This window comes from Rattus rattus, chromosome 2 (assembly GCF_011064425.1).
Source record: "Rattus rattus isolate New Zealand chromosome 2, Rrattus_CSIRO_v1, whole genome shotgun sequence".
In the NCBI taxonomy this organism is placed as follows: domain Eukaryota; kingdom Metazoa; phylum Chordata; class Mammalia; order Rodentia; family Muridae; genus Rattus; species Rattus rattus.
The window spans coordinates 225,938,308-226,082,486 of NC_046155.1; the positions used below are offsets into that span (position 1 = coordinate 225,938,308).

The 144,179-nt window shown below is 40.3% G+C and overlaps 3 protein-coding genes across 3 annotated transcripts in view; 1 reads left to right on the forward strand and 2 right to left on the reverse strand.

The window, feature by feature from the left end:
- Fbxo30 (F-box protein 30) overlaps positions 1-3,413 on the reverse strand; it is an 11,002-nt gene extending 7,589 nt beyond the window's left edge. The window contains exon 1 of the mRNA XM_032894980.1: positions 370-3,413. Within this exon, the coding sequence (XP_032750871.1) occupies positions 370-2,394 (2,025 nt within the window). The 5' untranslated portion in view covers positions 2,395-3,413. The remainder of the gene's footprint in view (positions 1-369) is intronic.
- A 51,539-nt stretch (positions 3,414-54,952) lies between these two features.
- On the reverse strand, positions 54,953-120,663 carry Shprh (SNF2 histone linker PHD RING helicase). Its single transcript, XM_032894981.1, has 29 exons — positions 119,923-120,663; positions 116,770-116,899; positions 114,562-114,780; positions 112,331-112,409; positions 111,238-111,388; positions 109,798-109,906; positions 108,412-108,665; positions 106,430-107,107; positions 104,735-104,986; positions 103,706-103,784; positions 101,363-101,526; positions 101,004-101,260; positions 99,453-99,574; positions 92,825-92,913; positions 90,011-90,103; positions 87,777-87,884; positions 86,344-86,486; positions 85,474-85,647; positions 85,152-85,214; positions 83,972-84,197; positions 83,093-83,236; positions 81,965-82,066; positions 80,510-80,581; positions 78,343-78,531; positions 64,315-64,407; positions 63,594-63,680; positions 62,800-62,978; positions 57,811-57,891; positions 54,953-56,759 (listed from the first exon to the last, which is right to left on the reverse strand). Exons 1-29 carry the CDS (start codon positions 120,535-120,537, stop codon positions 56,663-56,665), a joined length of 5,049 nt encoding a protein of 1,682 aa, XP_032750872.1. The 5' UTR covers positions 120,538-120,663; the 3' UTR covers positions 54,953-56,662.
- Positions 120,664-124,012: 3,349 nt separating this feature from the next.
- LOC116894707 (dynactin subunit 3-like) lies at positions 124,013-124,819 on the forward strand. The gene has a single exon (XM_032896402.1). The coding sequence runs from the start codon at positions 124,027-124,029 to the stop codon at positions 124,528-124,530; it is 504 nt and encodes a 167-aa protein (XP_032752293.1). The 5' UTR covers positions 124,013-124,026; the 3' UTR covers positions 124,531-124,819.
- The last annotated feature ends 19,360 nt before the right edge of the window (positions 124,820-144,179 follow it).

A 144,179-nucleotide genomic window follows, 5' to 3' on the forward strand; every position in this document is an offset into this window, starting at 1 on the left:
AGAATGGAAAACAGGGTTGGGGATTTAGCTCAGTAGTAGAGCGCTTGCCTAGCAAGCGCAAGTACCCTGGGTTCGGTACCCAACTCCAAAAAGAAGAAGAAAAAAAAAAAAAAAAAAAAAAAAGAATGGAAAACTGCTCACAAATATTTCAACAGAATTTAGATTCAAGAAATCTATGAAACGCCAGCGACTGCTAAGAATCCTAATGACCTCAGTCTTTTATTAACACTTTTAAAGTACGTCATCATAATGACTTAGTACATTGTAGGATAAGGTCATTGTCAAAGCTTATTAGATACAATGTATCATAGCATTAGTTAAGTGTATACTTTATGTTAAGAAAGGCTGATAAGTCAAAATTAAACTGACCTTTTCTTTTATCTGCCAGGATGAATTTCCTTCTGGATACTTCTTTTTCCCCCACTGCAATATTACCATTCCACGAGACTGAAGTAAACTGCCACAAATGTCCCTCATTAGCCTGGATACACATGCAAGCTGGCATAAACTGAAGCCATCAAGGAAGCCTGCAATATGTTGGAGTACCTCAAAAGGGAGACTACTTAGATGGTCACTACGTAATCCCAACACACAGTTTCTAGAAGGCTCTTCTAATGCTGTAGATATACATGGCTGAACTCCAAATGACCTTAAATGGCGGTCATGTATGATCTTTGCTCCTTGTGTTGAAGGGCAAAATCTACGCTGAGAATACGTACAACCATAATAAGCTAAAGGACACCTCTGCTCCATCCATCCATTGAGTCCAGCGTGAATGTCACCATGCACGTTCTTAAAATGGGAAGAAAATTCTTTTCTTCTAAATAACTGTCCGCATACAAAGGTAAACATTGAACGCTGCTTAGGCTGGTACCTAGCAACACATTCCAAAACTAAGTCCAGCCCAAGTGTCTGAAAAGGGCTTGGATTTGAAAGCTGTGGATTGGCATGATCACAAGCTGAAGCTGAAGCTATTTCTCCAACCATTGTATTTGTAGCTAATATTGCAGATGGAAGTGAAAAAGTCTGTGTCCCAAAGTCAACGTGATAAACATCAACCATGCGGCTATCAGATATGCCCCTCCCACCTGGAGAATCTCCCAGACAAAACAGTAATGCTGCTGTAATCAGATCTATTCCTTGGAGGCCCATGGGATCTTCTGCAACCTCTAAATCTGAAGTATCGACTGCTTTGTCTTCCTTTGGTATATACCATGAATTAGAAAGAAACTTGAATGAAGTCGCGCTACTCAAAGGTGAACCATTAACATCTTTCGAGTCCCCTAAGTCTTTTTTCCAGCACAAGTCCTCCTCCTCATCTTCGTCCGGCATGAGGATATGTTGATAGGTACTATCTGGCAAAGCACTTACTTCCCTAAGTTGTTCTGCTACTAAAAGTGAACTGGGAGGTTCTGAAGTACCATCAGCTTCCACACAGTCTCCATTTGTTATGTTACTTTCTGTGGAATCACCATGAAAATTTTGATCCTGGTCTTTGACCTGTGTACACATCTTTTCCAAAGGAAAGCCATTACAAAGAGCAGAAGTATCGTAAGAACTTGTATTTAAGTTGCATAATAAATCACTTGAGCCATTTTGTTCAGCCTGAGCATTCTGACTTGTACCAGTATAATCAATTCCACCTACTGCCCCTATCTCACCCTCATCAAGGTGATCCTGGTCTTTCACGTTTCTGTCCTGGGAGCTTTCTCTGTTACTCTCCTCATCCATTTCATTTGTGGTACCATGGAGACTTGTATTTAACATGCCAATATCTCTTGTGGCAGAGTTTAGGATATCTAAAGCAGCAGCCAAGCTTCTGGTTGTTTCTACAGTCGCTTGATAAAGTGCACCATATGACTCTTCGTCAGCGGACACCAATCCATTAGCACGTGGTACTTCCTGAACACTTGAGTTCACTGAGATCTGTTCTCTAGGTTCAGATATTTTACCAGTTGCTTTTGACATCATGGTGGCTACTTTGAGAGATTCCAAAAGCATTCTTTGATCTTGAAGGGCCAAAGCCATGTCTAACTGTGACACTTCATCAGCATCTCTGCTTAGACTTTCATATGACTTGCGGTCTGAATAACTAACGGGCCATCGGTTCCATTCCATAGTACAGCAAACCACACTTGCAGGACACATTTCGAGATGTTCAGCAACTTTATTTCGTGCCAGGGTAAATGGACATCCAAAGTTACTATTTAAGCAGGGTACTCGTTCAAAAGGACACAAGAGTCGATGCTCATCAGCTTTACAAGAATGGAAGACTGCTCCACAAACCAATGGACAACCAATCAAGTCACAGGAAACGCCAGGCTCTGGTCTGGTCATACACCTTCTACTGACACAGTTCACACAGTGTGAGTGCTGCTGTACCTCTTCCTCCATAATGGCCAGTCCAACTCTAGTTTTTGAAATAGAAAAAGGTAAAGTACATTAGACAAATAAACAAAATCAAAACTGCATAGTAAATCACACCACTGATATGCTTATTATTGAGAATGAAATACATAAAGTGTATAAAACATTTTGACATGATTAATACATCTTAAAGGAACTTAAGCACTTAGAATACTCAAAATATAGTAAGTACTGTATATTAAATAAATAAATTCTAACAACAGTGTTATTGTTAGCACCTGACTTTTAGAGAATACTAGACTTTAGCTTTTCAATTTCAATGAGCCTGACTTTGGTATGCCTCACTGCGGGTCCCTCATCATGTTGCTGAGAATAGTCTGCATTTCATTATGACATTTAGCCAAGATTTTATTAGTGTCTTTCCTCCCTTTAAACACATGAATTCACGTTTATCTACTTTATCTACTGACCTCTTCTATTTGGTCATAATAAACTCTACAAATTATCAAAGGTTTAACTAAAATATACAGCAACTTTATCAGGAAAATACTGGATCATGTCATATTATGGGACCAATACAATAGAAGGAAAATGGTAAGAGAGAAAACAGTTCACATAGAAAAGGGCTAGGCCAGGTAAATTGGTAAAGAGGAGAAAGAGAAATTCATTTCTAAAGTAACAGCATATGAGTTGATAAAACATGTTCAAAATTCCTAATATTAATAGACTGTGATGAAATGCTATAAAGTTCTGAGAGTGAGCCAATCATGAGTGGTATGTGTTCGTCAATGGAATTCAGTCTTTTAGTAAGTTTAGGAAGTAAACATCACTGATAATTTAAGGGTAGAGAAACAGTATCCATCAAATAGATCTTAAAACTGATCATTTCAACATTTCATCAAAGTTTATACCAAAAGAGAAAGTATAACCAAAATATGCCAATTTAATTGTAACTGCGCTTATTAAATGCATGCTTTCCCTAAATCTTTAACTGCTCTTTTTGTTTCTATTGGCGGTGAGAAGTTAACTAATTCCTATCTTTCGCAGGCATCACCTAAATGGCTGCTTTATTCTTTCCTCCTCCAGCTCATCGCCTTTGCCGTGTCCTTAGAATTACTGACTCCTGTCGTGGACTGTTAATCCTTTCCCTACTTCCATGCTGTCACACTTACGCAATTTCCCTTCTACCTTTCTTTATAGTCTTTTCTTTAAATAGTACTTTTCTTCAGGATTTCCTGTCAGTTCTTGTTCACACTATGCATTCTTTCTGGCTGTGTTAGGTTTTTCCAACTTTCATTTACCCTCTATAGGATGAAAACTCATCTATACATCCTGCCTAAAAACCTTCCAAACTCCAGACCTCTAGAGCTATTTCCAGACACAGAACACTCTTGAGTTTCAAAATAAATAGCCTCTTCCACTGTAGACTGAAGAGGCTATTCAACTCAGCGTTTTGCAATCTTAATTATCCTGTAGTGTATAATATTCTAAATTTAAAAATTGTAGCCTATTTTCTTCACTGAGTGCATATGGCTGCTACATCTCTGGCATGCATTTAGATAAATTCTAGCTTGGTTTCAAGTAGGTAATAATTCCACAAACTGTTACAACTTTTTGTCTGGTTGAAGACTAACATTCCTCAAACAGAAATAATAAAAGCTAAACTGTTACTAAAGAGCTCTTCTTTATTAGTAGAAAAGTCTTGAGTTGATAATGTGATTTTTATTCAATGATGCCATGTAAAACAGTACACATTCAACACCAAATTATGTTTAATTGTGCTTATAAATAGCAAAGAGTTTCTCATGAAGTCCATAGGCAAGTGTTTACTCTAAATTTAAACTGGTTGTACTAAAAGAACCACAAGAGAGGAAATGATAGATTAATTAAAGGAAAGATTTATAGCTGAAGCAATGAAAAGGTTTAATGAGAATTAAACCTCACTGAGGCGGGGTACGTGTAGAAACAGCTGGAGCTTTCTCATTTTACAACAAGGCTGAGTTTATCTCACATGCTAGAGGATGGACTTGCCTGTTACCAAGAGAGAAATCTAAAAACAAGCAGTGTTTGGAACATGGTGTGGTGGAACACTTTATGTTATTATCCACACCACCACACAAGCACACCAGGCAAGCACAGCTTGGTAATATCACTTAGTTGAAAGGTGTTTAAGATAATACCCACTGCGGTCCGCCTCACCTGCAAGGACAGTAACAACTTGCAAAGGTAAATGCAAAAGGATCTCCAGTTCAAAATTAAGTAGCCTCTTCCGCATTACCCCTCTCTCAATAAAAACGTTATGAAAATGTAGCCATAGCAACATGTTTATAGTATTTTATTGCTTTTTGAAGCAGACTTAGAAAAAAATTAATATAAAATGTACACTCCTTTTATCCTTAACAAATACAAAATCCATTTCTTACAACTCAGAGAAAAATTGTGTTCAATAGTAGTAAGTGGCTGCTCAAGGTCATCTATCTAGTTAAGAGCAGAGGTGGGGACTTGAATGCACATCTTATCACTATTCATGGGACTAGCAGACATGTTTACTTATAAAACTTTAAGAACATGAGGTAGCTCTTCAAAACCTGGTGATTCAATTTTAAGATGTTCTCTGATGAATGAAGATTACACAATTTTGCTTGTAGTTTAGTCTTAACACTTAATCACCTTGTGATTAGAGCTAGTTAGTAAAGCACATTACATTGTTTTGACCATCTGTTTTAAATATGAACATATAAATTTAACCATTCTCGACATGTCTATACAAAATAGGAATCTAGATCAAGTCCATTTTATAAATATGCAAAGAAATAAAGTTCAGTAATAGCCTTTCTGGGGACAGAGACTAGCTTTTAAACTTTAAAGCTCTTCCAAATTTATCCTGTTTCGAATCAAGGTCACTATTATAAAATTTAAAATGCCTTCACACGGTATTTGAAATTGTTCATGAATCCTGTGTAACGGGTTTTTAAAGTTGAATCCTTAATTTATCAGTTAAACAGTGACACACCAGACCTGGTAAAAAACACTGTGTTAAAATTATGGCTTCAATAGGGTTGGGGATTTAGCTCAGTGGTAGAATGCTTGCCTAGGAAGCGCAAGGCCCTGGGTTCGGTCCCCAGCTCCAGAAAAAAAAAAAGAAAATTATGGCTTCAACTTTGAAATGAGCTTCATTGATTAAACTCGATGGCCTTTTTAAACATACCCAAATCAATTTCTATTATGATACACTTAAAAAAAGTTACTAAAAGTTTCATTAGACAAAAAAATTATTTGAATATGATGGAATTTTTACAATAAATTCAGTTTTCTCTAAGAGAAGTTGGTTGCCAACTCATACCCTGTGGCTGACTAGCAATCCTTAGACATGGCATCTCCCATACAATAAAACAAGAGCTTCTCATTTAAGGAACAAAGACAGACAGTGCCTTCTACTATTTCTCAAAATTCACTAAAATAAGGTGATGATATAATCATATACTAGCACAAATTTAAAATATGCTAAGAAAAAAAGGTACTTAATACAACTGAGGCTGTTTCTAATGCTTACCTGTCTCTAACAGATGCACACGAGACACACACTTCTCCCTCACTACTATATGCCATGTGTGCCAACTCTAGTTTCAGCTTGTGACCTTCCCCTAGAGCCCAAAGCAAGGCATGGACCCCTTACAAAACACAAGCTACTGTGGGCTGCACTTTCTATGGCAGTGCTAAGACAACTGAAAAATAAAGCTTTCTTTAAAAAAAAAAAAATCTCTACAGGTAAATGATAATCTCCAAGAACCAAATGCCTGCCCATACACTCTTTATGTTCCCTGAGTTCACAACTATGCTTCCATTTCATATGCACTTGGGTAATTAATTATATGAATGAAAGAAGAAATCCAAGAAAATAAAATTCCCAGGCATTCTTGATTTCATGGAAAATATACCAATGACATGATTAAAAAAAAAAAAGTACAAATCTAGCATTAGAAAATAAGTTTAAAACAAAACACTTCAATACATAGTTAATGGTGCTCAAACACTAATATGTCCCAGGCATATGGAGATAAAACCTAACGGTCATCAAACAGTAACTTCAATTTTGACCTTAAAAAAAAAAGTAGAAAACTGAATATACAGAAAAACTCCAGGTTTACAAAGGAATGTATGGGTTGTTACCTGTACATGTATGTACAATGCCTGAGCAGAGCATGAAGGGAAATAACTTCAAAATCTGAAGTGGCATCAGCAGAGCCTACTGCTTAGCATTACATTTATGTTATTAGAGGAAACAATTCTACTAAACATGTTCTAATGAGGCTGGTGTGTGTGTGAGTCTTGTCTAATTATAAGGGAGCTTATTACCAGAAATTAACAATTTATTAGTTATGTGTCTCAGGAAAATTTTATCTTCTGTATAGTCAGAGGTACTAGTATGTAAAAAACAGAATACTTGCTGATCCACTAATCAAACAGATGCATTTAGTTTTGAAGTTAACAAATCTATACCTCGGTCAGTTTATCTGCTTTTAAAGGGGTGGTGTGGTGGTGTTGGTGGTGGTGGTGTGGTGGTGGTGGTGTGGTGGTGGGTGTGGTGGTGTGGTGGTGGTGTGGTAGGGTGGTGGTGGTGGTGTGGTGGAGTGGTGGTGTGGTGTGGTGGTGTTGGTGGTGGTGTGGTGGTGGTGGTGGTGCTGGAGGTAGTGGTGTGGTGGTATGGTGGTGGAGGTGTGGTGGTATGGTGGTGGAGGTGTGGTGGTGGTGGTGGTGGAGGTGGTGGTGGTGGTGGTGGTGGTGGTGGTGGAGGTGTGGTGGTGGGTGGTGGTGGTGTGGTGGAGGGGTGGGGAGGGTGTGGTGGTGGTGGAGGTGTGGTGGAGGTGGTGGTGGTGGGTGGTGGTGGTGGTGGTGGTGGGTGTGGTGTGGTGGGGTGGTGGTGGGGGTGTAGTTTGGTGTGGTGGTGGTTGTGGTATGGTATGGTGTGGTGGTGATGGTGTGGTGGTGGTTTGGTGGTGGTGGTGGGGAGGTGTGGTGGTGGTGGTGTGGTGGTGGTGGAGGTGTGGTGGTGGTGGTGTGGTGGTGGTGGTGGTGGGTGGTGGTGTGGTGGCCAGATAGGGAGCTCAGCAGTAGAGCGTTTGCCTACCAGATGCAAGGGCTTGGATTCTGTTTTGAGCACAGTAAAAACAAATCACAACCAACAACATCAAGCAGTCAAAGCTGTGGTGGTGATGGCTCCACATAATGAAAATTAGATTCCCGTGAAATTTCCAACTCAACCCACTGATTTTCTAGCTTCATTATACCTGCTGAGGTAACACATAAAACACCTGGACCAAAAGCAACTACAGGGAGGAAAAGGTTTGTTTCAGCTAACGCGTTCATTCCAGGTCACAGTTCATCCAGGGAAGTCAGGGTAGGAACTCAAGCAGAAGCCATGATGGAATGCTGCTTTTTTGCTTGCTCACTGTCTGATGCTCAGCTAGCTTTCGTGTGTGTGTGTGTGTGTGTGTGTGTGTGTGTGTGTGTGTGCACGCGCGCGCGTGTGTGCGTGTGGTACTGCTCACAGAGGGCTAGGTCCAGCCCTGACATCCTCACAGAGTGACCTAGGTAATTCTTCAATTCTTCAATTAAGGCTTCTTCTCTCAGACTCAAGGTTTTGTCAAGTTGACAACTGAAACTAACCAGGCAATGGCTAAATGAGTTATACTCTAATTATTTTATTAAACTTTGCTTCTGGTTTTATAGAAGAATGAGCTAATGATATGGAAACTTATTTTCATGTTCTTATCCCCCCTGGATGTAACATAATCAAAACATTTCAAAACTGGTCATGGTTAAAATTTTGAAGCTAAAGTTCTAACTACTCACAATTTTCTCCCCTAAATACACAAATGGAAAAATCATAGCCTTGGATCAGAAATTAAATTTAATATTCAGTTGAGAACCTATTTAAACAAATGGGTAAAACCAGGTCTACTCAAGTGACAGGAAAGACTCAGTCTAAGAAGGCAGGAAGATGAGCTTCTAGGAAGCCTCAGCTTTTGACCTTGAGGCAATTGTTGTCCTTTAAAAGCAATCCCGACTTCTGAAAAGTTGGCTACAGTTATGTCTGTGTCCACTAGTACACAAATATAGTAGCTCTGCTTTACACAATAGTCAGATTTACACAACTACTTTTAAATGTTACTTAATGTATAGTTTACTAAATGCAGTAACCATTATATAAGGCACCATTCTACCCAGTGCTAACATTAACTAGTCTGTAAAAAAGAAAAAAAGCAAAAAAAAAAGAAAAAAGAAAAAAGACATCTTTTTGTTTAAAACAAAAACCAACCAGGTTTTAACTGAAGTACATTCCGATGTAATACTTTCCTACTAGTATGCACATATACAAACAACTACTTCAGTTGAATCGCACCTATCTCATCATAATTAATATGAAGTGTAATATTTTCTCAGTCCTTTTAATTTAAAACTTTTATCCTTGAATATAATGCATAAATGCAATGATACTCTCCAAGAAAATGCCTAGCAAGAATAATTCCTTCTATTAAATAAACAGTAGTCTTAAAAACTTATTTAGAAGACTATCCAAGTTACATTTTAGAAACATGCTATATAGTAAACACATTAACTAAAGCCTGTTTGTCTGACCTTAATGCACCTCTCCAACCATATGGGAAGTGTTAGCAATTATTTTATGCAATATTATTTTTAAAAGTATATTTTATTTAAATATTTCATATTTTAAAACGATATACAAAAAAAACCTTAAATCTAAATCTAAACATTCAGAACATTAGGTTGAAATTAAACACATGGAATCCATAGGTTTCAGTTTCTTATATTATTCATCAAACACCTACTATTTCTAGAATCACACACACACACAAAAGCTTATGTCCCTCTGTTAAGTATTGGGTACAAACTGGTGATCTAACAAGTTAGCAAAACATCATGTTGTCCCCAACTAAACTCCCACAGCAAGAAACAGTGACTAAGCATAAAGGAGAGTGATTCAACGAAACTGCATGCTTTAGAAAAGGCAAACAGGGAGACTTTATGGTATCCTTTGTCTCACTGCCAGTCAACATGGGATTGGTTGGGAAAACTAACAGAAAAACGTGCAAAACATGTTAATGTAACTGACTGTGCCTGAAATTTAGCAGGGAGCAAATAGAAAAACCTCAAACTTTTTGAGATTTCGTTTTAAAAACGTTAACCCTCTCTGATACCAGAATGCCCACAAATAACTTCCATCTTGGATCACAGTCAACAAAGCAATCATGAAAGAAAAGGTCAATTCCTTCCCAAGCATCTTTTCATCCGGGATTTACCACGGGGCTCAAAGAAGGGAGAGGGGAGCTAGGAGAAGCGTGGTAAACACAGGCCTCGGTCGAGGTTAAAATGTATTCCCGAGTGACTTTGAATCCGCCGTGCGTTCCTTGTCCTGCTTCCGATGTGGGACTCCACGAGCTGGACCCAGTAATTTGGGGGTGATCCTAAGTCTCCCTTTAACAAGGGCCACCCGAAGCCTCCGCGCCTCTCACTTCCATGAATGGACAAGTTACCAACTTCGCTTATCCGGCGGGGACTCTTGGAGATGCCTCGCGGTCCCTTAACCCGTTTGCGCCCAAACCACCCAAGTCCCTACAAGCCAGAGGGTGCGAACCACGCTTTCCGGGGTCCCCCGGGACTCCTCCGCGCTCATTGTGTGTGTGTGTTGTGGGGGGGGGGTCTCACCCGGGTCGGCGTCCCCCGGGGTCGGGGCGCCATTTGCCGGGAGCCTCAAGGGCGGGCCACACAGGCGGCCGGGCGCGATTCGCGGCCCGGGCGAGCTGGACGGGAGCCTCCGAGCTGCGCCGACTCCACCGGCCCCGCCGCCCCCTGGGCCCGCGCCGTCCCGGCCGCTGACCGCCCGCGTCCCCGCGCCAGCCTCCCGCGGCCTCGCCACACTCACCGGCCCACGCGGGCCGAAGCGCTGCTCAAGCCCTGGCAGCTCTGTCCGTCGCGTCCGGCCGCTCTGCAGCCTCCCCGCACCGGACCGGACCGGACCAGACCACGTACGGAGCCGGTCCCGTCCCAATCCTCAGCGTCTCTGCCCGGGCCGGACCGCCGCCTTTTCTCCTCGGCCTCCAACCGCCACCGCCCTCCTCGCGCGCCCCGCCCCGCTGCGCCCCGCCCCCCGGCCCGGCAGCGAGCGCGCGGGCACGCGCACGCACGGCCGACGAGGACGCGCACGCTGCCCTCTGCCAGTGAGGCCGGACGCCGAGAACTCGTGGAGCGTCCCTGTTGGCGCGTCCCCGTGGTGCTCCCGCAAGGCTCCCACGGTGCTCCCAGCCCGGCTCAGCTTTTGAACCTTTGTTTTTTGTTTCTATTTGTTTATTTAATGGAAGGACTCCCAGAACCCGTGTGGCACTGTAGAGAACGCAGGCCCCAGAAGCGCGACGCGTCCTCCTAGCTCGCACCCGCAGGAAATAGGCCAGCTCCGGTTGTCTGTGGTAACTGCCACCACCTCACGTGCCCGAGCCCTGTGACTCGGTGACCGCTCTGCTCTGTGACCCGTTTCCCCTTGTAAGGGCCCTGCTGCCCGTCAGCCCGCCGGAGGGTGGATTCCTTGGAGCGCCCCACGCGGCCTCCAGAGGGCGCGGTGCGGCTTCTGGGAAATATCTTAGGGCCGGAGCTTTCCCCGCAGCCACCCAGGCCTACACACACCGCGTGTAGGCGTCCCTGTTACTACCGCCAGGCCCAAGTGTGAGACTGAGGGGCGCTGACGTCACCGACGCCCGTCTCAGAGCCACGTTGAAGGAGTCGTGGCCCTGACTGGCGGAGGGGCAGAGGTGAGAAAACCCCCTTGGGTGGCCATTCCTGGTGACTGCAATTTTTACCCCCAGCTGTTGGAAACGGTGGCTCACGTGATTCACGGTCCAGGGACCGAGTCTCAAGACTTTTTCACCTTAAAGACCAGCACATTCAGACAACAGCTGCACAAAACCCTGAGGAACTTAAAGACTGAGCACACTGTAAAGGTCTGGGTTTTTAATACTAGGTCGTCTGCCACCTCAAGCTGAGTGGGAGTCAGTACAAATCAGAAACCTCTGCCCTTCCGTAAGTGGCAACCAGACACTACCAGGAATCAAATATGTCCTCTGAAGTATACGTGGACTTTGGTCTAGACTTGTGAAACAAAGCTACCATTTATGTGGCTTAGACACTCAGAAAAGCAACAGGCACTTTGGCAATTTAAAACAAACAAATAAGCAGTAGCAGGTTTGACCTGTCTACTCTCTTTAAAGAGAGAAGCATCCCCCGTTCTTAAACTACTCTTGCATAGACTTAGGAAAAATACATATTCTATTTTTTCAATTTCATGGTGGAATACAATAAAAACTATAGGACGGGGAAGGTAAGTCAGTTGGTAAAGTTTTTGCTGAGCAAGCAGGTTCACCACCAAATGTGGTAGTGTGAGTATTTAATCCCAGGGCTGGGGAGGCAGCCCCATGTAGCCCCAGTAAGAGGCCCTTTCTCAAAAAGTAGGTGTTGCAGTAAAATTGAAATAACGCTTCTTTTATCCCGCACTAGAGCCGGAACCGTGGTGCCTCATGGCATCTGTTGGATATTTTCATCTCAGTCAGCAAAGCACCTCACCCTCTTTGTTCCATTCCATATCACACTGCTGATGGCTACTCTCTGAGCCTGGTGACAGTCTCTCTACCCAAGAATCTCTCTAGTTCCCAAAGCAGGTTGCCACCATGCCAGCCATACACATCCCAATTCCATGGTGGCCCAGTGTCCTGCCACCATGCACTCTCCTGAACTCAATTAAATCGCCACATGAAAGAACACACAACACAATAACCTCTGATCCAATTGAAAAGATATAATTTGCAATCTAGACATACAAAATCCTGTACACATCCATCCCTTAAGAATATTCATAACAACCTGTAAATGTGCAGAGAGGAATCTTAACATCCGCCTTCGTGTTCTCTTGGCTGCTACCTCTCTTGCTCTCTCTCTCTCCAGTCTCCTCCTTCTCTAAAATTTTTCTCCCGCCCATCCTTCCTTCTCAATGACAGGCCTTCTTCTATCTTGTACCTTCACCTGCATAATGACATCATCCTACAAGTAGGGTAGATGGTTCCTGAGGAATGGCACCTAGGGTTGGCTCCACATACATACACAAAAACTAGCCAAAATAAGACCACAATCATAAAGCCTGCAGGCAAGGCTGGATTATAAGAGATGGGAGTTTTCAAAGATAATTGACTAAACAAATCCTGACCAATTGTTCTTATATTTGTTCAGTGTCAAGGCTAATAGCACCCTTAATTTAAACAGGCTTTCTTGACCAGTTGAATCACCAGCCTGTATTTGGATAGCCTAAGACCAAAGCAATCAAAAAATCAAGACTAAAATTTAAGTCATGTGCTAATTAAGGAAAGCATCATTGGCCAGAGACAAGTGTGAGTGGGTAAAGACAGATTTACAGCTGAAGCGATGGGACAATCAGAATTTCTAACTGGGATAGTAATACTAATCAGGATTAGTATTAGATAACTGATAGCTGATATCTAGTATTTACCAGCTATAATTGTTTCTAATACACATTCATTTGAAGTATGAATAGTAGGAGAGCATCAAATGCAATTTAGAAGAAACCTCCCAAGGACAAACTTTATAGCTCCAAGTCAACCTTGTAGTTTTAAATAAGTAATCAAAGGAATTTGAATCCTTTGGAAAATGATGAAGATCCAGGTTTTGTCCATATGTACCACAGACTTGTTAAACCATATTGTAAAAAAGAATGTGTATATCAATGTTCCATATTTCAAGTTAATAAGATTAAACTTATCCATACAGTGTTTAGCATACAGAATATGTATATACTCAATAAATGAATGATTCTGCCCTGCCCCCACTCCCAAGTTAAGGCTGCAGGTGTTTCAATTCAGGTGACATTCGGTGGTACTTGTGTCTAGGGGATGAGGATATAAACAGGTAGACCCAGGTGGAAATGATAGTCATTCTTTCTCTCATCTGTCTAAAACTATGTAACTTTATACTGACTGTGCTTGGTAGGAAGGTAGTAAATTTTTCATTCAGAAACAAATGTACATTAAACAGGAGAAACCAATTTTAACAGCCCATAAATGAACTCAATTGCATTTTCATCTTTACTGTACTCTGCTGGAGTGGTAGCAAAGAAAATGCCATACTGTAGCAAGTAGACTGGGAGGGAGCTACTGGCAGCAGAAGAGCACACTATGTTGTTCTAGTCAGCCTCTGCAGCACATGGCAGAAGAGGAAATAGTAGCCCCATACTTTCTGGGTTTTTTTTTCTTACTATTAAAGCTTCTGAAAAGCCAGCTAATTACATGAACACCATATGATGTTTTTTGAATTTTCAGAAAACCCATGTGTGCGTGGCTGGGTCTAGGCGTGAATAAAGCACCACAACAAAGCTACATCTTTTTAGTGAGTCATGCAAAAGATAATAAAATAGAAGTCTGTACTTATTTCTAGGAATAGCCTGGTTCTTAAACTATCGGGGTGTTGCTTTCCTGTAAATGGATTTCCTAAGCTGAACGGCTGGCTTATTCATTATCCCTCAGGTACTTGGGAAATTTCCTTCAGTATGACAGACTCTAAGACTGCTGTGACCTGCCTCCTAGTACACATAAGTAGTCACTTTAAGGATGAAATATGTAATCGACATTCTTCTAGAGGAATACTATAAACAGCTCATAGCCCCATTTCTTCTCCTCCTTGATGAGGTCATACATTTTTTTTCCTTTGAAAAATAAAGCATGCTGAGGCCTCTGCACTAGAAGTTCAGCTTCTCTCCAAGTACCAACAGAGAGAAAGTCCTAGGCATTGCCTTGGGGCTCTGAAGCATGAGCAGGGCTGGGAGTATCTGCAAGACCTGTCCAGCCTTAGCCTCCTGCCTCCTGCCTTAGGAATCACAGGCACACTGAGCCAGGAAAGCTGCATTTGGACCATTGCTGTCTACCATCTGAGCCTTTGAGTTTTGGTATGGGCATTGTTCTTTTCCTTTGCTGTTTTCATGAGAAAGCAAGTTCTTTCCTAAAAGGGTCATATGAACTCATCTGGATAAGTACAGTTAGATAGCTCAGATATTTAGAGTGTCTTAGGGTTTTACTGCTGTGAACAGATACCATGACCAAGGCAACTCTTAAAAAGGGCAACATTTAATTGAGGCTGGCTTACAGACTCAGAAGTACAGTCCATTATCATCAAGGCAGGATGAACCACACATGGTGCTGGAGGAGCTGGGAGTTCTGAGGGCAAACAAAGGATTGCTTCCAGGCAGCTAGGAGGAGGTTCTCAAAGCCAACTCCCACAGTCATGTACTTCCTCCAGTAAGACAACACCTACTCCAACAAGGCCACACCTACATGGTGCCACTCCCTGGGCCAAAGATATTCAAATCACCACAAAGGGGAGCCCTGAGAAGGAGTCAGACAGAAAGGAGGACACACACACACACACACACACACACACACACACACACACACACACACAGGCAAGCACACACTAGGATTCAAGCCCAGGCCTATGTACATGCTGGAAAAATACCATTGAACTAAACCTATACCAAGAAACAATTTTAAGTTTTAAATAATATATTTACAATAATTTTAAAGTTTATAAGTATTTGATCCAGAACCCATATACTGGCGTATAGGATTTGTGGACCATGGACAAGGAATTCTGTTGAATGGGAGAGACACCAGTGATGTCAGTTGGGACAAATAGATCCTACATGAGGAAACAAAACAAGACACTTTCTTCACAGTGGTGCTGATTGGTGGAATAGGAAGACAGCTTTTAATGTTATTGATAGTTACCTCTGAAAGTCATCTATTGGTCCAGAGAGATGGTTCAGCTGTTAAGAGCCCTTCCTGCGCTTAGGAAGACCTGAGTTCATTTCTCAGTACCCACAAGGGGCAGCTCTTAACCCCAATTCTAGGAGATGTAAGGTGTTCTAGCTTCCTTTGGCATTTCATTCACGTGCACAACCCCAGCCCTACCACACAGATACATACCTATACACATAATTACAATCTTAAAAATTATCTGTATTCTGATAGCGTTTTGCTGTATTTGTGATTTAGGGGATATTGACCTTATATTGTGCCATCTTATACACAAATTCATTTAAAACCATGCTGTAGTAGTGTTCTACCTAAACCTCTTAACAAAGAAATTATTTCCCACCACAGGAAGTCCTTGAGAATATTTTTGAAAATCATTTAAGATTTACAGTTTTTCTTCTTATAAAAGCTAATCAGTACATATTTACTAATAAAATAACCCAATTTCCTCTAAAGACTATTCATTAGCGCTTTATTAATATTAAATATTAGGTGCCTACTGATGAGGTGAAAAGCTATGGATTTTACTGTAATTCAGAATCACTGGGGAATGAAAATTCAGCACAGTCAGGGTCAGCCACTGGAATACAAACAGTTTGAGAATATACTGTCACAAGGGTTGATACAGTTTTGTGTTGCCTGGAGAGGCCACACATTGCTCTGACCTCCCCCAACCTGTTTGCCTCTGGCTGTGTGATCCATGTTCTTGGCACAGCTTCCTTTGGCATGGCTACTGCTGGCCTCTTGCACTGGTCTGAGCTGCCCTGTTCTACTTCATTAGTTGTGACCTTCTGTCCAACAGCTCTGTTCTTACTCAGCCTCTTATTCTTCCTGACTATTGTCACTGAAGAAGAGAGGCACGTTGAAAGACTGCATATGGTGGCTTATGCTCATAATTCTAACATTCCAAAAGCAGGAGTACTGTTGGGTCATTAAAGCAAGTCTGCATTGCAAAATGAGTTCCAGTATGTCTCTAGCACACCTAATATTAATATTAAAAAATACTGCGATGTGGAAACGTCAACTGAAAGTCACATTTCAGATATACATGAGAAAATAATGCCATGCCTGTAACCAGCTTCTAAACAATATCAGTGGGGAATGAGGCCTGAATGTCTAGAATCCATGGTTAAAAATTAGTTAGTTAGTTAGTTAGTTAGTTAGTTAGTTAGTTAGTAAAAATAAAGAGCCAGGTTTGGGTTAGAGGCTTTGTAATCATAGTGATAGGGAGGCAGAGGCATTCAGATTTAATATTAATATTTAAACTAATAGCTAAAGAAACACATTTGGAGAATTAAAAAAGTTAATTGGAACATAAAATTAAGTCCTCTAATGAAAAGATCTTGCATACCTATAGACTAGTTTCCTCTTTGAATACAAATGTATTTTCAAAAATTTGAACCAAGAATGTATGAAATAAAATTCATATACTAGAAGCTAGAGAGATGGATCAGGAGTTAAGAATACTTACTCCTTTCCTGCAGGACAACTATAATTCCAATTCCAGGGCATCCTATACCCTTTTTTGACCTTCACAGGCACCAGGCACATCCATTGTGCAAATCCAGAAACTCAGACAAAATACACATGAAATAGTTAATGAAAAATTACTAGATATTACCAAATATAAGGGGAAAGAAAAGAAACAGGAGATCTTGTTTATACCAACCATTTTTAGGGTTGGCATTGGATTCTTTAGTTAACTTCAGTTAGTAATGGTTCAGTTTCTCAGAATCCCATGCTACCAGGCTAGAAGCAGCTTAGTGGTCAAGTGTGTTGATGGATTCCCAACCAAGCTGCCCACAAATGGATTCAGCTCCTTATGTGCTATGAATATCCACATTCGCCTTGTCTACTTTGGCATAGATATTTTTCTTTGTATTTTTAAAAAAATTTTATAGAGTGAATGAAGGAAGTCCATTTTTAGAACATACAAATGTGCATGTGCCTCTGTGTGTGCCTGTGTGATGTGTGCGTGTGTGCATGTGTGCATGTGTGCATGTGTGCATGTGTTTGTTTATGAGAGGCCAGATGTCAACTCTGTGTTCTTCAGGTGCTGACCATTGCCCACCCCATTTTCTGAGACAAAGTCTCTCATTGGCCTGGAACTTGCCATGCGGGCTAAGCTGGCTGGCCCCTGAGCCACAGGGATCTGCATGCCTCTGCCTCCCTATCACTATGATTACAAAGCCTCTAACCCAAACCTGGCTCTTTATTTTTATTAACTAACTAACTAACTAACTAACTAACTAACTAACTAACCAACTAACTATTTTTTTAACCATGGACTGTAGACATTAAACTCAGGCCTTCATTCCCCACTGATATTGTTTAGAAGCTGGTTACAGGCATGGCATTATTTTCTCATGTATATCTGAAATGTGACTTTCAGTTGATGTTTCCATATCAGTATTTTTTTTATAATAATAGACCATAAAAAGCATTAGGTCAGTATTTATATATTCCCAATTTTTATGTAAGATTCACCATTTTGAAAAATCAGAAACAAAATTAAATCCCTATGTTGTAAGTAATTGATTTGTGCCCCAATTTATTTAATGTGGAACTATAATTTTCATAGCACTACACCTACCATTTAAACATCTAAGTTTCAAGCAAGACATGTTTTTGCCATTGGCATCACAATCAAGACACCCCTAATGCTTTTCTTGCACCCTTTGTTGTTAGTTCTCCCCATCCTCAGACTCTGGCAACACTAAACTCGTTACCACTAGAGTTTTGCTTTTTTCCTGTCAAGCCAATAGAGCCACACCACAGAGTTCCTTTGTATATGGTAAGTATATGTTCAACATTAGCAGAAGTAGCTAACTATAAAGTGTCATTCTACAGTGTACTATTTTGGATTCTCACAGAAACATGAGAGTATCAGTAGTTTTCCACTACCAGGATATTTTCATATTGTCAATATCAGATATTGTCAGATGTTTCCTCTTTTAATGGTAAACATTGAAATAGGTAGGTAAAGCTATCTCAATTTTAATTTAAATTATTTTAGTAAGTAATGATGAATTATTTCATAAATAGAATAATTTGAAAAGGTTATAATTGGCGAAATGACATTGTTCTTAAATGTACAAGTTTACGGCACAGAACAATGGTAACATAAACATTTAGGTATCACTACCTATGATAAATGCTCTGTTATTTTGTTTTATAGATACTGTATAACATTTTATGAAATACTCATTTATTTAGCTTACCTCTCTATCTTACCATCACCATTTCATGAGACTTAGAATGGCACAAAATTGAATATATTTTCCATCCTTTGAAGTACATTCCCTGACACATATATAACCACTACTTAACATCGAGAAAAATCTTAGATATTATTAAATATATTTATTGCTAGAATGACTACAAGTCTTCTGTATGTTTATTTCAAAGAACAGAATTTAACTATCTTCTTACCTAGTCATAGTATATCAACGTCCCAGAAATCAGAGAAGAATGAAAATATATTTGATAAGTAGCAGAAATGTGGAACGGTGTCAGAGCACATACACATTTTTTTCCTACAGAGGAAACAATTAAAAGTAGTTAAAGCCTATTTTCTCTTGCTTTATAAATAGTACTTCTAAATGTAGCTTCTAATATTTTAACCAACCACAGGTGAGCCTAGACATTGATAACAGAATTGAAACATGACAGACACCAAAGCAAGGGAGAAGTAACTGCCTAAGAGTCTGCTGGAAGAGGAAACAGTTGGATATTTCCAACAGAAATTCTGAAAACTACATCTATCAGGTGTTTGTACAACTTTGCTTTTCCTGATAGAAGTGCTATCTTGAGTGTTTATAGCACTGGAGATGGAAGAGAAGGTTTATATGACTAGTACAGTCTGTTAAGTTATATAAGAAGCATGAACACTTAATGAAAATTTATTCAAAACCAGTGAAATTATTCGGTGTTTAAAAAACACTGTCTCATGAGCCTAACAACTTGAGTTAGACACTGGAATCCACATCAAGGTAGGAGAGAATAAACTCCCTAAACTTGTCTCTGACCATGGCATGTACACAAACACATACCATACACCCATATTAATAAATAAAGTGAAATAAAACTTTGGATGGGTTAGACAATTCAGTGGATAAGAGCACTCATTGCTCTACAGGGGACCTGAGTTCAATTCTCAGCACTAATGTTGGGGCAGCTTCTAACTTCCTGTCATTCCAGCTTTAGGCACTTTTCTAGTCTCCTTGGGTGCCCAATACAAATAGTGCCAGTGTATGCAGAAACATACACACATAAACATAATCTTTAAAAAAAACAGGGAGTAGAAGGGACAATTGTCTCAATTAAAAGAACAAAACGACATTTTACAATATTTAATTTTCAGAGATTTTGGTATTTCATTGGAAATGTACAATGAATCAACAATAATTCTCAGAGTCCCAATTAATCCATTTCTATTGACATAGATCTCTATGAACTCTCAATTCTAATTAGTGATCACCTTTACTGACTTATGATTTCTCCTACAAGGGTACAGAATATGGAGTATCTATTTACAGGCAGGTAACCCTCCACTGTCCTACTGAGAAGTCCATTCAAGAAATGTTAACTCAGGTTCTACTATTATAATCCAGACAATGGCCTGATCCTTTTGTAAGGAATAGGCTCATCCTCACTCCTAGATTATTTTGATATTGTCTCTCATACATCTCAACAGATAAGATGGTAAAAACATTAAGAATATTTACATAGTTGCTAATTTCTTGCCATCTTTGATTTAATAAGGATATATTGCCCAAGGCAAATTATCTTAATATAAATAATAGACTTCCCATGTGAATTGAGACACTTTAGTCTTAAAACTACCAGCAGACATAGTAATGTATTAGAAATAGTAAACTATTTTCCATTCTTAAGTGGAATCAGTAAATTATTAGTAAAAACGTATACTAGTTATACTATTTTATATGCATTGTTGCCTTGACATAGCACTCAGTAAGGAAAGCATCTTTACATAGAATAGTTTGAATTATTGACTTATGAATAAACTAATATTAATATTCCTTGACTTATTATTAATCCTCAAATTCAAACTCATTTTGATGTACAATCAATACTATAGAGTTTTAGTTTGATGAATGAATTATTCAAAAATAAAAACATAGGCTCTAGGCATTTCTTTTGGGACTTACTGGCCATTGGTCCACTGGACATAGGCTTCTCAAAAGTGAGCTATGATAAATGAAGATGAGCTCATGTAGGGAGAGCTAGACCTTCAGAGGGGCAGACATGCCTTGGAAGCCAGAGGAGACTACTCTCTACCCACATTTCTGACTCTAGAGGAAAATGCCTAGCACCATCTGGGCCCCCTGTGCACAGGGTCCCAAGAGAAGGCGGGACAGGCCCTTCTGGTTGCTGCCCTCACAGAGAGTTGAAAGCCAGCTACGAGGAGTGACTTCAGGCCCAAGACCACAGGTAAGACCAACTTTTCTGCTCCAAGGACCTGCCTGGTGGACTCAGGACACACGCTCACAGGAACAGTGGAAGACCAGTAGACAGGAAAGACTACACGCCTGAAAGCAGAACACTCTGTTCCCATAACTGGGTGAAAGAAAACAGAAAAACAGGTCTACAACACTCCTGACACACAGGCCCATAGGAGGGTCTAACCACTGTCAGAAATAGCAGAACAAGGTAACACCAGAGACAACCTGATGTCGAGAGGCAAGCACAGGAACCCAAGCAACAAAACTAAGACTACATGGCATCAATGGAGCCCAATTCTCCCACCAAAGCAAACAATGAATATCCAAACACACAAGAAAAGCAAGATCTAGATTTAAAATCACATTTGATCATGATGCTGGAGGACTTCAAGAAAGACATAAAGAACTCCCTTAGAGAAACACAGGAAAACATAAATAAACAAGTAGAAGCCTACAGAGAGGAATCACAAAAATCCCTGAAAGAATTCCAGGAAAACACAATCAAACAGTTGAAGGAATTAAAAATGGAGGGGTTGGGGATTTAGCTCAGTGGTAGAGCGCTTGCCTAGCAAGCGCAAGGCCCTGGGTTCGGTCCCCAGCTCCGAAAAAAAGAAAAAGAAAAAAAAATGGAAATAGAAGCAATCAAGAAAGAACACATGGAAACAACCCTGGATATAGAAAACCAAAGGAAGAGACAAGGAGCCCTAGATACAAGCATTACCAACAGAATACAAGAGATAGAAGACAGAATCTCAGGAGCAGAAGATTCCATAGAAATCATCAACACAACGGTCAAAGATAATGAAAAACAGAAAAAGCTACTGACCCAAAATATACATGAAATCCAGGACTCAATGGGAAGATCACACCTAAGGATAATAGGTATAGAAGAGAGTGAAGGCACCCAACTCAAAGGACCAGTAAATATCTTCAACAAAATCATAGAAGAAAACTTCCCTAACCTAAAGAAAGAGATGCCCATAAACATACAAGAAGCCTACAGAACTCCAAATAGATTGGACCAGAAAAGAAATTCCTCCTGTCACATAATAGTCAAAACACCAAATGCACAAAACAAAGAAAGAATATTAAAAGCAGCTAAGGGAAAAAGGTCAAGTAACATATAAAGGCAAACCTATCATCACACCAGACTTCTCACCAGAGACTATGAAAGCCAGAAGATCCTGGACAGATGTCATACAGACCCTAAGAGAACACAAATGCCAGCCCAGGTTATTGTATCCAGCAAAATTCTCAATTAACATAGATGGAGAAACCAACATATTCCATGACAAAAACAAATTTACACAATATCTTTCTACAAATCAAGCCCTATAAAGGATAATAAATGGTAAAGCCCAACCCAAGGAGGCAAGCTGCATCCTAGAAAAAGCAAGAACCTAATCGTTTTGCAACAAAACAAAGAGAAGACAAGCACAAACATAATCTCACATCCAAACATGAATATAACAGGAAGCAACAATCACTATTCCTTAATATCTCTCAATATCAATGGACTCAATTCCCCAATAAAAAGACACAGATTAACAAACTGGATATGCAATGAGGACCCAACATTTTGCTGCCTACAGGAAACACACCTCAGAGACAAAGACAGACACTACCTCAGAGTAAAAGACTGGAAAACAACTTTCCAAGGAAATGGTCGGAAGAAGCAAGCTGGAGTAGCCATTCTAATATTGAATAAAGTCAATTTTCAACTGAAAGTCATCAAAAAAGATAAGGAAGGACACTTCATATACATCAAAGGAAAAATCCACCAAGATGAACTCTCAAACCTAAATATCTATGCTCCAAATACAAGGGCACCTACATACATAAAAGAAACCTTACTAAAGCTCAAAACACACATTGCACCTCACACAATAATAGTAGGAGATTTCAACACCCCACTCTCATCAATGGACAGATCATGAAAACAAAGATTAAACAGAAACATAGACTAAGAGAAGTCATGAACCAAATGGACTTAACAGATATTTACAGAACATTCTATCCTAAAACAAAAGGATTCTTCTCAGCATCTCATGATACTTTCTCCAAAATTGACCATATAATCAGTCATAAAACAGGTCACAACAGATACAGAAAGATAGAAATAATTCCATGCGTCCTATCAGACCACCACGGGATAAAGCTGGTCTTCAATAACAATAAGGAAAGAACACCCACATATACATGGAAGTTGAACAGTGCTCTACTCAATGATAACCTGGTCAAGGAAGAAATAAAGAAATTAAAGACTTCTTAGAATGTAGTGAAAATGAAGGTACAACATACCCAAACTTATGGGACACAATGAAAGCTGCGCTAAGAGGAAAACTCATAGCTCTGAGTGCCTGCAGAAAGAAACAGGAGAAAGCATATATCAGCAGCTTGACAGCCCACCTAAAAGCTCTAGAACAAAAGGAAGCAAATACACCCAGGAGGAGTAGAAGGCAGGAAATAATCAAACTCAGAGCTGAAATCAACTGAGTAGAAACAAAAAGAACAATACAAAGAATCAAGAGAACCAAAAGCTGGTTCTTTGAGAAAATCAATAAGATAGATAAACCCTTAACCAGACAAACCAGAGGACACAGAGAGTATGTCCAAATTAAAAAAAAAAAATCAGAAATGAAACGGGAGACATTAACAGAATCAGAGGAAATTCAAAAAAATCATCTGATCCTACTGCAAAAGCTTATATTCAACAAAACTTGAAAATCTGGACGAAATGGACAATTTCCTAGACAGATACCAGGTACTGAAGTTAGGAACAGATAAATTTAAACAATCCCATAACTCCTAAAAAAAAAAATAGAAATAGTCATTAAAAGTCTCCCAATCAAAAAGAGCTCAGGTCCAGATGGATTAAGTACAGAATTCTATCAGACCTTCATAGAAAACCTCATACCAATACTATGCAAACTATTCCACGAAATTGAAACAGATGGAGTGCTACTGAATTCCTTCTGTGAAGCCACAATTACTCTTATACCCAAACCACACAAAGACCCAACAAAGAAAAAGAACTTCAGACCAATTTCTCTTATGAATATCAATGCAAAAATACTCAATAAAATTCTTGCAAACCAAATCCAAGAGCACATCAAAAGAATCATCCATCATGATCAAGTAGGCTTCATCCCAGCATGCAGGGATGGTTTAATATATGGAAAACCATCAACGTAATTCACTATATAAACTGAATGATAAAAACCACATGATCATTTCATTAGATGCTGTGAAAGCATGTGACAAGTTTCAACACCCCTTCATGATAAAAGTCCTGGAAAGAACAGGAATTCAAGGCTCATACCTAAACATAGTAAAAGCCATATACAGCAAACAAGTAGCTAATATTAAACTAAATGGAGAGAAACTTGAAGCAATCCCACTAAAATCAGGGACTAGACAAGGCTGCCCACTCTCTCCCTATTTATTCAATATAGTTCTCGAAGTCCTAGCCAGAGCTACCAGACAACCAAAGGAGATCAAAGGGATACAGATTAGAAAGGAAGAAGTCAAAATATCACTATTTGCAGATGATATGATAGTATATTTAAGTGATCCCAAAAGTTCCACCAGAGAACTACTAAACCTGATAAACACCTTCAACAAAGTGGCCGGGTATAAAATTAACTCAAATCAGTAGCCTTCCTCTACACAAAAGAGAAACAAGCAGAGAAAGGAATTAGGAAAATGACACCCTTCATAATAGTCCCAAATAATATAAAATACCTTGGTGTGACTTTAACCAAGCAAGTGAAAGATCTGTATGATAAGAATTTCAAGCCTCTGAAGAAAGAAATTGAAGACCTCAGAAAGATCTCCCATGCTCATGGATTGTCAGGATAATATAGTAAAAATGGCCATTTTATCAAAAGCTGTCCAAAGATTCAATGAAATCCCCATCAAAATACCAATCCAATTCTTCAGAGAGTTAGACAGAACAATTTGCAAATTCACCTGGAATAACAAAAAACCCAGGATAGCTAAAACTATCCTCAACAATAAAAGGACTTCCGGGGGAATCACTATCCCTGAACTCAAGCAGTATTACAGAGCAATAGTGATAAAAACTGTATTGTATTGGTACAGAGACAGACAGGTAGGTCAGTGGAATAGATTTGAAGATCCAGAAATGAACCCACACACCTATGGTCATTTGATTTTTGACAAAGAAGCCAAAGGCATCCAATGGAAAAAAGATAGCATTTTCAGTAAATGGTGCTGGTTCAACTGGAGGTCAGCATGTAGAAGAATGCAGATCGATCCATGCTTATCACCCTGTACAAAAGCTTAAGTCCAAGTGGATCAAGGACCTCCACATCAAACCAGATACCTCAAACTAATAGAAGAAAAGTGGGGAAGCATCTCTCAAACACATGGGCACTGGAAAAAATTTCCTGAACAAAACACCAATGGCTTATGCTCTAAGATCAAGAATCGACAAATGGGATCTCAAAACTGCAAAGCTTCTGTAAGGCAAAGGATACTGTTGTTAAAACAAAACGGCAACCAACAGATTGGGAAAAGATCTTTACCAATCCTACAACTGATAGAGGACTCATATTCAAAATATACAAAGAACTCATGAAGTTAGACTGCAGGGAGACAAATAACCCTATTAAAAATGGGTTCAGAGCTAAACAAAAAGAATTCACAGCTGAGGAATGCCGAATGGCTGAGAAACACCTAAAGAAATGTTCAACATCTTTAGTCATAAGGGAAATGCAAATCAAAACAACCCTGAGAGTCCACCTCACACCAGTCAGAATGGCTAAGATCAAAAACTCCGGTGACAGCAGATGCTGGCGAGGATGTGGAGAAAGAGGAACACTCCTCCATTGTTGGTGGGATTGCAAGCTAGTAAACTACCCTGGCAATCAGTCTGGTGTTTCTTATGTCCAGAAAATTGGTCATAGTGCTACCTGAGGACCCAGCTATATCACTCCTGGGCATAGACCCAAAAGATGCTCCAACATGTAACAAGGACACATTGTTAGTAGCACTTTGTTAATAGCACTAGGTTAATAGCAGCTTTATTTATAATAGCCAGAAGTTGGAATGAACACAGATGTCCTTCAACAGAGGAATGGATACAGAAAATGTGGTACATCTACACAATGGAGTATTACTCAGCTATTAAAAACAATGGTGTCATCAAATTCTTAGGCAAATGAATAGAACTAGAAAAATCATCCTGAGTGAGGAAACCCAATCACAAACACACACACATGGCATGCATGCACTGATATTAGCCCAAAAGCTTGGAATACCCAAGATACAATTCACAGACCATATATATGAAGCTCAAGAAGAAGGAAGACCAAAGTGTGGAAGCATCAGTCCTTTTTAGAAGGGGTAACAAAATACAGGAAGAAATACAGGGACAATGAGTGGAGCAGAGACTGAAGGAAAGGCCATCCAGAGACTGCCCCACCTGGGGATCCATCCCACATGCAGCCACCAAACCCAGTCACTATTGCTGATGCCAAGAAATGCTTGCTGACAAGAGCCTGATATGGATGTCTCCTGAGAGGCTCTGCCAGAGCCTTACTGATACAGATGAAGATGCTTTCAACTAATCATCAGACTCAGCATGGGGACTCCAATGGAGGAGTTAGAGAAAGGACAGAAGGAGCTGAAGGGGTTTGCAACCACATAGGAAGAACAGCAATATCAACCAACCAGACACCCCAGAGCTCCCAGGAACTAAACCACCACCAAAGAGTACACATGTGGGGAGTGGGGGCAACTCATGGCTCTAGCTGCATATGTAGCAGAGGATGGCATTGTCTGGCCCTATGAAGGCACTTTTCCCCAGTGTAGGGGAATGCCAGGGTGTTGAGGTGGAAGTGGGTGGTTGGGAGGGGGAGCACCCTCATAGAAGTAGGAGAAGGGGAGATGGGAGAAAGGGAACCTGAAATGTAAGTACATAAACTATCCAATAAAAATTAATAATGAGAAAAAATATTTCTGGATTATTTATTTTTCAACCTGATGTAAACTCATCTTGTTCCCCTGTGCTTCTCTTCCTCATTCCTGTTTCCTTCCCTCTCCTTCTTCCTTTCCTACTTTCTCTCTATTTAAATTTTTATTCATTAGTGGAGATAGAATTAAACAACTACAGTAATTATCTACTCAATGCCCACTTATTCTTTCAGTCGTTGTTGTACACGTAGAATTAAGAAATCGTTTCCAAATGATTTCTAAGTATGCAGTAGGATGTGAACAACACCTACAATTAAAAGCTGACACCATTCCATAAACTGTCCAATGAAGAATCCTTGATCCAGAAGCAGAGGGTGCCACTTCCTTAGTCTGGTAGTTTTGGGACAATCTGCTGCACTTTTGTGCAGTTTAATCTTCAATGATTTTAGGTCAACTGCAAGCAAATGTTTGAGAAAAAATAAAATTAAAGAAGGATGGGCTTATTTTGGTTCACGGTTTAGAGGGATCTAGTCAACCATAGTAGCAAGAGTGGCTTGGTTTGTTGGTCAGTTAGCCTTCTCTTTTTTGCTGCCGTTTTCACGTGTGGTCAAGCTTGTGAGAAGAACCAGGTCTTTCATATCCCACAGCTCATATTGTGAGAAACGAAGAACCACAAAGGCATATTCCTTTAGATTTAGTAAAGGTGTTTAATGCAGAGAACAACTGGGTGGTAGGCAGAGGACAGAGGCCTCTGACTCAGCCATCACCTGTAGAACTTTTAAAAAAAAATTAACAGATTAAGTTTCCACATGTTTAATAGTAGAAAAAAAATAGCACTATCCTCTTCTGCAGCTAGGGCAGGAAGTCATTCAATTAGCAGCTCTGTCTTCCTCCTCTTAGACTCTGCAGTATACCCTACAAAGTGGTACATAGTTTTTAGAATATTGAAGGAATAAAAAAATCACTGGTCCTTATTTAGAGAACATTTCTCAGAATAGCAAGATGAAACAATCATTAAGTAATTGGACCATGCTTTCACTGATGTAAAGGTTAAGAGACAAAATGAATAGACATAATTATTTGCTCCCAGGAATGAAGTATAAGTAGAAATAATCTATCACAATAGTATTTTGTTCTCAGTTCTAGAAACCAGAGTTATTTCATTTGTAAAGAATATTCAGTCTCAGTGCAAAGTTTTACAATTTAAAAGGTACAGTGTTGTGTGTGTGTGTGTGTGTGTGTGTGTGTGTGTATGTGTGTATGTGTGTGTGTGTGTGTTTGTAAACAACCTCATACGGTTGCAATCTGGTGTCTGTCACACTCTCAGGCTACTGTCTGAGTTGTCTTCAATTATGTCACTAGTCATTGGGAACTTTGTACAAAAAGAAAATGGTGATTATAGGAGTGATACATATTTATGAAAGTATGATGTTTAAAAAAGTTACATTTCAAATTGCAATGACTACTTTATGAAACAAACCACCAATTTTCTTGTTTAAGGCAAAATCAGCAAGTTTGAATTAGTTTGTAGAATTTTTGCCTACATATATATTTCCACCTCATCATTTTAAGTCTTGCTAGCAAGGAAGGAGTGGGCATAAAGTGCTGTTCTCAACAGCATAGGTCAGGGGACATGAGGGAAATTAATTTACAGCAATTAATTACTTCCTGTTATTTTAGGATAGAGCCAGTCAAACTTCGGATAACACTTCAAAGGTGTTTTGCTTTGATTTACATTACAAATGTATCTTTCTAAGTTCAAGTATTTCCCGGTCTCTCAGTATTTTAACTGAGTTTCAAAGGTAGAAACAAGAATAACGTAACATTATACCGTTAACATTAACTGTGGTGACTAATTTTATCCTATGCCATACCAACTTGGTATGGCACTTTAGATGTTTCTGTGTAAGTGTTGTTTTAGAAGAGAGTAACAGTGAAATAGATCAACTTTGAGTAAAGCAGATCACCTACCACAAGGGAGGTAAGTCTCATTCAGCCCACTGAAGGCCCCTAGTAGGAGAATAACTGACTTCCACAGAGGGAATTCTGCCAGGCAATGCCCTTAAAACTCAGACTGCAATATGACGCTTTGACTCTACAGCTGCCAGACTACCCTGAAGTTTTAGTTTTTAGACTTCCCATGTCTCCAGTCATACAATGTAGTTCCTTACTAAAAATCTGTCTCTGTCTCTCCCAATATACATATCATGCATATAGTTTTGGTTCTATTCCTGTGTCAGAGCATGGTTAACGAATGGAGTCATGTGAGGAGAATTCTGAGTACTTGTGAAAAAAGTCCAAGAAAACAAGACAGAAGTCATGTGACCTCAGTTTCTTCAAAATAAGGAATTGTTCTTGGGATATGTTTTCATGCATTCTTGACGTGTAGCGGATAGGAGTGAGTTTACTTCATATTACTCATTATTGCTTGTTGATGGTCTTCAATTAAACAAACATGTTTTTGCCACTTGAAGCTTGTTCTTATGATTGTATGCAGATTAAACTCATAAGAACTTTACTCATGTGACCTTTCCTAACCCGAAGAGTATAAATTGTCTGAAGCTTTGAATAAAGTTGGCTACTGCATGATGCTTCAGTCTGCCTCAGTTATTGACTCCATATTCCCAGGTCCCATCGACTGCTATAACAGTGATACTCTTAGAGTCCTGATGAAGGTAATGGTTACTGGAATCTGAATAACTTGAGGAGATGCTATGCCAGGGAGATTTCAATTTTATTTATCTGCTTTAATGATGTATACAACACACAAAATATCAAAAATGGAAAAGCTTGCACATTGCAGATGTTCAGTACTTCAAAGTCCCTTGACATGTCCTCAACATGGAAGAAGGGAGAGGAAAGGAGACAAATACTGTCATTATGTGATATAAGCACTAAAAGGAAAAAAAAACATTAAAGATCTCCCTTCAGCCCCTTTTGTGAGAGCAAGAGTCAGTTTCTGAGGGTAGAGACCTTTTAGACTAATCACCTTCCCAGGATTCAAACTCAACATTGTCCTATTTCGGGTTAAGTTTCAGCATGAGTTTTAGAAGTAAAACAATTATTCCAAACCGTTACATCCAGGGATTATTTTCACTTAATTCTAAAATAAGACATCTTTTGTATTCCAGGAAATTTACCTACACCCTTGCAGTGCACTTACTGGTCCTGCATCATGGATGTGATGTCAGGAAGCTACACACCTCACATACCATGAAGTCATACAGACACTTTTAACTTCCACTCCCACTAGGGAGGGATGGTGAAGCAGGCAGTGAATCTGCAAAGAGAGCTTCTGGTTCTCTTTTATCTCTTTGCCAGCCATGCCCATACGTCACTGGTTACCTGTACAGAAAGACGAGTTCCTTCCTAGAAACTGATATTATTCCAGATCCTCTAGTTGGTAGAAACCATTGCTAAAAAGACAATGGATCATCAATTAATCGATTATTTAATAGTTTCCAGGCATTTGCTGAGTGGCTATTGTGCTGATATGTGTGTGTGTGTGTGTGTGTGTGTGTGTATATATATATATATATATATATATATATAGTGTAGCAGTGGTACCTGCAGAAATACAGGTTATTTGTACAATGAGCAGTTTTACCATCTATACCAGTACAACAAATAAAAAGAGACACACATTGACCCTAATATACAGATACCTAGTCATTAGGCATGTCTTCCTCTACTCTTGGCCGAGTTTCCCATAATTAGTTCTATGAGTAAGAGGGCCTTGTGCTGTTTTACATTTAAATATCTTTAGTTCAGAGTCAAAGACAAGAGTGTAATATTACCATGCCTACATATGCAGCATGCCCTAGGGAGAACGGAGTGGAATGCACAGGCCAGTCTGGATTTATGATCCAGGAGTCAGTCTTCAGTTAATTAAATTCAAAGAGAGGAAAGTAATGCTTCAACAAAATTATGTCTAAATCAGGGAGGGGTGGTGGGGAAGCCCACCATACAGAAGTTGGCTTCTCTCCAAGCATCTGACCAACATACAGCCCCAGGAAATTACTTTGTGTAAGGAGAGAGCCCAGTGCAGAAAATGAAGTCAGATGGGGCACGCTGGTATGTTTAAAAAAGAAAATTCCTTTCATTCCCTCAGAAATCAATGGAATATTATCCTTCCACAAGTAACGGGGCTAGTGGAGGAGAGGATTCTGGGAGATGCTGGGAGTCTTTGTCATCAGTGGAGGAACAAGGGGAAGAATGTCGACTGTTTCCCTTTTCAATCTTTGCTCTCCTTCATGAGGACTGAGGGTGAGGGTAGGATTGTTTGACTTGCAAGCTGCCTTGTATACAATCTGCTTGGAAAGTGTTTTGTTTATAACCCGGAACTGTGCCAGCTTCCATGAATTCCTTTCCTTTTCTTTCCTAACATGAAACACTGGCTGTTCCTCATCTCAGTAGCCTCTGTTCACTCGTCCATCTTCTGATTTTTCCTGGCTTAGACTCTCACAGTCATCTACAATAAAAACAGACTGAACCTCTGTTTGTCTGACGGTAGTGAAATAAGCTTTTATTCTCTGTACTGGGCATAAGGTTTTTCCAGCAATTTGTTAAACGTATCTGTTAAGTAGAAAGTTCTGAAAGATTCTGGGAATTTTCAGCAATAAACTCCAGAGTTTGGGGGCGATGTAATATGATTTTTATTACAAAATAGGAGTCTGACATTTAATTTAATTAGTTCTCAGTGTTAGTCATTCTCTTCTGATTATTATGTCTCTGTGAGCTATGTCAGTCATCTAAGCTGGGTAGATGCCTTTGTTCCTACAGCTAATATGTCAATGCACAGTCCTTTGTGTTTAGAACAAATTCATTAAAAATGTATTTTTATACTTATGGTTGCAAGGAAAAATCATTTGTGATCATAAAACAACTTTTTTTTTTTTAGAAACAAGACAAATAAGCCATTTCCTTCTAATAGCATTATAAAACATTCCACAAATGTGTGACAAATATTGAAAACTTTTTAGTATTAATTTTTTTGAGAATTTCATCCATAATTTTCCTATATTTACACCATTTCTATTCTTTCCAACTATCCCTATTGATGACCCCTTTTGCATAATTATTATTGTTGCCTACACACACACACACACACACACACACACACACACACACACACACACGCACGTATATTCACACACACAGAGAAACATGTTTGTATATACATGTTTTTAGAGCTGGAATACTTGGGTTTGAAAAATTGTTCTCTCTCTCTCTCTCTCTCTGTGTGAGTGTGTGTGTGTGTGTGAGTGTGTATGCATGAGTGTGTGTGTGTGAATGAGTATGTGTGTGTGAATGAGTGTGTGTGAGTGTGTGTGAGTGTGTATGTTTGCTTGCTTCCCAGATGTAAATCTGAGAATATGCATGTAGAATGTGCCAGAGGTTTCCTTTATTGCTTTTCACCTTATTTTACCATCTTGTCTTTTAAATTCAAATGTACTTTTTGGTGTTTTCAATTGAAGTAGGACTACATTATTTTCTTCCTTCTTTCCTCTCCTCTTCCCAACTACTCCCTGTTACCCTCCACCAAATGCCTTAATGTCTCAAGTTGACAGACTCTCAAAAAACATTTAGACTGTCAAAAAAGACTTTCTTTAGACAAATATGGTATGTACTCTCTTATAAGTGGATATTAGTCATGAAGTACAGGATAACCAGACCCAAAGAAACTAAGTAACAAGGAAGGCTAAAAGGAGGATTTCTGAATCTCACTCAGAAGGGGAAATAAAAAATAGACACGGCAAAGGGTGTGTAGAGGAAGGGAGGGAACTGACTAGGAGAACAAAGTGGAAACTTAAGGGTTCTTTGGAAAGTCGTTTGTGTTGTATGATGTTTTGCTGGGGTAGACACAGGAAAGAACGCTCTAATGAAGTAGACACAGGTTAAAGGCTAAGGCAGACTCGTGAAGGGACATTCATTTCACTGAAGCAGACACAGGTGAAAGGATATTCTGCCAAAGCAAGCGTGTGAAAGTACCCATGGTGGAGAATTCTTCACTAAGTATACGCATGTATTGGTCTGCCTTATATTGTGTAGTTAAGCTCCATTCGATGGGACTTCATACAGGAAAACACACCAAAAAAACTTCTGGTGGTGCGTTGGGGCTTTTTGTCCTTTCCACAGACTTAGGCTGACTAACAGCTGTTAGCTGAGACAAGACACATGATGAGACTAGCCCGGTGGAGGAATGTAGAAAGGACTCAATGGACAGTGATGGGAGTTTACTTGGCTTGCTTGTATAGCTAAACTCTTCTTGCTCTCAAGTCTTTGTTGATCTTCACTTTGCTGAGAGAGGCACAGCTGAGAACGCTGGCGTTCTTGTTGGCCCTGGGCCCTCCTGTTGACTCATGCTGATTTGGCTGAGGCATGGCTGTTCCTGTTAGGTCGTACTGCTGCAACTGCTACCCCAACACTACTCAACTGGGCTCTGGGTGTATAAGGGAACAAATAGATCCAGCTGCCACAGCTGACCTGCTGATTTCCTAACAATGCAGATGGGATTTGCTCCAAAGAACCATTTCTAAACAGGTCCACTTTGCCCATATCTTTTCTTTTCCACTACTTCTGGTGAGTATTGAGCTAGAAGGGAGGTTAAAACATTTAAGAACTGGGGCTGGCGAGATGGCTCAGTGGTTAAGAGCACTGACTGCTCTTCCAGATGGTCCTGAGTTCAATTCCCAGCAACCACATGGTGGCTCACAACCGTCTGTAACAGGATCTGATGCCCTCTTCTGGTGTGTCTGAATAAAGTGATAAGTAAATCTTTAAAAAAAAAAATTAAGAACTATCATTAAGAATAAGTTAGATTTTTTTAAATTAAGTTACAGAAGAGGAAAGGGAAGGGAAACAGGAGGGATCCAGTGTGGGGAGAATTGAGGGAGGGAGAGAGAGAGAGAACTGGAATTGGTGGTGGTGGGGGTCATCTCTGGGAAGAGTTAGAAATTTAGAACAATGGGAACTCCCAGGAATCTATGCAAGTGATCCTAACTAAGACTCTTAGCAAGAGAGCATATGGAACTTCCTGTAAGCAGGCAAGGCTTCCAGTGGAGAGACAGGGACATGAACATAACCACAAAACTTTCAACCCACAATTTTTCCTGCCTATAAGATGTGCAGGGATAAAGAGGGAGCAGAAATTGAGGGAATGGCCAATGAATGACTAGCCCAACTTGAGACTCATGCCATGACAGAGAGCCTACTCCTGACACTATTAATGATACTGTGTTATGCTTGCAGACAGGGTCTTAGCATAACTGTTATCTGAGAGGCTTCACCCAGCACAGCTGATAGAAACAGATGCAGAGACCCACAGCCAAACATTAGGTGGATCTTGAAGAGTTTTGTGGAAGAAGGGGAGGAAGGACAGAAGCTGCCAGAGAGGTCAAGGACAACACAAGAAAACCTACAGAATCAACTAACCTGGGCCCATAGGGCTCACTGAGACAGAGCCACCAACCAGAGCACCAAGGTCCCCTACACATATGTAACAGATGTGTAGCTTGGCCTTCATGTGGGATCCCTAACAGCAAGAGCAGGGGCTGTCTCTGATTCTATTGCCTGCCTTTGGATCCCTTTCCTTTAACTGGGCTGCCTAGTTTGGCCTCATTAGAAGATACACCTAGTCCAGTTGTGTCTTGATATGCCAAGACTGGCTGATATTCATGGGATGCCTCTCCTTCCCTGAGGAGAGACAGAGTGGTATGGAGGAAGGTGAGGGGAGTGGGGGACTAGGAAGATACCAGGGAGGGGAAGCTTTGATCATGATGAAAAGTAAATGAATAAATTAATGAAAAAGACTCAATTTTTTAATTTTCCTGAGATGTTATCTTTAATTGATTATTAATTTATTGAAACTCATGATTACTTGATTACCTTTTTCTTCTGGAGTAATTATATCACTTCCTTTTGGCAGATCAACCAAGCTCAGGATGATGATGTTAGCCTCTGCTTTATGTAATTTGACACAGTTTTATGCCAATTTACCACAGACTAGAGTCATCTGAAAGGAGGAATCCTCATCTGAGAAAATGCCCCCACAATATAGGGCTTTCAGCAAGCCTATAGCACGTTTTCTTAATTAGTGATTAATAGGGGAGGGCCCAGTCTATTGTGAATGGTTCCATCCCTGGGCTAGTGGTCTTGGTTTCTATAAGTAAGCAGTCTGAGCAAGTGATTGAGAGCAAGGCAGTAAGCAACACCCCTGTATGATTTCTCTATCAGCTTCTGATCTTCTTAAATTCCTTCCCTCACGTCTTTCAATGATGAACTGTTTATATGGAAGTATGAGTGAAACATACTTTCCTCTCCAAGTTGCTTTGTGCTATCGTGTTTGTTCACAGCAATAGTAACTAAGACATCCCCTAAGGCAGACAAATACCTTTGAGAGATTTTTTTTACACTAAATACCACAGAGTCCTCTCTCCTTTTTCTAGCTAAAAATTTGTGATGGAACCATTTCTGCATACTCTGTCTTCCGCCTCAACCTTTCAACCCTGTACTCTCAACTTCTTGAACTCGACATACTCAAAAGTGTGTGTCATCTTTCTTTCAAAAACTGTGACCTTGAATTGAGCATGCTCAGAAATGAATTACACGACCGAGCATGCTCAGGAATGAATTACACGACTGAGCATGCTCAGGAATGAATTACACGACTGAGCATGCTCATGACTGAGCAGCTCAGAAATGAATTACACGACTGAGCATGCTCAGAAATGAATTACACGACTGAGAAATGAATTACACGACTGAGCATGCTCAGGAATGTCCCCATACCTGACGCTGTTCCTTGTATGTGTGTAGGCTGTCAGAATCAGCACCTATGCCTTCTTTGCTTAACCGGGGCATTGTCTGGACACATCTCCTGAGCTCTCCTAACCTGTCTGCTTCAGGTGAGGCTTCAGGTGAGTCAAGGGAAAGGCAAGCAGGCCTGGACATAGAGACAAGAGCTTAATGACAGTGCATGTTGTCCTCCATCCATTTCTAGCTGGCCCTCAACACACTAGGTGTTTAAGATGATGCACTCCCTCATTTACATTTGCTTGCTTAAGGTGATTTAAGAGATTTTGAGATGCACTTTAAGAAAGTTCTAAAATACTTATTCCCCTCACACTGAAATGCACTACCACACAGTCTTATTTTTTTCCTAAGGTAGAATCTGATTTATTTCCTTTTGCACCCCAACCTCAACTTTATGCCTAGATAGGAAACTTACAAGTTGGTCAAAGCAGAACTATGATACATTTGAACCATGCTGTGGAGTTTTGATCACAAGAAAAAGTCGACATCATGACTCAGCTATTAAAAACAATGACTTCAATGAAATTCATAGGCAAATGGATGGAACTAGAAAATATCATCCTGAGTGAGGTAACTCAGTCACAAAAGAACACACATGGTATGCACTCACTGATAAGTGGTTATTAGCCCAAAAGCTCAGATTACCCAAGATACAACCCACATGAAGTTCAAGAAGAAGGATGACCAAAGTGTGGATGCTTCAGTACTTCTTAAAGGACAGAACAAAAATATTCATAGGACGGGAAATGGAGGCAAAATTTGGAGCAGAGACTGAAGGAATGGCCATTCAGGGACTGCCCCACCTGGTGATCCAGCCCATATACAGCCACAAAATACAAACAATACTGCTGATGCCAAGAAGTGCATGCTGACAGGAGCCCGACATAGCTGTCTCCTGAGGGGCTCAGCCAGAGTCTGACAAATACAGAGGGAAATGAAGGACAGGGAGGTGGGAAGGGGTGGGTGGATGGGTGACGGAGCACCCTCATAGAAGAACGGGGTGGGATGTGGGTTTATGGATGGGAAACTGGTAAAGGGGATTACATTTGAAATGTAAATAAAAAAATATCCAAGAAAAAGGAACGTCAACATGGCTGAATACTAGGTTTGTTTTGTAGATTTTTTTTTTCCTCCATTATTTTCAGTAGCACTTTCCCAACAAAAAAGCAATGTCTTAGTTAGGGTTTCACTGCTGGGAAGCGACACCATGACCAAGGCAACTCTTATAAAAGCAAACATTTCATTGGTGCTGGCTTACAGTTTCTGAGGTTTAGTCCATTATCAATAAGACGGGAAGCATGGCAGCAGACACAGTAGTGGAGGAATCAAAACATCTTGATCTGAAGGCAGCCAGGAGGAGACTGTGATTCCACACTGTGTAGAGCTTGAGCTAAAAAGTGACAGACTTCCTCCAACAAGGCCAGACCACTCCAGTAAGACCACACCTCCTAATAGTGCCGCTCTCTATGGCCAAGCATTGAAACACTTGAAACCATGGGGATCAAACATACTCAAACCACCACAGGCAATAAGAAAACAAAATAAAGACTTGAAGTCATTGCATCTGATCAAAAATTGGATAGACTCCCACTGTCTCTGCAATACTGGCTTTCAGGTCCAAGGCACAGTCTCATCTATCTGCAACAAGGCCCCCTTGACAAAGGGTCAAAGTACAGTGTGGATCCGTGTTTCTTAAAAGCTTCTTTAATTTGGGGTTAGCCTAGCACATGCCATATTGCATGACTAGCCTCTTACATGGAGAGGATGGTTAGGTCACTAACCCTACCCAACTGTTATACACACCGATCCTAACCTGGCCAAGCTTTTGTGCAATTTATACTCCAGAGAAACTGTGGTTTGGCATTCTTGTTGTGTTATCATACCAAGAAGTTTGTCATTAATAACTTAAATACTCTGGATCTAATATCATTAAAAATAGAAGCAAAAAACCCAGGATCCTAATTCTGTCAAGTGAGTCATGTCTTATTTTTGCCAACGACCCCTAGGGAACATGGCTAACTAAGGCTTATATCCTATAAGAGCCACGCATGAATTTCCTAATGGGTCATGCAGAAGGGCGTGGAAATCTGTGGCTTGGGAGCAGCTTGTGAGTATTCTTGCTGTGGCCACTCCTTGCCAAGCACCAAAGCATTTTACTCATGGCCATTCCTTGCCAAGCACCAAAGCATTTTACTCATAACAGAACAGTCTTAAGAGCACAGGCAGAAAACAGTTAAGAAATACTAGCAAATCCCTTTATCTTAAGACTCTTTCTCCTTTTCACAAAAATGTCAATACACTTCTAAACGTGTTTTTTATAACTTACTAAATCTGTTCTTTGATGGTGTCATACATTGTCTTAGGGTTTCATTGCTGTGAAGGGACACCATGACCAAGGCAACCCTTATAAAGGCAAACATTTAACTAGGACTGGCTTACAGTTCTAGAGGTTCAGTCCATTATCATCATGGCAGGAAGCCTGGCGGTGTACAGGCAGACATGGTGCTAGAGGAGCCAATAGTTCTACTTCTTGTTCCACAGGCGGCAGAAGGAGACTGTCTTCCCCAGGCAGCCAGAAAGAGGCTATCTTTCCCACTGAGTGAAGCCTGAGCATAGGAGGCCTCAAAGCCGACCTACAGTGACACACTTCCTCCAACAAGGCCACACCTCCTCCAATAAGGTCACATCTCCTAATAGTGCCACTCCCCATGGGCCAAGCATTCAAACACATGAGTGTATAGAGGCCAAACCTATCCAGGCCACCACATACATGTATGCAATACACTGTGATTACTCTCACCTCCCCGACATCTCTTGTTTCCCTTACCTCCATCAGTTTCTCCTCCTCCCTAACAGCTCCATTTCCTATACATGCCTTTTGTTATTTTTGGTGAACCACTGAGTTTAACCAGACCCATCTATGTGACTATGACTGTTGAACCGTCCATTGGAGCCTGGTGAGTTCTACAACTGAAGACTACAAATGCCATCCCCCAGAACACACCAGTAACCATTAGTTCAGGTGAGTGCTAAGTCCATGTGATGTTCTCCATTCGTAGTTGACTGCTCCCAGGCCATCTTGTGCAGGTCTGAGGCAGACAGCCACAGCGGCTGTGAGACGATGACTGCAATGGCTGTGTCATGCCCAGAAAATGCTATTTTGTGGCTCCCTTTTCTAACTTTCTACCCCCTTCCCCTCAGTGTTCCCTGGGCCTTAGAGGTATTGATATGAATGTTCTGTTTAGGACTGAGTACTTGGCTGTATTTATTGTCAGAACCTTAAAAAGCTATGGATCTCTACCTTCTGCACAGCTCATTGTAAAACGGAGCGTCTCTAAGTCTGGGATTATCAGCTCTCTATGGATACACACGTCCGTCTTGGGCGACCAAAAGCAAATTGGGGAGGGATGGATTTACTAGCTTTGGCTTTCACATCGCTGTTCATCATCAAAGGGAGTCAGGACAGGAGCTTAAAACAGGGCAGAATCTGGAGGCAGACGCTGATGCAGACGCTGATGCAGAGGCCACAGAGGGATGTTGTTTACTGCCTGGTTCATCATGGCTCGCTCAGCTTGCTTCCTTGTACAACCCAAAACCACGAGCCCAGGGATGGCACAATGGGCTGGGTCCTCCCCAGTCAATCATTAATTTTAAAAAACGCCACACTGGCTTGCCTACAGCCTGATTTTATGGAGATGGTTACTCAATTGAGTCTCTCTCCTTTCTGAAGATACTAGTTTGTGTCAAATTCACATTAAATCAGCCAGTTTAGTATCTGCAGAGGTAAAATTTGGAATATATGTATATATATATATAAATATATATATATATATATATATATGAATGAATGAACAGTGTTTGGAAATTAAGGTTCAGTGAACCTCATGCTATGGTCCCATGACATGACAACTTTTTGCCTTTTTCTGTAATCTGTTCCCATTCACCCAATTTTTATACTTAATCTTAATCCCATCTGTTTTGTTTTTGTTTTTGTTTTTGTCTCTGGGAGTTTTTCGAAGACTCTTTCTCCCAACCCAGTGCCTTTTCTCCTCCACATCCGCCCAATTCCCACTCTTTGTCGGGGGTTCATGTCCTGCTGTTTTAATCACCTGCCACTAGGTGTGGAACTTGCGACCTTACAGACTTTCATATCTGAATGTTGCCTGACTGTTCTTACTGCTTCCTCTCACTAGTATGGCTTCACACAGCCCATTCAACCTGGCATCATGAAAAAAATGATGTAACACTTCTTAGATTGGGTTATTTTAGGCAGCAAATTGGAGTACAATGGAAAATTTATCTTGATTCTCTCATAAAATTGACATTCTATATCATCATAATTTTATATCTTCACCTCTTTCATGTGTTATGACTTGAATACAGATTTATCTTCAAAATTAGGAAAATACACGAGCGGATACCATCCATCGTAAAAATAACATGTTTTCCAGATTAAATAAAGAACACTAGATTATATGATCCCAGAGTTAAAGACTTTCTACCTTATGTGTTTTAAAATAACGGTTCTGAAAATAAAAGTTCAAATACACTGAATGTATTTGGGCAACATGTGCAAAAGCATAATGGATAAAATTAGGAATATTCTTACTGAAGCCTGTTGTAACCCCTGAGCCTTTAGTGACCTTGGTGGAAACTCTGCAGCCGGGATACTCAGGGTAAAGTTAAAGATTGAGACAGGCATACCACCCTGCTTAAGTGTAGCTCCTTTCTTCCATGGACTGTGTGTAGCACGCAGCCACAGTACAAGTTCTATGCCTCGTCCTCGTGGTTTCTCTTTACGTGGCCACTCTATAGAAGGATTCACCACTGTCCGGGGCTTTAAGTACTCAAGTGAAGTAGCTTTGTCAGTTCAGGAGAGATCTGCAGACATCCTAACAGTCTTTCCTCTCAGTATAGAGGTGGACAAAATGAGCTCCAGAGAGGCCAAGAAGTCTTCTAAGGTAGCAGAGGTACATGTGGCACACAGGTCCTGGTGCCCTTTCTCAGCCTTTTGCCTTTGGTGTCTTGTCACTTGAACTGGGTCACTTGTAATGCCCTGTGCTTTCCTCCTAAGTCTCTGAGTTACTTTACCTAGCTCATCATCAACAACTTTCCTACAGCTTTTCAGTGGGGAGAAACATAACTGTGTTTGATAACTGTTCTTAGAACAGAAATTTTACTTTGTTGCTTTTTTAATCACTGAATGTTTTTTATTAATTTATTTTGTATTAATGTATAACATTTTAACACAATGATAACTTTCATTATTATTATTTAATCATTTTTTATAGTCCAGTCTTTATCCTCCTCCCAGTCCTCCCTTTGACTGTTCCTCATCCTATACCTCCTCCTCCCTACCCCCATCTCCAGGAGGATGTCCCCATCCATCTGCCCCATCCCACCAGACCTCTAAACTCTCTGGGGCCTCCAGTCTCTCCAGGGTTAGGTGCATCTTCTCTGACTGAACGTAGACCCAGCAGTCCTCTGCTGTATATGTATTGGGGGCCTCATATCAGCTGGTGTATGCTGCCTGGTTGGTGATCCAGTCTCTCAGAGATCTCAGGGGTTCAGGTTAGTTGAGACTGCTAATCTTCCTATGGGTTTGCCCTCCTCCTCAGCTTCTTCCATTTTTTTCCCTAATTCAACCACAGGGGTCAGCAGCTTCTGTCCATTGTTTGGGTGTAAATATCTGAGTCTGACACTTTCAGCTGCTTGTTGGGTCTTTCAGAGGGCAGTCATGATAGGGTCCTGTTTGTAAGCACACCATAGCATCAGTAATAGTGTCAGGCCTTGGGGCCTCCCCTTGAGATGGATTCCAAGTTGGGTCTGTCACTGGACCTCCTTTCCCTCAGGCTCCTCTCCATTTTTGTCCTGCAGTTCTTTCAGACAGGAACAATTCTGGGTCAGAGTTTTTGACAGAGGGATGGCAACCCCATCCCTCCACTTGATGTCCTGTCTTTCTACTGGAGGTTGACTCTACGAGTTCCCTCTCCCCATTTCATCTAAGGTCCTCCCTTTGAGTTCTGAGAGTCCCTCACCAGGTCTCTTGTACGTTCAAGAGCGTCCCTCCCATCTCCTATTCCCAAGGTTGCCTGTTTCCAAGCACAGTGGCCCACAGGAATTTTACTTTTAAAAAATGGAATAATTTGGAGTTAACTTGTACACAGTTTGGGTAGTATTTTTTTCAATAAATGATAAGGAATAACTTGAAAATAATAAAATCAGTATTGATAGTGGCTTAATAACACTTTCTAAATAGAAAAAAGAGATATAAAAAGGTAGACAAATTTCTTTTTTCTTTTTTTAACTTTGACCACCTAACAAAACCGCAGTATTGGACATAGAAACCATCCTTTGAGTTGTTGATGAGGGCTGTACAAGGGACCCCCAAACATTCAGCTTATTGTTGTTGCCCTTGGCTGCTCCCCCTCCCAGAGGTAGAAGTTAAGTCACTATTGCTAAACACAACATGCACTTCAGAAACAGGGCCCAAAGACCCATAATCTGTATGCAAGTGCCTACTCCCTGAGGAGTAGTTTTCAGGGTACTAGAAGGCACCATCCAAACTTCCAAAGGAGGGAGACAATCAGCAGTCCTACTCAGTTATGATTTCTATGAACCACATCAATGACCAGCAAGGCATATTAGCCCCAAGGGAGCAATAATTGCATGCTTACCTTGGTCCGAACCAACGACTCTCTAATCGATCTTAAGACCTGTTCAGCAAGAGGGTAACAAGGCTTGGCACTGGAAACTTGGTTAGTCCTTGCTAGTGAAGTCTTACTTACGTTATTACATGAAAAGAGTCTTGCTCAGCTTTATGCATTTCATAATGCTTTCAGGTTTCAGGGTTTGATACCAATACCAAATAAAACCAAGCTTCCACAGGTTGATTAGATCTAACTGAAGTCAAAATGTAAGTATCAGAATACTTGGGTTGTTCCTATAACTAGCAAAAGAATTTTAGGGGGGTTGGGGATTTAGCTCAGTGGTAGAGTGCTTGCCTAGGAAGTGCAAGGCCCTGGGTTCGATCCCCAGCTCCGAAAAAAAAAAAAAAAAAAGAATTTTAGGGAAAATGGCATTGGAAGATGAATTTAGATTTATTCTTATGTTGTACTTAAGCATAATTCATACAGCTTTCTTCCACATGACCAATTCCAGAATAATTTTCTCCCTTTCAATCTGCATTGGGTGAAGTGAAATAAGACAGAGTCACAAATACCTCCCAGATTTATGTGGATTACTCTGGATTCTTCCTATCATTGTGACACAAAAGCCCTGGTTGTCCTCATCAACACAGAACTCTACAGTCCTATTTTGCTAGTTGTCATAATGGAGCATGACGGTGCTAACAGGATCAGGGAGAATAATTGGCAGTAACTGACTTTACCTCTGTTTCCAGAAAAGAGTTCCATGTAAAACAAATGTTTTTAGTAAAAATAAATGGAAATGAGTAGATAAAACACATTTATATTTAGTAGACTATTTCAGTCTAATGGTGAAGGGAAACGGTGTGGAGATAAGGCCTATGCTTACGTGGGCCTTAGTCCTGTTCCTAAATTTGTATATAATTTCATCAGTTCAGGTACTCAGAAAAGGTATCACAGTATAGTAAGAAGTATATTAGGACTAATGTCAGTGATAGAAAAGAAAAACCAAACCAAACCAACGAAAGTAATAGAAATGAAAGAGAATCAGGAGAGAGGCCCAGACTGTGATTCAGACTGGCCCTGTGAAAGGAGACTAGAACGGTGTGAACAACCTCAGAGGAATCTGAGTGTAGATGCATTGCTTAGCCGGAAGGTCGATGTGGCCCAAAGACCGACCAGAGAGCAGGCCTGCACTAGGAAGAGTGCTAGCAGGCGTTTATCTTTTAGGGACATTTGTTATCTAATAAGTTCCAATTATATCTGGGCCAAGCACACTGAAAAAGATTCTGAATAGAAAATGTATTTACTTTTTGGTGACTAGTGCAAAAAAGAGTGTTTTTGTAAGCCACTCAGTTTAAGAGTAAGATAGAGTTCATTGACATGATTTGAAAATATTTCAAGAATTATGACAAGATTTAACAACCCCTCAACACACACACACACACACACACACACACACACACACACAAACACACACACACACAGTGTTTTTCCCAAGTAAAAAGCCCACGCCCAAAAGGACCAAGGCTGGATGATGCCCTAGATTTTTGGGATAGCCTACACTGAAACAATTATTTCTTTTGAGCTATGTTTGTAGGTCATTACCAGTAGACAAATTTGTTAATGTTACAAAGTATTAGTGTCCTTTATTCAGCCCAATAAATCTAGCATATGGAATAACACTTAAAATGGATACCCACTTATATGGATAATGTGACTCTAGGATCTTTACTTCTAATGCTGAATATTCAGGGTCATGAATTGTCGCAAGTTTGTAAACTGCAATAGTTTACAACATCAGTGTTCTGGCTGATTGATTTCTTTCCCAGGACGGGTCATGTCAGGCTTCTGGTGTAACTCCTTGACTGAGTTCATATATTTGGGGTGATGTGGAATGATTGATGTCTCCTTACAATTCACATTGAAGTCTTCTGCTCACAGTGAGATGGTCCTTGAACACAGGGTTCCTTGGAAAACAAGTTTTGAACAGGTGGTAAAGATAGATTCTTCATGGTAGGCTCAGTGCCTCAGAAAAGATGTGAAGAGTTTTCATTTTCTCTTTCCCATGAGGGGCCATGTGAGAAGGAGGAAGAGGAGTGGTTTTTCTCCAGACTTCAGCTCTGCTGGTCTCTGATCTTGGACTTGCAGCCTCTAGAGCTATGACAAATAAATTCCTATAAATAAAGCCTTCCTGTCTGAGATAACATGTGGCGGCATGAGCTAAGTGCTGTTACGATGAGCTAAGTGTTAACGTGAGTCCTGTAAAATCGGAGGGTTATCCTAATCCAAATTCCCACTCCAAGTGCAGGGAGAAGCCATCAGAACAGGGTCCGAGGCTAGGTAATTTCAGGAGCTGGGCCTCAGCTTGAGCATGGGTGTGTGGAGTGGCTTCAGAGCTGGGCTCAGCTCAACCATTTTGATCAGCCTCAGTGTGCATTTCAAGACAAGACAAAAAGCAGGTATTTCTGTGAGTACCTGAACACTTCTGTTTTCGAGTTTGCTTTTATTGGTAGCACTATTTGATATAATAAAATCTATTTTTGGTAACTCACTGATAGAATCAAGGAGATAAGAGAGTTACTTAGAAGTTGGGTCACTGATATAGTTGGACAAACTCCAAACTGGGCACCAAACTGTGTTGCTTACACATCCTTCCTCAGGTTACCTCATTGCCTGGTAGCTGGATTACAGCTCTACATTGTACTGAACAGTTCCAAATTAACTCTCTCTGCTTTGCTGGAGGTTCTTTGACTTCTTCCAGCCCCACGAGGAACTACTTCCACTTGCCATTAACGTCAACATCCCTTTACACCATGTACATCTCAGCGTCTTTACTCCTCCCTTGACATCTTTGTTCCCCTTGAAAAAAATCATGTGTTCAATTTTAAATGCTATGTTTTTATACTTTTTAATGAATGTTATCTTTTAACACTTAAGCTTCCCAGTGAGACATGGGGATAACAATTCCCTCATTTTATTCCATCCTTATAGTTTTAAGATTACATGAGTCAACAGGTCTGATTCTTGGTTTTTTTTTTTTGGTTCTTTTTTTCGGAGCTGGGGACCGAACCCAGGGCCTTGCGCTTCCTAGGCAAGCGCTCTACCACTGAGCTAAATCTCCAACCCCGACAGGGCTGATTCTTTTTTTTTTTTTTAAAGATTTATTTATTTATTATATATAAGACACTGTAGCTGTCTTCAGATACCCAGAAGAGGGGCATCAGATCTCTTTACAGATGGTTGTGAGCCACCATGTGGTTGTTTGAACTAGGACCTCTGGAAAAAGTAAAACCGCTGAGCCATCTCTCCAGCCCGACAGGGCTGATTCTTGTGTGTCCTATTCTTAAAATACATTAAAAAGAATAATTGTCTTCAAGGTCTTTGTATTGTAAAATACTAGATACTTACAGTTATTCCTATTACTACTAATCATTACTAATAACACAGGAACCACAACCTGTGACATCATCTTGAAATAGCCAAAGAGTTCACTTTAGGTGGCATTTGAAGAGCCAAAGGTGCAGAAGTCACATGCTGAGCAAATGGGGACAAGAGTATTGTGCCTTGGTTTCTGATTCCAGGGAGAACAGAAAGGCTAAAGGAGACTCCAGAAGTTGCCTCTTTCTTTCTAGGTCTTATGCCACCAGGGATTTAGAGGTCAAAAGTGCTTTTTCCACACAAGCATTATCTTGTCTAAAACACAATCAACTTGCTACTTGTCCTGGTCTTTGTGCTGGCTAAGGTAAGAAGACAGACAGAGGCAGGTAGGGAATAATAGCATTTCTAGGATATAAAATCTTACAGAGAATATGAAGGTCTGTTCAAACACTTTAATTACCTACTCTAATTGGCTAAACGTGTACTCTGCTTTTATGTTCAAAACACTTCAGATAACAAATACAAAACCCAACTTTAAAAAACAGGAAGCTAAAATTCCAAATTGAGGTCACTGTTCATCTTTCCCTGTACACTCTTCATTTTCCCTGCTGCTAAATGAACAGTAATGAAACATTGCTAATTAATTAATGAATCTGAATTCATTCACCCCTCACAGTGTGGTGGTAATAACTCCAAAGATACCAGTACAATGCTATAACTTGCATATGAAATGTATTCCTTCAGGCTCAAATGTTTGAATACTTGGTCTCCATGTTGGGGGCAGGGGGGCGGTTTTGGGTAATCATAGAACCTTTGGAGTTGAAGGTATTGCATCATGGAGGAAGAGCTTTAGAGGGTTTCAATCTGACTCTCCCTTGGGACTGGCTGTGTGATCTTGCTTGGTGTCATACCAAGGCTGCTGATGCCAGAAGCTCTTGCTACCCTGGGCCCATGCACTCAGGAAGCTATGGCTTCTCTGGCATGGTGGGATGCTCCCTCTGAATGAATAGCCACATTATACTTGCATCCCTTAAATTGTTTCAATTTTTTTTCAGTGATTTCCACAATTATAACAAACATGAGAGATAAAGCAAACTAAAAAGGGGAAAGGTTTATTTCAGCTCACAATTTTGGAGTCTTCAGTCCATGGTAGCCTGTTACTTTGTAGCTGTGGTAAAGAGTCATATTGTGGGATCATGGTATAGCAAAATGTTCAACTCATGGGTGTCAGACAATTACGGAAAGAGGAGGAAATATATTCTACTCGTGCCTTCAAGTGCAAGATCCTATTGACCCAAGACCCCCTACTAGATCAAAGGTTTTTACTACCATCCAATAGAACCAAGTTCAAAATTCAGCCTTTACTCATTGAACCTCTAAGCATAATATAAAGGGTCATATAAAAGAGATTAAATCAAAGATTCGAGATGACAGAGTATCTTTGATGAATTTGGCAGGTCCTGACCTTAATGCACTCACAAATGACATTGTGATGGGGCATCGGAGAGAGATCAAACATAAACAGGAAAAAGACACTGTGAAAACAGACACTGGTTAGCGTGATATGGCCCAAAGCTAAGCATTTCAGTAGTAACTAAAGATGGGGGAGACAGAGGAAGCTACTTTCCTACAGAGCGTATTGGAGAATGGGAGATCTACTAGCGCCTTGATTTGACCCAAGTGAAACATTCCATAATTCTAGTTTTGAGAACATGATACAGTTTTTGAAGCCAACTCCTTTCATGGCTGTTACAGAAGACAACAATCAAATACAGGGCCTTGCATAGAAATTTGCTTCTTTTTTCTAAAAATAAGAGGGTAACTTTTCTGTATGATCTGTGTATGACTGTGTGTGGTCACTTGTGTTGCCATTATGGGGTATTGCAAACTGCATGGTTAAACCACAGAACTGGCTTACATATTGGAGGCTAGTAGCTCTATATCAAGGTTGGCCACATTGGTTATTCTTGTGGTCTCTTTAGTTTGTAGATAGTTGTCTTGTCTGTGTCTTGACTTCTTTCCCTAAGTACAGCCATTCTGTTGGTTCACATGGTTCAGGTCCATTTGAGGTTATACCTAAATTGCTTCTTTTTAACTATCTTTAAAACACTGGGTTAGGAGACATTTTGAATTAAGCTCTGTAAGTAGACTAACCCAGATTTCTCAGGGAAACTTTTCCTTGACTTCAAAGTGTATTTGCCTGAGTCACTGATCTTACTTTATTCTCTTATTGTGCCCTGTTAGACGGCGAGTTCTTGGATACTTTGAAGTTGTATTTATTTGGATGTCAATGAAAGATGAATTTATTAATCCTTTAAAGTGCTTGGCAAACAAATTAAACTTTTGTATTTATCCACCATCATATATCTGAGTATTAGAACGTGGATGTATCACATTTCTGGCCTACCTCAGGGATTTACAACTAAGAGTAAACAAACCATTATAGAACATTTTATTTTTAGAACAGGTATTCTCAGTGTGTCCCTCTAGGGGCTGGAATGTTTCAGTTAGTAAAAATGCTTCTGGACACACATACATGAGGATCTGAAGTCGGATCCTCAGCACTCAAGAAAAAAAAAAAAAAACACACACACACTGCTGCATATCAGAGATCCAGGTCTGGGGAGATAAGATAGGAGGATGAGTCAGCTAGACATTGAACCCTTTCAAGTCTGATGCAAATGAGTACAAGAAACAGGCAACAGTACAGACATTTGCATTTCCTTTCATCTTGGTTAACCTCTCGCCTTCTTTTCAGAAGTCAGAATCCATGGCTGATTAGTCCTTTCAGAAGAAAAGAGGTTTAAATAGACAGGGGAAATGAAAAGACTATCTTGTAGGAGCAGCAGTTTTAGAAAACATTTCTGGAGTAAGGAAATAATGTACTATAGAACTTTACCTATGAGAAAGATTGAATGAGACCATCATACCTGCTTTTCAAAGAAGTGTTAGTTTAATCAGATATGGAGGGTCCCTTTAGGTTTTACAGCAGGCAGGGAAATGATCCCCAAAAAGACAAAAATGAAACTCAGTTCAGATTTTTAGGTACTGGTGTTGGGCAAGTACTTTTAGTCTGACATCAGCTCATTTTGTCATATGTAAGCATCTCACAATTTTCAGGTAACAACTCAGCCTCATGGGTACATTAAGACTTAAGATCTCTTTACACTGAAGCTGTTTATAAAGTAAATATGGCTTTGTCTGTATTTTTTGTTGTTGACTTCCAAAGAATGCTTGAGATAAGGGTCTAGGGAGAATGACTGAGGAAAATGCAATCCCTATAGGGGTCAGGATTTGACCTGGTCCTAAGATAACCTAACACTTTGGCTATTGAAAGGACAAATGACATCTCTCACAAGGATGAATTTTATGGCCTAGAAGTAATGTTTAATCAAAGTTTTAGGGGGAAAGGGTCTGGAGAAGTAGAGCATAAATTCTGGAAGATATGGGCAGAATCTGTCTTATCAGAGAGCAGTGGGTCACCAGGTTGTAAACTCCATCTATTCCCAGCATTCCAGGAGAAGGACAAGCTAAACATTTCTTTCCTTTGATGAACATCTGTGAGTTTAACTTTCCTGGCTTCTCCAGTGCTAATCTATGTGTACAAACACTTTTTACCTTCTATATAATGACATGCTATTAGTTACATCATCAGATGCCCAAGACTTAAACAACCCACACTTAGTAAACATTTAAGACCTATAATAAATATTTAGTGAACTACAATATAATAGCAAATAGAATTATTTGCTATGTCAAAACTTAGTGCTTCTTCTTGGAATAGTAAAAATAATGCTCTTGGAAAAGCTGTATGTGCAGTTTTAAATGTCAAAAGTAAAAAATAACCAGAATACACGAAAAATGGAATACTCACCAATTATATGCAAAGTTTGGGGAGGAAGGACCTAGGTCTTCTAACTTCCCTGGCTTTTTTTTTTTTTTTTTTTTTTAGATAAATCTCATTACTTCTCATTCCTTCAATTCTATTAATTGCATGTACATCTCTTGAAAAATATTAAGTTCAAATCTTCCTTCTTTTTTGTTTTAGCTTCCTCAATTATTCTAAAGGTCTGCTCAGAGTATGGAAAAGGCTTTAGTTAGCCATAGTTCTTGTCTAGTTTGAACTCTTCACAAATGACTGAAGTATGCTAATCGATTTTGGAGTTGTTCAGATAGCCCAATGCTTATTTTATATGAGGAGGTCCAGAGACAGACTGACCTGTTCAGCAAAACCCAGAGTGCTAATAAAGTCAGAACTCAGGTGTTCTTCCTCCAAACTTAGTTGTGCTGGATATATTCAAAAGAGTTAAACAATGAGGTCTGAGTTTGGGTCAGGAGAAACAAGGTGTAGAAATGACAATGAGATGTATTATAAGTCAAGCAGAAGCTGAAGTCTTGATTATACAATGCCTTAATTAGAAACTTGCGTAAATAATTGAGCTTAACAGGTACATAAATGTGTCTCCCACTCTGCTTTATAGAAAAATGAGATATATTAAGTTGTAGCATAAGGATATTTGAGTAGTAACTATTAAAAGTATTTGGAATATTAGTAATCCTCCCTCCAACCATAACACTGTCCAACATTTATCTCAAGCCTCTACTGTGTACTATGTAATGCATTACAGCTGAGGACAAAATTCTAGCTTTCTGAGTTTAATTTCTGCAGGAAGATGGGAAAGAATTATAAAGTGAATACATCAGATTGCAGCAGAGCTCCAGGGAGAGTTACAGGCAGAAGGACAGCCAGTTAAAAGGCCTTGTGGAAGTGTGCTTGGCCATGTTTGAGGCACAGTAACAGACATTCTGAGGATAGAGCATACAAGTGGGGATGTGGGAGGAGACAAGTCGAATCAGACAACGGAAGGCTGGATCATGTAGGGCCTTCTAGCCCTTATAAGAATTTAGGGTTCTCTTTAGTGAGTGGGAGGATTTTATACTGAGGTATGACATTATCTGATCATCTGCCATGCATCTTAAAACTAATGACTATTCTGGAAAGACTGTGGGAGGCTGTCACAATCCAGTGAACAATTAGGATGTCTGCGACAACGCGGTAGCTGGTAAGATGATGAAAGGCAGCTGAGGTATAAATGTATTTTGAGGGCTAACTTGACTGATGGATAGGTGTAAAGGATGAGAGAACAACTAATCAGAAAACTCCAGAGTTATGGGCTTGAGTAACAGGAGAACGTGGTGATGTCTAGTGAGATACAGAATATAGCCAGGTACTTTATTCGAAGACTAATACTTGACAAAACTTTGATAAAGACCATTTTAGTTTTTTAAAAGTTCACAGAGAAAGCTTTGGTGCTTAAAATGTTATAGTCCTTTATAATGGCATCTGCAGTGAATAATGTGAACATGAACACTACGAAGGATTCTTGCTAAAGATTTTTGTTCCTCATCCTAGAAAGAGCTAGCCTGCCATGTGCTTTGGCAGCACATTTGATGAGTGTCTGGGAGATGCCAGCTTCACTGTCTCAATGCTTGTTAAAGGATGAAGGAGGATGAGAGAGGGAGGAGAGGAAGAAAACTGACCCAGAACTGCAGGGACAAAAATGGAGAGGAGCCTGAGGGAAAGGAGGTCCAGAGACAGGCCCAAATTGGGATTCAGCTCAAGGGGAGGCTCTGACACTATTACTGATTTTATGGTGTGCTTACAGACAGGAGCCTAGCCTGGCTGTCCTCCGAGAGGCCCAACAAGCAGATGATGGAGTCAGACACAGATACTTAAATCCAACCAATGGACTGAGGTCGGGGACCCCTGCGGTTGAACTAGGGAAAGGCTGAGTGATGCCCTCAATCAGAAAATCACTAAAAACTGTACTTGGAAACTTTTAGTGTACAGTGGCAGAAATCTGGAGTCTCAGTGCTTGGGCAGCTGCTGAGGTACGAAGAACAAGCACAGGAGTTTGTGATTCATGTAGACAATCGTGAAACCCTGAGACCCCACCTACCTGTTGATGCAGAGCAAACCTTACACATACCACCTTATACACACACACACACACACACACACACACACACACACACACACACACACACCCAGAGAGAGAGAGAGAGAGAGAGAGAGAGAGAGAGAGAGAGAGAGAGAGGAGACACACACACACACACAGCACACATCTGATGACTGGTGTCTAAAAACTGGATTTCAGATGTTCAGGATAATAGTTTGATAAACATTCACACTATGCAATAATTTCACAATCAAGCCAATCAACACATCAATCACTTCATAGTTTTAGCAAATCTTTTACATTGGCAAAACTGAGTCTAAATTCATGAAAGTTTTGCATTTACAAATGAACAGTGGAAATTCACTTTTCTTTTTGCTGTGACCACATAAGGGAATCTAAGGAAGGAAGGCTCAGAGTGCACAGTCCGCATGACCAGAAGCAGCTATCACCTTCAAAAGTCTGCCTTCTGTGATCCGTTTGTGATACTTGGGATTCTACAATGTCCCCCAAACATTGTTATCATCTGTTTAAACTAATGAGCTGGGAGTTGGGGGCAGTTTATGCTCGTCATAAGTTACTTAAACTAGGTATGATCAACTAAACTGCTTTTTAGCACAGTATTCTGAGTATTTCATTATCAGTGATTAAAAAGGACTCTCAATCCTATCTGCCTCCGCCCTAAATATATTAGGAAATATTTTTATTTGGTGTAAATTGGGGGGTGGTAGTTATAAGTAAAATCTGAAGAGGTCCTGGATACTGCTCAGTATTGTTTAACGTACAGTGGTGCTCAAGAATTATCTAACCCAGAATGTGGTAACACTGAGGTTGAGACCGACTTATACCCATTCCACAGTATGTTCCACAGCAATCTTACTTACAGTTTGCCAGTCCTGTCAGCACGGGAGTGCTGAAGAAATACTCCTGGGCTGTTCTGCTGGGGTAAGACACTGTCCCTCTGGGGGTGTATGCTTTGATGTTCGCCACTGCGGGAGCTGAAGGCTGTTTGTTTCTTTAGAAGCTGGCAAGGGCCAGATACCTAGAGCACTAATGAGTGCACAGAGTTAATCGTCTGATCTGCTTCATGCCTAAGAACTTCGTTGGAGCACTGCTTGGTCATCTTAACTATGTGCAAGCCAGCTCAGTTAAGTGTAACTGTGGCTGCCAGTTATCGATCGTGAGGCCTCAGATACAACATTTTCTACAACATGGGCATGATATTTTGATGACCATCTGTCTTATTTTCATCTCCAAGTAGCTGGTGATGCTAAGCCGAGAACGATAATCAATGACAGTGTGTGTGTAATACACAGAACATTAACAGAAAAAACCCCACGAAATTGAGTTTCTAAAAATATAATATTTTTTGCTGGATCCTCCTACCTTAAGAGAATTACCCTGAGAAGACTACCATGAACACTATTCTGGAATACATCATCCATAATTAGGAATAAATCAGTTATGTTAAGCACTTCTGGAAATGAACTTATCATTTAATAACACAGGGTGGAAATATGTTATTCAGCATGATTCGTTTACATTTTTCCTGTATAACTCTGATCCAGGAGAGCAAATTTTATGATTAAAACAGAAAACAAAACCTGAATAATTCCAACCACAGTTGATATCCCAACATAAATAGGGGAAATCCACAGGAAATCCACTCAATGAAGAGCTACACGTAAATCACGACTGCTGAGAAGCATTGGTCTTCCACAGAGAGGAGCCCCAAATGGTTATCCAATACCATGCAGTACTGGCTATCGGTTAACCAGCCCTGGAAACATACACGAGGGTGAGCAACACTGAACTGGACTCAGCAGGTCATACATGTGTTCATCCATCTATATGTATTAACAATGGTTAGAGAGGAGGCGGCTGTGAATTTGGGAGTGGATTTGAACATGGATGGGTAGGACAGAGGTAACGGAGGGGAAATAATAAGAGATTTTAATTAAAACAAAACAAAAAGGTTCATAGCCGGGACACAAATAGTTACTTTTCTTGTTCAGTAGCACGTTCCATGACCATAAGGAAGAAGTGTCCAGGTCAGTGGCCTGGAAGCCACTGATTTCTCCATGTTTTATGATTCAGGTAAGCAGTGTCTTCAGCAATAGGTTCTTACAGTCAAGTTCTATAGCATAAACAGGAGCACTGGCAATGGCCTGTAACGTCAGGATGTGTGTGTAGGATCTCTATGGCCAACAACTGCAGAAGAGGTAACCAGGTCCTGTCCAGGGCTTTTGGTTAGTCTGTGGTACCTCAGAATCATTCTACTAAATGGATGTAATGTCAAACTTATTCTCACACTCACTAGTTGATGCACTTGAATCCTCATCAGAGAAACTTCCTCATGTGGTAGATGATTGACAGACTCACAACTGGTTCAGGTGCAGAGAATAACAGACTGCAGCATGCTCATCCTCAAAGAGGACATTTGTTTCACACCCCACCTAAATGTCCAGGGATCAGAAAGAGGGGAGCATTGGCAATAGCCTGTAATGTCAGGAAGGCCTAGAAGAGCGGGAAACAGTGGGTGACTACAGGAAGCTCCCGGACACAGCAGGGGCACTGCGTACATAAGCTGGCATATCACGGTGGGAATCCTGACTGACTAAGTGCTACTAGACCTGAGTACGTCTGATGGTCACTCTGAGTAGAACTGTGGTCATTTGTTAACATGTTCATCCCCAAGACGGCATCGGCAAGTTCAGGAGACAGACAGCTCCAGCACACTGACTCTGGAAGGGTTAGCAAGTGAAAGCAGCAGAGATGAAGACATTTTTGTGTCTGGCCCTTAGAGGAGGTTTTCAGCTCATGACCAGTCACAACCTGTTAGATATCTATACGTAGCTGCTTTGTTATGAACTGGTATTGTTTATTAAGCATTAGTTCTACGCTGAGATTGTTAATGTTATTAAAGATGTGAAAGAGACCTTTGTGGAGGGGTTTGAAACCCAGGGATCTGTGCATACTCAGCACATAGAAGACTGAGTCTACTTCCCAGAAGGACCGATTTCTAAAGGTCGTCCTTTACCTTAGGGTCACATAGAGAGAAACAGCGATGCTGCAATAAACACAGTGGGGTCACTAGGACTTAAGCCAAGTTTGTGGAATGTTTATAATTTACATAGATAAATCTTCAGTCCTAGTAAATTCATCCAGAGTTACTTGAAAAGAAATTCCCTAAATATAAATACATTTAAACTGTAAGGCTTGGGCATTTCACTTATCCTGAGTGACTTACTAGCACGGTACCCATACTGTGATATTTCGGAGAAAGGAAACCAAAATTTCTTTTGTGTGCAGCCAAGATGTGGAAATTATGTATGTGTACTCATTAGTTCTGAAGTAAGAGAATTACCACAATTGTTTAGAATAACAAATGTAAATAAAATATGGATACTGTAGAACTGGCAACTTGATACTATCTGTTGAATCAATAAAAACCAAAGTTCATATGATCCAAAGCTTGGAAATTAAATAATCCACAATTTCATTTTTCACTAAAATATTTATTTGAGGTATCTTACTGAAATAAATAAGAGTAGTTTTTCTAATACTAATAAGTACAGATATCTATTTATGTTATTTTTTTAATTGAAGCATATCAGATTGCTTTTCCTAGAACATAGCACATGAAATATTAGGAAAAAGAAATACCTCAACAATCGCACCCCTAAATTACACCTCCGAGGCTTCTGGACCTCAGCGTGACACGATTTGGTGGAAGAAAAGCAGACATGAAGCCAGGGCCTGGACTTCTCTGTCTATTTGCTACATATCATAGCCAAGACTCCTCCTGAGCATTCGCTCCTTACCTTCAAAACAGGAATGACTTTAATTATGTCCACTTCACAGGACGGTTGGGAATATTAACTACATTAATACACAGAAAAGCTCTTCATGGATGTCAAAGAGCTGTAAAAATATTATGTTTAATCTCATATAAAAGAACCAATGCATATCTCCCTTCAACTAAGGAATAAGCACCCAGAATGTGTCTTCCTCAGTTGAACTGTCACCTATAAACCAGATAGGAAAATGCACCTTAGCTTAAGCACCAAGCTCAATGGATGAAGGAGACCCAGGGACTATTTCTAGTACAGTTTCCTGGGCAGTTAGGTAGGAGCTAATGAATCTCGAGAGTCACTTAAAACTTCAACAGCTAAAGGAAGGAAAACAAGAACATTTATATTTCAACACAGGGCTAGGATACAAGCTACTTCTTATTTTGTGATTTCAAAGTCATCTATGAAGTCTTCACAGAAGAGACAGTTTAACCACTTATAGTTCTATGCATGTGTGAACACAGCATTCTCTTGCAGTAAGATAAAATACTTAATGACAGAGTAACTGAAATGAATAATCTCTACTGTAAACTTAGATAATTACCGGCTAAAATGATTAGTTACAGGAACACAGGAAAAGAATTCAGTACAATGATGATTTTAAAAAAGCCATATTTACAGATACATCATCTTAAAACACAAAAAGAACTCACTACAAAGATTAAAGAGATCACTGTAGGTAAATGTTAATACACTTAAAACACTAACAATGACACCGCTTAAACATAATAGAAAAATGAGCTTTTCAGTATTTTGACGGCTAGTAACAAAACACAAAATAACCACCTAAGAATTTATGATCAGGAGCTGTACTACTTAAAGTTCCAAAGAGAGTGTTACAGTTTAAACTCATGCAAACAACTAGTTATCATAGTTTAGCGTCTTCTTAAAACACTACCGAGAAGAGAATGATGACTCATAAGCTAAAGATGCCGAAGGCCCTTTCAAAAATGTCATTTACACTGGCTATGTAGGTCAGGTCATACAAAACTAGACTAATTTACCTTCTTTCTTATGTATTCTGTCTTGTTATAACAAACATCTATCTACTAATGAAAAATTATTTAATACCTTCTTTTTTAAATTCCTCTGCCTTATCAGTTATAGATATACATGTAGAACAAAAAGTAAATGTTTCAGTAGGAGTGTAAAATTAAAATTCATTGTAAATGGTGTGAAATAGGTTTACTGAAAAGGAACCAATTGCCAATTATTACTAGGCTGGTGTATAACAAAATCAATTCATTCAACTTAAAATAGTATCTACTAATAGTTACTGATTTTAACTTTGTAACCTTGCTTTACATCTGTGAGAGTTAAGTCTGAACATCCGTGCAATGACGCGATGGCGCTTCATTCAAGCTCCTCACTCTCTTTGGTGAACAGGTCTGCCAGGTCAGCCACGGTCAGTGCAGAGGCTTCAGAATGCTTCCCAGACGAGCTGGTGTGGCTGCAAGATTTCCAGAGGCACAGTGAGAAGGCATGGCCAGGAGTTAGTGACTGTGTGTGTGACAATAAACGGAGGCACAAATCTACCACATGTAGCGGTCATCCCTGAGCCAGAAGTAGACAGTAATTGTTACATCTTGTCAAAACCAGTGAAAATGCCAAATAATTCTGAAGCTTTGTCAGAAAACGCTTTCTATGAAGAATTAATAAAAAAAAAATCCAAACAAATAAAAAACAGAAAAAAAGACATCTGACAACTGGTGCCAAGCAGGTTCTAAACTCGCCGAAATTTAATATTATTTTAAGAAACTGAAATAAAAATCACTGATGTCTGCAGCATGTGACAACAAAAACAAAAAAACCTTCAGGTTTAGATGAAAAGCCCTTGGGATGACTGGCACCTTTCCTGTTAGCGCAGAGTATGGAATTTCTGGTTTGAGAATGTTTCTGTTACAAAGTACCCTGGAGATGCCATCCCTTTGAAAGAGCTATCATATCATCTCTCTTTGGGTGACTTCCAATCCGTCCATCCAACAGGGAGGGAAGAAGGTACTCGTTTATTTCAAGATGACTTTAAAGGAAAATTCCCATGCAAATGTTACAAGTTTAATGACTGCAAGGCCAAGTCCTAAAGTTCAGACTGTTCTGATCATTCTATTACTCTGATGCCTATGGATCTGACACAAATCACCAGCCAAGACTGTAAATTCAATTGACCTGTGACTGGTAAGCATAAACTATAAGACATAGATGCGTGTTTAGTTTCACACATATCAGACAAAAATTTAGGTAAGTCAGAACAATAAATTTCATTTAAAAAGTAATTGAACGTGGCAAAGATAAGCCAGATAATTTTGCATATTATAACCTATTAAATTAACTTATGCCAAACATAGGATGTCCAAAGCATTAACTGGGACATACTTTGGATAGAAAGCTTTTCTTTGGTTTTTACAAACAGTGTTGGTGTTTACATCATTTGTTGTCATCCTGGAGAGGATGATCTAAAACTCTCGAATGATGGGGAACCCCTCCCATGAGCTGTTACCTACCTCCTCTCAGCAGTCTTTAGCATTGCCTGCATCCGCTCTTCTATTGTTGCTTTAATTAAGAATCTATGTACAATAGTAGGTCTAGAAGGCAAGTAATAATTGTAAGTTTAAAGACTACCTTAAGACAAATGAGTAGAAAATGACCTTACATGCACATGCTACATCCATTAGTCCACTGGTGCCCACTTGTGGCAGGACTTTATGACTGTGGTCAGGGACAGGTCTACAGTGCAAACCGCCAATGTGATCTTCATGAACTAACACTTTCATGGAAATGAGAAATCAGTTGCATGGATAATGCAGGACAAGTTCAACTGAGAGAAGGGAATGAGGTACTAAGCACAGGAGGATCAGGAAGAGCATGCAGAGAGAAGACAAATGTTCATGTCCATTAGTGGGATGGGCACACGCTTGGGAAAAGCTAAAAAGTTTCCAGGGCCAACAGCAGGCTAGTATGGCACACATGTGTTATAAATGCAACAGGTCAACATGAGGTTAGAGGTGGCCAGGGTTCAGATCATAAATGGTAGTCCTGCAGGATGTGATCAGGAACTGGATTGTGTGGTTATAAAGAAATGTGCTCCAGTGGTTATGCATATTTTGATTTATGCTACACTGCACTGTGGAAATGCTCTGGCTGCTGTGGAGGAAGGGAAGAGATTTGAAGTCATCCTGCCAAGAAGAGATGGATTGCGCCTCTTGTCAGTGAGATAAGACGTCAAAAGATAAGGAATATCTTTGAGGTACAAAAATCAAGACTAAAATAATCTGAATATAAGACATACAGAAAAGTCATAGATTTCCTGTCAGAGCAAGTATAGATGATAAAAGTCACAGTAAAATATGAGAAAAGCTTGGGCTGGCTGAGGGTAGCCCAAATGTAGTTTTGCTTTACCTGTGCCAAACTTGAGATGTCTAGTGGATATCCTGGGGGAAAATATAAAGTTCCTAGATACATGTACAGATAACAACTAGATATATAAAGCCGGTAATTTCAAGTTTCAGGGACACACCATGAAGGCTGTCCACCTACACATACTACTTGGTGCCAGGGCACTGGGTAAACTAACAACTAGGGAGGGTGGGTAAAAAGAACCACTGCACCACTACAGGAAGTAGGCCACCAATTACACTCTAAGCCTCATTTCAGTGGCATTTCACTCAGGGGTAGCTACCAAAACAGACATGCTGACAGAAAAGGAGATCAAGGAGGCAGAGGTGGACTGTAATGGAGTGCCACTTTAAACATGATTAACACTCAGACATATTCATGTGATGTATTTCACGATGCAGTCTCTTGAGAATATGAGAAGAGGTAGGATTTAGGACAAATGGGATGAAAAAAGGACACTTTTTTCCACTGTAATAAAGGGACAAACACTATGCCCTTCTAGCCATTACGAGAGGCACACCCTTGCCTGAAGGCTGACAGTGACAGGCCCTGTGTCCTCTTGCCCAAACATGGGCTTTTTCTATTTCTACACAAATCATTCTCTAATTAATTTTTTCATTTAAAACAAAAAGGAAATAATCTTTAATCTTATTCTCTTCTTTTATTCTGCAACAAAGTCTCTCAAAATCCTATTCCTGTGGGCTGCACAGCCAGCGTGGGGAGCCATGGTTAAAACGTGGACAGGGAGGCAGCAGGGTGCGCCTACCACTGTCTACCTAGCCACGTCATAACTATGCAATCCTACTTATGTCTGGTGAACTAGAGTTGAACAAAATATCATTATAAATAGTTAAGCCTGTACTGCTCCATTTAAACCGCTTTTGATCATGCTCTAAATAAAACTAGTAGTCAAACTCCAATAGTAAGATTTTTATTTTGACAATTTGCAGCAGGTGACAGTTAAGCGTGTTGGTGTCTTTCCTTTTCCCAGAGCTTTTGAATTTACGTGTGCCAGAATTTATTTAGGTCTTATCCCATCACTATTCTTTTTCTCCTTTAATAATACCACTCATGTTCATAGCTTAACAATGCCACTACATGCTACTGATGTCAGTGTGAGCCTCGGCCTGGCTCCTCTCCCAGTCTCTGAACATGCGTACCTGGGACAGCCAGTAAGATCTCACACCTGCTTAGAGCAGACTTTTGTTCTGGCCCCTGAATCTGTTCTAGCTCAGGCTTCCTTTATCAGCCAAAGGCTGTCTGTCCTCCCGGCTGTCTAGGCCAAAGCCCACGACACTGCTCACACCCACCGGGCGCTAGCTATGCCCTCAGACACTGCCAGGCCTGCTCCAGAATGAACCCAGAGCCTGGCACTATGACTGGGTGCAGTGCTGCTACCACACAAGCTACCTCCTACCATCAATCACCAAGGCAAATGGCGGGCCTGCTCCCCTCACTCCCTGGCCTGCACAGGACTCGGAACGACTGTTTCAAAGCTCAAGTTAGATGTGTTCTTCCTCTGCTTCAGCTTCTCAATTAGGGCCCAACATGATCCCCAAGCCCCACTGAGCTCCGTTCCCACCTGTTTCAGTCTAGCAACTGTGGCTCTTTGCCGCTCTTGACTTACAGACGTCACGCTGATGTTGACTGTCTTAGGCTATTAGTGCGGCTGTATGTCCAGTCTCTTTCGTGCTTTGCTCAGATGTGCGCTGCTCTAAGGCTTCCAAGTCATCTGGGCTGTTTTCATCCCACCCTGCGTGAGGTTTGAAGGTCCCTCACACTATACCCTTTACCTCCTCGATCTCCTGCGTACTCACGTCCACAGAGCAATCTGCTTACAAGCAGACTGTAAGTGCATAAGGTTATAGCAAATGCTTGAAACTGTACAAGGCCCAGAGAAAGTGCTCTGCAAAAAGAACTCTGGAGGAAGCGTGCGTGTGCGGCCGATGAACACCACCTTCGTAGGTGATAATGGAACGAGGTGCTCTGCTCTGCGGGAGGCTACACTGTCACTGGGAAGAAGGAAAGGATGCAAAGACTGAGGACTAAGGCAGTCTCTTAACGATGAAAAGAAAGGCTACTTCCTGGGAAGCAAAGGTCTTAATGGCCTTAGGCTTCTAAGTCTGAGACAAGTCCATCTACGTTTTAGGAAAATGCTGGTATAACAAAAGGTCAGTGTTTAGGGCTGGCAAGATGGCTTAACTAGTAAAACGTGCTTGATAAACTTTAACCTTAGCACTAGGTTTTTTTTACTTTGTATACTTATTTTATGCTGCATATGCACCTGCATGCCAAAAGAGGGCATCAGATCCCGTCATAGATGGTTGTGAACACTCATGTGGCACTGGGAACTGAACTCAGGACCTCTGGAAGAGCAGCCAGTGCTTTTAACCGCTGAGCCATCTCTCCAGCCTAGCCTAGAGCCTAGGCTCTCCAGCCTAGTGAGATGCAGCATATTAGAGGCCAGCTAACCTACAATATGCAAACCACCAAAGTGCAAGTACGGTTGCCTCCCCAATGGAAGTGGAGAACTGCCTTCTGCCCTCAGTGCACGACTGCACGCACATACCTGCACTTACACGTAGACTAAATTCAACTGCACTCTAAATGACATTGGGAGGACTTCAGAACCCTGTATGGATTAGTTATGCTACTTTGCCACATTTTATTTAGGGTTTTTTGGAAGAGTGCAAAGGCTTATCTTGATCATCAACTTGATGAGATTTAAAATTACCATAGAAACACAACTGTCAGTACATCTATATGGGCATTTCCACAAAGGTTTAAGACATGTGTACAGAGACCCATCCTGAATGTAGACAGCTGAGGTCAAGAATAAGAATCAGCACTCATCTGTCAGTGTTTCCTCACTGTGGCTGCAATGCGACTGACTATCTACTTCCTGTTTCTGCCTCCCTGGATTTCCCACTATACTCCCAAAACCATGAGTCCAAATAAGCCCTTCCTTTGCTACTTTTGTGATGTTTGCCACAGCAATGAGAAAAGTAATTTAAGTACTGAATCTGTCTCTTTTTCTCTTAAAATTAAAGCTGTATTGGTTTCAAGCTGAAGTTTATGCAACAGTCTAGATTTTTGACTCTGGCATGTCAAACTTTATTTACTACTTCTCGTGTTTTACCTCAGCAGTTCCAAACTGCTTACAATTCTAGGAAATGTCAGCTTATCTGCCCTTTATTTTCTATACACGCAACTCTTCCACAATAGTTTTCTAGCCTAACTTCAGCCTAATGCCTTTCTTCAGAACACAAAGCATATTGTTCTTGTTCATAAACTTTAAATCATCTTTTACTTGTGCTACACAGTGTCCTTTTATGTGTGTTTCTAGATGGGAATAGATTATGTCTTATATGATTGGAATCTTTAGCATGTAGCACAGTGCCTGACATAGTTTAATGCTCAGTAATACGTACTAAATAAGGGCTTAGTGTGTGGTTTGTGTGTGTGTTTGTGTGTCTTCAGACATTCAAGGCCTCTAATACCCATGAGGTAATAACTAGGAAGCCAAGTTACTGATTCTCACAATCTAGTATTTGGATAAAGAAGTTCATATCATAAATAATGACTTTATTACTGCACTTAATCAAACCATCTTTAACTACATTGACTTATTGGTTCATTCACTCTCTCTGTGTGTGTGTGTGTGTGTGTGTGTGTGTGTGTGTGTGTGTGTGTGCGCGCGCGCTCATCCAAGTGCCACAGAGCATGCAGACATGTAACATAGTGGAAATTTCCACATCTGACTTCATGTGATCGGTTGTAGCTAAAATAAATACTAAAAATAATGTATAAAATTATTTTCAGATGATGTACAAGGTGAAAGAAACATAAATCAATCTTATGTTTAAATTTAGACCCTTTCTTCAAACACTCCAGGCTGTAATAAAACAAAAACAAAAAATCCAAAAACAAAAAACCCTAAACAATTTCTGGTCCCAAACATTTCATGTAAGGGAGAGTTCAGGTAATGTACCCTTAAGAAACACACAGGGTATGATAAACATAAATAAAGAATTTAAATGTTGAATTAGTTCCTCATAACCTGAAGCAAGATAATAAGTGCCAACTTTAGCCCTTACTTTGTCTGTCCAATTCGGTGCACTCTCCCAATGGCCTGAAGCTCATGGGCAGGGTTCAATATCGGTTCCACCAGGAGGACATGAGTGGCTTCAATGATAGTTAATCCATTAGAGCCTGTATGCAGGGGCAGCAGCAAAATATTGATCTGGGGATCATATTTAAATGCTGAAAGGTTCTCCTAAAAGAAGAAAGGTACATTTTAATTTTAGCTGGATTGATTAAAATAAGAGCAGTTATGTTATAGCTCAAGATGAACATGGCAGTGAAGATTAAATGCTAATCCACCAACTTTTGGAACTGGAAAGTTGTTTTTCTTGATTTTGAAGATAATCATACACTTTTGCTTTTATAGCATGTAGTGGTATGTAACATCACAGATATATGTGTTACATGAAAACTGAACTGTGCAAGTGTAGAGGAAAGTGAGGGAAAAGAAAACGATGTGAAATTAATGTGAGGTAAGATAGGAATCTACTGTATTTTCAGTTGTTCTTGTATGTGGTATGTATCAGATTAGAGGTGTGACTATTAAATTTGATATAAACAAAATTTTAACCACATGTACTTTTTTCTGAGAAAGAGAGAGAGAGAGAGAGAGAGAATCTTTAGATTGTCTAGATAAAAAATATCTATTGTATTTTTTATTTTGTTTTAAAATGTTAATTTCATAAATAATCAAGAACTTAAAACCTTCTTATAGGGTTCAGAACAGAAGATAAACTAAGGCAGCTAGAAAACAGTAGGATCAGTTTGCACCTGATCTGTTAAAAACACAAGGGAAAATTTGACACACCTGGAATGTCTTAATGCGACTGATTTGTGTAAATTCCATGTTGTTGTCCGTGAGAGCTTTTGAAATAATATCTAACACATCTTGCCACTAGAACATAAAAGTGAGAAAAAAGTGTTTACACACAGCTTTCGGCCAGAGAGATTTGAGGAGGGAATAAATCATAATTAAGCCACAATATCTTTCATACTTCAGTTAAGTGAGCAAACCCAAACGCTCAGAGGAACCAGCAACACCAGCTCTGTGGGGACAGCACTTCCCCATCAAATACTGTAGAACAGTAATATAATAAAATACAAACATCACTGAAAACGTTTAAAACAGCGGTGTCTTTAATAGATATAGTTCATCTTTTTAAATGTAAAACTAGAATTTTAGTATATTTATAAATAACAATTTACTTATAGTACATTAACTACTTTTTCTTAAATAGACCATTTCACTCGTGAGTGAATCTTTGAAGGTTACAGATTCTAACTTTTCAAATATCAAAAATATCTCTAAATGACATCAATTTAAAATTTAATTTTAATAAAAATATGTAGTGATAGGAACTGCCTTTATAAAGTATCATCACATTTCTCTAAACATAAGGACACAGAAAGAAATGGCATTAATTCTGAGTCTTAGCTCTATATCAGCAGGTATTTATAAGTAGTACTCAGATAGACACTTATTAGAGGCAGAAGACCAGCTAGACTGAAGCAGAAAGCCTTGATTATACCGTTGAGAAAACGAGCGCTTTGGCCCCCGGATCTTTAAGTTGTATTTTCATCAGAGTTCTGACCACAGCCTCCACTTTTGTAGAATGGCTACCCTTTGAACACAAAGAGGAAAATACATTAGCACCAAACAAAACCTAGTTAAGCAAGGAAAGAAAATTGGTATAAACCACTTCATTCAAACTATATATAACAGAGCAATTATATAAATACAATTTTATATACATATATAAATATATAAAAACTTGGCAAATATATATGTGCTTAATCTTTACTTTGTTTACTGGGAATTTTCTTTACTGTCTAATTGCAGAAATGAATGAGTTTACCACCAAGGTGTGTAAAGTAGACAGCTCAGCAGGCAAGCATGCTTGGCATGAGCCTGATGACCTGAATTTGATTTCCCAGAGCTCACAGAACGGACAGTCATTATCTACATGCTGTCCCCTGACTCTGCACCCATGCCATGTCATGCACTGTCTCCCGTGTCTCCCAAATCTAAGAATAAGGATTTCTTAAAAGAATTTACATCCAGTTAATTGAACACAAATGCATTCTAGAAAGTCATACAATATTGATACCACACAGTGTAGTTAGGTTTTATAGCTACTAAATACTGTTACAATAAAGAAGTAGAATGGATATTAAAAAACCTTCCTCACTATTCCCTTCATTTCAGATGTTTTAAGATTAGAAATGTAAGAATACAAAGAATGAAAACTCAAGGCACCTTGAAAACTGAAGGATTCAACCAATGAATACAATTTCTTTGCAATGGCATGACCATGGACAATGACAGAGACACAAGATGTCCACTAACACACAGGCAGATAGAGTCACTTTACAAGATACTTTTTGTTTTTTTTTTTTCAATCTTTCAAAACTGTTGCATCACAGGAATATGGAAATAGAAAAGTGGTTTAAAACCTGAGGAATAAACAAATGATGAACCCATGGTCAGTGTGTTTAACCTAAGCCCCAGTGGATAAGCAATCAGTAATGGCTTTTCAGATCTTAAACATGCACACTACTATGACCTAAATCAAGGTGTAGAAGAGGACAAGCCAAATGCAAACGGACTGCCACAGCAGCATTCACCCTTTCCTCAATGCTCTCAATATATTTATTTTTACAGGAAAAAAAATACCAGGTAAACAAGGAAGAAAGCTACCCTAATTTAATGGGAAGACAATATTTTGAAGAAAAAAAAAAGGCTAAAAATTTGCATGTTAACATAAGGAACTTATATTTACTTTTTAGACAAACAGCATCTCAATTATACATACAAGGTTTAAAATATGTTAAGGGGACTGCACTATCTCATACTACTGATTTCATAATAAAGAGAAAACAGGAAATGAATACAAAGTGAGACTTCCGACCTTCGAACAGAGCCACTCATATACCCTGTAACATGCCACCGGGAAAGCGGTTCACTTCCGGTACGGCTCAGTGGGGAAAGCACTCGCTGACAAGCCTGATAACCAGACAGAGTTCTATCCTTCTAACCTACAAACACACTGTCCTCTTACCACCACATGCAGGTTCATGCCAACGCACGTAAGAAATATACGCTAAGCAAAGTACAGGATAAACATGAGTCCTTTAATCTCGTGAGCTGTTTCTTTCTCAAAGACCAAGAGAAAACAGAAAAAAAAAATTTTTATAAGCAACATTTCAAGATGTTCAATGGTTCTCAAAAAAATCCACATAGGTTCTGAGCCATTTGAGTCCCAATTCAATTACTAAGAATAACTGTGTCTAGAAACCAAAAGCTCTCTCTTCCCAAGAACTATAGAGGGGGAAAGGCTAGTGGGAAGGACTGTCCGGGACCCTGTGTCTCTATGGCTCTGTTTTGAGTCCTCACGCCCTTCATAGATTTGCAAACAGAACAAGTACATAGTGTCAGAACTGTGTTTAGGCAGCTTCGTCTCTCCAGAGGAAACCAGAGCCAAGACCTCACAATGTAGCCCCGCTGACCTTGACCTCACACCAGTTCTCTTCCTGCTTCAGACTCGCAAGGCCACACTCTACTTACATGCCACACTGCTAGTCCTTTGCCTTGTAAGATGGTAAGTTGAAAGTTCATTGCCTCTGTGAACATATCTTCATTAAAAACTTGTAATTCGTTAAGTCAAAAGAAAATGCTCTAGACAACAACAGATTGCTGAAGTAAAAAAAGGGCACAGAAAAGTACTAACACAATGATCTCTGCAAGTGTGGCTGCACATCTCCCAGTCAGATCCAGAGCACACCGAGAAAGCTAGTGTTGCTAGCCGATTTCCGCAGGGATCCCCTCTCTACCCTCCAAGGCTGGAATCAGGCAGGCTGCCATGCCCACCCGGCTGTGTGTGGGTTCTGAGAATCTGAGCTATGCCCTCATGTGTGGTGTGCACTGTAACCCCTGAGCCATCTTCCTAGCAGTGGCACTGCACTTCCTTAGTCCAGTCATGAGTGTGTGGGCACTTGGCTGCTGTGGACGAGTGATGCTTCCATGGACTGGGACAAGACAAAAGCTTCAAACACTATGCTCATAGCTACTGCTGCTGTTTTTCCACTCAAGAGATGAAGTCAGCAGGCAAGATAGTGACATGGTTAATGATAAAGAAATGGCCTCAAACCTTCCTGTTAAGTGTAATAGAGAATAAACTACATTTTTGGTAGGAAGTAAACATATAAAAAGTTAACAAAATATATCAGCACTAAAGTCTAACAAAGGGAATTTCCTATGAAATCTGGCCTAGATGTCATGTAGTAGCATAACTCTAAATCATAAATGTCGGCAGATTCTTATTCTAATAGGTATGACTTACTTTAATCAGATTAAAAAGTTATAGTTATACATTTTTCCTGCAAAACTCTTAAGAATTTAAATTCTGAGTTAAAATTTTTACCGTGCTGAAAGGATTGAAAGAATAGTGTTTCCTGCCGCATGTTTAGTGGACTAATAGAATTATAACAATAATGCAACGAGAGAGTGTCTGGCTTAGAAGTTTGGCCATCCTTGCCCATCTAGAATAAAACTGCTATACTAATGCAATTTTGGGATAAGGTGCTCTGTGGAGAGAAGAATGCAAGGATAGTAAAAAAAAAAAAAATCTTTATGCAGTATCTTAGTTAGGGTTTTACTGCTGTAACAGACACTATGACCAAGGCAACTCTTATACAGGACAACATTTAATTGGGGCTGGCTTACAGATTGAGAGGTTCAGTCCATTATCATCAAGGTGGGAGCATGGCAATGTCCAGGCAGGCATAGTGCAGGAGGAGCTGAGTTCTATATCTTCATCTGAAGGCTGCTAGCAGAATACTGGCTTCCAGGCAGGTAGGGTCTTATAGCCCACACCCACAGTGGCACATCTACTCCAAAGCTTCTACTCCCTGAGCCAAATTATATTAAAACCACTACATTCACTCCTTGGCCCCTATAGGCCTGTTCACGCCCATGACTCGATGCAGGCCATACCTAAAGATAACATAATGTATATCATTTAGTCTAACTTCAAAAGTCCCCATAGTCTACAGCAGTCTCAATAATGTTTGAAGTCCAAAGTTCAGTCTCTTCTGAGATTCATGTAATCACTAAACTGTGATCCCCAAAGAAATACAGGAAACCAGCTGGGCAAACTCCAAACTCTGCATCTCCATGTCTGATATCAAAGCATTCTTCACATCTTCAACTCCTTTTTCTTCTGTGTTGACTGCAACAAACTTCTTCCTCCTGGGCTGGTTCCACTCCCCATTAGCAGCTTTCCTCAGCAGGTATCCAAAGGCTCTGGCATCTCTAACATCTTGGGAGTCTCCAAGTCAACGTCAACTTTACAGCTTCTTGTTCCACACATGATCTTCTGGGGTTCTCTAAAGGGCTGACATCACTTTTCCAGATCTTTAATCTGTAGCAATCTCGGGTCTGGTTGACCTCACTCCACTGCTGCTGTTCTTGGTGGTCAGCCCATGGCACTGGCATCTCCAATACGCTGGGGTCTTCTGCTGCGGCTAGGCTTCACCAACAGGCTCATAGGCTCTCCAATGGTGCCAAACCTCAAGTCCTTTGCATGACCCTTTGAGTCCTGGTCCGTCAACTGCAACTTAGGCTGCACCTTCACCAACGGCCTTCCATGGCCTGTCACAGCGCCAAGCCTCAGCTGCTCCACATGACTCCTTCTTGTGTCTTCAAAACCAGTGCCACCTGAGTGACTACGCATTACCAAGTCCAGCTGCAGCACAAGGCTATCTCCGGAACACAGCTTCTCTGTGCTGTCAGAAAACACTTCCCAGAAGATTTCACCTCAGTGATGCTGGTGTCTTCTTAATCACTGCCAATTCCTCAGCTCCAGCTCACCAGCATCAATTGCCCAGTAGTCCCTTCTATTCTTGACTCTAAAGCCAGGGCCACATGGCTGAAGCTGCCATGTTCTGCTGCTTGCTCAGGCTGGAACATGGCCCCCCTTTTTCTATATCACCAGCTTTCTGTGTTCCAACTCCCTCACTGACTAAGCTTGGCTCTCCTGGAACTTGCTCTCTAAGTTGACCTTGAACTCAGATATCTGCACGGTTCTGTCTCCTGGGATTATAGTATGTACCACCATGCCTGTACCTGAACTGAGCTGGTTGGGATCTTGCACCAAGATTACCGCTTCCTTAATTCAATTTAATATCCTTGAACACAGGATTCAGCTGTGCCCCTTTAATACTCAAAATGTTTTATATTTTTCCTTTATCAGCCTGCTATGCTTATTCAAAATGCTCTTTATGTGGTTTAACCAGAAAACACAGTCTATGATGGGCATTTTTGAGACTTCCTTTGTCAGGGCAATTAATCTGAGTTTCTTCACCTTAGCCTCAGGCAGACTCTTCAGACAATGGCAAAAGGAAGCCATGTTCTTCATCAAAATATCACAAAAAAAGCCTCGAGGCCACATCCTGAAGTTCTCCACTGAAACCTCTTGGGCCAGGTCTGCACAGTTCAAACCGTTCAAATCACTCACAGCAACACAGTCTTCTATATTCCTAATAGCAGGGCTCATTAAGCCCCATTTAAAGCATTCCATAGCTTTCCAAATCCAAAGTCCCCAAATCCGCAGTCTTCTGAGCAAAAGCTTGGTCAGGCCTATCACAGCAATACCCTAGTCCCTGATACCAACTTCTGTCTAACAGTTTTACTGCTGTGAACAGACACCATGACCAAGATAACTTATAAAGACAACATTTAACTGGGGCTGGCTTACAGGTTCAGAGGTTCAGTTCATTATCATCAAGGCAGGAGCATGGCAGCATCCAGGCAGGCAGGGTGCAGGAGGAGCTGAGAGTCCTACATCTTCATCTGAAGGCTGCTAGCAGAATACTGACTGGCAGGCAGCTAGGATGAGGGTCTTACAGCTCACACCCACAATGACACACCTACTCCAACAAGGCCACACCTCCCAAATAGTGCCACTCCCCGGGCCAAACATATTCAAACCACCACATGCATGGAATGGAAAGACACATCATAGTTGACTTAACTCTGGTTCCTTCACATATGCTCCTATCTGCTGAGATCCCTTATAAAAAGAGAGGCAAGGAAGTGGAAGACATTCAAGATCTCCTTGCTGCAGTATCAACAGACTACTTGACTTGATTTGAATAAATAAAATTACTCAAACAAAAAATATCACTGCTTTGTATTTTTAATAACTTCAAATAAATGTAAATAGCGTGGGGTTCACAGCTGGAAGTAGGGCATGCCAAATTCGTGATGCTCAACAGTGAGCTCATTGCACGTAGCATAGTACCGAGCCTTTTTATTTACATCACCAGGGTGGGGTTAAGAGAGTGGGGTGGAGGAGAGAGGTAGGGAGTAGAAGAGGAAGAAAGACTTAGAGACAGGACAAAGATAGAGAGAGGGGGGAGAGGGGCATAAGGGGGAGGAAAGGAAGGAAGGGGCGAGGGAGAGAGGAAGGGAAGGAGGGAGGGAGAGAGAAATATGAGTGTGAGTTTAAGGTCTATTCCTCCTCACCCCCCACTTAGGGATTCCAATGACTCTGCTAACTCCACCTGTAGACTTAGAGGTTAAAAGTTCTAAAGTACACCAGAGAAAGACAACACGATCTGTTAACAAACAAAAAAATGACATTTGTGTTTAGACTACTTACGTAAATAAGGAAGTCATATTTTTAAATATTTTATACCTATTACATATTAATAGATATTTCATGCAAGTAAAATAAATGTAGAGTGTAGTATATAAGCAACACATCTAGTCAAGTTTAGTGTAGAGGAAATATCACTTTAGAGTAAAGGCAAAATGAATTCATGATTAAAAAGCTAAGAACTCTAAAACTGGTCATTCATATTTTTTGGCAAAATTTATTGAAGCTGTCTAACACAGAGAATGAAGAATGTTAATGATGGTTTCATGGATAAATAAATACTGAGTAAGGTTGCCTTAGAAAACAGAAAGGTAATTAGAAAGAAAATTAGGTGGTGCTTAAAATTTGGGTGCTTAGAAAATTCTATGAAGGGGATGAGTAGGCATGGGGAGGACAAGAGAGGATTGGGGTTGAAAATGATCAAATACATTATACATTCATATAACCAATGTTAGAAGAATCCCATTACACACTTAATGTACTGAAAACCTATTTGAAGGCAAAGCTCAGTGGTATAACACTAGGAAGATATTCTTTGATGTGTAACTTTAATCTTTCTACTTGATCCTATGATGACAAAATTTACATTATAACACTGCACATGCTACTATTCTTTTCTGCATGTAGATATATCTGTACTTATATAATAAAACATGGCTATCAGCAAATTATATTAAGAACACTGACTGCTCTTCCAGAGGTCCTAAGTTCAATTTCTAGCAACCACATGGTGGTTCACAACCATCTGTAATGGGATCTGATGCCCTCTTCTGGTGTGTCTGATGACAGCTACGGTGTACTTATATACATAAAATAAATCTTAAATACACACACACACACATCTATTTAAAAAAATTAAACACACTCAACAGGAAGGAGGCAGAATACTTATACAAATTTCTTTATATTTTAAAGAGAAAAGCCAGTGTATTCTGACCACAGCTAGAAAAAACTTATATGTATTGATGGTCATACAGGCTATCCCTGGAACTAAAATCAGAAATGATTCACATGATTAGAGTGAAGTGAGAATAATATTTTATTTTATATTACTCTAGAGTAACGGAGTAAAATAAGAATGGGGGTAAACACCAGTTTTTACTTTATGACACTTTCAAGATGTTTATTTTTCCATTATTTTATTATTTCTACTAAACATTTAAGAACTATCTTCCTGTATTTTTTAATCAACCATAAATTGGGTTTTAGGGGAAGAAGTGGGAGGTCTATATTTCTAGGATTTTTAATGCACTACTCCAGTGATATTACCACGTGTCCACATACTACAGTGAGCTGCCTCTGGACCAACACATTATCTCCTTCTACAGGCCACTGTACGTACAGAACCCTCACTGCCTATGGATGCCCAATATGTACCTAGCACAGAGGGTAAGTTTACCTTTACTAGATATGGGGCATTCACAGCACAGAAACATTTTATTCTTGAAGTCATTACCTGGAGTGATTTTTGAAAATTTATATATATGAGAATTAAACAGTCCTAAGGCTGTTTTTGAAAGTTTCCTCTGAGAAATGTAATTTCAATGATGACATATTGACACAGCTTAGTTTCCTCTACTACACGATCAGGAAAAAGATGTTCTCTAGTCAATAATTTGAACAACTGCGATGGTACTGCATGGTAATATATTTTTCCATAGCTTCCCTTAGAGGTTTGTAACGTGCACAGGAATGGTCAAATGCTCCCATGATGGTGCAGGAGAAAGTCAGCTCCTATTTTGGTATTTTTGACTTTCACCCTGTACTTTTCCATTTGGAATAGGCTAGCTAGCTCTTTCCTGGTGCCGAGCTGTCATGTCTCTCTGTTCACCCCTGTTCACAAAGTAAAACCCATGCTGCTGCGAGAAGCACAGCGGTCATGTTTTGAAGCTTGTCTGACTGACTCACAAAGCAGGAGAAGTCTCAAGCACAGGCAGGAAGGGCTGCTGGCTTCCTCACCCATCTATGTGTCAGGTCACAAAGCACAATGGAGACTCTCTCTAGGCTGGGTGCGGTCTTTTATACGTGAGGCCTCACAGTCATGATCCAGTTTTTAACACGATTTGCAGAATTATTTCAGACATAAGTTACTATCTGTAAAAAAGCTAACAATCACATTGGGATCAAAGAGATACTTTATAACATCCAGGCACATTTTACTGAGTGCCTATTGCGTGCAGGTGTAATGCTTAGGACAGGGTAGAGAATCTCAAGAACAATGCCTCTTTACATTCTAACAGGGTTAACAGTCCAAGGACTGTGGTACTTGAATATGCTTGGCCCCTGAGAAGTCCTACTACTAGGAGGCGTGGCCTTGTTGGATGACGTGTGCTGCTGTGTGGGTGGCTGTGAGGGCTCCTCGTGCTAAGTCTTTGCCCAGTGAGGAAGAGGAACTCTCCTGCTGGCTGCCTTCCTATCAAGACGCAGAGCTCTCGGCTCCTTCTCCAGCTGCCTGCTCCCGCCTTGGTGACGATGGACTGAACCTCTGAACCTGTGAGCCAGCCCCAATTAAATGTTGTCCTTTTTAAGTACAGCCTTGGTCATGGTGTCTCTTCATAGCGATAACACCCTAACTAAGACAGAAGTAGGACTATGTTTTGCAAAGAGATAATTAAATAAAAGTAATTTATACTTTACATCTTCAGTCTCTATTGTGTGTCCAATTTGTCGTATGGCATGGCCAACCTTCAGCATGACTACAAACTGACTATTCAGAACTACAACTGTTAACTGGGACATCGAACAGAAACTTTCTTTTTGACAATTAGAATTTCATCTACTTATACTCTTTTAAACAAACACATCAGTACCATTTTCAATTTACCAGTTAACACTGATGTATGATAATATAGATGGTAGCTCATATAGATATTTAGATGCACACATTTAAATACAACTAGGTATAGATTTGATTTATGAAGTTATTGTATACTTACTTTAAGCAAACTCACAATTTTTTTTTCTCGGAGCTGGGGACCGAACCCCAGCTAAGCGCTAGGCAAGCGCTCTACCACTGAGCCAAATCCCCAACCCCAAACTCACAATTTTTAATTAGTTTTTTTCTACCCAGATGTTTAATTACATGTTTGAAAGTATGTACAAGCCAACTTTTGATAACTTGAGGGGAGGGGGAAGAAAAAAAAACACAGTGTGATGATATACCCAGAATTCTATACATCTTATTGCTGTACTGACTGTCTTGGAATTAGAATATAAATATAATATTTTCTCTACAAAGTTGTATGAGACTTCTCTTAGTAGATATGCTTTGTTAAAACCAAAGATCCTGAATCATAACCCATCTGCAATGAGGCCAATCTCATTGAGACAGAGTCTGAAAAGCCAATTTCTAAAGCACACTGGCTAACTATGAGGTACTCAGAATGTAAGATGATGAAGTAATAGTACACGTGTGGTGGGTGGCTGGCAAGGGAGCTGTTTTGCTGTGTCTATCTATGCTTAATATTTTGTAGTGAATAGAAACTTATATACTTAGAATCCTGTTCAGTATCAGGGTTGGGTTTACACCAGCAGAAGTGCTTGTACGAAACCTTGCCAAACACAGGCCACATGGCATGGCCACACGGTACTATGTTCTGCCAGGAGGCCTACTTCACCACATCCAAAGCGCCTTGCAGTTGTCAGAACTTGCAAGGGGAATTTTGTTTACTTTGTAACACGCCCAGTAGGTTCCAAGGTCACTTAGGAATACTGTCTCTGTTGCTACAGATGATACAGTTTTTATTTAAGTGCATACACCAAACGGATACTGGTGAGCTCAATATCTTATGTCTATGTTTAATCCACACCATGCCTTATACTGTGAAATCTCCTATTTCCAAAAATATCATTAGAAACAAAATAACAAAGGCTATTTATTACCAGTTTTGCATTCTCTGAATATCTTTTATATGATCGCAAGTTACAGGATTAAGCATTATTATGCTGTCATATTGTCTGCTATGTACAAAATTCTTGTATGAATACTTAAGAGTGAAATGAAAAAACCTTAAGGATATAGAAACTTACATATTCATATTGTTTATTAAGTACCAAAATTTGACAATAAAAGAATCTTCAGGTTTAGAAGTTGTAGGGATCAAGTCCGAAAAGTAGACTCTGAAAACATATTAAGCAGATGTTTGAAAGATGGAGTGACAGACAGTAGAGTATAAATGTGACAGAGTCAAAGAGGTGACAGGTAAAAACAGGCAGAAGTGGCAGACACAAATGGTGACAGAAAAAGCAGACAGAAACAAACACAAATGTGGTAAGAATTAAAGTGAGAAAGTGGAAGAGGATGAGACTGGCCTATCTAATATGTAAAATATTTAGTCATGCTTAATAAAAAAGAAAAATAAGCATGTTTGTGTTAATGGTAGGAAAAAACTATCCTTACTAAAGTCTCTAACTTTTAGTTTTCCAGATAAGACAGTTTAATACATGTGTTCAGACAGCCATGAAAGACATGCAGCAGCAAGAGAACTTAGCAGCATTTAAGCACTGACATCTCCTTCCCAACAGGGCTGCAGACGTAACTGGACTGTGCAGAGGAAAGCTGCCACACACGGACAGGTGTTTGGGGCTGATGGGTCAGTGACTCAGTGCCACAGCTGCGCACTTTACTGGCAGCTACACCAACCTCCTGCTAAACCTCCCAGCACAGGGCCGGCAAGAGTTCGGCTGCATATTGGCTCCTGCTGCTGTCATTACTGTTTTCACTGTGTAAGTGTGGGCTGCCTCATCTTATCCACCAGCACCATTTGTGGCTGTGGGCAAACCAGAAAACTGATAGCACCCGTAGGAGAAGAGGGAAAGAAATACAAAAGTATAGAGAAAGTGGAAGGGACCGGGAAGGACAATTCTAGGAGTAGAACACTGACCACAAAGCCTCAAGATTGGTCTGTGGGTTGCTCCAATCACACACCTCATTTTGCAACATTTTATATTTTTGGTTGTGAGCCTAGCCTTTAACAGCTGAGCCATCTTTCCAGCCCCACTTTGCAACTTCTTAACAAATGATTTTATAACACATTCATCCAAGAAATTCAGAGACAGACTACATTAGTCTTAGGTCATGATCCTTTCCTCACTTAACCCTTCCCAAACTGTACTACAGCTCACACAGTGTATCCGTTTACCTCCTTACAGCTCACACAGTGTACTCTCCGTTTACCTCCTTACAGCTCACACAGTGTATCCACCACTCTCCTGTTTACCTCCTTACAGCTCACACAGTGTATCCACTCTCCCGTTTACGTCCTTACCATCTTGGATGTTTTATTGGCAGAATAAGTGCCTTAAGACCATTATCATCATCACCACACATATGTAGATAGATTATTGTTTTAAACTTGTGGAAACATTGTTCTTTTTCACTGTTACTAGAGCCTAGCTGTCCTCTGATCATACTACTTTCTTGGGAACCCTTTTAAATATAAAATGCTTATTTTCCTTTGTGTTCTGAGCATCAATATTTCCTTTCTTTAGTCCCAAAGACAAATAAATTTGCATTCTCACTATCCTCGGGAGACTCAGTTCCCCTCTAACTCTTTCCTTGGTATCATTTAGTAACACCGTCTTTCATTTGTTCAGCACTTGGGTACCTAATTTAAAATCAATATATACCTCAGATTGAGACTCATTATATGCTGTCTATATATACATTCAAGTCTTATCTAGCATTATGTTCCTTTACCTCACCTAAACTATCCCATTCCAGATAAAGACACACACACCCTTACAGTTAGTTTGCTCAACAGCCCAACCTATAACTATTTGGATTCAATGAGATCTCTACTTTATAAGCTAATACTCTGTTTTTCAAGAGTCTACCATTACGGATTAGGTTTTTTTCCTATCTTGAGGTTATCTTTGTATTTTTGAGTGTGTGCATGTGTGCACACATGCATGCTACAGTGCACATATGGACAGAGGACAACTTGGGGAATCTGTTCTCTCCTTCCACCATGCAGGTCTCAGGATAGAGCTCAGGTTGTTAGGCTAGACAGCAAGTGCCTTTTCCTGCTGTGTCCTCTCACTGACTCCTGTTTATTTTTTTATTGGAGCTTAACCGTGCTTTAGATTCTTTTATCTTGCATACAATTAGACAACAGAGTAGTGTCTTTCTATACTTGCCTCTGTGGTTACAAGTCTTGATTTATCAGCAGTCTGATTTTTCACACCAGAATCCAGGGTGTCTCCCATGCTATACCTGCCAATGCTGGTTATATTAGCATCCCTGGAACATACCTACTTTTTCCAACTCCACTGTCACTAACCTAAAGCTTCTACACAACTGTTGTGGCCTCCTGAATACATCTAAATTTTTCCCACGTGTGTTCTTTTCTATCCCTCTTAACTGATTCTGTAGACTGTAGCAAGGAAGATCTTGGCGAGACTTAGAGCCCGAGTGCCTGCCTCATCTGCCCTTCCTTTGATTTTCAGTTTTGCCCACTGCTTTGCAGCCACTCATTTCTGTATGAGGCTTGCCTATCTTGGTCTGTTCACATACTCTGAGTTCTTTTTCAGTCTGGGAACATCCTTTCAGCAAGATCAGTTCTACCTCTTCCCATGTTGGCCAATCTACTTATTGTTTACATCCTGTTGCTTAAAAGTCATTCCCTCAGAAAGGTCAGGTTGTCTTTAATTTTGTAGTATTTATCATAATTACAAAATATCATTGTTTAATGTCTTTACTTTTTGCTGTAATTCAAGCTCTTCTACATTCCTACTACCAAACTATAAGATCAATGGGAACAGCAACCATGTCTTGACTGTGTACTGCATCCTCAAGGCCTAGACCACTCCCGGGGCACAGTGCACCAATATGTTAAGTATGCGTGGAGAGAATGAATGGAAAGTCATTTCAATTCTGGGAACAGCAATGTGACTCACACTTTAAAGTTTACTCGAAAAGCAACTACCAAACCTTTAACCGAACTGTTGGTTTCTTAGGAGGGATAACACTCTAATAAATACCTACCTCTGTCAGTAATTTCAACTTGTCCTCAATCTACTCAGAAACACATTCTTAAAATCTAAGAGTGTCAAGAGCCCAGAGGGAGTAACCATTGAGGAAGACTGTACTTCCTGCCTAAGCATTAGTATTGCCATTGTCTTCTCTGTACAGCTGCCCCGACTATGCCTATTAAATTTACATGTAAATTTACCTTTTGACCAAGTCTGATTAGAAAGATATGTAAAAGCACATGTAAGAAAAATAAGCAACGAAAACCCCTAGTAAGGGTTTTTAAATAAATGAACACATTTGGGGTAGAAAGTCCAGTGGATCCTACTTGTACCCTGAATTAGTAATTTTTGATTCTGAATAAAACATGTAAAAGTTAAGGATATAAACTCAATTTTATCTGTATTCTGAAATGTCAGTCCACAGAGTTTTAAAGCATACTGTGTCATCCCTGTAACAATCAGCTAATGCCAAGAACCCATCTATTTTCTCTTGGTTTAGACTAAATAAGTAGAAAGCTTTAAAAAACAAACAAAAAACCAAACTTTAACAACAACTATATATTTGGATTTAAAAACCCCTTTTTCAATTTAAAGAGTAGGCCCAGTATCTTGAGCATGCTAACTGAGTATTCTAGCATTGAGGTATACTCCTGTCTGAAACTGACTGACATGAAGAGTAACAGCATACATTTCAGGGAAATGCAGAACTTTATACATCCGGTACACCTGTAGCTAACTGTATTAGCATATGCTGCGCTCTCTCCCTCAAGGAAGCAGGTGATAAGGCTGAGGTCCCCAGCTAGTGCGGATATACTGAACAGTGTATATATCTACACTCGCTGTGCCAACTTTCTTTAATGCTTTACTTGGTTAGATACTAATCGCTGTGGCATTGCTCTGATTGTGCACGTTCTTGACCTACCATACCTTCACAGGGATATCATCCTCTTGGTTTGCCTTCTCTGAAGTGAAGACATAGGAGACTTCTTTGTGTGATGTGGTCTGGCGGCAGATAGCACACTTGATGGAGCTTCGATGGGACCCCACACTGTACTGTTCAATTATAATTGAAGTGCATTCATTACAGAAGCAGTGTCCGCAGGTCAGCACTGCCCACTAGAAAAAAAATACACAGCACACCTTGGTGAAAATGGGTCAATGAGACCTACCTATACATAAACATAAAAACAGGGAGAGCTGACTTACAACTGCAATTCCTAAGTACTGCACGGCAAGACACACTGCCCAATTATTTTTAGTCTAAGAGAAATATGTTTTCATAATTTTCAGCTTCATTTATCTTAATAGTCAACTGTCATTATTTTATCAGAAGCTAATGTTCTCGTTTCAGATTTAAAGCAAACATCAGATTACTCCTTTAGTATTCTACAGCAGATAATGCAGAACTGAGAACTTCAATGTGGAGATAATACACTCATTGCTACTTAATTTATCAACATATTTACAGTTTCAGTTGCTAACACATTTATCCAGAAAGTAAGATATTTCAGATTTGTTTTGAATGACAGGAAATCTTTTTGTGGGACCATTTGTCTTAATTTACTGCTTTGTGGCAATGGGTCTTAGGCTCTCAGCTTGTTTTTTCCCTGGATTTGGACACGTCTGTATTTGCACTGAAAGAGACAGAGAACTCTGAAATGGGTCCAGGAATTTCCTTAGAAAACAATTCAAATGTGGGGCAGAAGAAATTGGGGTAGACACTATGGCTTTAAAACAGTTTCTAAAAAAGAAGTTTATTTTGTTTCAATTGGGGAACACTTTTCTTGCTGCTCCCTAGTTTCATCTACAAGGCTTAAACCAGAATCTTCAGACCAATTGAGTACCCTGTGGACCTCAAATGACACTGGAAATGTATGATACTTTCTATGCCATACAGGACTTTTGTGACTCACAGAAATTCACTTCATAAGGTACAGAGCAAGACAGGTCCACCTCTTTTCACAACAGGACTGAGCTGCGAGAGCAGCCCGACTAACAGGACGCTCAGTAAACTGGCTGAGAACAAGCGGCAGCATCTCTTCTCTAACAGCGTCAGCAGAGACACAGGACAGAGCCCGACAGCACGGAACTATACAAATGCAGTTTCACCACTAAAACCATGGTAATACTAAACATGGATAAAACACTGTATATGAAGATAATGTCAAAACTATGATAAGACAAAATAAAACCTCAGAGGCAAGTGAATGAATCTCGGTAAAGCTAAATGTAAATAGACATTCTTCTGACCCAACCCGACTCTACCTCTCTGCTGCTTTTGTGCTAAAGCCTGGACCCAGGGCTAACTGCATGCTCGGCACACCCAAACCCATTAAACAACCCCAAGGCTCAATCCCTCCCTTACTAGTGCTGCTTTCACTTAACTCAGATATTATCATACGACACTATTACATACTTTTATCTTGCTGAGCTCTCCTTTTAAGATTTACAGTCTCTTTTGAGAATATCTTTCTCTGTAAATGTTGAAAAGCAATCCAATGCTGATTTACCGCCCAGCAGGAGTAAGTCACAGTCAGAGAGAAAAACAGTCATTGGACTAAAAGTGGGCCACCATGTTTGCAGGCTCTATGCTAACACATACAGTTACTGCTCACTTCTTCCAGGCTCTAAACCAGGGGGAAAACCACATAGAATTCTGTTAGGAGGAGCTGTCTGTACGTTAAAGCTGGGATCTGAGACTTTACTGTTGTCAGGAGCAACATGACTGTGCCTCTGTACTACTAAACTCGTGATACTCTGTTCAATTACAAAATATGTTTATGTGGCAAAATCACGTGACAGCTTTTCTAGAAACGTTCACAACTATGCATCTTTAATGGAAAAGATATGGTTTTGGTTTTCCTAGGGTTAAGTTTTTAGTTAGGGAAAAGGCAGTTCATGTATTTATAACCCTAAGCATGTCAACTAAGCCCTGACCCTACCTCTAAGAGGAGAACTAAACTCTTCCACAATTATGAGAAAGTGCATTTGTCTGTATACATGCATGAGACACAGGGAAAAACTAGCTAGATGCGGAAGCCTTACATATTGTAAGGTGTTTTATGAATTCATGTGATACTTACTAAAACCTTACCTGTTTTCCCAACTGCCGAGCACAGATCGGACAAGGCTCTGGATTAATACCTCCTGATGTTTTGTCCTGAGACTGTAGGAAAAAAAAGAATCCCAAAACATGTTAGCTATGATTTTATATTTAGGACTTGATGCATACTCTGAAATTCATTTGTAGGGGTAAATGCTGGTTACTTCAATCTGAATTATCTAACCAGTGAGATCACCTAATATTTTACATATTACCCAGCGTTGCTGCTGCTACTATTATTATTTCCAGAATTTATTCAAGATACAACTAAAGAAAGGAAATCCATTTTTCTTTTTACCTCAGCTTACAGTATTATGCTGCTATACTTGTTATTACAATAGAAAGTAAATTTAAAATCAAAATACAAAGAGCTAAATTTTTAAAGTTCTATTCTCCTTTACGGTAAGACTATGAATGACTAACTGTCATGGTGACACACAACTGCACTCCTAGCCTTGGAAGATGGAAGCGAACAAATCAGGAGTTGAAGGTAATCTAGAGGGAGCTCTGACTACACAAGACACTTCATTTCTTTTTCTCTTGCTGGAAAAAAAAAAAAAAAAGAATGACTTAAAAACACTTTAAATTTAGAGCTTTGAAACAAACAGCTTCTCAGCTGTTACAGATCACGTGTGCGGTCATGCATGTGCAGCCAGCAGCCCAAGGACAGACGTGTGGGGAAGGCTGTGACTTAGCACAACCCTGTACTAAGCGTTGCCTCTCAGCATCTCTGGCTGAGTCTTGGTAAATGAATGCCTGGAAAGCAGAAGCATAGCTGATTGGAGAACTCTGTGTCTAGAAACTGTAGGAACTAGAAGATTTTCAAATACCTCCTTACAATTTTCATACAATTTTAAAGAACTTCAGATAGTCACAGGGTAGACAGGCTTTAAAACTGAAGACAACTAAAGATTTTCTTTCTGATTTCACTAATCAAATATTCTAACATTTTAAAAAACCCTTTAACTTCTAAGTAGTGATAAAAACCCTGAAACTCTAAACTACTTAAACTCAGTACCTATAAAGATCCAGAAATGACCATATACAGTCATTTAAAAGAGTTGAATAAATTATTTCATCTTAGTTTTGATCTGTTTCAGATCACATAAAACAAACCACCCACAACACAGTAATTAAACATAATTAATCGTGGATTTTTCACAGTCTTGCAGGTCACCTCTGTATGTCCCTGATGGGCTGGACTGAGGGATAAGATGGCTCTGGAGATACAATAGTTCATGACATGGCAGTAGGTAGGGTATCTGTCTAGTCAGGGAGGAGTTAGCTGAGGGTCTGCATAATTATTGTTGGCAAAAGTAGTCTCGATTCACCTAACACAAACCAAATGCTGTACTATTCATTACAGAAATGGTATGTAAGTGGAAAGTATCACTGAAGTGTTTCTTGAAGTAGAGTATAGGGGAAACAGCATCTTAACAGCTATACCTTCTCCAAATTTGTCAGGTAAAGAAGCTGTCCAAGTTTCTTCTGAAGCTGGGAAGTAGCAACAGCTTTATCATTCACTAGTTTTATACGATTCTGTTCAACCTAGAAACAGACAAACCCTTTACTCCATCTCAAAAAGATAGTTTAACAATATTAAACATCCATTAATTTTTCTGAATAATCAAGTTCATGTCCTGTCCTATGAAATACCATTTATACAATAAAACTTAATTTTACATGATTAATACTGAAAACACAGTTTGAAAGAACTTTCTTTTTAAATGGAAGTCAGACTCCTAAAACGTTCTTTTAAAAAGAAGTATCGTGATACACGAAGTTGGGTAAAAGTCAATCTGAATCCCGTGCCAGCTGTCAATGATGCAGGCGCGGGATAAAGACAGTGACACAATGTGTACTCTGCTTGGTGCGAGTGGTTTATGAAACACGGGAAAATCATCCCTGACTCTTCATCCTCTTCTGCAATTCATCAGCAGAGAGAATTACATGAGAAGGGACTTCCTTCTTACTACTTATGTCTGCAGTGTTGTAAACCTAGCCTAAAACAAACATTTAAAAGAAAAACATCACTACCAATTCATACTTAAGACAGCATATAACAAAAAAATTAACCATAGTCTCAATGCTTTACAAAAAAGAAATCAGTTTAAAGTATTAAACATCCATAAAGGTTAAAAATAAACTACACAGCAACTATTTTTGTTATGCCATAGGAAAGACTGGTAGGATCCTGACTGAATTCTGACACATATGGAAATTATTAGATACACATTGTAAATATCTACTATTAGCCAGATGGAAAAACATGCAAAACTCAAAGATGCTCGTTACTTTTAAGAAACAGGCTTTCCAAATTCTGGTAAAACTAAGGCTGTCAAATCCTTCTTGAGGAGACCAAGAAGATCTGTTTGATTTGATGCACTGAAAGCATTCAAAAGTGGAAGACTGTGCAAACACAATGTCCATCAGTGGACACACTGCGCTTGCATCACACACGGGTGAACTGCCCATCTCTATGACCACTACTAGAAGACACCATTGCTCTGACTTTATGCCTTCTATACACTTTGGGCTTTTGCTGGGCCTTTCTTGGGGTCGACTCTCACCTACCTCGTGTGGTTCAATGATGTGGTGGACGGGTGGGTTTGGCTTTGGCTCCTTGGGATGGCGCACTCTTAGTCGCTCTGTAGCCATTGCAAGTTCATCAACAGCGGATACGCGGTTTCTCAGAGTCATCCAGTATTCATGAAGTAACTGATGGGGAAACAGAGACAGTAGCAAGAAACAAGATTAAAAGTGTCCAGAATCACCAAGATGTACTTTGAGCGAAAGGCTTCAAGGAGGCCTGCACGTTTTCATTGACCTTCGAGGAAAGGCAACTCTGTAGGCTATTCCAGGAAGAGGACGTATGAGAAAACTGCCTCGTGGGACAAAGCTGCTGCAGCTCTCAGGAACACAACACCTAAACATTTCACGGCGAGACAAACTCTAAATAAACCAATACTAGACTTATGTGATTACCACTTTGTTTTTGTCTTAAAACATTTTATATTATATTCATATATTCAAAATAACATGTGAGATTTCTGAAATAACTGACCACAGACTATCCAATTCAAGAGACTTAATCAGACAAATTCCTTAGAAAGCCATAATATTATCATTCTTTCCTTATTCTTCCTCCTTCAAAGTCAAGCAGGCAATTATTTTTAATACCACTTTTCACTAGAAAAATGATATAAACAGTTATGCAAGTTTTTAAAAAACTTATAAAAATGTTACCAATCACTACAAATATTTTAGTAAGTTTTCTTCACTATCATTTTTGTTTTTTAATGGATATTTTTTATTATTCCAGGTTTTCCTCCCATAACCTCGCTCATCCCCTCCCCCCACATGCTGCTATGAGAATGACACACAGTCTCCAAAGCAGATCTCTGAGTCAATGTAGAAAGGTCTTAAAGTTCAGGAGTTTTAAAAATGGTGTACCTTATACTCCTTCTTCCACGCCTCAAAGAGATCCATTGAAACACTTCCTTCATCTATATATTCAACGTCAAACCTATGTGATCTTGCAAATGATAGTATTGCTTTCATAGATCGCTCCGTCTCGCTCACGGCCCACAGGCCTCTGGTAGTGGTAGGTACTCTATCATCCACGAGTCCTTCTTCATCTTCTATCATTTCTTCAAAGATGGCAGTCTGGCCTTTGACTCTGAGAAGACATCAGAACCAGCGAATGCTAACTGCAGCCATGAGGGACTAGCACTGCACAAGAGCGAGGCCAGTAGGACATACAGAAAGGCCAGGCCAGTTCAGTAACTACAGTAACTTTCATGTTAGTAAGAGTACTTGTTGGTCCTTGAAAGAACAGTAATCCTGAAAACTGTGCTTCATTTTTTCGTTTTGTTTCATATTTTTGATACAGGGTCTCACGTAGATCAGATAAGCCTCCTAGTCACTACATAGCAGAGGCTGGCCTTGAATGCTGTATCGTCCTTCCTCCAACTTTAAAAGGTTAAGATTACACCTGTGTGCTTTGCTTAATATTTCACAAGCCCAACTCCTGATAACAGCGAAAACAAAACCCTTTAAAACTTATTCTACAAATTACATTCTGAGAATACTGAGCCACCACCATTATCAGGCACTAAAAACCAAAGAAAAGACATAGTGGCAACAGAGTAAAGGCCACAATAGGGATACAGACTTACCAAGTACAGCAATCCCAAAAAAGCAAGGGTAAGTTTTCTGATAAAGAAAATAACGAGCACTACAATGTTTTAAACTGGGTACTTATTTATTATGTACAGCATTTTGCTAAATGGTTATATATAGTTTCTTGTTTAATACTTAATTGTTGATTAAGTTGTTAACATCACTTCATGAGGGTCATAGAGGTGGTCAGGGATTTAGTTCAAATCCATCATACTACTGAGTCTAGGTTCTTACTACTGCTCTCGAGTGCTCCTCAATTACACTTATAAACACTTAGGTGTAGCTTCTATGGAGAAAAAGACTGGGCATGTTAAATCCCAAAGGATTACTAAATTGATTTAATACAGGAAAAATATACCAAAGATCATAATAGAAAATACAGTTGCATAATCAAGACTTTAATCCTTTGAAATGTTTCCTTTTCTTCATGGATAATAATCAGTGAACTTACGTGTTAGAAAATAGCTTTGACTCATACTCTGTGAACAATTCATCAGCTTTACAAAAGACACAGCTGAAAGAGATTATCGGAGAAATATTTACAATATGACCAGCAATAACATAATTTCTTTAAAAAACGCAGCATTTTGTATTTTAGTTTTCTAGTGAATAGAGCACTTCAGAAAAAAATGATACGGTTTTCAAGCACATGATCCTTGATTTGTCTACATCTGTCTGAATTACGAACAGTCCAACGTATGAGCTACCATTTCTTAGGTCAAGTGCATCTTCCTGGAAGACGCTGGACCTGTATAACTTCCTCAGACACCTACCAGTTGAGAGGGAGTCTAGCTGGCCGCAGGTGGCAAACTGTTGCAGACTCAATCACATCCCGGGACGGAGGTTTCTCCAGCTTCTTCACAGCCTCCCTCACTAGCTTCTGGAACTTGTGCAGCTCTTCCATTTGTGTTGTAAGTAAGAACTGAAGACCTCTACAGTCACGGAACCTTCCTCCCATCAGCAGCACAGCATACAACACACAGAAAGTAAGTCAGTTTCCTCAGAAAATGTGTGTCAGTCAACTCAAGGTCTAATACAATGCAATGCCTGCTACAAAAAGATGCCAAAGAGTTTGGTAATTCTACTCTTGGGACCTAGAAGAGAGGATACAGGATCTTTCAAAGATTAGGACTAAAATAGTCTAGCTTTCTAAGGCTAGATGACTATAGTCTTCTATTTAAGGAGAGTAGACTATACAGTCTAAAACAAAACTGAGAAGAGGAATGGATAAGAGTCATTTCTTGTTATAAACATGGAATTAAGTTAGATGTAGTGGGATAAGCCTTTAATCCCAGTGAAGGGAGGCAGAGGCAGAGGCATGTGGCAGATGGATCTTCGAGTTGAAGAACTTTCTGGTCTAGATAACGAGTTCTGAGTAGGGCTACTTAGAGACCCTCTCTCAAACCAACAAGAATACATACGAAACAAAAACAGCTACAAAGAGCAGACCCCCACGACTCTAAAAGGAGAATGTTTCAAATGGCTAACAGAAGAAAAAAAGATCTGTTTTAGACTTAATATTGAATGTTTTTGTTTTAAATACTTAAGAAAATGTACACCCTAGATGTTTGTAGGTACATGTTGGGACACTGATATTAAATGGACAGCTGCGCACTGTGACTCGGTTTGTACGACTGTCTTACTTCTCTGACATAGAGAGTTTGTCTGTTTGTTGCTTGTAGTTACTGCTTATTTCATTTCGCACGCGCTGAACAAGTTCCTCATCAACAGAATACTCCATTGCTCTGTGAATTACATTCAGCCACCAAGGAGAACTAGAATGAATCTGAAGAAAAGCCAAAACTGATCAGTTAGTGCATTCACTGGGAAAGGAGACATAAAAATATTGATAATTGGGCTGGTGAGATGGCTCAGCGGTTACAGATCTTCGAGAGGTCCTGAGTTCAACTCCAGCAACCACATGGTGGACTCACAAACCATCTGTAATTTGATGCCTCTTCTAGTGTCTGAAGACATACAGTGTATATAAAAAAATAAATAAATTAAAAAAAAAGAAAGGTTTTAAAAAAATATTGATAATTCTTTCTCAAAGGATTATAACTGATAAATGTGTACATATCACACAGAAAAACACACAAACTGTGTGTATTGGGCAAATACCTCTTTTTTAATCATAATAAGAGACCTATTCTTTGGAATACTCTAGACAAATGATATTTTATATAAGATTTGTATATCAAAGCTGTGTCAAAAAGTTTTACAAACTGAAAACGAAGTGTAAAGAGCAACACACTAAAGAAAGAATATTGAATACTGACCTAGATTCCCCCAATACATAACAAAATTATAACTAGACACTAAGTAATTAATTATTTAGGAAGCATAACATGGGGAACAACTGATACAACATTTGTGTTGTTTCCTTAGATTTTGCTCTGGTGTCAAAAAAAAAGAAACTCAGAGAGGACAAGTAGTCTGCAAGAGTAATACCTGTTATCCTAAATGTGGGAACAGCCTTTGCTAAAATCAAAGAGACATTACAGAAGTCTTTATGCTTTCTCTAAAGGACAAACTGTTATTCATCCAACATAAAAAGGAATCCACCATAATTTAAAAGAAAACAGAATTTTAACATAGCAGACTCGACGTACTAGTCCACTCCAGAAGAGACACCGTTAACTGTAAGTACACTTACTGTGGTAGCTTGATTAAGAATGGCCTGCACAAGCTATTACATTTGAATTCTAGGTCCCAAGTTGGTAGACGTATTTGGCAAGGATTAGGAGATATGGCTTGAAGGAGGTGTGTCACGCAGGAGGGCTTGGAGGTTTTGAAAGACTCTCCATTGCCAGGATACTTTCATGATCAAGACATGAGCTCTCAGCTGTTTCAGTCTCTGTGCCTTTGCTCTGCCATCTCCCTTTGAAACCATAAGCCCGATTAAATAATTCAATTATTTTTATACGTTGGTCAAGGTGTTTTGTGAAAGCAACAGAAAAGTAACTAAGATATCTGTGTTATAGGCACTCAAGTAGGTGCTAAGAATTCGAAGGGGAACAAAAAGTTCGAACAAAACACAAACAAACAGACCCCGAATGCTATGGGTGACAAGTACCTTCCTTTGGAGCTCCCTAATGGACTGCTGCACAGGCTGCAAAGCTTGCTGGGCTTCGGCCACCTCTGTGTTACACTTGCTCATGTAGTGCTCTCGGAGCTGCTTGGCCTGTGTGGAAACAAAACGTCAATGGAAACTTTCACTGGAGCACAATTAGTACTATGCTTCAGAAACAATGTGCCCACCCCATATACTTAAAGTTCTTTGATTTAAACATAAAGTTTCACATTATAAAAGATATTCTAGAAATTCCTAAAATAAATAATGAAAAGAAGAAAACTCATACACTGAAGCTACAATATTTAAAAAAGCCTAAATATTTATTCATTATAGGATAAAAAGATATTAATATTTCACAAGTGAGCCAAGATCTTACGTTACTTGTCTGATTTAGTTGTTGCGGTACTTTTAAGAACTGCCATCATTTAAAAATAACTCAAGTTACACAGTAATGAAGGTGTCAGAACTGAACCTTTTCCTACAAAATTTGTATGTGGAGGTCCTAACTGTCAGTGTGACTGCACCTGGAGAAAAGGCCTGTACACCAACTAAGGCCAAAGAAGACCGTAGGAGCAATGCCCTAGTGGCGCCCTTATGGGAAAAGTGCAAGTGTGAATGAAACGCAAGAAGGAAACAGTGGTATCTGAAGCAAAGAGAGGAGCTGCAGGAGAAATTAAAATCATATACTTTGACTCTAGACTTCATCTTCTACAACTGTAAGAAATATCTATTCATTAAGTCTCCTGGCCTAGTATTCTGTTATGGTATTTCTAGTAGACTAATACTACCCGGAGTAAAAATCTGTTACCACTCTTTCACCTTTTTAAAAGATCAGTGAACAAATAATTCATAAAAATATGGTGTACAGAGGCAGGGAGATAGCTCAGTGCTTACAGTGCATGCCCAAAAAGTAAGAAGACCAGAGCTCAGACCTACAGAACTTACGTACATGCCAGTGGACAGGAGAGCTTGCCTTTAAGTCTAGCCTTGGAAGGTGGAGAGGAAGGATTCCCTGAACAAAATGTATTTAACTGAGAGAAACTGCCTCAAAGAATGAGACAGGAGAGCTTCCAGGATGATTCCCAGCATCCAATCTTGGGTCTCAGTATTCATGCACATGTTTACCAACAAGTGAGAGCCTGCACACACACACACGCACACACACACACACACATACACACACACACACACACACGAGAGAGAGAGAGAGAGAGAGAGAGAGAGAGAGAGAGAGAGAGAGAGAATGGCATACCCTTCTGCTTTCAAAAAGGAAAGTTTTCTGTTATTTCTAACACCATAAATAAAACAATGGAAGCACTGAAGATTAATGATGCAAGACCTCACTTAGATGTGGGATTTAAAACAGAAAACTCACACGAATAGAAAGAATAATGGTTGCTAGGGACTGCAGAGATAGGGGATAGTGGTCAAGGGATTATACTACAATGACTAGTTACATATACTACTGAGAGTAGATGTGAAATATTTATACTATTAAAAAAAAATCAAGCACGCGAGATAATGGGGATATATAATTTATGCTGTTAGCCATGCCACTCCACAGTATCTGTGTGCATCTATAAATGTATACAATTTTGTCAATAAAAATTACTCATTTTAACAAATACAAAGGGTTATATATATTTACACAATTCATATTCTATCTTGCTGATGCCAATAAAAATTCTACTTTGAGGTTCAATATACCTCAACCATATCCACTCTTTCAATTTTTCTTACCTTCTTCCTCTTTGATCTTAAAAAAAGGCAAATATTCTGGGGAGACTTAGTATGGAAAGCTATCAGGAATTTCTATTAAAATAAGGTATACTATCATTCTGTTCAGTAAGAGAAACTTCTTAGAAATGCCACTGAAAATCTGAGACATTTACTCTCTTAAAGAGAACACAGAAAGGAAGGGAACATGTGCAAGTTTTCTGTTTTCTGAACTATATTCTTCACAGTCCTACCATGAAATCAGAACCTTCCCATCGAAATCATTAATGCAGGATCTATAAGCCATGTGACACGTCTGCAAGCAGATCACCAGACAAACAAAATAATCTGGAGTCCAACTTTCTCTGCCACTCAAAATCACCGCAGCAATGTTTGGACAATAAATAAAATAACAGGAAAACATTACTTAAATTTATGCACTGTAAGTATCGACTAGAGGAAGTACAGAATTTGAAAAAGGCAACTTTTATAAACAGAATGAAAAGAGTAACACTCGCCTCTTCTTCAAGTCTGCCATCTCTCAGGGTGGGCGGTATCCCTGGGTGTTTGGCTACCAGGAGCTCCATCAGGTTATGTGTGGCATGAAGTCTCTGCAAATACACGAAGATGAAGCTGTGAGGCACTGCGCGGACACCACAGAATCTATGTGCTGTGGCGCACAGAGCAGGGGTTCAAAGTTTATACTGTCAAGTAGTTTTCCTCTGAAAATATTTGAGTAGCATCCTCCCCACCCCAGAGGAAAATGAACAGAAAATGTCCTCAGTGCTAATGACGTAAATTTCTTTCAATTAAAACTATACATTCCTTTTTCCTGCAGCATGGCTAGGTATTGTGGGTTGGTCTGGTGTTACTGTGTATCCAGTGCTAAACACTGGCCCAAGATCTGTTTGCGCTCCCAAAGAGCAGATGCTCACACACACCCACTGATGCTGTAGACTTTGTTTGCCAATCTTCCATGACTGGCTCAATAGAACTGGCTATAGGCAACTACTGGGGAGATAGCGGGCTTTTGGTTACCAGGTAGGGAGTCTAGGAGCGGGAGAAGACAGAAGGTGTGAGAACAAGAGGTCTCCATTAGATGGGATGGACCAGGAGCATTTGGCCATGAGAAATAGGGTCCGTGGATAGATGGAAGGAGTAGAAATAACCCAGAAAAGGCTCGAACCAGCAAGTAACTTGGAGAGCACAGCTGAGAAGTAGCCAGTCTAGTGTAAAGAAAACAGTTTAGGGATAATCACCCAGGAATTGTGCTAAAGCTGACTAAATCAATAGGACTATGTCTCTATTACTGGGAGGCTGGCTGGGTCATAGTAAGAACCAGCAGAATTAGTTAATAGCATTAGTTGGTGCCCAAGACGGGGCCAAAAGAACTGCCTCCTGTTGAAACAATAAAAACAAAACAAACAAACAAAAAAAACCAAAAAACCAAAAACCAAAAAACAAGCAGCCCAGGTGAGACTAAAATAGCAAGTAACATGGGGAGTGGGTGCAGCTGGGAAATAGTCAAATTTAGCACAGAAAAATAAAGTAAGGATAATCACCAGTAGCTGTGCTAAGATGGTTGAACTGATTGATTACTGAGGGGCTGGCCAGGCCATATTAATAATAGAGTTAATTGATAGCATTTACAACAACAGATATGTATTCAGGAGCAAACAGAGTATAGAGGTATACTTGAATACGCCAAGCTTGAAGAATGAGAAGGGGGAAAGCTGGAGTTGAAGAGATCAGAGAAAGGAAAAAACTGAAGAGATTGGTGGAAGGAAAAACTATATTTCTGTGTTAAACATAAATCTACTTCCTGCCCTGATACTGAGTCAGCAACTTGCTAAAGGTTAGAACTGAAAAGAAATCACGGTAATTTCACTCTTAAATTTATATGTTACTTGGGAAGTTGACAGCTAGGGCCTCAAGATTATTAGGAGAGAATTCTGGCCAAATGTGATTTGGTGCCAAAATAGGATTTGAGGCTTTCAGGGTCTGTTCTATCTGGGCATAAGCTACTAGTTATAGTGTAAGTCTCTGTGAGTCTACGTTACTTCCAATGTCTTACACACTTTCAACATGGCTTCTTAAATCGCAGTGTGTAGTAATACACACTGTGCTAATAGTACTAATGGACTTAATAGTAAAGTGTGCAAACGGCACTAGAGATGTGTGTCTCATCTTTGTGTATACTTGTGGGAGATGATAGATCAGTTTTGTACAAGCAGTTAGAGGGGAAGATATGTATAGCATTTTGTCCCAGAAGAGCACTGCTGAGCTGACAGGACCAAGTGAGGACTCAGTGAGCAACACTGCCTGTCAGCAGAGATGAGATGAACAAATAAACATCCCAGGCTGATCACTCATCTTTGGATATTGAGTTCAAAACCTGGAAACTCAAACTGTCTCTTTGCCCCTATGCATCTTTATTCCCCCTTTTCAGGAGCAGGACACCATTCCCATTAGGTACTCACATGTGTCTGAGGTCCATGTCCTGCCTTGCTGTTCAGCTAACCTCTGCTACAACCCTGTCCTCCTCCATACTCCTTTCTAAATGTCCATTGCATCACATGAAGACATCAGTGCTAAGGCCTGAGAGTCAACTTCCCTAGGTATCAAGCTCAGGCCTGCCAAGTTAATAAATGTGTGTTCTCACTTGCTAGACTCTTACCTGCAGTATGCTGGACAAACACTGCTAGTGATGTAATTCAAATATACACCTCCTCCTAAAAGACCTCTAGCCTAGCTTAGAAGATCAAAGGGTCACGTTTATTTAGTGTGTTTGGGGAGTCAGTTTACTTAGTGAGCTAATATTTTTTTCATTTAGATGAAAATTATTTAACAAATATGTTGATGTCATATGAAAAATTATAAAATTAGCCTACTTTCTGAATTATAAATAACTCAAACTATCTCCCAGTGCAGACTTTAGGTCTACATAGAGAACAATGTTGATTTTCAAAGTTTATTATGTACACAAATCATTCAGATAATATTAAAAAAGAAATTCCAGCTATTACCCCTAGTAATTCTTTTTTTTTTAAACATTTATTTATTATGTATACATCATACAGCTTTCTACCTGCATGTGTGCCTGCAGGCCAGAAGAGGGAACCAGACTTGATTATAGATGGTTGTGAGCCACCATGTGGTTGCTGGGAATTGAACTCAGGACCTCTGGAAGAGCAGCCGGTGCTCTTAACCACTGAGCTATCTGTAATTCTGACTCGGTTCACTGCCACCCTTTACTCTAACAGTAACATTTTGGAATGCTGCTGTTTAAGACAATTTGAATGTATACGTGAACTTTTTTAGGCTTCACGTACTTGAAGTGAATCAGTTTTGAGTTTTCCTTTGTGCTCCTCAGACGACCGTAAAACTTCTCTGTAGAGTTCCGCTGCCAAGGCGTATTCACCTGCGGAGAGGACACACGTCACAGCACTCCCAGTGTTACCCAGCTGCCTGCAGTCTACAAAGTTCCCACAAACCACAGTCTTAACGCTCAGTAAGGCTATTACTACTGACTCTTCCCGCTGGGGGTGAATCCAGGGCTTGCACATGCTGGACAGCAGTGCTGTCACCAAGGCAATACTCCCAAATGTGTGTCTCATTAAAGAACCCTGCATTAGGATGGTTCCAGATTTTAAAGGTGGTTATGGTTCCTTCATTTCACAGGATTTTTACTGTTTCAAATTACAGAGATACATTTGGAACAAACTATACTTTTAATGACTTAAAATACTGAAAAAAGGATTAAGCATAGAAAATAATCTTCCTCTTACTAGTCATAAAGGTTGCCAATTAGCATTCATTATGACAAAGTCATTATGACATAAAGGACAAATTATGGTCATCAACAGTGACAAAAAAGTGTTCATGACACTCTGATCAATCTACGTCTAATTTTCAGAAAGATAATAAACTTTTATTGATATACATATTTGTTCCTGGCATAAGGCACAAATAATTTTCAATTAAAACATATAACGAAACAAGAGCAACATAGTAAGACAGGCCAAAGTGAGTGAGAAAGACGAGAGGCTTCACCCCCACACAACGAGCCAGAGCAAGTAGCACTGCTGGTGGGGAGATGGTCTCCTGGGGAAGAGGTCGTCCACTGCTTATCCACTAGGCAGCCCCGGAACAGACAGACAGGTAACAGTACACACACCGGGACATTATATTAAGTGTATCTGTGTAAGCACATACGTATGTATGTAACAATTATTAATAAAAAAAGAGGCCATGATTTTTGAACACAAGCAAGGAAAGATGGAGGAGGGTTTTCAGGGAGGAAGGGAATGATGCAACTGTTATCATCTTGGAAATGACAGAAGTAATTTTTAAAAATCACATTTCACAACCAAGAACTATGTAAATAGTGTAATGTTAGCACTATGAGGGGGAGGACTGGGTCTTTGAAGTCAGTCTGCACTACACGGGAAGCTGTGGGCCAGCTGGACCGCAATAAACCCCCATCTCAAGAACAAAACGAGAGAAGGCATGTGAAGAAGCCAGGTACGGATCCTAGCCATCCGTCCAGTGCTGATCGCACATCACAGTCTGTTCATGCTTATGCTGTGCTCTGTCCTCAGCAGTGCCTTCACAGGAAGCACTGGAAAGGCACCTAGTGAGGCAGAGACTGCCAAACAAGGGCCTGTGGGTCACACCTACCTCCTAGATTTTATATAACTTCTCGGTCTAGAATGGCTTCATAGTTTTATTCTTTGAGTGCTGGGGATTAAAATCAGGCTCTGTGTAAACCAGACAGCAGACTGCTGCTGAACTACATAGCATGCCCAGTTTTAATTTTTTTAACAGTGGGAAGAACTTCAACAAATGTTTTATGACATGAGAAGTTTAACAACCATAAATAAAGTTCCATGGGAGCCCAGCTCTGCTCACTCCTGTGCTGTCCACAGCTGCTTCCGCACTACACAAGCAGGACTGAGAGGGTGCTGAGAGACCCCACAGTCACAAAGCTGCAGGGTCCTGTCTGCTTACTGTAGAGAAGGGGTGACACTGACGGGAAGGAGGAGTCATGGTCAGTGGCTAAAACATCTACATTTACTTGCTGTCTGAGGGACATCTCGAAACTACTACATTACAAACTAAACTTAAAACTGAATGTCAGAAAAGCTATGAAATACAAAAAAGGTGCAGAAATGTTGTTGTTTCTCTGCCAAGAAGGTATTTCTTCCTTCCTTAAAATAAAAACTTAAAGTAATTTTAGTAATATTTAGGGTTATATTTATAACCAAAATAAGTCTTCTATATAGATATGTACACTTCTGTAAATTTTGAGTTGCTTCTCTCTTCTTTCACCTTCCTAAATTCACACATACGAACATGTATTTATGCAAATACATATATTCCCACATACAAACACATAATAGAAAGCAATCTAAGGGCTGGAGATATAGCTCAGTGGTTAAGAGCACTGACTGCTCTTCCAGAGGTCCTGAGTTCAAATCCCAGCCACCACATGGTGGCTCACAACCATCTGTAATGGGATCCGATGCCCTCTTCTGGTGTGTTTGAAGACAGCTACAATGTACTCATATACAAAATAAATAAATAAATCTTTAAAAAAAGAAAGCAATCTAAAATACATACTTTCCCGATACTGAGGACTCACCTAAGTTCTACTAGGTTCTATAAGGGAGAAAATTATTTTCATAAAAATAAATCAACTAATATAATGAGGAGTAATATTCAATCATGTAGAGAATTATTTGTTTTTTGAAACAGGATCTCCTTATTTAGTCTCAATTTACCTTGAATTTCCATTCAACCTTTGTAGTGCTTAGACTGAAATGACATTCAGACATATGGACACAATTATTATCTACTCATAAAGAACAATTATTTAATAAACTCCCATTTACAGGAAGCATTGTGGCATAGACCATAATTTCAGCAGCTGATCAGGAATGATTCATTATAGCATCTGGTTCATGTTTATAGAAATACATTGTCTGAGGAAAACTCAAAATATGTATATGCAGCAAGTTTTACAAATATAAGTCAAAGCCAAACTTGGAAATATACATTCTCAGCCACTCGATGGCACTAGCACTTCCAAGTTACTGTACTAGACTTGAGAATTCCTAAGTCATGTACGTCCAAAGAGTATCTGTAGAAAGCATGGTGTTTAAACTTATTATAAATTCATTATATAGCACACATTTCCATACAAGAAAGCGTTTCTAGAATTTGAAAAATATAGATTTCTTTTAAAAGTTCAGTCTTTACTGACTGATCCCTATGTAAGCAGGGTCTAAACAGCATTAGCTACGGTCACTCTACCTAGACAAGAAACCAGAGTAGGAATGCAGTGAAAGCACCTGCAGAGAGGAGCAGGTGTCAGGCAGTAGGAGTGCAGTGAAACACCTGCAGAGAGGAGCAGGTGTCAGGCAGTAGGAGTGCAGTGAAAGCACCTGCAGAGAGGAGCAGGTGTCAGGCAGTGAAGTGCAGTGAAAGCACCTGCAGAGAGGAGCAGGTGTCAGGCAGTAGGAGTGCAGTGAAAGCACCTGCAGAGAGGAGCAGGTGTCAGGCAGTGAAGTGCAGTGAAAGCACCTGCAGAGAGGAGCAGGTGTCAGGCAGCAGCGTGGGACAGCTATGCAGGAGCCTACACGTTCATCCTGCCAAAGCCTGATCACTTGAGAATGAACCAGCAAAATGTCCTACCCCAATCCTAACATGGGAACAGGGAAAGGAAACAGTCAGTCTGAGAGGGAGACAAGATAAAAGCCAAGGGTCAGAGAACCACTATCTGAGCTTGTTACAACATGTCCATAACCTAGCACCATACACACCAAATCTGTGGAGACATTCTGAATCCCAAGTGCTGGGATAACAGGCATGGGCACCATGTTAGGCACTAGCAGTGCTGAGAAAGCAACTAAGCCATGTGAATATTTCATTAAACAAAATGGAATAATAGTCCAATCACCAAGAAATTACGCAAGTAAAATAGTGTAGCCATGAAACTCTTATGCATAATATAAAATGTATACAGAAAAAGATCACGTCTAGCTGTAACGTCACGTGACTCAGAAGGCTGAGGAAAGAATGCAAGTTTGAGTTAAGCCAAGGCCACACAGCCACAGTTCAAGGCCTGCTTGGACTATAAACAAAGACCTACATTAGGGGTTGGAGAATACTGTTTCTCAGACAGGATGCTGGACTTTAACGACCACACAGTATTGATACATTCATTGTTCATACATTTTCCAAGGCAAGCATGCATATATTTTATTTGTCATAGTCATGTAATCTACAAACTCTAATCAGTTACTCTCTTCAACTAAGCTGACACTGTAAAAAGCTGAAATTAGATATGATACACATTTTCCCAATTTTTGCTTAATTCTGTCCAAGTTGGTATGAAATAAAGTTCAACTGTAAAACTCTTTACCAGAGTTGCTTGTCTATTCAGTCTTTTTTTAATGGACTATAAGGCCCAGGTAATTTGGAGATTAGATAGATTCCTAGACTACTACTACAGAGAACACTTATCAAAACGGCTAAAACAGAAAATGTTAAGTCTGTAAAGACAAGTACTTGAAAGAGTCTGTCCCAAAAGGAAACTTTTCTCACAGTTGTAGGTGCCATACTTTTGTCCTGTTAATTTTACAATAAAGCTTACATTGTAAAGGTTAAATCGCCAAGGAGATCACTTCATATTGTAATCCATAACATGAGGAAGACATGGTTTCAGTGTTTCCCTGTTTCATACTAAGAATGACACATTCTGGGGGAGGCAAAGCAAGGGTGGCTCTGTACTGTGCTCTAAAGAACAGACGGAGACGTGTGGTGTCAGAGGCCAGCTCAGTCACGATGTAGACAAGCCCTGTTAGAGCTGCCTCTCCCCAGGTTGAATAGCTCACTCTAGTCCTCAAGCATCTTAGGAAGAGACACTCTCCAGGATGGTTCTGCCATGCCATGGAACAGATAACGAGGGCTAGAGGCTTAGACACTTATTTTGTATTCTACAGAAACTACATATTTTTATGAACAAGTAATTTTCTGTTACTGTGCATGAGCATGTGCAGGTACATGTGTATGTGTGCTGCCCATGCATGTGTATACAAATGTGTATGGAGCCCTAATGACAGCGTCGGGTGGCCGCTGCCGCTCAGGTACTGCCTACGTTGGTTTTGGAGATAGGGTCTTTTCACTGGCCTGACGTGCGCCAGGAGCTAGGCTGGATAGCCTGTCTGTCTCTTCAATGCTGGATTACAAGGGTGCGCCAACACACCAGACTGGTCCTTTCAGCATCTTCCAGGGGATCAAACTCAGGTCTTCATGCTTGCAAGGCAAGGAGCTTTAGCACTCCTCCATCCTTTAAGTGATGTCTAAAGTTGTTATGTAATGAGAACAGCTATGAAGTGCCCCATGACTGCACATCAAAGCAGACTAGCATATAACTGTCATGGTGCTTGGTGGTGCAGAGGAGTTACATGTGGAGGACTGAAGGAAACGCTATTTACCACGGTAGCTCCCTACCTCCAGCACACTGCGAAGCTCATCTTTCGTTAACAAGGGCTATAACAGACACCACCAGTAACATAAATGCTTGAGAGTGTACAGTGCTAAGCCCAATGCACAGTTTCTTATGCACATAACCCTATGGTACAGTTTAAATTATAAATGAACATAACAGATGCTAATGGAACAACTATAAACACATTTTTAAAAATATTCTCTGCTTCAAATTTCCCTTACTGATATGCAGGACACAGCTTGATATTTTGTTCTCATTCACTTCTAAATACTTCCTAGTTTCTTTTTGAGTTACCCTTTATACTGTGTTACTCCATCCCCCAAATATGTGAAGTATTTCTAGTTACTTTTTACTGGTATCTGTTTTTTTAATTACATTATTTACTTATGGGGCAGGAGGGGGTGCATGCCACAGTGCACATGAGGACAACTTGTGGGTTCTCTCCATCTAAAAGGTGGGTACCAGGGACTGAACTCATGTCATCAAGTTTGCCAGGAGTCCACTCACCAGCCTGATAGCCAGTTCAATTTAACTGTAGTAATAAAACAAGTACTGAAGACTTGAACCCTTGTATCTATTGACTTGTTGCCTGCTTTAGATGTGTACTTGAAAAGAGCATGCATTCCTCTGTGGCTGGGCAGTGTTCAGTAGGTGCTGAATAGGTCACTTTCACCCAAGTCTTTGTTAAATGCTGACACAATGATATCTGCTTGTTCTGCAGTTGGGTGGGGGATAGCCTCATCTGCTACTACAATTACAGATCTGCCTATTCTCATAATAAGCCTATCACTTATTATGATTATTTGGAAATTGTAGTTTTAGTTGCATATGCGAGATTTGAGATTTTATTTTGCATATTCTTTCTAGACCATTCTTGGCATATACTATGATATGAAAAAAACGTACAGCTCTTGCTCCTTGTTCTTCCCCTTTCCCCTCTTCCCCTCTGTCCCTTCTCTCTGCATTCCCCTCCCCGCTTCCCTCCACATGCTCATGGCCAGCCTCTACTCCTCTCCTCTTCTACTCTTCTTCTCTCATTAAATCTTTCCACATGGAAAAAAACAAAAAAGAGAAAAGAAAAAAAATGTACAATATCAATTTTAAAATCAATAAACAATATGTTCAAGAATGTGTTACAATTCAATCATTTTTCTATTTCTAGGTTTTCTGGTTGTTTTTAAGTTTTCACTATAAATATCTTACTGGAAAATCTCTGTTCAGGTCTTCATTTCCTAAAATTTTCCAATTTATTAAACTTCCCAAGGTAAAAATGTTTGCTTAAGGTAGATGCACACTGATTGTTCTCAACATGCTCTGCGTTAAGTGCTTGGTATGTAATGGAACCCACTGAACTGGCATCAGTAGTGTGCGAGAGCGTCACTCTGTGATTGACCTTCCTCAAGAGGTACTGGAAGAATGGAATATAGTAAAGCATCACCTTTTACCTTTAATGATGTGAATGCCTGCTAAGCCGTTAAGGGCACAAACTAGTTGCCGGTGGGCCTCTTCACACTCCGTTCCACATTTCTTCTGCAAAGATGTCAGCAACTCTTCCATCGTCATGGTGCTAAAAGAAGAGACAGCTTTCAGAACCAGAAGGAAACCTGCAATCATTCTCTCTGCAGGGAAGCTGCTGTGCTGGAAAAAGGTGCAGTACTCTCTACATTTGCACCACTCCTTCAGCAGTTTTCATCTCCACTTTAAACACTCATTTCTGAGTACTGCGCGTCCGAGTGTGACGTGTGTGTGTGGTGGGGGGTGGGCAGAAGAGCGCCCCTGGAACTGGAGTATGTTGTAAGCCACCTGACATTGTACTGGGAACTGCGTTCAGTCGTTTGGAAACGCAGCCAGAGCTCTGACCTGCTGAACCATCTCCAATCCCTTCTCTTTCAGCTTTACAGTTATGACTTACACTTGTTACTAATCCAGTAAGGATTCTCCTATCTGACCTGCTTTCTCTTATATTTTGCACTTTAATCAAAATGTACAATATGTTTTATTTGGAAAAGTACAAGGATCACAATGTAAGAACTGGGTCTAGATGAATCATATCACTACAAATTAATTAGACTCATGATTTACTGTAAATTTAATTTTTCATTTATAAAATAAGTGAGATGTTCTAATAGTTGAGTCAGATGTCATTTCCACTAGAGAGATGTCTTGAACTATTTTTTTAAATAGAAATTGCTTCTATAGCAATCTATTATCTGTAAAACTTAATTATTATGTTCAGCTTATATTATATGAATTTATCATCTCTGCTATTTCTTTTTTTTTTTTTTTTTTCCTTTGGAGCTGGGGACCGAACCCAGGGCCTTGCGCTTGCTAGGCAAGCTCTCTACCACTGAGCTAAATCCCCAACCCCCATCTCTGCTATTTCTAACTGTCTATAATCTACTTAAAAGTAAGCCCCTTATATAATCATCTTAACAACTCTTTGACAGTTAAGAGAGTTTCTTATAATACCCCTCTTCAGGTATAGTCCAATCCACAAAACAAATTATGGAACAGGCACAAAGAATATAGCTAGCACATCCCTCGTATGGGAAACTACAAGTATTATTAGGAGCAAAAAATTCCACCAGGTGTGGGGGTGCCTGCCTTTAACCCTAGTACTTGGGAGGCAGAGACCAGTCTGGTCTACAGAGAGGACACACTAGTGCAGCCAGGGCTACAGAGAAAACCCTGTCTTGAAAGCCAAAAAAAAAAAAAAAGGAAGAAAAAAGTACAAGTGAAAAATCCTCTCTAAACCAAAAATACAACCACAAAACCTGTTAATAATAGTTTAAATTTTAAAAGAAATGAAAACTAATTTTATGATTCTTTCACAAATGAGGCTCCATAGACACAAAACCATGAAATTTTAGAAACAAAAAACAAACAAAAAAAGAATTAACTGCTACCTAGCCTCAAGTCCCCGAATAACACTGGGAGTCAAAAGTGCCTAAATATTGCAACATAAACAGCACAAGAGAAGTGAGTGGCAGTGACACCTCTTCTGGAGTGGCAGGAACTCCCCTCGGACAGCCTGTGGGTGGCAGCAGGCCTGCCTGAGTCTCAGCAGGGGGTACAGGATGGAGGAGACCGTCCTTCTGTCCAAGCTGCTCAGTTTCAGGGCCCAGTCAGAGATCTTCCTGAGCTTTACCACAGCATCCTGGCAGCACACCTCATGCTGGCGGTGATAGAAATGTCTCTCTACAGGGGAAAAATGGAGCCAGTGCATTTCTTCAGTCTGAGGTGGAATCTGGATCTGTAACGGGAGGTTGGAAAAACTTTAGCCTAAGATTTTCACTTTGATCCCTGCTTTGTTTCCTTCTAACGTTTGTAGTCAGTGAAAGTTTGGCATACTGACTTGGTCAATGACATCTTTCTTTGCGGACCTCCACATTATCTTAGCAATAAAACTGTACAGGTGTTGAGGATTTTTCTTGCAGTATGGATGATAGAGAAGTCGAATCCACCAGTGTTTGACACAATAAGGTTCAATCCCAAGAAAGACCACCAGCCCAAAAAGATCTGTAAAGGAAAAGCCACAGGACACAGGAGGGATGATTGCTTCTGGATTTGTATGGCCTCCGCATGAGCTTACTCACAAACCCGCACAGCACACACAGGACCCACCATGAAGTGGGAAGCATCGTGCAGCCTCTTGAATGTGAACATTTTCTCCCACATCAGTTTACATTTTTGAGAAGCTACTGTGCTCTGGGTTCTGCTTTATTACGATATAAGAACGACTACAAAAGCTTGCAGTCCACTCAAAAGCCGGAGGCTGCCATCAGTGAGACTTCAGTAGATTTGTTTAATTAAGACACATGCATTAAAACAAGACTTGTTAAATGAGAAAAACATGAAAAAACAAAAGTAGGAGCTAATCTCGTGTGATGCAGAGAATGTGCTCCAACCTAACTAACATCCCTAGTGATCTTTCATCCACTAACTTCATGTCTAGAGAACTAGCATAAGACAGTAATGACACACAAACCTACTTAGTGGGCATCACTCTTAACCACTGAGCCATTTATGTGTGAAACAACATGATACGTGCTCTCTTCAAAAGGAGTAAACATCACTCTCAATTTAAATAAAAAAATTAAAAATCCATGATTCTCAGCCAGGGAAAATGCCGACATGGAGGCAAGAGTTGGGAACATAATCCCACACTAATGAAGGCTTGGAGCCATTGGCTATCATTTCCTTCTGGGAAAGGGAGAGTAGACCTCGTTTAGTCAACCACTCTGTAGTGCAAGACCACAGACCCCTAAATATCTGGGAGCACAAACTTGTCTTGAAGGATTAACACCTGGGTGGGTGAGTGAACTGGGGAAGAAACAGGAGAGGCAGGGAATATGGTCAGAATACATTGTGTGACTCTAAAGGAACTAATAAAAATGTGAAACAAGGGGTTGGGGATTTAGCTCAGTGGTAGAGCGCTTGCCTAGCAAACGCAAGGCCCTGGGTTCGGTCCCCAGCTTCGAAAAAAAGAAAAAGAAAAAAAGAATGTGAAACAAATAAACAAACAACCTACCTATTACACCATTTGAGGATGACCAACAAACATTAGGGTGAAATTACTTTTTAGAAAGGGCCTTGCTATGTAGCTGAATCAAATGACTCTGATAACACCTAGGAATTATATATGTTTATCTGCAGAAATCAGAGATTTATGGCTCAGATTACATCAGTCCAACGTTTATGTTCTATTTAACTGAGGTCCTCTAATTCTATCTGCTGGAACCAAATTAAGTCTCTTACTTCCTAAAGATGCCTTTCTTCTAGCCTGATTTACAGCAGTGAATGACTGAAATTTATCAGCATACCACACCTTGTTTGTTTTCCTCATTCGCCTTTTCTACCTCTCTAAGACCTCTGTAGTCTAGACTCACAGTGCTGGCACTGCCTGCCCATCACCTGCTGCAGCCAAACAACTGGTCTCCCAGTATAAACTCTCCTCTCTGATAAACCAGTCTCTATGCTGGAACAATAGGCATCTCTTGAAAATGCATCCATCCACAAGATAAATTAAATCACTGTCTAAATCCTCAGTTTCCAATTTTCAAAAATTTCCCAAATCTTCAATAGTAAAAATCTATCTTTCAAAAAAAAAAAAACAAGAAAAGTACTTTAACATGGTCTAATAGGTCCTTTTGGTTTTCTCTGTATCTACCCATTCCAACTCTGCACAAACGATTCCCCGAGCTCTTCGCTCTTTAGCCACACTGACACTTGTTTTAGGGCTCCTGCAGCCATGTTATCTTCAAATGTCTGGCTCCTCGACTGTGGAGAGCTCTTTTGTTGTCTTCTATCACTGAACAGTGTTGCAGATCTCAACTCACCTGTCATTTTCTTCAGCATCCCTTTCTATGAATTTGGTTCTCTCTCCCTTTTGTTTTCTTTTTTTCTCAGGTTTTAACCTTCTTTGGAACTCAGATTGAGTTGAGACCTTTATCTATACTGTGGAATGGGTACAATACTTGGTCAATTTAAAGCAATGGGAGTCCTCATTATGTATCTGCCCTCATGAATACAAACTGAAGCATCACCCAAGTTGCATTTACAAGTTAACTACTTTAAACTATTTAGCAAACTCCAAGTAAAAATACACCAAAATAAAGATTCTGACAAACATTAAGCACAGCAGTATTTGTCCCCAAAAGTAGGTTCTGCAAGTGTGGTGACTGTGGGGCTGCGTTACCTTCCAATCCTCTCTGCACTGGAGTGCCACTGACACACCACCGATTAATGCCACTCAGACGCTGGGCCATTTCTGCAGCCTAATGAAAGAAAAATATGAACTAAAACAAAACGCAGAAATCAGGTGTGTGTTTTCTCATGAAAATGGCCGACTATAGCCCATTTCAGGTAAGATACATCTGCTCTCATTTATGACTTTTCACACTCGCCATTGAATGTCATACCCAATAAACCATTACCCACCACCGTGGTTCTCATTAGGAGCTCAGCATGAGACACACGGAAATGCAGAGGTAGTTATAAGCATGTAGAGAAGGAAAAAATACCCTTGATGAATACACCCCCTTCACCATTCTGTGAGCATTGGTGCTATGAGATATGATTCATCAATTCATTTCAGGTTACAGACTGGTCAGTGAAGACAGAATAAGGATACATAATGGATTTGGGAGATCGCTCAGTCAGTGAAGTCCTTACTAGGGCCTGAAGTTGGGTCCTCAGCAGCAAAGTAAAAGCAAACAGCTAATCCTAGCACTGGGAAACGAAGGCAGGGGGATCCCTGGGTCTGGCAAGCTGGCCAGTCTAGCTACCTAAGTCAGTAGGTTCCAGGTCTACTGAGAGACCATCTTAAACAACAGGGTGGAGAGTCACAGAAGGAGGCCTAAGAAATATATACAGAGATAGATAGGTATAATAAAATTCAACACATAAGGGCCATTTTCTTTAGCCATTTGCTACAGGCTACTGGAGAACACATGATAAGCCTTCAGATTAGGTGAAATGATTTAAAGGTCCCTAAGCATAGCTTGCTTTGAACTGTGTCAAACACACACTGATATCCAAGTATTCCACACAGAAGCATCATTCGGAGGATGAGAATAATTTCAAAGGATTATGTAGTTGATAACACAAGATTATTTAGCAACAAATGTTCCAACACTAACAGTACTATGGTTTAACTGAATTCCGACTACCGAACCATTTACATCCTCCCTTCCTCTGCACTCGAAAATGTTTCAGAGACTCTTACTTTTACTGTAGGACACTCGACCATCTGCGCTTCATCCAGACAGATCCGCCACCACTCCACCGCTACCAGGGGGCTGGGAATGGCCATGTAGCGCTTCTGGTTCCTCAGGCGACGCCCATCTTCACTATTGCTATGTGGGATATCGACATAGTTTAATTCTGAACGGAGAACATCATAGGTAATGATAACTATATCTTGTTCTGCCAAAAAATGAGGCTGTAAGAACCCATCTTTCTTCACTCCTTGATATACCTGGGAAAAAACAACACCAAGAGTTATTACAGAGAACCTTGGCAGAGGCCAAATATTCATTTATTTATATTCCTACTGAACTGAGCCCTTTCTTAGTTTTCTTTTGGCCACACATACTATAGACAGATTGTACAACTGTCTGGAGAAAGGTTATGTTTTGGTATAAGAGCCAAGTGACATAAACAATGTGAATAGAAATATCACAGAGCAAATGTGACAGCATTGTTGGAACGGCCAATCATGCAACTGACAGCTAACTCAGAGGAGCTAATGTTTCAATTAAGTTTTAAAACAAATGCTTAGGGCTCTTTCAACTGGACAAAAGGGAAAGAAAGTGAGCAGGTTAGTAGATGGACCCAGCAGGGTGCCAGAACCCAGTGCTATGGGGAGGCAGAGCAGTCACAGTGGACACTCATGGCGTAGCCTTCCTGTCTCAGGCACTGTACGAGGCACTTTCTCCAAATTTCAACAGCCATACTGTTAAGTGCTATTTCTTTCTCACACAGAGGAAACAGTGACCTACTCAAAACTGAGGGAGCTAAACTGAAAAGCCTATCCATACAGAAGAGAGCTGCTCAGTGGCAAACACTGTTTTATCTACTGTTACAGTCTTCATGTCCATGTCAGCAGCTGACTATGGGAAAACTACACCTCTGCATGGGAGGAAGAAAGCAGGCAGCCAACAGTAACGACCATGACTCTGGGCTTGACCACCTGATTTAACCTACACAGCAAGCCTCTGAGAGGCTACCTTTAGAACTGAGCATAGCTCCTGGACACTGTCAAGGACCAAATAAATATCGGATTATTCTAATGAGGTACCTGAGGCCCCAGAAGACAGTGAGGTGACAGGTTAAATGGCATCTGCAATCACAGTATGCCACCCTGGAACTCTATCTTTCTCTGAAATCACAAATGCCTCACCAAGACATTTTCATCTTGATGATCGAGGATCTTTAAAAAGCCTTAACACCAAGATACTCTCAACTTCTGAAAAGAGAATATAGTCTAGTCTTCTATTTCTTCTTTTCAATATTCTCTTCAAGTTCTGGTATAACTAGAAGTAGTATCCTAACAAATAATTTTAGTAATATAAAAACAGGGTGATGGGAATATGGCTCAGTGCTAGAGCGCTTGCCTGACATGCACAAGCCCTTGTGTTCAATTTATTGAAAAAAGAAAATAGTATGAAAACATTAACAAAGAGCTTTAGGGAAAAAAATCATAAAAGAAAGTAAAATCATACATCATCAAAATCAGCTGTGTATGGTACACATGCCTATAATGCCAGCCCTTGGGAAGTAGAGGCAGGATGATCAGGAGTCCAATGTCATCCTCGGAGCTATCCTGGGCTACATGAGGCCTTGTTCAACCACGAGGAAAACTACCACAAAGAGGTAAAACTGTACATGTTTTAATCCCGCCTTAGCTGCAGTGCCTTACCAAAACTCGAAGGGATGATGATCTCACGTGCCGGTTGATTTCATCTACCCACTGGTGGCAAATGGAGCTTGGAGAGATGATGAGAGTCGCTCTGGTTGACACTGGCTCCATAGCAACCAGGCAATGAGGGCAGTAAAAAGGCTTAACCTTCAGATTCTTCTCCTCGTAATTCACACACTTTGCATGCTGCCACAGGTGACACTTCAGACACTGAACTCTTGGCTTGCGGCCGATCTGGTCAAATTCACCACATATACACTCAAAGCGGTAGTCAGGGGTCTCACAGAAACTTGCAGTGTTAGACTGTGCCAGCTCCATGGCAGCCGGGCTTGGAGACTCAACACAGTCTTTTGCGTCTTGGATCTTCCTGTCTTCAGAGACACATGTACTTTCTGACACATGAGCATCGGCGCTTGCACAGTCACCAGCAGTTGGAGCCTCAACTTGGGAATCCAGATTGACAGGCTGACCCTTTTCCTTTTTAGTGAATAACACAGGCTTCTTCTTCAACTTACGGTTTTTTCTTGCCTTGCAGTAATAATAATAAGGATCATCATCGTCGTCATCGTCGTCGTCATCATCGTCATCATAAATGTCTGATGGCACGTATTCAGAATCTGTATCCTTGTTCACTGATTTCCTTAACTCTTTCTCAATTTTTCGTGGACTCCCTACTGCCTAAAAAGTATTGTTTAATTAACATGTGCCAATAAAGTTGTAATTGTGAAACTAAACTCTAAACTTTATATAGAAACAATTCAACAGTGTCTTTACCACCCCTTTACCCAAGGAAACTTGCTCCTGATAAACATATTTTAATTTGTCCTCTGAAAGATCTCTCCCTCTGTAGCCTTCAGAAAAGCAAGGTTCTACTTGATCCCTGTATAGTACTGATGAGAAAGGCAAAGGTAAGCTATCCATTTGTTATTAATGTATTATGATTTCAAGTCTGCTTAAATCAATCAATAACAGAAATTTAGAGTACATAAAATTCCATATCATCAAGTACAAGTAAAATGAAGGCTGATTTCTATTTACTGCCAGCAGTACACAGACTTTCTAAGTGTGTCTCTTGTCATTATGATTTGAATGTCGGTTCTGGGCCAGGCACTCTGAGTAGTGAGTAAAAGGACTACAGAAGTGCCCACGAAGAGCATGTAACACAGTTGGGCTGTGACAAACAGGTAGGTGATAGGAACAGCTCCCTGAAAATGGGATCAGAACCGGGGGCACAGAGAAGAACCAGGAGATTAATACAGAACAGTGACACCGACTAGAGACCCCACCTCCTGGTGGCAGTAGGACTGCAAAGGCACAGCTCACTGCTGTGCTTGCTTGGGCCAAGCTGGACGCTGTCTACTCTAAGAGGAAGAGTGTCTGTTTATCCCACTACCTCTTACAGCGGCCACGCCAAAGCAAGCAAAAGGCTTTCATACTGATTTGTCGTCAGCATTCTTTCCTTAATGGTGTTTGCATGTACTGTGTCGACTTTTCTAAAAGCAAATTAAAATTACTATCCAAATGAGAACAGTTTTATAGAAAAATATTCAAATTTTACAGGAGGATATCACTGGGAACATAACTTTATATACAAGACTTGGAGAATTTATACACAGGTATATACAATTTGAGGCATTAATTTTCTAAAGTTGGGAGCAAAGTCTGTAAATGCAGAGAGCATCTTAACAATAGAGAAGCTACTTTAAACTTTAAGGTGCAGGAAACCAACTAATTTTAGAGTTCATTCCACTGAATTCTTCTACTGTGCCAATCCCATTCCCTGGGTTCAACAGTAATTAAAATAGTTGTTTCTTTTCGGACACTTACATTCAGAAAGTAGAAAAGTTAAGGCAGTCACTGTCATAGTACTTTTCCTTTCTCATTTCTGATTTTTGTATTTAAACTCAGTGTCAAGGTAGAACTTATCCATTTATTCTCTAAGGCGCTATATATAAGTACATGCACTTAATAAATGATGTTACCTGCTTTTTCGTTTTATCAAATACATCTTCTTTGTAATTCTTCCCCAGTGTAAAAGTCCCAGAGAAACCACGGCCTTTAATCTGTTTCACAAGACCTTCAAAGATTAAACATTTCAACATCCGCTTCAGAAGACTCCGGTTCCGCTGAACGTCGTATCTGAATATGGAGCTGACATACTTATAGATGGAAAGAATAGAGACGCCTTTTTTCCCATTCATTTCTCTCACAGCTGTCAGAATCATTACACGTGTGGCTAAATGTACAGTGGATAGACAAAAGGATATGACAATTACTTAAAATAAATGATAAGAAATTCAATTTTAATCTTTACCAAGGACTGGGTACAAATAAAAGACATAATTCTAAAGAATATGTAGTAAAAATTTACCTTGAAGTAAGGAAAATTATTGTAGAAATAATGTAACAAAGGATTATTTAGGCTAATTTGTTAACTTGATGGCACAACAACCATTCGAATTATAAAATACAATCTCTTGAATGTTCTATTATATGCTATGCTACAATTTCTAAGAAAATTCATGTGCTAGTGTGATGGTCTGCATACGCCTGGCCCAGGGAGTGGCACTATTAGAAGGTGTGGCCTTGTTGGAGGAAGTGTGTCACTGTTGGGGTGGGCTTGGAGACCCTCCTCCTAGCTGCCTGAGGATGCTCAGTCTGTTCCTGGCTTCCGTCAGGTGAAGACGTAGAACTCAGCTCCTCCTGCACCATGCCTGTCTGGAGGCTGCCATGCTCCTGCCTTGATGATAATGGACTGAACCTCTGAACCTGTAAGCCAGCCCCAATTAAATGTTGTCCTTATAAAACTTACATTGGTAATGGTGTCTGTTCACAGCAATAAGACCTTAACTAAGACAGCTAGTAAGAATTATAAAAGCTACACTTGAGGACTGGAGAGATGGCTCAGTGGTTAAGAGCACCGACTGCTCTTCCAGAGGTCCTGAGTTCAATTCCCAGCAACCACATGGTGGCTCACAACCATCTGTAATGAGATCTGATGCCCTCTTCTGGTATGTCTGAAGACAGTGACAATGTACTCATATAAATAAAGTAAATAATTAAAAAAAAAAAAGCTACACTTGAAAGTAAACAAATCCTATAAGCCTGTGTGTCAGGAGTGCTGTAGACCTGTTTTCCTGTTTTCTTTTAGCCAAAAACTGAAGAAACTGAATATAACAGGCTAGACTAGCAGTACTGGGACAACGCTTTATTTTTGACATAACTTGTAATCATGCTCATCTGTTAAATACAAACAACTAAAAAAAAGAAAAAACCCACAAAACCTAGTGCTTAGGAGTAAGATCTTTCTAGGAATAACAAACTACAGCAAAAGTCACCATATGAAGTCACATGGAGAACACACTTACGAGGGCAGTGAACTTTCTCTTTTGGTTCACACTCTGTATTCTGGATTTCTCTACTTTTCACTTTTCCTCTAGGACAATGAGTTGGGATGAAATAATTTACCACTTTTCCCTGAAATACATAATTTTGGCAGTTGAAATATTATAGTTCAGTATTCTGAGTTATTGTTAGTATCCATTCTATTAAAGAAATAGAAATTAGTCATGCACAGCTAGGAGATAACTAAATGTCATTCATTATATATCAATGTTTCACTTTGGAGCTTATAACCAGCCATCACTTAATTTGTGTACTTTAAATTACCTAAATGTAGGTAATTTTTGAAAGTAACTTTTAAAAAGTTAAAAACAGAATTGATACATTAAATTTAGAATAATGTAAGTTCAGAAATGAAATACGTAATGAGCTTAATTAAAAATCTCTGAAAGATGTTAATACTTTAAGTCTTACATAGTATCTCTTTAAAAGTAAGATTTAGTTTTGTTCTATGTGTAAGGGACTTTTGTCTCCATGTATGTCTGTACATCACAAGCATGCAGTGCCCAGAGGCCAGAAGACGGAGACGCATCAGCCGGATCTAGAGTTACGGATGGGTGGTTGTCCCATGGGCGGGAGCTGGGAATCCAACATGGCTCCTCTAGAAGAACAGCCAGAGCTCAGGGCTCCTAACTGTTGAGTCTTTTCTCCAACCTCCCCATCATAGCTATGCATTTATATAAATTTATAAAAATGTATTTATATGAATTTATATAAGTAAAACATATATACAAAGATAAAGATTTTTCTTTTCCATTTACTATTGAAATCACTAAAGTTTATTATGTATATATAAATTTTTCAATAGATTACATAAATATTAAAATTGTGGGCCTGGTGTTTCCTGGAGATTCTTAACTGGTTCTACCTTTGATTAGTGAGCTAAATTCAGCAGGATTTAATGTACTGGCTTCAGGTTTTACTACTGGGAAATATAGGAAATTATATTTTGTGAACTCTAAAATTCTTATATTTGTACAAAAACTATTGCATCTAGAAATCTATTAATACTAAACTATCAATCAGTAAGTTCTACTTAACAGAATCTGAGGTTTGTAATTAAACAGACAGTTCTTCATTCAGGACAATATAGACCTTTCAGTGCTGACGAGATACGCGAAGCACCAACAGGACTTACTGTAAAGTCCTGCTAACTGGTGGTAGACTGGTCACTTACTACCATACATTCTCTTACTAGTTGGTCCGCATCACCCAAGAAAAACCTTCTGGGAAACCACAGTCCCACTCTGTGCAGCCACTTGAAGGTGACCAACCACGAGTGTAAGCAGCTGTCACACAATGCACAGTAGGCTGACTCCAGGGCCAAGCAAATGCTCAGCGTTCACTGTGGGGTCTCTTGACACCGTTTGTCCCCATCCTCTGGAGCACTGCAGCGTTCTCTGTACCTCAGGCAGCGTGAGGGCATCCTGTCTGACATCTTGTCGGGTATGAGTCAGAATCAGAGCCAGAACCTCCACTGTCTTCCCGAGGCCCATCTCATCTGCTAAGATTCCACCGCGCAACTGTGGCCCAGCATGTGGGAAGTCCCGAATGATGCTAGAGAAAATACAACCCAAGAGTTTACATAAAATACTGACGTTTGTTAGTGTTCTGAAAGAGAACTGAAGAAATGAATGAAACTTCAAGTCTACCAAAACGTCATTTATGAGGAAACAAGTCGACGTTCCAAACCTTACACAACAGGAATGAAATAACAGCAATAAATGAGCAGACAACCGAGTCTGTAGGACAGAAATGGTGCTAGTAACACTCGACATTTCATCTCCTCCATAATTAAAGAGAAATGTTATGCAAGACGGCTAAGCAGGCAAAAGTGACTGCCACCAGGCCTTATGACAAGCATGATAAAAGTGGAGAACACAAGCTGTCCTCTGCCTTCACAGGTATACCATGCCACCCTTCTATCCATGGCCACAGAATAAATATATGCAATTTTATAACAGCTTTGAAGGCAGTATTTTCTGTTTATGGTCTTTATGAATCTGTGATTTAAAAAAAGAAACAATAAATACTGATTCACTAATCATGCTCAAAGATTCTTACATTTCTTAAATCTACAAATTGAAAATTAAAAGTATAAAAGCTGGTCTTTAAAAATGGCATTACTTGAGATAAAATCTAATCTCTCCTTTACTCTTTCCATTTCTGTAGTAGCATCTTACTACATGGTCCTGGCTGGCCTAGAACTCTCTATGTAGAACAAACTGGCCTCCAGATCAGAGCTCCCAAGTGTTGGACGACAGGCATGCATCGCCACGCCCAGCCATCTTGTCAGTCTTCATAGCTCTGCAGCTTCAGCCTACTATGAGACCAGGATTCACTGAGAAATGGTAAGGGCTTTTCAGTCCTGAGTCTATCCTCACCGTAGAAATACAGAGCAAGACTTTTAGTGTTCCTCAACACTGAGCACGAGTTAAGTTCTCACTGTTCTTTACTGTATATATTTTAAAAAATCAAACATAAAAGATTTTGCCTTACCAGCCTGTGTACGGATTATAGTAGAGGTTCAAGCCATCAGGTGTAACAATTTCTCGCCACAAGAAGTGCAGGGAGTTATCTAAAGAGAAGTGTAAGAGTAAGGGCTTTTGTCTTGATTTTTTTCTCCTGTCGCATAATGATACTCAGATAAAACAACAGAATGGCATGGGGTCCGGATTCAGGACATCCATAAGGCTTGCTCAGGAAAGGCCTCAGGGCTGCATCTCACAATATTCCTCTAACACTATTTGTCGGCTTCCTTTGCTTTTGCACAAACTCAGAAGCAAGTAATAGCACAGAAGAGCAAAGCACAGCCAACGGCTGAGGGAAAACTGACATACACACCAATTCCAACCTGATAAGGGTTCTCTGCATCTGCAACGTGCAAACGTCTGTCTCTGTGTTTAGATGTGCTCACTATACTTTAATTTGGGGGCTTGGAAACTAGTAGAAACTGGAAATGGCACCCAAATAAAGGGAGTTGGTCCTGACTGCGACTGGGCCTTGGGGATTGTATCTAATCCTGGTCCCCTCTTAACATGTTCTGTTTCCAGGCTACAATGAGAGAAAGAGCTCCTCAGCTGCCACAGTGCAAATATTGTGAACACATATGCTCAATGACTAAGACTACACTGAGTAACCTATAGATTATCTTCAGTACAAAAACCAGTGTGCAATTATGCACTTACTTTAAACCACTACAACTCGATAATTACATAATCAAGTTAACCTCCCAAGCCCTGGCAGCTAAAGTGTGCTCTAACATAGCTAGCTAAAACTCTTCTAATTCTAAAAAATTGAAGATGTCTTTAATAGCATTCCTCTACTTCTGAAACAAGGTACTTCTTCCCTCTCCTCGGGTCCACAGCAATCATGCTAGCCATCCTTGCCCTGAACCATCTCACTCAGTGATTCTCTGGAGACAGTTTTCTCAGATACTGTCACGGTGGTGGAAGCCTGACAAGAACTGGTTGCTGACTCCAAGTTTACAGATTTGTTAAAATACATCAAATGTACCTTTAAGATCAAAGCATTTTGTTATATGTAAGTTATTCCTTATGGAAATTACCTATCTGAAAATTATTTCATTTTAGAGAAAAAAATAATATGGCCTATGTGTGGCTTTATAGAACTAACAATTTCCCAAACAAATAATAATAAGGAAAAGACCGAGAGGTGGGCAGCGAAACATACAGATTATGAAACTTTACCAAGAGAATCCAGCTCCAGAGTTAGATGTTGGTTTCAGGACAGGGAAGAGAATGAGGAAGACTATGAATGAATGAGAATGTAGGAGATGGGAAAATAAAGACAAGGAAGGTAATTTGGGGAGAAGACAAATGTTTTGATATTAACAGGATAAGGAGCAGAAGAAATAATACTGCCTATCAATTGATAATTCCTAAAGAGAAAACTTAAAAAAAAATTAGGTTGCTAGAATTCTTGGGAGAAATATGTAATATCATCTGTAGTTAATGGAGTAAATCTATACAGGAAGAATCAGAACTAGTTAATACCTCACTGTACAGAGTCATGTAAAAATCTCAAAACTTGTCTCCTCATTTATAAACAGGCTGGCCTAGTGATGCACACTTTTAAGCCCAGTGCTTGGGAGGCAGAAGCATGAATTCTAATTAGAGCTTGAGGTCAGCCTGGTCTACACAGTGATTGAGTTCTAGGACAGTAAGAGTTACACCAAGACACTGCCTCAAAAACAAACAAAAGTTATTACTAAAGTGCACCCCTGCAATGAATCTCTTGGTTTTATTTATTTTGTGGGGCAAGCAAAAAATATAAACTAGGGAAATTAATCATATTTGCAAATTGTTTGTTGTTACTATTTACTGTCAAGTTAGGAAGTTTCTTATACATAACTAACGGAGTTCTAAAAGCAATCCTTTGTCAGAAAGTCATGATTTTTCCTCTCCCTGCCAACACACCCTCTTTCTCTCTCTTGTGAGATAGCAAGTCATGTAGTTCAGAAAGGCTGGCCTGGAACCCACATCATGGCCTGGCATGACTTGAATTCCTCATCTTCCTGTTACTACATCACAAAACAATATTAAGGAAAGTCATATATTAATTTTTCTAGATATCTACTTTGAAAGGCATTTTAGAAAATTATTCTCCTTTCCATATGATTACTTGCCATTACCCCCAACACACGCCCAATTATTCACATCTCCCACACTGGCCCTCCCGATGAGCCTCTCTAAGCATCTTGTACTTGCCACCAGCAGGAGTGCTCCTGGACTGCTCCTGCTGTAGCATCCAGTTGACTGCGTCTCTCTGGTACGGCCTCAGCACCGGAATCAGTGCAGGGTGCTGGACATCCACTTGGACTGACTGTGCTTCTTGCTGGTGTGTTTGCTTCACAAACTGATAGAGCTCATCAATGTCCTGGCCCTCTGGCTCACTCTCTGACTCCTCCTCGTCTTCTTCCAGCACATCTGTATATCCAACAAAGGTACTCATGACAGGATCTGCACTGTGAGCCACGAGCGACGTTTCTCTTTTTAAACCCTTCCCTCCCACCCCGTGTGTGTGAGACACTTTGCAGTACTCGCTGCACTGGTCTCACCCAGGAGCCTCACTGCTCAACTTTCTTCCAGCGGCTAGGAAAGTAGATGTGGAAACCCCACACAGCCTCCCAGCTCCACCGTCTTATTCTGTGTGTTCCCTGACTGGAAATCCACCCACGCACGCTTCCCGAGTGCTCACATGCTGCCTGGCACCTATCTTCTGCTCCGTGCTCATGTGCTGTTTCATACTCTGCCTGTGATGTACCTGCTCTCAGGCACCTCTGTGTACTTGCACAGTCCGCAGACACCGACATGCTCTTTCCCACAAGTGGTTAATAACTGTGAGAAACTGAGCACGAATTTCACCTGGAATTTATAAACTATTTTATCACTTTCACATCTTAACATTAAAAAATCCTTTTATGTTCATGCTTATGAAGATAATGGTTCATTAATTCTTCAGGCTGAGAAGAAAGGCAGGCCTTTGGAAGCAGCAGGAGTTAGTGAGGAGAAATGCTGAAAGATTAATTAATGTAAGCATATCACATTTCACTAGATGAACACCAGGGCCCTGTGGAAGACTCACACTGTAACCTGAACAAAATAAAAAGCCCACACACACATGAATTAGTCTTTCAATGTGAAGAAATGAACCATTTTTATTTCTAAACTGTTCTCAAAGAGCATATCGTAAAACTACATGGTTTTACAGAATGCATCTAATATGCTCAATGTCTCTGAGTGTACTGATTGATTATCTGTAAATCATTTCCAATACAAAATATCACACAGGATTATCACAACCACACAGTGTAATTATACACTTATTTCATACCACTGCAACAAAATAACTAATGTAATCAAGCACTGATGGCCAAGCTTCAAGTTTTCCTTCCTGGGCACTGGCAGTTTAGGTGTGTTCCAACATAGCTCGCTAAAATTCTTATAACAAAAAAAAAAATTCTAGATGTATTTGCTAGCATTTCTATTTATGAAACAAGATTTCCTGTAAATCTCCAACTTGCAAAATCACTTACTGTCATTAGGATTGTGAAGTTTTGAAAGAATGAGCTATGGCATTAATATACCCATTATGTTCAAAAACAGATTTTCGAAACATAAAGTTTATAGAGCTGAGGCTGTAGCTCAGAAGTGCAGCACCTGCCTCATGTGTGCAGTTCTGGGTGTGACATCTAGCACATCAAGAGAAAAAGAGGGGAAAAAAAAAAAAAACAAAGAAAAGAAGAGAGAAAGGAATAGGAGAAGAGACTGTTCTGCAAATTATACCTGAAAATACAAGCACATTAAATTCTCCATTGTAAGTTGGAAAATCAAACTCTTTCCCTAGCAGCAAAGCTGGGTGTCCCCTCAGCCATTCCCCATGTCTATCCGTGGCAGACAGTACTCAACCAACAGATAAAAGTGTTTGTTTTATCTCTACTGCTGAGCTACATTTACTAGTATTCCCAAGGCTCGAGGGGCATGCTAACCAAGGATTCCATGTCCTGCCAACAAACAACAGAGTCATCTGTTCTTTGTAGGAATATAACTCTTGAGACTTTATCAAACTGCAAAGGAAAACAGATTAAAGGCCAGCAACAATCTCTGGCTATTAAAAATCCTGCAGAACAGCTAAGAAATAAATACATAAATAAATACGGATTCAACCAGTGCAGATGTGTTGAGTGTCTTTTGACTTTGTATGCTGATTTTGCATTTGCTGGGCAGAATACAAAGTAATTAAAATAAAAAACCAAATTGTAGCAGTAAGGGCATTTCAGATTTTGTCACCCAGTACTGTATAAAGAACACTCAAGTTTTTCATGTTATTACGTGGTTTTTAGGTTGTTATGTGTACAAGTTGAGGAGAAACTGGCAATCCCAAAATGCGATTTTAAACCTTACTTTGGTAATTACCTGGAATGATGAGATTATATAACTTTTCCATCACTCTCTTCATGAGCTGATTGAACTTTTTCATTCTGGAGCCTGCATCACTCATGAAGTCTAGTCTTGTTAGGCCAGCTTCCAAGAGGTAAATTCTAACCTACAAAGAACACACGTGACGTTTTACTGGGAGTACACTGCTCTTTATAAGGACACAAGAAAGTCATGATTTCAGTCACTAGTTCTTAAACTTTCTTAAAAACTTTTTTATGTATATGGTGTTTGTGTCTGCATGCATGTCTATGTATCACATATGTACTGTGACCATGGAGGCCAAACAAGGACAGTGGCAACCCAGGATAGGAGTTACAGATGACTATCAGATGACATGTAGGTATGGGAATTGAACTCAGGTCCTCTGGGAGAGCAGCCAGTGCTCTTAACCACTGAGCCAGTTCTCAAGACCCCAGATTCACTATTGTAAAGGTTTTAACAATGTCTCTTCCACAGGCAGGAGGTAAGTTTTTATTTTCATAAATTCACTCTAAAAACGAAAACAAAAAGACTCCCTTAAATGTGACCAAACCACAACAATGTGATGAAAACCTCAATCTTACCTACCAAGACACTGGTTTCTTTTTTTTTTTTTTAATCTTTGTTAACTTGAGTATTTCTTATTTACATTTCGATTGTTATTCCCTTTCCCGGCTTCTGGGCCAACATCCCCCTGAACCCTCCCCCCCCCCTTCTATATGGGTGTTCCTTCCCCATCCTCCCCCCATTACCGCCTCCCCCCCAACAATCACGTTCACTGGGGTTCAGTCTTAGCAGGACCAAGGGCTTCCCCTTCCACTGGTGCTCTTACTAGGCTATGCATTGCTACCTATGAGGTTGGAGCCCAGGGTCAGTCCATGTATAGTCTTTGGGTAGTGGCTTAGTCCCTGGAAGCTCTGGTTGGTTGGCATTGATGTTCATATGGGGTCTCGAGCCCCTTCAAGCTCTTCCAGTCCTTTCTCTGATTCCTTCCACGGGGGTCCTGTTCTCAGTTCAGTGGTTTGCTGCTGGCATTCGCCTATGTATTTGCTGTATTCTGGCTGAAGACACTGGTTTCTAAACCCAGTGGGCATCTGAATAATCAGTGAAGCACGGGACAAGGAAGCATTTCCTAGCTCAGTCTTTTGAGGTCAGGTTGGGGAATCCTCATCAATGGATTGATCCAGGAATATGAAATAAAAGGTGGAAGTAAACAGACCTTGACTATGTTAAGTATCTTAACTTAAAACAATGAATCATAAGAGTTGAAATATCCAAGTTTGAGACAATGATATTTAGGAGTAAAAGAAATTCAGGAAATTTAACTTTTGTTTAGAGTCAATTGTTCTCATTTTTAAAATAGAAAATCTATGAGGTAGCCTAGTTATATTTTTAAGATTTCTAATGGCAAACAATGCATCCCTAATGACTAAAACCATTTCCTCTGCTGAAATTTTAAGAATCCAGCAACATTACACTGTAACAGTGGCAAAGATTACATTTCAGAATTGTACACCTGGAGATGGCTTAAATATGTACTACTTAGCCCAATCAAGGTCAGGGAAAATAGAAGAGCTTAGGATATGATTTTAAGGGTAGAATACAGATGCATAGGCTATGATTTCTTACTTTCCTGCTACCAGCAAAATTCTGGTCTTCAAAATCAGCAGACAGGGTATTGCACGGTTGAATTCCACTGTCCAGGGAAAAGTTAACTGCTGTATAATGCTTTTAAATGTACTCTATTCTTTAGGTTGGTTTGCAATAAATCTATGGCCACTCCACCCTAAACAGACCAGATCTCCTCAGAAATAACAATTAGCCTACTGATATAATTTCTTTTGAGAAATAAAAAGAACATTTCAGTGACACAAAGATGAAACGACGTCTCAGGATTTTTCCTTCAGCCCTTAGCATGAAGTCATGTCACCTCTTAACAAAGCACATCTACTTACCTTATCTCACCTGATCTCAGCAAAATCTACCACAGAAGAATGGGAACTGTTTATAGTTCATAGAAAGTTGGTATCAGAACACTAGAGGGATCTGCACATATTTACACAACTTCCTGAATGCAGACCTTGAAATGAATTACAAATTCACCGATACTGTTAGGTACCAGGTGCTTTAACAAGCAGTGAAGATAAGACCTCAAAGTTAGCAAGCAGGAAGGATGCCAAATGTAAGTGCATTTCAAGCAGTGTCTTAGTGAGGGTTTTACTGCTGTGAACAGACCCATGACCAAGGCAACTCTAGTAAGGACAACATTTAATTGGGGCTGGCTTACAGGTTCAGAGGTTCAGTCCATTATCATCAAGGCGGGAGCATGGCAACATCTAGGCAGGCATGGTGAAGGCAGAGCTGAGAGTTCTACATCTTGTTGAAAGGCAAACATGAGAAGACTTCCTTCCAGGCAGCTAGGACTAGGGTCGTAAAGCCCACGCCCACAGTGACACCCTCACTCCAACAAGGCCACACTTCCTAATAGTGCCACTCCCTGTACCAAGCATATACAAACCATCACAAGCAGCCAAAAGAAAACTGAAAAAAGAAAGAAGAAAATAGATACACAGGGAAAGGGCATGTACCACCACATCTAGGACTTAAGAAACGTTCTCTATGCATCCATGCATTAGATTCTTTCTGAACAGAGTATCCAAGAGGAAACCGAGAGAAGCACAGACAGAAAAACAGAATATGTTTGGGAACAAATTCTGGAATTTATGGAGTTGGATAAAAAGACCACAGTGACAAAGGGTAAAGTTCAATGACATATGTATGATAGGAAGGTGTATGAATAGCAGAATAGCAAGGTTACACTTAAGTTTTACAATCAGGAAATTAAGTCATATTTCACATATACCATTTCTGAAACAAAATAGACAAAAGATTTGAAAACACAAAGTATTATCATGCAAGACAGTGAGGACTAAAGCAGGTAACTGAGCATAGAGGCAGGAAGAGAAAATCAGGAGAGTCTCCTTAGGAGAGCACAGCCTGGCTAGTGATTGGCAGGAAGACATAGTCTTACAGTTATTTAAAGCCCCATATGAAGTTGTTCTTTGAAACTTATTAATGAGGGACTTGTTGCTGAGTTTTGAGACTTTCTAAGTTAACATCAATGAATTACCAGTGTAGAACCCTGAGTACCTTGATCGTATGAGTTCCTTCTGGTCGCTGGTAGAGTTTTATTCCTCTTCTCTTCTGTAGCCAGGCCAAATCCTGTAACATGTCACTACTGAAGGAGGATTCCACTCGAATACCCTTGCCACAGATACTTGCTGGTCCTTTAAGTCCGTTTTCTTCTTTCTCCACATTGTTACATTCTGAATGAACATAGAGCAGGAGCTGACTGCTTGACTCTGAACTCATCAACGTAAAAGTCCTTTCAGAAAAATGTTCAACTAAACTCTCTTCGGGGAGAAGCTGAAGCACAAAATCTCCCAGAAACGCTTTCCAAGAATCATCGGAAGGATGGGGAGAAACGGTAACATTCAAGGCCACGGACAGAGGGGTCTCTTTTTCAGTGGAGTCTAAGATGCTCACGGTCTCTGTACACCTCTTCTTATCTCTGTGAGCTGCACCTTCGGGAGGGTCATCATCTATGACGATGCAATCGGAGGAGTCTGCATCCGAGCAGGCCCGCTCTTCCTCAGTCAAGCTGAGCGGCTCATTCCTCAGGTCCTCGTGCATGTTCCAGCGAAGCTGCTGCTGCCTTTCTTCATCCACCTTCACCGGGGGAGCACGTTTCCTTCGGCTGCTCATCCTTGCGCTTTCCCTTTCTTGGTTGGTAAACGTGAATTCTGAAGGACAAATGCAACAGGTGACATGAAGCGGGATAAAGACAGGAAAATTATGACAATACAGTTGCAAATCCAGACTCCAGAACAATCAACACAACATACATCTGCTGTGAAGGTTACCGACTCGGAGATGATGTATCTTTCATGAGGAGATATTTTCAAACAAAAACATTAACATTGCAATATTCAGGCTTACAGCCCAAACATGCACAAACCCTAGGTTGGGCCTCACTCCTCTCCTGGATATTTTCTAGGACTCTCACACACAAGACTATGACTTCCATTAGCAGTCAAAAATACCCTCATTTCCTGCATCACATCCTAATCTGGCTCTTTACCTTAACAATAACCCTGCGACATTAGGCACATTCCTTAGCAGCCCTAACACAGAACTTGAAGGCTGTTATACAACGTGAACTCTTCAGAATGGTAAGAAGACCTAGGTCAAACAGTAGCTGCTGTGCTCTGGCCAGAAAAGCTCCTGACAGATTACAAGTCAGAAGTGATCCCTGGCTGGCGATGCTGTTTTGGGAGTTTCTAGAAACTTGAGATGGAGCCTAGGTGTAGGGAGCTGGATGCTGGTTGCTGAGCCTGGAGGACCAGCCTTGTTTCCTATCCTGTCTGTTTTCCTACCTACCCAAGTGTGTACAAGCTGCTGTAACAAGAGGCATTCTCACCCCACTGTGTCTTCCGCATCAGAATAGACTGTTTCCTCAACTCCCTGGGGAGAAAACTTTAACAGGTAAGAAACACATGTATCAAATGTTGTAACAGTTTCACTCATGTTTAGTAGAACATTTTAGTTAACAGACAATCCCATTAAAGGAAACAAATTATAATACTACACTCGATGGCCAACAACTAGGAAGACAAACATCTCACAAACCACCACTGCTTAATTCCAAGGAACTTTACAATCCCAAAACATTAACAAAACTTCGCTTGATCTTATACAGTTCAAAATCCCTTGGAAATATCTTCTTTTTCAAAGAGAAAAAACAGGGGGGGGGGCAACATACACACAGTAGTTTTACAGATTAAGAGATAACAAGTTGACCCAGTAGGTTTGGGCCAGTTGGAGTAGGTGTGTTACTGTGAGTGTGGGCTTTAAGACCCTCATCCTAGCTGCCTGCCAGTCAGTATTCTGCTAGCAGCCTTCAGATGAAGATGTAGAACTCTCAGCTCCTCCTGCACCATGCCTGCCTGGATGCTGCCATGCTCCCGCCTTGATGATAATGGACTGAACCTCTCTGAGCCTGTAAGCCAGCCCCAATTAAATGTTGTCCTTTATAGGACTTGCCTTGGTCATGGTGTCTGTTCACAGCAGTGAGACCCTCACTAAGACAAAGAGTAAGAGGGGCAGCTTAGACAAAGAATAAAGTGCTGATAGAATCCTGGGACCTGGTGACAAAGAAAAACATGTGGGAGAAAAACAAAGACTCCCCATGATAAATTCAAGCCATGTGGATTAAAAGGCACCACGTTTAAATGCCACGTCTTTAACAATACTGGACCTCTGACGAGTTACCTTAACCGTAAACCAACATCTTCATTCACCAACCCAGCGCTACTTGCAGCGTCAAAGTGCACACCATGCACGGGAGCCAGGGCGGTTCGGAAGGCGAATGTAATGAATGTGTCCCCGAAGGTACCTGAGAACTTGCCAGCCTAACAGTCTCTGCATCCCTCTCAGCTACCTGCACTCCCCCGCACCACCAGCCTGGGCACAGCGCGGGGCACGGCGAAGGCACAGGAAGCCACCCCTAAGTTATCCTCGAGAAAGGTGCCATCTCCCAGAGAGACAGCTCGTGACAGGGCCTCACAGCACGCGAGCGTGGGCAGCAAGCACCGGTCCCACGCAAGAAGGGCTCGGCCCACGACCGGGCTGAGGCCGAGTCGCGGGGCCTCGCAGGGCCGATCGCTCCCGACACTGGAGCATCGCAGGAGCCCTCGGAGTTTCTTTGAGTCTCCAGACCCCGTACCCACCCTGACCTACCTCAACCGCTATACGAGCACCAGTCGCGAGGACCGGCCCGGCTCGGAGCCTGCAGAGCCCGGGCGGACAGTCGCTTCACACACCTGCCGGAGTTGCGCACGCGCGCTGCACTCTGGGTGGAGTTGCGCGCCCGGGGCCGGAAGCCACAGCACCAGCTGAGGAGGCCAGCGGGAGCGCCGGCTCCACGCGAACGCGCAGGACCGGACGGGACACCCCGCCCCTCTCTCCCGCGGTGGCTTCAAAAAGTGCTTCTGCGCATGTCTGGTCCCTGAGGCTCCCGCGAAAAGACCGTTGAAGTCTCGCGGTGGTTGTGCTTCTCTCTCTTTTCCCCGCCTCCTCAGGGAGAAGCAAACCTGGGATGGGCGGGGCTCGAAAGAGGGGGCGGGACTCCTGGCCAGAAAGGGTGGGACTCTACACCAGGGTGGTAGGGATGATGTGAGTTGTGGTTTTAATAAAAAGGCAGAAACCGACTTACATAAAACGGGATTCACGATGCGGAGCAATTATAATACCCAAACAAATATACGGTTGATCTACTAAACCAAAAGAATTAGGTTTAGCAAGGAAAAAAAAATGCAGAGGAGATGTCTCCAAGAGGACCTCAGAGAAGTGAGGTCAAAGAGAAACTTATTCTTGCCAAAAAAAAAAAAAAAAAAAGGAAAAAAAATTAAGTGTTTTAAGAAAAAGAAATTGTACATCTATGCTGAAGCTGGCCTCCCAGTATCTTTTCCGAAGGGAGAATTCTCTCTTCAGTAGACATAAACAAAATCCTTTCGTCTGAGGATTTCAACAGTGTGTTTACCAAGCGCCTTGCATATCCTTCCAAATTTTCCTCTGTGGAGTAAATGTTTTGTTTCTTAATTTTGTAATCACCAGAGCTAATTCCAGGGGAGGGAGAGGTTCGCTGGTTATTTGACTTTCTGGAAATCCCTTGTTGGGAGACACCTGCTTATGAAAATACTGAGTCTTACCACCCAGTAGATGATAAATAATCGAATGTCGGTCCGGACAAGAGAATCAACTTACTGGAAACACCCAGATCTTAAAAGCGAATCCCCAGTGTTTATATATCTCAACTACCTTGTTTTGAAACAATACAAGTGTGTCGTATCGTGTCTAAGCTAGGTTTGGATCCAGTCCATAATGATAAATAATGCAATAAAGAAAAAAATCTTAAATTTTCTCGTTTCCCAACAGATGTAAAAAGTTGTTTACTTTGTGCTGTGGTCCAGTAAGTATACAACATGTCTAAACAGAGCATAATATCAAAATATTTAAATATTTTGTTGCTAAAAATGGTAATGACTATCTGAACTCTCAAAACATTACCTTTCTCCTGTTACAGGATTTGCTTAGAAACTGATGGCCACTGAGTCAAGTTTACGGCTGGTAGAGGAGGAAGCAGTTATAGCAACTTATTAAAATTAGAAACAAGGCGGCCAGGTTGCAGAAACGATGGCGGCTCTGACCGATGTGCAGCGGCTACAGTCCCGAGTGGAGGAGCTGGAGCGCTGGGTGTACGGGCCAGGCGGGACCCGAGGCTCTAGGAAGGTAGCTGATGGTCTAGTCAAGGTGCAGGTGGCTTTAGGGAACATTGCCAGTAAGAGGGAGAGGGTGAAGATTCTCTACAAAAAGATTGAAGACCTGATCAAATACCTGGACCCTGAGTACATTGATCGCATTGCTATACCTGAGGCCTCCAAGTTGCAGTTCATCTTGGCAGAGGAACAGTTCATCCTCTCCCAGGTGGCGCTCTTGGAACAAGTGAACACCTTGGTGCCGGTGCTGGACAGCGCTTCTATCAAAGCCGTTCCTGAGCATGCTGCCCGCCTGCAGCGCTTGGCGCAGATCCACATCCAACAGCAGGACCAGTGTGTGGAGATCACTGAGGAGTCCAAGGCTCCCCTGGAGGAGTATAACAAGACTACAATGCTTCTCTCCAAGCAGTTTGTGCAGTAGGACGAGCTACTCTGCCAGCTAGAGGCTGCCAAGCAAGTGAAGCCAGCAGCAGAATGACAGCTGCTCCCCATGTCCCCACCAGGGGAGGTAGGTAGGCTCCAGGGCCCTCCACCAACCTCTTTATAAGGCAGAGACAGCTTTGCCTCTGAATTCAAATACTACCTGTCTGTGTTCAACTTGGGGGCTCTGAGGTCAGAGGTCAGGTTTACCTTAGAGTCATGATTTGTACTCCCTGTCAAACGTATTTATTCCAGTGACAATAAACTGTAGAGACCACTAAAAAAATTAGAAACAAGTTCTGAATCGCAAAGAAAGAGACCACCACTCTATCGTACAAGACTGAGACACTCGACATGAGTGCTCATAACCTGAACTTCGGTCTCCTGCAAGAGAGAAGAGTGATCTCTCTCTCTCTCTCTCTCTCTCTCTCTCTCTCTCTCTCTCTCTCTCTCTCTCCTCTCCTCTCTCTCCTCTCTCTCCTCCCTCTCTCTCTCTCTCTCTCTCTCTCTCCCTCCCTCCCTCTCTCTCTCTCTCTCTCCCTCTCTCTGGCAGCCTAGAATAATGTATTTCCTAAATAATGAGACTTAAAAGCCAAAATGACTCCTTTCTCCATGAGCCCGAAAAGCATATCAATCTCATCAGACATCCGCACTGAAGCTTTGAGGGTAACTATGTACATTAACAATGAGAAGCAGTAGTTGGAAAATAATATTTTTTTAAAAAAATTTTTGAGCAGTGTATCTCAACAATGAGCTTAAAATACCCAATGAAAACATTTATTAAGCAGATAATCTACCATCAAGGGGGAGGGAGAGTTAACACACTTGTTAAGAGCTACAGGACATTTAGAGCAATCCATCAGTATTTAGCTCCAACCTAAAGTTGCCAGCTGAATTATCCCCCCAAAAGAAAGTCACCCCCATGATTAAAGTTTGAAGCCACTCACTGATTTCCCTTTACCTACAAAAGTCCTGTATAACATGTTCTTCCACAAGGGGTCTGCTTGGTCAGCCTTCCTGCCCTATCGATAGCCTTCACTATATTTCTCCTGATAAAGCTTTACAGTTCCTTCTCCATCACTTGTTGTTTCAGTTTAAATGTTTATGTTATAAGGATGCTCCCCTCTCCTCCACCCCCTTTAAGCCACATGAATAAACCCTCTGCAAGCTTCAAATCCCATGTCTCTCCACCTTTCCATAGCAGAAATGAGTCAGGACCTTGCTTTGCATTAGGCTTTGGCATATGACAACTTAACTGGTTTGATCTTCATCAGATTTCGGTCTCAGCAATGAACTTCTCTCTATTACCTTTCTTGTGTTTCCTGAGATTAAATTTCAAAGTACCCACTTACTTTCATTGAAGAAGTTTTCCTTCACACTCATAGTTTGTTGCAAGTGGCCTGCCTGGCTTTCAGCCTTTCACAAGTTAAACTTGATTATTGCTACCTTTTTAATTGGAACTAAGAGGCCTGTGACATGATTTCTTGATATCCTAATCTCAAGACCACTGCTTCAAATAATGAAGTGTGGAGGTGGAGAGACAGGAAGACATCTGGTTGTTGCTGCGGTCAGAGCACGTACTTACATTAAAGTCACTATTAGTGACATTAAAAGATCACCACACATAGACAAGTGGTGGTAATAAGGTTTGAAATAGCGTGAGAATGACCAACGTTTGGATTGGACTCAGATATGAAGTATGCTGTTGGGGGAAATGTCAGCAGTAGGCTTGATGAATGCAAGGCTGCCACAAATCATCCATTCATGACGTAATACCACGGTAGGGCAGTGAGCTGAGCTGGGCCTGTCGATGTGAAGGCAGTTAGACCGCTTGTTCCCTTATTTCTTCTCAATAGCCAAAGTAACGACACACCTATTTCCATTTCAGGACACCGAGACGTTACCATTCTCATGGCAGTCCTAACTCGAGACTTCCTCCTCTTCTTCTTCTTCCTCCTCTTCTTCTTCTTCTTCCTCTTCTCTTCCTTCTTCTTCTTCTCTTCTTCTTCTCTTCTTCTTCCCTCTTCTCCCTTCTTCTTCTTCCTCCTTCTCCTTCTCCTCCTCTCCTTCTCCTTCTCCTTCTTCTTCTTCTTCTTCTTCTTCTTCTTCTTCTTCTTCTTCTTCTTCTTCTTCTTCTTCTTCTTCCTTTTTTTTCCCAAATGAATGATTTGAGTTGTTCTCAAAGAGAAAGGCTCGATCTTTGAGAATAAGACTCTTTGAAAGGAAGTTATGTAAGGCAGCACAGTTTGATCTCCCTTTGGGCCAGGAATACAATGGCCTCAGGTATCTGGACAGCTTTTGATTCTTCAAAGACCTCTTCTGTTGATTTTTCTGCGAAGTTCCCAGCAATGTGAACTATCGTTCAATTTGCACTGCACTGAAGAACCTTGTAAGATTCAAATAATAGGCTGGTTTATCCAGAGCTTTTAGACTAGACCAGATAAGTTTTAGAAGGTTGTTCTCAACCTTCCTAATGCCGCCTGCCTTAAATACAGTTCCTTACGTTCTGGGGATGCCCCCATCATAAAAGCATTTCATTGCTACTTCATAACTGTAGCTTTGCTCCTCCAGTGATCGTAAATCCCTGATATGCAGAGTAATGCTGAACCACTTCTTGTTTCTCAGCAGAGAGAACATGAGCAAAATTTATTCCACATTCTCTCCTTTATTTCTTCTTTAGGATTATAGTTAGGTGGATGCCCGACATGATGGATAGTTGCCAACGACGGCTCCTTGCTTCCAGTTCTCTTCCTAACCACCTGTCTTAGAATTGCTTTTTGTTTTTCAGATAAAATGAAAGTTTTAGGGTCAGTGTCATCATCTCAGAGTGAATTATGATAATCCAAGCCCACGGAAAAACTGTAGAGAGGGTTAGCAGAGTGTGATGAGATCTGCTCTTCTAAAATTGACGCTTGCAGGGGTCATGGGCTCTGTCACAAAGACTGGTATCAGGTCATTCACAGAATGACAATGATATCAAAGGTTTCCTATGCTTCTAATACGGTCAAGAGGTATGTGACCTAAATCTTCATGTTCAAAATTTCAGTTTTTCCTTAGGATAAGCCTACATAGGTTTAAGTTTTAAGTCTTGAGCTTTTTTTTTTTTTTTTTTCTTGGTGACCTGTAGGTCACATTTATTTCAAAGTCCACATTTTCGGGCCCCCCTCCCCCAATCTCCCCTGCTGCAGGCTCAACCAGAAAACCGAGACTTAAGTTGTGTGTTCGTTCTGCTTGTCATCATTGGCAAAAACAATTTTTATCATTTGCACTTAAAATGCCGCTTTGTACACAAATTCATGGCACATAAATTGTTGATTTTATTAGTTTGGAGTCTAAAAAGCAATGCTTTAAATTAGGTAAAAGCAGAGAGAAGGTTGAAGGGGAGTTTGTTGTGTAAGAAAAGCATGAAAGGAAAGCAAGATTATAGTCAGTGTTTTTTTGGTGGGGTAAGATGAATTATGCACCGCCCACCCAGTCACACATTTCAAGTCTTCATGTCCAACCATTTTCCCCACGATGGCGGTTTGAATATGCTTGGTCTGTGGGACATGCTACCATTAGGAGGTGTGGCCTTGTTGGAGGAAGTGCATCACTGTGAGGGATGGGATTGAGGGCTCCTCATGCTCAAACTCCGCCCCCTGCAGGGCACAATCTCTGATGGCTGCCTTCCAATTACAATGTGGAACTCTCAGCTCCTTTCTAGCACCATGCCTGTCCGCATGCTGCCATGTTTCCTACTCTAACGATAATGGACCGAACCTCTGAAACTGTAAGCCAGTCCCAGTTAGTTGTTTACCCTATAAGTGTTGCGTTGGTCATGGTGTCTCGTCACAGCAATGGAAACCCTAACTAAAACACCCGCGAGGCATGTTTTCACAACTGCCTCAGAACTTTAGGGCATGGGAGTATTACAGATGAGTTTTTGATGCCTGCGAATGAATAATATTTATGATGCCAATTTGAGAGCTACAACGTAAAATATTCTACTCTAAAGGTCTCAAACATGACATTTATAATTAAAAAAAATAGCAGATTATTCAGAGCGAATGTAATATCCCGCAAAGCTTTGTAACAGTAGTGTTGGCAGAAAACCGGTGTGTGGCAGGGAAGAAGGAGCCTTTCCAAAGCCACCATTCGGCAGGATAGCAGTCCATGCTGACCCTAGCACCAGTGCGTCAAGTCAGCTCCCTGGTGAGGTAGCAAAATTAAACATTAGTTCTGTTTCTTTGAAGCCCTGCCAAGTTATTGGATTCTTCAGTAGGTTCTTAAATGAGATTAATTACCTAACAGCCTGAAATACTACGCAACTGTAGTATTTGATTACCCCAATCGCATCTGCAGACCGTGACACCTCATCTTAGATCTAAACTCCTGCGAGTTAACTTTTAACAAGATTGAAAACTGTGGTCCTACTAAAAGAAAACAGAGGGGGGAATACTTCAGTACGTGAAAATTGGCAAGGTTGTACTTTTCCAAAGCAAGACTTCCCAAGACCTAGGAAATAAAAGCATATAGAGTCCAATGAAAGTATATTAAATTAACCACTAGGCAAAAACAAAGGCAGTATCCTATAGGACATTGGTATAGAAAAAAAAAGTTCTGAACAGGACTCCGTTTGCCCAAGAAATAAGGTTAAAATTCAACAAGTAGATTCCATAAAACTAAAAAAAACCTAAAAAACGAAACAATTAAAACAAACCTCTGTAACTAAGAAAACAATCTTTTGAGTGGGGACTACGCCCCTAGAATGAGTGAGAACTTTTACCAACTATACATCTGACAGAGGATTAATTTCCAGAGCATATGAAGAATTTTTAAAAAGAGTCAAAACAAGCCCCACCCACAACAAACTGTAGTAAAACCAACTTAATATTATCCCTAACAAACTTACAAATAAAAGAGATTCAGATCATGGTTACTTTATTGGGCCTTGACAATTACTGGGGGCTTACCCCTAATCTACTCTTACTGCTGTCCTGGCTACCTCTACAGGGGTGTAGTCCAGAGACCTATTGTTTCTCCTGGCTATGTGCTCATGGTTCTTCTCCATTCATGGAGGCTTCCTCCTCCTCTCCTTCTCCCACCTTCCCCTGGTCTCCTCCAACCAGGTCACTCCAAACCAACCTACCTCTAATATCTTCAGTAATTGGCTGTAGACAATTTTACTTAACCAATAGTTTTAAGTTAAGGAACAAATTTTACACAACAAAAGCTTGTAAATATAAGAAGTCACTCATAGGCCTAAACCTTCCTGTATATAATTTAGCATTACAAAACATAGCAATCCTCCCCTTTTTTTTTGGTCTAAATAAAAAAGGTTCTTTCTCTAATAACAATTAATACCACACCCTAGGAACAATTATGAAATTATTATGAAAATTATTAGGTAAAAGTTACATTTAAAAAATCCAGCCTGTTCGTATTTGGCAACTCAGGAGAAAGTATTCTATTATCTATCCTATCCTGGTAAGTTCAGAGTTCTGTATCTAAATTAATTTCTATCCTAACCCGTATTATGCTCCTAAAATTACATTCTTAGACCTAGAACGTCCTTTTAAATTCCAAACAACTTAAGCTTATAGTAAGACTATGACTAAATCTCCACCCCATCAGAAGCCTGAGAAGGAAATAAATATTACCTGAGTCTGCAGGAAGCACAAGGACACAGCTTCCAAAAATATAGAAATGACAGAGACAGCTGACTGCTTAGACAGCCCCCAGTAATTTCTATAATGCTGGAGCATCTGTCTTCAGCCTTCTGGTTCAGAATATCTAACAGCCCTTTTGTGAAGCAGGAACTATGATGAACTTGCTTACCTTGTCTTGGCAGAGTTTGGCAGTTGACTTCCCTGAATCCATTTGTCCTCTCTGGATGACAATCTGTCTTCAAAGTTAGAACATAATTTGACACAATTGGAGCAACTCCAAGTGGAGGTCCTTCGATGAGCTGACGTGTCTCAAACAAACAAACAAAGAAGGCTTGAATTAATAGAAAACGTCTTTAAATGACATATTTTGCAAGTCGCTGAAGATCTGAAGATCTATCTATTCATAGCATACCTGAGTGTACAAATGTTGCCTGTCTCCAGCTATCTATTTTCTCTACAACCCAGGATGTATATTTTGGTGTTGATACAGACTAGTATCTGACAAAACCATGAGTTTGATTGGCTGGATGCTAAACTGCATTATTAATTGTTCTAAACAGTATTTAATAGCAGCTATTGAAAGGATTGGGATTAAAACCTCCCATTTCTAAATGAGTTACATACTCTAAATATTTGTGGGTTGAGATGTTCATGTATTATATTATAACAAATTGATCTTAAATTTTGTCTCAATATACAAAGATTTATACCAATGAAAACCTTAAGCCTGTATCAACACGCAAGATTCTGCACCAATGCAACAAAATATAACCTCAATTTTGTATCAATATACAAAGTTCTGTACCAATGTAAGATTGTGTCTATAAAGTGCTTTTGTTTCAAGAGAGTAATCTACCCCTATTTGTCTAATTTTTTATACTATTTCTATACCTCCATTTTTCAAACCCCTTTCCCTTAACTAAGAAAGAAAAAAAGGAAAGGTAGAAATGTCTGAGTCTAAGCTCCCTAACATAAACAAGCAAACAAACAAATAAAAACGACCCATTCAAAATACCAGGCCTGGGACCTTAGCAGAGTGTTCTCAACGGAATTTGTACAATAGCAACACTGGCTAAGAAATCACTGAGAAAAATGTTTGTCATCACTAGCAATTAATGCTATGGTAATCACAATAGCTCTTGAGTTTTTGCTACTTCTGCTAAAATAGCCAAGGTCAACAAACAGCTGGCAGGGGTGTGAGGGAGAAGAGAATCCTCATTCACAGTGGGTGGGATTGAGGACCGGTGCAGCCACTTTGGAAATCACCACAGAGAACACTGAAGAAGCTAACAGTAAACCTCTGTATGACCCAGCATATGACCTTGACATGTGCCCTGTGATGGTTTGTATATGCTTGGGTCAGGGAATGGAACTATTAGGGGGTATGGCCTTTTTGGAGTAGGTGTGTCCCTGTGGACATGGGCTATATTACCCTAGTCCTAGCTGCCTGGAAGTCAGTTTTCCACTACCAGCTTACGGATGAAGATGTAGAACTCTCAGATCTGCCTGAACTGTGTCTGCCTAGATGCAGCCATGCTCCCACCCTGATGACATGGACTGAGACCCTGAACCTGTAAGCCAGCCCCAATTAAATGTTGTCCTTTATAAGACTTGTCTTGGTCATGGTGTCTGTTCACCGAAGTAAAACCCTAAGACGTGCCCCAAAGAGTTAACATCTTACTCTACAGACAGATACTTGTGCAGCTTTGTTTGTCCCCACTGTAGTCTCAGCAGCTAAGAAATGGAAGGAACCCAGATGTCCTTCATTCGATGAGTGGATAATGATAATGTGGTACAGGTACACTGTGGAATACTACTTAGCTGCAAAGAAAACCCTAATGGTGAACTTTACAGGGGAATGGATGGAACTAGAAAATATACTGAGTGAGGTAACTGAGACCTAGAGAAACCTGTTCTACCACCACCTGTTCTACCACAGCAGAGGCTCCTAGCTCTAAATCTACAGATTTGAGTACATATCCTGGAATAACTACAGAAATCAGAAAAGTCAGAGTGTCTGAGGGTCGGGGAGCAATAGAGAAGGGGATAGCAGGTGCATGTGATCTGAAAGGAGAGATGGGAAGGAGGGGCTGTAATTATGGAGTATGCGTGTATGGAGGGAAGTGATAAATAAAGAAGGAGAGAGGGGTGTGAAATAACAGTAAGAGTGTCTAGAAAAGTCATAAGGAAACATACTATTAGTTACCTACTTAAGATAACTATAATACATGTAGGTATGTGTATAAGTATACATACATATATGTTTAAATGAAACTTTCTCATCTGGGCTAACGTTACTCCCTCTAAGAGCCAAAAACCATCTAACAAATGAGTATCCCACTTTTGAGTTGTTGGTCAAAGTTGTCCAGAAGATTCCCAAAACCTTGTAAGCTATTGCTATTACTCGTGTTTGCCCTAAGAGGTGGAAGGAAGGTTGCCATTGTTGAAGACACTATGTACTTCAGACACAGGGTCCAGAAGCCCTGAGCTGGAACTGATCTAAGACTTTCCTGAGAACTAACCTTGAAGTACCAGAAGACAACCATGCAGGATTTCAAAGGAGGGAAGCAACCAAGAGTCCTATCAGCTATGTTACCTATGAACCACAGTTATAAGCAGCATAGCACAATACTCCTAGGGGTAGAATAGTGGCACACGCACCTTGGTGGTAATCAATACTTATGTAATTAGAATGCCTTTTTCTGGAACCTAGTCAACTACCCAAGGCTCACAAAGTCATGGATCTTGAATGAGAGTCTGTAACTCTCACTTTTACTAAACCAGTATAATCCCTAACTACATTTTACATATGTGTCTTACACTAACAGACAATTGAAGCTCTATTCCTCATATAAAAAGACTTCTTATTGCAAAAGACAGAGACCATTACAGAAAGCCATAACCAATCAAAATACAGAGTTATAGATCCCACTTCTGAGTGATACATCTAAAACTGTTCCTAAGGCTCAGTAACCATTTTAGAAGAGGGAGCCAAAAGATTGTAAAAGCCAAAGACAGAGTTTGCTGTGGGATTGTGTTTCCTAGAAATGTTAGAAGCTACATTTATAAAGTCTCAACAACATGACTGCCTAAACATGAGATGGCCAACAAGGGCAACACCAATTGACATACTAATACAGATGAGGGAAAGCTCATGGACTACCCAAAGAACTAGTGGTAATGTTAAAAGGAGGAGAAGGAGTCTTCCCTGGCAAAGAGCACACCAACTAGTGACCTAATACCAAATGGTTAGCCCTTAAAAAAGTTCATACATATGACTTTATACAAACTGAAGAGATTATATTTAGGAATATATAAAGAATATAGAGCAAAGCTTGACACAACTGAAGCAACTCCAAGTGGAGTTCCTTCGATGCTCATCATCATTTTCCAAATTGAATGGGGTGCTGCCAGGCAATGACATGTCTCAAACAAACAAACAATCAAACAAGCCTTGAATTAATAGAAAACATCTCTAAATGTCATATTCTGCAAATCTCTGAGGATCTGAAGATCATCTATCTATTCATAGCATATCTGAGCGAGCAAATGTTGCCTGTCTCCAGCTATCTATTATCTCTACAACCCAGGATGTGTGTGTGTGTGTGTGTGTGTGTGTGTGTGTGTGTGTGTGTGAAAAGTTAATGAAAAAAGCGGCCATCAGTTTGAAAGAGAGAAAGGAGAAAGGAGAAAGGAGGGAATATGGGAAGTATTGAAGGGAGGAAATCAAAAGGGTCAATGATATAATCTCAAAACATAAAACATTATTCTAAAAGACTCCACCCAAATTCAGGAGAAAGCTGAAAAATTGAAGAGTAATGTTACCTAATGTAGTCCACCACCTCTCTCTCACTCTCTTTCTCTCTCAGAATATGTATATATATATATGTATACACACACATATATACATATATACACACACATATACATATATACATATATACATATATGCATATATATGCATATATACGTATATACACATATATACATATATATAAATTCTCACCACAAAGCAAACCAACAATAAAACAAAACAAAGCAAAAAGCACCAAGAACAACAAAAACCCTTACCGTGTTTTAAAACATGTATTAATCCTATAGATACATTTTACAAAACTAGCTTTATGATTAGGCAATAGATTATGAGCTATTATGGTACATTAAACAACAGCAACAATACACTATGGGTTGACTCGGCAGTTAAAAGCATGAACTGCCCTTTCAGAGGACGCTTTGTTCCCTTCCCAGCTCACAACCGCCTATGGAGGGTCTGTGGGCACTGCCCTCATATGCACACTCATATGCACACTCAGACATATATGCATGCAAAAAATTGAAAATTAAAAAATAACAACTGACCAACACCACTAATCACTCAGAAAGTGAACAGGAGTCCTCAGTGAGATAAACAGGTTACAAACAGAATGGCTACTTTTTAAATTTTTAAAATTAGAAAGTATACTTGAAGATGTGGGGAGGAAGAGTAATTTGTATCCAATTCACAGGAATGTAAGTCATCTCAGTCAATATTGGAAACAGCGTTACAAACAGTACAAGCACGTGAGCCAGCAGCCCCACTATATACTGAAAGGATGTGAAATCAGAATGGTGAGGAGATATCTGTACTCCTGTGTTCCACTAATATTATTTGAAGAAGTTGAGGTTTGGGAATAACCTGGGTCCCATGAGTCAATGAGTGCACAGAGCAGAATCACACTGAGGTACCAGTCAGGCATAAACAGACATTCCCTGTCATCTGCAATAGCGTAGACAGAACTGGAGAGCATTGCTAAATGAACTAAGTCAGGCACGCATCGCATGATCTCACTTTCATGTAGAATAGAACAATAAAAACTGGTCTCATCGAATCTAAGAAATAAGCAGCAATTCTTAGAGTCCAGGGAAGATGAAAGAAAGTAGGGTCGAAAGGTAAAAAATGGTTGGATACTTAATTATCTTTAGATACAGTGCTGAAATCTCAGGTGTATCATTGCACAGAAAGGCAACCACAGATAAAGATTGTGTGCTATACACGTGAAGGACCTGGGAGAAAGGGTTTAGAATGTTCTTACAAGTCAAGTAATAATTAAATGTTTGAGGAGATAGATTGTTAACCCAATATAAACATTGTAAAATGTATGCCCAAACAGAAACATCACCCAAAAATATCATTTAAACAAAGAAATTATCTATAAAAGTTACAATCGAGTCTGTGTAGCAGCACTTAGCATCATGGCAATCTGAGGAACAGATCAGTAGATATCGTCTGAAGATTGGTATAAGTGTCCCACTGCCAGCTGAGTGCATGCAGAACACTTATGTTCCCTGACTGTATGAGGTACACAGACACCAATGTGTGCTCACGTCATGATTCTACGACTGTTCTCAGACAGGGTACGGGTCCACCTTCACACCCCATAGATTCGTTCACATCAGATGCCCTTGTCTCTCATTGGACAGAGTGAAGCCAGTGTAGCTCCTTCCCTTTACCTCTAGCTACCCACCTTACTGTTTATTGATTGACAGAGATGAAATAAAAAGAAATCAATCATCCAATTATCCCAGGTAACTCTACTGAAAATAATGCTGGGAGTCACTTGGGCAGATAATCTCCTATTTATATTCTAATTGATTCTGCAATGGCTAGAAACCAAGCTTGATGCTATAGCTTGCATCTTAAATATTTCTGTAAGGCTTGTGCGTCAAAGGCTTTATCCTTAGTTGCTGCTATGAGAGCACTGTAGAACCTTCAGAAAGTAAGAACCTACTAGAAGGAAGTTAAGTTATTGGAGCATGCCCTTGAAAGGGATTGTTGCAATCCCAACTCCTTCCTGTTTGCTTCTTGGCGACTGTAATATGAACAGGCCAATTCCACCACGCCCTTTTGCTGTGTTAGGCTATATTGTCATAAGCACAAAGCCACAAGGCCTAGAGACCACAGCCCAAAAACTATGGAGCTGTGAGTCAAAATATACCCTTCCTCTTTCAAATTTACCTCAGGCATTTTACCACAATCCTATGAAGCCTACCACTAAACTTGCGGAAGCCAACTCTTTGTTTCCAATAGCAACCAAGTTATAAGTGAAGACTCCAGTCCTTAAAATTAATTTATACTCTTGACATGCCAAGATTAGCGTGAAAACAAATAGGAAAAGAAAATAGAATATAAGCGTACCGCATTAGTTAATTTTCTGTTGCTGTGATAAAACACCATGACAAGAAACAACTTATGAGAGTCTATTTTGACTTACAGATGTAGATGTCAAGAGTCTGTGATGGTGGAGAAGGCACAGCCTGGGGTCCAGGAGCAGGAAGCTGGGTGATCACATTTCCTCCATACACACGAAGTAGAGAGTGAGCGGGAAGTGGGATAAAGCTAGAACGCCTAACAGTACACCTACCCACAGCGACACACCCAGCATCCACAATGATGCACTTCCTCCAGCAAGGCTCCACTTTCTGAAGGTTCCAGGACCTTAAATGTGCCAGCAACTGGGGGCCAGGTGTTGACTATGTGAGTTTGTCACTCAAACCACCATATCTAATGCTTTATCATCATATATTTTATAGTGGAGTAGACAGAACTCAGAGAGTTATATTGTAAATGGTATTCTAAGCTACTCTTAAAAATTGGCTAAAAGACCCAAAGTATCTGGACTGGCTAAAAGAAATTAAAATTGAAATGTTTTGTTTTGCTAATTATCCTAAAAATAACAATCTTCTTAACAACAACAACAACAACAACAACAACAACCTCTTCAAATAAATTATCAGAAGATACAGAGCCATCTACTGCCCAAATTCTTGGGATGATAGCAAATGAAAGGGCGGCTACAGCCTTGGGTTCACAACACAGTGATTATCCAAGATAAATGCATTAATATGGGGTTTGCTAAATCTCTATTGGAGACTGGTGGCCATTTGGCTGTAACTGTGAGAGAGTCGTGGACTTAGTTTCAGGGATAGTGGAGTGGTTATTGGGAAGAAAGTTCTACCTGTGGTCTATGCTGCTGCCTTTAATTTCCACAGTCTATATGAGTTCTATATGGAACAACACAGCAGGAGAGCAGCAGCTACATAAACGGAGACCGTGACCCCAGTCCATTTCACTTATCTCCCCGATAAGAACAACCCATCTAAAGTTCCTACTCTGCCTTTTTGTTAAGTGCAGGGCCTCATACAAATCATTTACTCTGACAATTGCTTTTTTCTTCTGAAAAGATGAGGTTAATAATGTCCTTCCTACATATAATAAACCACAGGAATTCTCGACTATTCATGTGACATAACCACTCTCACCACAAGGAAGATTGTTTTTAATGCATTCAGACATAAATGCATAAAATATGGAGTTCGTATGGAAATTACTAGGAAGCGGTAGGTACATAATGCATCTGAATTAATGTTCTTCAGAGTGTTAGTCATTTGTAAATAGAGTTGTTACGGAATTTTCCACTCTCTCCTCATCCTCAGCTACGTCATTTTTTCAATTATGATTTTGTCAACGAGTTTTTCGCTACTTAAAAATCATCTTAATCCATAAAATAGAGCGGGAAATACTCATTTTGAAGTGGCATTTCTATTGGAGGGAAGAAAAATTGTATAGTCAAGGAAAAAACCCGTGGGATTAAATATAGTTTCCCAATGAGTTCAACTATGGCGGACGAGAAAGGACATCAATAAGTTATGTTGAACCAGGCATATAGTGCATCTCAGAGGAGCAGCTTGGACCAACTGACGGAATCTTGTTGTAGAAAGTGTTTAATCCTGGCCTGAGGTTTCTACCCATCTTTGCCGTTTAAGATCATGGATGCAACACACACACACACACACACACACACACACCCTTTATATTTACCATAAGCCTTAAACAGTTCAAAAGTTGGGCAGCTGCCTACCCTCTATGCTGTTAAAAACTCTTTTCCTAAGGATAACCCCAAGTTATTACTTACTATGCTTCATCTAGGACTACTCCTAACTCCTATTGGCCAGCTCTCAGGGCCATGTTCTCTTGACTTCTAACTGATAACAGCTTCTTCCTCCTCTCCTGCACCTTCTTCTTGGGGTCTTCCTCCAACCTCAAGCTCACAAACCCTAAACCTCACCTATGTCTCTTCTTCCCAACTATTGGCTGTTGGCATCTTTATTTACTAATCAGAAATAACTTGGGGAGAGGGTCACTCAGTATCTTCCACACAGACTTTCTGGGGCAACCAATGTTGGAAGCCCCAAATTAGCATTATAATACAAGCAGCATTAGGCCAATGCACTACAGGATCTGTCCTTCTGGATGAGTCAAGCAGGGTAATACTATTTTCAATAACAATAATAATAATAAAAAATCTTAAAAAAGAAAGACAGTGTAACTGAATTTCCCCCCTTCTTCTCTGTGGTTTCTGAAAATGCAGTGTCTGGAAATGAACTGAAGAAGTAAAAATGAGTCAAAGTGATTTTCTCAGCAGTATCATCATGGCTCTTTTTTACTTACAACTGTACAAGGGGTACAGAAACAGCTTCCTGGAGGAAACAAATGCTATCAGTCTATAATGCATGATGGGTATTTCCTAGCCAGGGGCACATTCCTCTTTCTCCTCTTCTTCTTCCTCCTCCTCTTCCTCCTCCTCCTCCTCCTCTTCCTCTTCTTTTTCTTTTTCTCCTTCTGCTTCTTCTTTTTTGGTTTTTCCCCAACATAATATTTTTATTGATTATTTGGGAATTTAATACAATGCACTGAGATCACACCTCATTCTTCCCAGGTCCACTTTCCTACCTCTGTGCCCTCTCTCACCTGACCCCCAAAATACACCAAGTGTAATTTGTGTTGCCCATATACTAAAAGGAACATGGTCAAACTCCCAGTGGCCAGCCACTTAAAGATAACTGAGTCCTTTCCCATCCCCCCATACAAAAGGCATCATCTGTGAAGAACTACACTTCAGCATCTTATCACAATTTTTTTAATCTTTATTAATTTGAGTATTTCTTATTTACATTTCGATTGTTATCCCCCCTTCGCAGTTTCTGGGCCAACATCCCCCTAGCCCCTCCCCATCCTCCCCCCATTACGACCCTCCTCCCAACAATCACGTTCACTGGGGGTTCAGTCTTAGCAGGACCAAGGGCTTCCCCATCCACTGGTGCTCTTACTAGGATATTCATTGCTACCTATGCAGTTGGAGCCCAGGGTCAGTCCATGTATAGTCTTTGGGTAGTGGCTTAGTCCCTGGAAGCTCTAGTTGTTTGGCATTGTTGTTCATAAGGGGTCTCGAGCCCCTTCAAACTCTTCCAGTTCTTTCTCTGATTCCTTCAACGGGGGTCCTGTTCTCAGTTCAGTGGTTTGCTGCTGGCATTCGCCTCTGTGTTTGCTGTATTCTGGCTGTGTCTCTCGGGAGAGATCTACATCCAGTTCCTGTTGGCCTGCACTTGTTTGCTTCATCCATCTTGTCTAATTGGGTGGCTGTATATGTATGGGCCACATGTGGGGCAGGCTCTGAATGGGTGTTCCTTCTGTCTCTGTTTTAATCCTTGCCTCCCTATTCCCTGCCAAGGATATTCTTGTTCCCCTTTTAAAGAAGGAGTGAAGCATTCACATTTTGGTCATCCTTCTTGAGTTTTATGTGTTCTGTGCATCTAGGATAATTCAAGCATTTGGGCTATTATCACAATTTTTAATTTAATGGTTTCCTGTCTAGACTGGTTTTATATGGGTAGGGGTGGGGGTGGTAGATTTGAATGTTTCTCATTCTCAATTAGGAGTTTGGAATCTTTGATACCACTACCAGAGAAGCTTCCTTGCACATAACAGCCAGAGACAGCATGGATCTTGGACACCAATACGGCCCACTGCTGTGATAACAACAGGACCTCCATTGGCAGCACAGACTACAGATATCAACCCATGAAGGGCACATTTCTTAAAATGATAATGAAATTAACCAGGCAACAGAAGTTGAAATCTTCAACCCACCTTTTCCTCTTTCCCCAGCTGTGTGTTCTTGAGCGACACTTTCACCATGGTGAATCACAGTTTTAAGATAATGTACTCACTCTAAGAGTATTCTGAAACCATATACACACTTGATTGTAACACAAAGCATAACTTTTTTTTCTAACAACTGGAGCTGAGAAATGTTAAAAAGACCTTGTACTTGGTGATCTTTAGTATTATTGACATCTATGCTAAAACAATTGGTGGTGAAGAGCTGTTCTGGGTGTTACAGCACAGGTTGGAGCATCCCTAGTCGCTGACACATGAAAGGCCAGCAGCAGTGCTCACTTCAGTCTATTCCCAGACATTTCCAAGTCTCCTTGGGGCACAGTTTTTACCTGCATTAGAAAAGTTGCCTGGGGAGATGCCTTGGTGGGCTTCCTTGGTAAGTATAAAGACTTGAATTTAGATTCATATGGTTAATATAAAAACCAGCTGAGTGTGCCCATTCACTCCTCTAAGTCCAGTCACAAACACACACACACACACACACACACACACACACACACACAGAGAGAGAGAGACAGACAGACAAACAGACAGACAGAGACAGAGACAGAGACAGAGAGACAGAAGGAGACAGAGACAGACAGAGACAGAGACAGACAGAGACAGAGACAGACAGAGACAGAGAGAAAGAGAGTTGAGCAGAGACAGAAGGACTGCTGGGGCTTGTTGGCCACAGACTTAGCCCAAACCAGCAAGCTCCAGGCTCAATGAAAAACCTTATCTCAAAGAAATAGGGCGTTGGTTCTTCTAGTTGGACTGCCTTGTCTGACCTCAGTGGAACAGGATCAGGCTTGATGTGCCAGGGTGGAGGGATACCCAGGGGGACTCCCACCTACTCGGGGAGGGGGGAACAGTAAACAGGATGTAAATTGAATAATTAAAACAAACAAACAAACAAATAAAACAGAAATAAGGGGAAGTGATAGAGGAAGACACTCGGTGTCATCCTCTGGCCCCACAGGAGGGTATGGTCTACACACACGCACACACACACACATACACACACATGCACACTAACATGTACACACGCATGCATGCACACGTGCACGTGCACAGACACGCATGCACACACATCATCCTCATTTTCATCATTATCATCATCCATGTATCCCATCTCTGAATCACTGCCATTTATCAGATTACCTTATAGACATTAGATATTTAAAACAGAATTATCTTAATCAATTTTTGGCAAATAAATACCAGTCAAAAACATATAGACTTGCAGACTCCTGTCTTAGCATGTGATATTACATTCAGATTCTTCACTCATCGCTTCTCCTAATATAAATAAAACTCACCTGAAACATACCTTTTGTAAATATATGGAATTCAGTCAAGTAACACATTTGATAAATGAAATCAGTTTATTTAATCTTTTTATGCTCCCTTTGCATGCTTTTTGTGATTCATATTCATTGACTAAATTATACAAAGATACTGAGATGAATCATCCTCTCTGTGTTGCAGCCAATACCAATAATAGTCTGTAGAGTGTGTTAAATTTTTATATAACTTCACTCATGCTATTATTTGTAGACCTTATTTGTAGATCTTGCACAAGTTCTTGTGTCCACTTGAAGTTTTTTTTTCATAATGTTGGCAGGTTATTAAGAGTCTCAGATGACAATAGATGTCTTTATTCGGGTTAATTTTTGTATTGGCAGAGGAAGGTGTAATAATTAACTCAGAATTGAAAAAGCTTGGAACATTATGATTCAGGCATGAGAACTGTAAGTAGATTTTGTTAACCTGGATCTTAAAGGGGACACACTGAAAATGTATGAGCAATGGGGGGATGTGAAGACATCACTGGTTGTTAATATTAATCAGACTTTTACTTACGTAACAATAAACCTGAGGCAATATGAAGTGGTGTCCAAGGCTATAGAAATAGCTTTTAAGTTGGTTTTGTCCTTGCTTAAGTATCTGAGTCAATCTTATAAATTTAATAATAGCTTGTTTACTAAGTCTTCACTTCCTTATATGTTCAAGGAACACCCAAATACTTAATTTCTTGCATTGTTCCACTCTGCACATTTGATTCAACACATTCCAATATATTAGTGATCTCTGACCATGAGATTTCATACTTGCTTTTACCACCACAGCTTGTACTGCCCTAGTTCATATCCCTAGCACTGTACTGCAAAAGCTTAAATAATCACACTGCCCCAAATTCACCCTACATGGTAATATTATCTTTCTGAAAAACACTTGATTAAACTATTTGCGGCGCTGTGCAATAGCTTCCTATAGCTTTCAATATGAGGTCTGAATTTTAGCATAAGAAATATGTTTTTAGAGGAGGTACGTGGTGGCCCACACTTGTTATTGCAGCCCTTAGAACTCTGAGGCAGGAGAGTTGCCATTACTTTGAAGCCAGTCTGCCCATCATTTTTGAGTTCTAAACTGAGAACATCTGGTCAACACGCCCGTCTCCTTCACCACGTCTCTTTCCAGGTTATCAGGACATGCCTCATCTCTCTAGAATAGAACTCCAGCTCCAATTAGCTCACATACGCTCCACACCCCCAACTGAAGTAGGTACCACTTCAGAATAGCATACTATGACTTTTTCATTGTGAGTCACTATGTTTCTCTTTTTGTCTGAGTACTCCGTTTAGATGCTTATCATGACATCCTAATACTATGCTGAAACTGGTGACTACTTATTATTCCCTTCTTGAGTAGACTATAGGCTCTTTGGGGGAAGACAAATAGGTACTAGCTCTCTTAGTTACTTGTCCATTGCTGTCATTTAGATCCTGACCAAGGCAACATCTAAAGGAAGGGTTTCCTTTAGTACTCACGGTTTCAGAGGATAAGAGTCTATCACCATCATGGTGGGGAACATGGCAACAGGTAGGCAGACATGCATGCTACTGGAGTGTGAGGAACAGTGGGGGGTGAGATACCTTGGGAAAGGTGTAAGCCTTTGAAACATCAAAGCTCTCCTTAAGGGATATGCCTCTTTCATCAAAGCCAGACCTCCCAACCCTTCTCAACCATTTCTACCAACTGGGGACCAAGCATTCAAACACACAAGCCTATGAGGGCTGTTCTCATTTAAAGTACCACAGTACCCATCGCTTAGTTTTACTTTTTACACAGCCAACTCTCTTCGTTTCATTTCTGTTGCAGTGATAAAATACCCTGGTCGATGTGCTTCGGAGGACAAATTGTTTATCTTAGCTCAAAGTTCTGGGCTACGGTCTTTCACACCAGCAGGAACTGGAGACAGTTGGTCACGTTGCATCCTTACTAAAACACGCAGAAAGGATAAAATGCATGCGTACTTGTGATCTGCTAGATTTCTCCACTCTTCCGTGGCTCAGGGCATAGGACTACTTAAATGAGAGATAGGCTCATTCTCCTTCAGTTAACACAATAAAGATAGTCCTCACAGACTAAGCAGTTCTCCTAGACTCTCTTCCTAGGTGACTCTAGATCGTTTCAAGTTGGCAATTAAAGCTAACCATCACAGGAACTGGAGTGATGGCTCTGCATTTAAGAGCACGGGAAGACCTGGGTTCAGCTCCCAGCATCTGTACCATGGCTTACTAACATCTGTAATTTCAGTTCTAGGGAATCCAATACTTCTCACCTCCAAAAGACCCTTGGACACACATAGTGAGCAGATATAAACTCAGACAGACACAATTAAATCAGTTAAATCATTCTAAATCTTAAAAAAATACAAAGTATTTTACCAGTAGGTTCCCATATCTATTTCCAACATATAAAAAATACATTCTTATTTCAAATCGAAAGAGTCATTATGAGAAATTATCTAACCAAAAGCCCAAAGCCAAAATCCAGCAGGTCAAACATCAAATTCTGAAGCTCCATATTCAGCATCCAGGGCTTATAATGTAATCAACTGGACCCCAACAAACTCGGATAGCTCAACCATTTCCAGCATGCATGGATTCTCCCTTACTCAGAATACACATTAATATGTGCAGTTCTTCTTGTGGATGCCTCATGGTATTGGCATCTCCA

What these genes read in the sequence shown, in the direction of transcription:
- Shprh (XM_032894981.1), bottom strand. Translation starts at nt 120,537, where the DNA reads ATGAGCAGCCGAAGGAAACGTGCTCCCCCGGTGAAGGTGGATGAAGAA. An exon ending in TTAGGGAGCTCCAAAGGAAG is followed by an intron (nt 86,487 to 87,776) that starts GTACTTGTCACC and finishes GCTTTTCTTCAG; the next exon opens with ATTCATTCTAGTTCTCCTTG. An exon ending in CGTGGAAGAAGGAGTATAAG is followed by an intron (nt 83,237 to 83,971) that starts GTACACCATTTT and finishes TTTCCCCATCAG; the next exon opens with TTACTTCATGAATACTGGAT.
- LOC116894707 (XM_032896402.1), top strand. Translation starts at nt 124,027, where the DNA reads ATGGCGGCTCTGACCGATGTGCAGCGGCTACAGTCCCGAGTGGAGGAG.